The 109,127-nt window shown below is 39.9% G+C and overlaps 4 protein-coding genes, 1 long non-coding RNA gene and 1 other non-coding gene across 15 annotated transcripts; 3 read left to right on the top strand and 3 right to left on the bottom strand.

Moving 5' to 3' along the window:
* Positions 1-865: 865 nt before the first annotated feature.
* alpk3b (alpha-kinase 3b) lies at positions 866-14,652 on the bottom strand. 3 transcript variants are annotated; one of them, XM_044191039.1, is made up of 15 exons: positions 14,583-14,652; positions 13,863-13,976; positions 13,390-13,613; positions 11,706-11,827; positions 11,184-11,301; positions 9,585-10,854; positions 5,804-7,946; positions 3,970-4,117; positions 3,599-3,726; positions 3,469-3,504; positions 3,094-3,368; positions 2,805-2,893; positions 2,467-2,684; positions 2,121-2,169; positions 866-2,000 (listed from the first exon to the last, which is right to left on the bottom strand). In XM_044191039.1, the coding sequence occupies exons 2-15, from the start codon at positions 13,863-13,865 to the stop codon at positions 1,697-1,699; spliced, it is 5,127 nt and encodes a 1,708-aa protein (XP_044046974.1). In that variant the 5' UTR covers positions 13,866-13,976; positions 14,583-14,652; the 3' UTR covers positions 866-1,696. The 3 variants fall into 3 exon arrangements, with proteins under 3 accessions (XP_044046974.1, XP_044046983.1, XP_044046994.1); XM_044191048.1 differs by lacking the exons at positions 13,390-13,613; positions 13,863-13,976; positions 14,583-14,652 and adding an exon at positions 12,173-12,444; XM_044191059.1 differs by lacking the exons at positions 866-2,000; positions 2,121-2,169; positions 2,467-2,684; positions 2,805-2,893; positions 3,599-3,726 and having other exon boundaries at positions 3,168-3,368.
* A 2,860-nt stretch (positions 14,653-17,512) lies between these two features.
* cry5 (cryptochrome circadian regulator 5) lies at positions 17,513-24,250 on the bottom strand. 4 transcript variants are annotated; one of them, XM_044191137.1, is made up of 11 exons: positions 24,231-24,250; positions 22,587-22,803; positions 22,218-22,412; positions 21,948-22,066; positions 21,512-21,666; positions 21,166-21,306; positions 20,724-20,891; positions 20,411-20,551; positions 19,532-19,683; positions 19,230-19,450; positions 17,513-19,121 (listed from the first exon to the last, which is right to left on the bottom strand). In XM_044191137.1, exons 2-11 carry the CDS (start codon positions 22,799-22,801, stop codon positions 19,048-19,050), a joined length of 1,581 nt encoding a protein of 526 aa, XP_044047072.1. In that variant the 5' UTR covers positions 22,802-22,803; positions 24,231-24,250; the 3' UTR covers positions 17,513-19,047. The 4 variants fall into 4 exon arrangements, with proteins under 4 accessions (XP_044047072.1, XP_044047044.1, XP_044047062.1 ...); XM_044191109.1 differs by lacking the exon at positions 24,231-24,250 and adding an exon at positions 23,623-23,865; XM_044191127.1 differs by lacking the exon at positions 24,231-24,250 and adding an exon at positions 23,232-23,387.
* trnah-gug lies at positions 23,838-23,909 on the top strand. The gene has a single exon. It is a non-coding gene; the product is annotated as a tRNA-His (tRNA).
* A 449-nt stretch (positions 24,251-24,699) lies between the features above and the next one.
* On the top strand, positions 24,700-100,058 carry LOC122873842 (FERM domain-containing protein 5-like). Of its 3 annotated transcripts, XM_044191074.1 has the most exons (14): positions 24,708-25,351; positions 78,827-78,931; positions 80,175-80,217; positions 80,370-80,448; positions 83,852-83,949; positions 86,331-86,454; positions 89,748-89,835; positions 90,073-90,161; positions 91,565-91,628; positions 92,064-92,155; positions 92,243-92,317; positions 92,484-92,552; positions 92,749-92,855; positions 96,321-100,058. In XM_044191074.1, the coding sequence occupies exons 1-14, from the start codon at positions 25,250-25,252 to the stop codon at positions 96,908-96,910; spliced, it is 1,725 nt and encodes a 574-aa protein (XP_044047009.1). In that variant the 5' UTR covers positions 24,708-25,249; the 3' UTR covers positions 96,911-100,058. The 3 variants fall into 3 exon arrangements, with proteins under 3 accessions (XP_044047019.1, XP_044047009.1, XP_044047029.1); XM_044191084.1 differs by lacking the exon at positions 92,484-92,552 and having other exon boundaries at positions 24,700-25,351; XM_044191094.1 differs by lacking the exons at positions 24,708-25,351; positions 78,827-78,931; positions 80,175-80,217; positions 80,370-80,448; positions 83,852-83,949 and adding an exon at positions 84,989-85,013.
* Positions 44,626-47,713, top strand: LOC122873873. Of its 3 annotated transcripts, none has more exons than XR_006377525.1 (3): positions 44,626-45,069; positions 46,105-46,202; positions 46,314-47,713. It is a non-coding gene; the product is annotated as an uncharacterized LOC122873873 (long non-coding RNA). The 3 variants fall into 3 exon arrangements; XR_006377523.1 differs by having other exon boundaries at positions 44,626-44,844; positions 44,950-45,069; positions 46,105-47,713; XR_006377526.1 differs by having other exon boundaries at positions 44,626-44,844; positions 44,982-45,069; positions 46,105-47,713.
* Positions 99,566-106,970, bottom strand: wdr76 (WD repeat domain 76). The gene is made up of 15 exons (XM_044191149.1): positions 106,747-106,970; positions 106,373-106,492; positions 106,213-106,290; positions 106,020-106,112; positions 105,633-105,691; positions 105,100-105,217; positions 104,868-104,969; positions 104,584-104,624; positions 103,619-103,772; positions 103,165-103,323; positions 102,950-103,065; positions 102,691-102,789; positions 102,459-102,611; positions 102,314-102,367; positions 99,566-102,213 (listed from the first exon to the last, which is right to left on the bottom strand). Exons 1-15 carry the CDS (start codon positions 106,789-106,791, stop codon positions 101,943-101,945), a joined length of 1,662 nt encoding a protein of 553 aa, XP_044047084.1. The 5' UTR covers positions 106,792-106,970; the 3' UTR covers positions 99,566-101,942.
* Positions 106,971-109,127: the final 2,157 nt, after the last annotated feature.

Here is a 109,127-nt window from a genome sequence, read left to right on the forward strand (position 1 = left end):
GTGGTTTTTAGTGAAATGTCTCAACAACTATTGGATGGATTGCACACACATCCAGGTCCCCCTCAGGATGAATCATAATAACTTTGGTGAGCCTTTCACTTTTTATCTAGTGCATAAACTAGAGACATTCCCCTGCAATTTCAGCTGTGTTTAGCACTGACCAAACCTTTTTAAACCTAAATTACCTGCTAAAAATTAGCATGTTAAAATTTTAGCTCGAAGCAGTGTTGTACCTATACAGTACAGTCTCACAGAGCAGCTAGCATGGCTGTGGACTCTTGTTTTAATCTTTATTCTCCCCTTTGATTTTCAATTTTGTCGCTAAGTGTATTTTTGTCTTGCCAACAAGTCCTAAAGCCTGTAATTTTGCAAATGACCTAATCCTTGTTCCACGTTAGCTGTGTTGTACATTCATGCTCCACTTAGACATTACTGGACAGATACTGTTTAGGATACTATAGGATATAAAGCAAAGTGGATCAGCTTTATATCGTTTATAAAATTCTGATGTAGCTGGAAAAAATGAAAGTAAAAATAAAGTGTTGCTTTACTAAAATTATCTAAAAGAATCAGCCCAAATATTGCAAGCCTTTTCATTGAAACTCATACTATAAATAATGGGTGCATGTCAGTATGATGACAGAAAAGAAGTGTGACGGTCCTCTCAGGTGATCACTGAGATAACACCGGGTTACTTATCTTTCTAGACGAAATATATGATAATGAGTGACTGCTGATGTCAGATAGACCGAGTGGGATGGCTTTCATCACAGCGATTCAGCCCACTCCATAATATGCTAATTTCTATTAAGAATGACATTCAGAATTTAAAAAGCACATGTCATGCACTTAGCATCTCCATACGTACAAGGTGTACTCATATCTTTTATTTTACAGCCAGTTGCATTCAAAGGTGCAGTTTCTAAAAATGCAGTGCAACGTAGAATAGCAAGTAAACATGACAGGTTACAATATAAAAGCACAACACCATTAGCCACTGTACAACAGTGTCATGTGAAGCTACATTTGGCTTGATACATTCCTGAAAAAAAAAAAAGTTGTTTACTCCCAGCCTTAAAAACGTGCTGCATGACCATGAGGCTTACTGTGTATCCACATCATGGTTTTACTTCAATTGACATAATAACCCTCACAAAGGTGACTACAAAAGATACATGTTTGTGCTTTTTCAGTGAAAATTACACATAGACTACACTTCAGTTCAAAACGTTTTATCTTGCACATTCATTTAGTACAAATACACTGACCTGAAATTGGGATTCACAACCTGTGACCTACAGTGGTGCATGGATTGATAGAATGCAAACCCAGGAAAGCTACAACTCACTACTACACTGTAATTTCAACACTAAGATTTGTTGAATGTAGGATTCAATAGATAATCACCACAACATGTGAGGGCGTCAATCCACAATAAGAGATAATGGCAAGGAATGGTGGCTGTTAAAATTAAATAGTTAAGTCATGTTATTTATGAATCTCTGTCCTGTTCTCTGAAGGGTTTTACACCTCTCTTAATCAGCGTCTTGCAGTTCCTCCTGCTGTTTTGCTGATACATACCAACAGTGAACCATTTCTGGTTTAGGACTTCATCATGGAGAAACTCAATGGCATTTGATCAGGACACTATTCCATTGAGAAAAGCCGTGATCTGTCTTATTGAGTGATAATCACTCTATTCCACCTTAATATCAGCAGCTTTTTGTTTAGTGGGGGTCTTTCTACCCTCTTGCTCAGTCTTCCTGGGCAGTCTGGGGCTGCCAGCAGCTTTCCGGCCGGTCTGAGGGCTGGAGGAGCCGGAAGCCATTTTGCGTTGAAGTAACGGGCTCCTGGAGCCCTTGGGCTTCGATGGCGTCAATAGAGAGTCCATGACCTTTAGTGATCTCAGGCTGAGCAGACCACAGAAGTAGTTACACTGGTGCTGAGAGATAAACTGCTCAAAAACTTTGGGATTCCTTTCAACAGATAGACCTTGATGCCTGCAGCAACACACAACAAAACCAAATGTTACAGTCGCGATCCGTATAAATGTAAATTACCTGTAAAATTAGGTTTTCACAGTATAATTTACAGAAACAAAACAATACAAACATACTGACCCAGTCGATTTGACTGAAATTCCAACATTGGTGATCTTGGTGTCAACACCTGCAAAATGAATCACACAATTACTTTATTTTTCTGTTGTTCAGGTAATATATTCAAATGTGACAGACATGCAATGGGAAGTGTCACCACATTAACTCCAGCACTAAAAAAATATAAGAGGTAGGAAAAAAAATTTAAAATACAAGTTGAGTTCTCAGAACACAACATACTTGCTGCATAACACATTGTGTGTAATGTACCTGACGGTGTTTATACTCAATATGCTGCTGATTTTAACACAAACCTAGTGAAGGAAAACATTTCCCATTGCTCTGCTGAATTCAAGTGTCAGCCTACCTTCTAGCCGAGTGAGTAGCAGATTGCCATTGGTCCACTGAAAGATCCAGTGCTGCAGGGCACAACACTTCTGCTCCACCTCGGAGACAGTCCTCATATCTATTCTGCCTGTACGATCCAGGACAGAGTATTTCTGATAGACTCCTGTCAGATCAGCCTCCACTGTGGCATATGGGACAGTGTTTGCCGGTCGGTACATCAAGTAGATTGGAATCACCCTGTGTAACAAAGATTGTCATGATGATAATGACCTTTAGAGAGGCTTAATGGTCCATGTACTGTAAATAATACTCAAGAGGATGTTAACTTTTGATGAAGAGTAAACTGGTCGTACTCACTCAAGAGAGGGGCCAAAGTTTTCGATCACTCTTGCCTCTGCGGAAAAGATTTTGCAGTATTCACGAGCCAAGTTCTGATTTTTACACTCCTGTATGCAGAACATTGGAGAACAGCCAGTAAAGATAAGCTCAACCTACACCAGTATATTTATTCAATCTTCATTTGGGTAGTGCCACAGTAATCCTACGTGGGTGGCATAAATGACACCTGACTGATTCACATGAAAGTTGGATTTGTTAAATTTAAGAAGACACAAATAAATTACAAAATCAAACCTTTCTTACATACCTGCTTGACAATGTCCAGGTTCCTGTCTATAAGGCAGCTTTCTGCTTTGCCTCCATAGGCGATAGGGTTGGGTGCTTTAATGATACATGTGTTTCCAGACTCGAACACAGGCTCCAGACCATAGATGACTTTTGCCTTCCAGACTTTATGAGAACAGCCATCACCAATATGAGATTCCTGCATCATTATACGGCCAAAGAATTTGTTGCCCCAGACGCCAGAATCAGCCACACCCTTGTTGAATATCAGGGGTGTCATTTCGATTTCTTCTCCAACTGCATACAGAAGAATGTAAGAATGGCAGTCAGAAAAGCATTTGGGCTCTGACGCAGGAAAAACAGTGATCTATTCAAAACATGTAAAATCTCATCTTACCACCGAGGTCCTCGCGTAGTGCCATTCCAGCCAAGACTGCAACACAGTGAGAGAGAAGATGAGACTTACTGTGGCCCAGTAAAGCAACAACATTTTTTTATTTTTTGATGTAAGGTATAAGGGTACATACTATCTGCACTAAGCAGAAAGTCTGTTGAGTCTGTCCCATATTCATTTGTGATTGTGCATCCGTAAACACCAGAGTCTTTGCATGATGCCTGAACAATGGCAAGATTGACCTGAGTTTCGTCCCCTGCACTGAGACAAACAATAACCCAAAATGCTTCAGAAATGTGGATTTTTGCAGGAATATGAGTAAAACTCAGTAATATAAGTGATCACTATACATGGAGTAATTTAAAAGCATTTTTTTCTTGCTAGAAGCCTTTATTTAAAAAAACACAACATTTTATAGGAAGTAATACATTTTTAAAAATCTTTACAAATATTCAGTTTCTTGTAAAAATGCAGATTTACTTTAGAGTTAGTGTGGAAACTTACTTTCTTTCAATCTGAGCAATCCCCTCTTCATTTCTGTACCATTTGATTGTAGAGTCACTAAGAACATTGAAGAACTGGCACCACAGTTTCAAGTGTCCTGAGGCATCTGCAAAGGTTTCACCCCTGATCTTACGAATAACTTGAGGAGCTGGAGAGAAAGAGACCCAACACAGACAACATGGTGAAGATGAACACTAACTACACTAACTCTATGTTCTAACTATCAAGCAGCCTTTATGTATCCAGTCTGATATATGCTGTATGTGCTATAGTGTATATGGGCTACATAGGTTTCTTTGTTATATAATGTTGTCTATATATTGCAAATATATAATATGGCACTATAGCAAATGTCAATATATTCACTGCAACTCCATGCCTGTGTCTCAATTTCATACTGATAATATTAAATACACACATAATACAATATACATATGCACTATTGTTGATAGCACATTACTTAGTAAATGTATTAGTTAGTACACAAGAAACAAAATTTCCTGTTAGTACTAACGGAAACTTGACAGCCAAACGTAAAACGTTTGCCAAATTCAAATTTGAACGCTTTTTGATATTGCGCAGTATACTGGGATAGTATAAATAGTGTACTGGGATAATAGTGTCTATCAACAACAAACTGGAGTGATTTTAGTATGAATGCTGGCATTTTTTAATGTACCTAGATTTGCATTTTTCAGTGTTATATACTATATATACTATATGGGGTGTGCAAGTGGGACACATTTTTGATGCTGTCTCTTAATGAAGGGGCTTTACAGCAAGTAAACTTAAAATGATACAAAAAGTAGTGTAATTATATGGTAGTAAACCAAGAATATGGAACCCACAAACTAATCATATGATATTGACCAACTGTGAGTAAGACAGTGAATGAGACTATATAAACATTTTTGACCTGTTGAGTTCACCAGCCTGTGGTGAGTGAAAAGCAACTCTTATTTTTTATCAAAAATCCTCCATTTTGCCATTGCACATTCAGTATGCTACTCTCAGTTTAATTTGGTGTAGATTAAATGAGTCTGCAAATAACTAAACACAGCAACTAAGGTGGGTTTGTGACCAAAACCAGCACCACAATCAATCTGATTGCTGCAACAAGTGCAGGCTGGACAGTTAAACATATAACATGTTTGCACACCTTGGTTACCTCTGCCCAGAACACTGTTACCTGCAATTGAGCAACAGTGTATGACTGGCTACATTTTTAGCCCTATAGAGAAGAGCTAGACCGACAAATCACCAGGTTTGAGTTCATTTAGAAGCACTTACAAAGTTTGTCCATCGGAGAGCACTGACAAGATTTTTCAACTGTAAAATGTCCAGCTCAGTATTTATCTTGGTCACAATCAATGACAGTATCAAGATTGTTTTTGTAAATGTTATGTGTTCATGTGAAATGTTTTACTTTTGGACGATATATTGTTATCTGATTTTAGAAACTCACAAATATCGATATCAGTATCAGCTTCAAAAATCCAGTATCGGTCAGGCTTTACTATGGACTGCTGTTTTATTTGAAAAAATAAACACCACTGGCTTTACAGCAGTAAAACATAAATACTTTCTCTACAGAACCATTTTTTTGTTTTCCATGGTTTTGATTTTATTCTAAGGAGCCTGTGAATCATGTCTCTCATGCAGCATGCATTACTGTCTGCCACAATGTCTTTTTTTGATACTACCACTGGGGGTGTCAAAGTAGAAAAAATTTTTCCTATGCTACACAGAGTAACAATTTCTAACAATTTGTTTTCAAGCAACGAGTCTTCAAGCAACATTTGAAAATACTATTTCCACATGAAGGCTATTTTACCTTTGAATGGGTTATGCTTGTCTTTCTCTGCAGGTTTCCCCTCAGTTTGGAGGGTGTGGATCTCTTCAGTGGGCTGCTGGCTTGGTACTTGAGTCTCAGATGCCATCTTCCTCCTGCTCAAGAGTGGAGAACGCCTTTCTGCAGGAGAGGTTTGATCACCAGGGGGCTGAAGTAGAGGTGACCGTTGTGACAGGCTTGGAGACGTTGAGAGGGTCACAGGACTTGCAGAAAGCTTGCTGCTCTGTGTAGAAACTTCCTTTTTCTGAGTTTGGTTATCAACTGGCGATGTGGCCTCCGAGGCCTCCTCAGGTTTGGCCTTGGATATTAGGATTTTGCGTCGGGCCCCAGAGGCCAGCTCTTGTGGAGTAGCAGAAGGAATGGGAGAAACACAATTTCTTTTCTTTAACAATGGGCTGGCCTCAGGAGTTGGACTGGTTATTGAGTCAGTCCTTGATAATTCCTCAACCATTGAGCTGTCCTGCTGAAGAAGTTGAAGATTATTCTCTTGTATATCTGTGCCAAATTCATTGTTAGTGGGAAACTTTTGTACACTCTGCAAATAACTGGTTTTTGTGTTGGGTTCTTCCATTTTGCACTGATCTAAACATGTTGTGGAATTCGTTTCAGTAATCCCCCTTTCAGTTTTGCTGTTGAGTTTAATTTCTGGAGTTAACGTTTGTATAAATCCCACGTATTTGCCTTGAACTGGTTCATGTTTGGCATGCTCCAAAACAGTAGCATTTGACTCCAGACCACTGGCCAGAATAGGTGTCACCGTAAGTGGAGTCCCATGTTCTCGACTGACAGTTCCAGAGAGGTTTGAAATTGATGTTAGTCTTTTGGTCAGTTCATCCTTATCAGTCGAAGGAGGAAAATTTTGTTTTACATTTTCACTCCCAGAAAGGGAAACAACAGAGCGATCTTTCTGAGGAACCAGAGTTGTTGCTCCAATTTCCTGGTAAATGTCCATAACACCTTCATTATAAGTTTTGGCATTGCCACAAAGTCCTGCAGTCGTTACAGTGGTGCCAGTGTCTACGACAGAGATAGGTGGGATTACAAGAGGTTTTTGTAAACCCTGAACAGGTGGTGAAGTTGCACCTTGAGTGTGAATTTGTTCCTGATCAGTTTTATTTAATTGATGATAAACCTCCATAAGGGTTTCCTTGATGTTTCTGGGAGGAGTATCGTCAATACTCGTCTCAATTTTCCTGTCAGGTGGTGACTCCTTTACTTTCGGTTTACATTTGTTGTCATCATCGTTTAACTCTTCACATGTTTCTGTAGCAGTTGTAGCTGGATCTTGTACAAAGTCAGCATGGATCGGTATGGTGGTCACTGAATTTGCTAGTGTGGAGTCAAGAGCCTTTATTTGTGATCTCAAAAGTTCAGCTATAGATATGACTTTTGTTACAGGTTTTTGAATTTCTTGGAAGTCTTTAATTTGGAGTTCAGAGAAGTTTTGTGCTTTTTCTGGAGTTTTTGTTACAAGTGAGATAGCAGGCTCAAATGTAGTTGACTTCAGATTCTGTAGTTCTGAACCAGTTTCCTCCGCCATTTTTGATATGCGCTTATTCTTCTCAGTTTCTTTATTGGATGCATCCAAAATGATAACATTGGTGTCTTTATCTGCTGCATCTTTCGTCTTTTCTGTTTCAATGTGTTCAGTTATGTGTAGAGCAGCAGTTTCAGTCTCCATCTCAACTATCTTCTCACTTGGGGCCCCACTGTCAGACTGCACTAATAACTTACCTACCTCGTTACCCTCTACCTTTTCATCAACTTGTATTTCTGTCCCTTTAACAGCTGTATCAATTTGGTTTTGCTGGCCGCTGGGGGAAACGTTACACCCTCGGGTGTTCTCACCACCAGGGATTTGGAGGGGTGGCTTCTGTAGGTCTGTAAAAAGGACCGTATGGCTTTCATTTGATCCCCTGGAATGATCCCATGTGTCATGTGTTATTTTGTCAATAGCTGCTTGAAGACCACAGTGCAAAGAACAGGCCTGGATGTCAACTGTCGTGGTCTCTCTCTCTGGTGGAGTCATTTGTGGTGGTTTTGCGTCCTTCGTACATGGGTTGCGTGGAAGCTCAAGGCTGACAGGTGCATCATTCCTGTTCATCTTTGTATGGGCCTGTGTAACCTTTGGACATAATACAAGCAGAGGTTTCCATGCTGTAAATACTCATTCCCTTATCCCTGGCTATGCTGGACATGGATAAACACATGTAATTTTAAAAACAGCAACAGAGAATAGAATGAAAAGACTTTAGAGCAAAAAGAAATTCATGAACCAGAGAAAAGATATAGTTAGTGATGGTTGATGGCACATTAACTAACACTTGCTTGAGACTCTACTTTTTGCCATGACACTGAAAAACTGCATGATAGTGTGATATATCTGGTATATCATATAGTGATATCATGGTGTCTGGGGATCATATAGGTACACTGCTCTGTTTCATAGGTCTGCGCCATACAAGCATGTTTGTTGAGCGTCAAGTCCCCATAAAGTCTGTTATTGAGCTGAATCCCTTTTTAAATTAGCATGAAAGGTTGTGAAATATATCATGACATCATGGATGAGATAAGCAATAATATAGCTCAAGGGTCGTTCTCTTTGCCTATATTCTGCCTCTTATGTTCCTTCAAAAAGCAACTACAAAACTGACCTGAAAATACTTAACTATTAAAATCATACAGTATACAGTCAAGGTCGTTATAAAATACATTAAACAAATCTGCATCTTTGCTAATTTCTGCTTGTTTTCCTTCCTTCCCTTCTATCTAATTCTGACATCGCGAGGCCTATTCACATGCATGGTGGCTATTTTACATTTAAGTGGCCAGAAAGGAATGCGAATAATTTTAAGAGGTGCTTCAGCTGTGCAGTGTTTTGTCTCAGCTCTCAGTGCCGTCAGTATTCAGCCATGTAGCTGCAGTCAGGACGATTGCATAAGTAGTGCACAATAAAGACTCACAATCCAAATAGCATGAGAACCTTGTAGCATACAAGTCTCTTATTTGAAAACAAGCTTATAATTTCGTTATGTTATGACAGAATATAATGTATTTAAGTTAATTATATGAACTTACTTAGGCTATATATCAATGAGGTCACCATCACAACACCCTTCATTCACTTTCCCTTTTAAAAGAATTTGTTGGACATTTGGGGAAATGCGCTTATTCGCTTTCTGGTGGAGAGTTAGATGAGAAGATCGATACCACTCTCATGCCTGTCTGTTAAAGCCCAGTTGGAATTAAATAGCATTTTTTTTTGTCTACTACAGTATAGGCCTACATATCTGCTCTAAGGCTCTACAGCCAGCAGCTGCTAGCTTTGCCTTGCACAAAGACATGAAACAGCTAGCTTGCCTCTGTCAGATGGTAATTTTTGTCATTTGTTTAATTCATACAAAAAAGTGTAAAAACAAAAATTAACATCTAACTCTCTGCAAGAAATAAGCGTATTTCCCAAAAGGTTTAACTATTATTTTAGAGGAAATCTACTTTTTCCATGTACTTTTACTGCAGAGTGCCACATTCTAAGTATCCAAATTTCTGCAATGGCCAACTCTCAGATTTTTGAACTTACGATATCAAATGCACTGTATAAATATACCTGTTGCATCTGTCAACATGTGCGTCATTTAATTCTTGTCACACAGCAGGGCATACTTGCAAAAGCTATAAATAGCTCCAGGATGCTTGTGTTACTGATGAGTCCTGTGTTGGCAGCACAAAACACTCATTAGCTCATGCGAAAAGCCTCACTCACCTCACTCAGCAGCGCCGGCTGAGACACATTTTTTTGGCAGGGGCTCGTTTCCTTCTCAGACAGTTGATCTTCAACCTGTTCACATGGACGCTGTGGTAGAGCAGTTCTGCTTTCACACGGCGCGCTCACTGACTCAACGTCTCTGTGTGCTATAGATGCACCAGTGGAAGTTTTTGACTTCTTGTCAACATCCATGACTGTAACATGTTCTGTTATAGAAATGTCTTCCTTTACTATGCGTATGGGTTGTTGGGGTGCTGCTGCATCACTTGACTGTAGTCGTGTTGAGGTAATTTGAGGACTTTGGATCTGCATTTCCAAATTGTCTTCTCTGTCTTTGCGTCCAGCCTTCTTCTCATGCTTTGCAGCTTGTTTACCTTCAGTTCCTGACACAGTGTGCCTTGCGGATGTGAGAGCAGCGGGGGGTACTGAGGCAGTGAGCTGTTCTTTCTGTGAAGGCACAGTTACGTCAACACATACGTTCTCACCCTTTGAAGGCCTTTCAACAAGCAATACTTCCTCTCTTTCGGATTTCTGATGTTGTTCTGTCACATTTCTGGAATCTGAATCCATAACTGATGAACTAACAATGCTTTCTACTTCCATAACCTCATTTGAATTCCCCTCAGACTGTACTGACTCTGTGCAGGTCAGATCTACAGAGGTGGAGGTCTCATCGTTTGCACTTCTCTCTTCAGATGCACGCTCTCCTGGTGTATCTGATTTTGCAACTTTTGCACTGTTGGAAATTTTAATCTTCTTTTTGACAAAGGGAGTTTTGGGTTGGTGTGCAGTGAAAATCTTCTGAAGAGAGTCATATATAAATGTCCCGCTCTTGTTACCGTTTTCACAGATGGCCTGTCCATTAGTTACAGCAGACACTGCTCCATTAGTAATGGGGACTGGCTTTTCTTCCACCTCTTCCACAGTTGCCTCCTGTAACCTGGCCTCAGTTTCTACAGCTGCAGCCTGATGGCTCTCCTCATTGCCCTCATCCTCCATGGAGCTTGGCGTGCTGAGAAAGGCCTCCATTGTGGAGCGGCGTTTCCTCTGTGTGCGGTCTGGACTGATGGTTCGTAGCGGCTCCTGGTTTTCTTTACCTTCTGCTTCCCTGCGTCTGTTCTCAGCCTTTAGTTTGAGCTTGGCAAAGTACTGCTGGTGGATCTTGAACTCATTCATTTCACCCACCTCCAGAACCCCAGAGCAGGACACAATACCTTTACTGTTGCTGGCTGAGGCCTGGTATATAGCTGCATCTTCCACAGTGCAACTGCAAAGCAAACCCCATTTAAGTTGCCTCAATTAAAATTATTTGACAAAAACAAAAGTAAACATTGCTGACAAGGAAAAACTCTGTTCAGGGATAAGATCTTTATTAATAGGTTTACTTAATGTGGGCAAGAATGTTGAGGCACTCTTTTAGTATTTTGGACTATTTCATAGCACAAAGATTAAAATAACACAGTGTGGTTTTGTTGCCTCTGTCAGAGTGCCCTTTGCTATGTAGTAATTTAAATGTTATAGAAAGTTTGAAAAGGCTAATACAATGTTGATCTTGGTGCAATTAGATGTCATGTCAGTGTTTCCAAACATACATACTTGTAAATGTGCAGGGAATGGTTTTGTCCATTACGGAATATTTCGTATTTAGGCAGTCCACAGTATCTGTCTAACTGCACATCATCCTTATACCAAATAACTTGAGGAGCAGGATGTCCTGAAAAAACAAACAAAGAAAAAAAATCTGGACATCAGGGCAAACAATTTCTGTATCAACTAAAAAAGGCAGCAGTTTAGTTTACACTCGCTTCACTCCGGTGTAGCTGGAGAACATTGGGTGCATTACGCTTGCCTTGTAGACTATGTGAATATATTTCAGATGCTGAAGATGCATGAAACCAGGTGTATATTGAGCCTTTTTCAGAGGTAGTACATTATTTTTGTGTATTCACTTCCTTTAAGTTGTTACATTCTTATAAGCATGCTACTTAGACAGCTTTTTCATCACGTATACTGTATTATTGTATGTTCCTGTAATAAAATGTCCATTAGGTTACAAACATCTGGTGTAAAGCCTTGCAAAGTGTTACTACACAATGTAACCTGTGAAGCAGTGTTTACCTGTAACCACACAAGAGAACTTCACATTACAGTTCTCAGACACAGCTCTCGACCTGAGGGTTGTTTCGAAGGAGGGCTGAGTGTCCTCAGTTAACTGTGCCATCACACTGCAGAGTGTGCTCCTGTGCAAGAAAAGAGATCTGGTCAGTCGAGTTGTAAAGGTGTTTTTGTAATTTTAACATTATTCCATTTATACTGCATTATTGTTTTGTGTAGATGAGCAGTTTTCAGACTCAAGAGTAAAAGTATCAGCTGGAATTATTTATAAGGTTGTCTGAATTAAAGATTGCCACCTTTAATAGCTAAAGTTTGTGAAAGGTCAAATTAACTTTTAACCAAATTATCAAACCAACTGATACATTTTCAAACTGAATTCTATCATTCTAATATGGGGTTGACATAAAATCATTAATTTTTATTATACACATAATAATGTGTTATTTGTCTCAAGACCTTGCCCTCATTACCTCTAGATGACATTCTTCACATTAAAGCGGTGATGATGGAAGCTAATGCAGCTCAGAGACTATTTGGGCAAATTGCAGTTAGAGCCTGGGTGGAGCTAACTAGAAAAAATACTTAACAGACTGTAAGCTCTCATTATGTTATATATTCTGTTTGAATTTATGCCTTCAATCACATCAATAACACAAATTATGACTAGACGTCCTTCGAGTGTTGAGCATTATCGTGGTGCTTGTCAGTATTACGTGCAGTTGATCCATATCTGTTGTTGACATCCACATCAGTGTTGGCCCAGTGCACAGTTAAAGGATACTGTTACACTTCCCTGCATGTTACTCATGATTAAGCTAACAAAACAAGACACTAATACTAAAGACAGTCACACTTAAATAATATACTGTGCATATATATCTTGCAGATGCACTACGTACTGCTTTTTATCTTGATGGAATTCAACGTTGACCTACTGGCATTTAGCTATTACGAGTGAATTTTTAAGCTAAAAATGTTTCAGTTTTGCAGGGAATTTTGTCTAAGAGCATTTTCTGCTCATCATTTCAGAAAATCATTTTTTCCTTTTAGTTTTTCCTCCTAGTGCTTGTCCCAACTCCTACTGGAAACAATACCCATGTCTACTGCCACAAAATTATCTTTAAATATCATTTTGCAGTTATGCGAATCACATGCGAATCACATGAGCAATTATCTTGTTAAGGGCCAACAAAGGGTGACAAAGAATCAAAAGTCTAGTTGCTGCATATCATCCTTATATCAAATAACTTGAAACCTGAAACAAACAAAGAAAAAAAAGAACTGGACATCAGGGCAGTATTAAACAATGTCTGTATCATCCATAGTTACTTTGGTAATGTTGCTGTAAAGGCTGCCCTGATTCTTTATAGCTTATTCCTATAAACTTAGTATCATTGAAGAGCTGAATCTTGTTGCTTGTTCCATGAACAAATCTTTCCATGCAGAAGCTGTTGTTGATGTGAAATGAGGCCCATGCTGCATAACTGAGATGCTGTTCTTAATCAGCAGTTTATTTAAACTCTGGTGACCATAGCAACAAACAAAGAAATAACACACCCCACACGTTCATCCCAGGTTAGGAAAATCTTGAAGTATTGATGTATTATAGAGCACAGTAGACTAACATGGTTCCTATAGTGATTTCCAACAGGTAGCACAGCACGCTGGGTTAGTGTTGAATCCGTACCTGTTCTCTGGCCTCACGTTGGAGAGGTAGCTGCAGCCACCAGCGCGGCTACTCCCACTCATATCATCCCCATTGCTGGATCTTCCATTGCCAAAAGAGGAGCGTGTCGTTGTCCTCCGTGAACCCATTTTCCACCAGTGAAAGGAATAGTCGGGGGGGGGGAGTTCTCCAGGAGAAAATAAGTTTTTACTTATTTTTTGGCTTTCCAGAGAAATTAATAAGAGCTAAAAGAGAACAAAGAATGAAAACATGAACACTGACAACGTGACCACAGACAGAACGGAAAGTTATATTAAATAAACTTGTGTTACATTTTTACATAAAAAACCCTTAATTTGTGTTTTTCTATAGTTTGACAAACGTGAGCAAGAGAAGCTCTGTAAAAATATACCTCTTTTACATGCTGTCCTATTCATTATTTACATAAACAACATTCAGCAGTCTGATCAGTCTATTTTACTCAGTTAACTCACCATTCACAGGTTTCTTTCCCTCCTTTGACAGTTACCCCACAGCACTGACTTAAGGCACTGCAATTTCCAATCAAACATGAGCATGCGTAGGCTGCTGGACTATTTATAGTTGGCCTGCAAATAGGCACAAGAGCACATCACACTTTCCAAAACTTGTCTTTGCACCATTTTATAAAAAAAAACAATATGCCAGCACCAAAAAATGAAAGGTCTGTACAGAAACAAGAAAAATCCTTTTGAAGAAGAAAATTCCACAATAATTCCAAGTCAAACACAAGGTCTTTCCAGGTTTGGTAGTTCCCCGAATAGGAGGAGAGGATTTTTTTTCTAGTCGGTTACCAATGGATAACATGCGCTCAGAGAAGAAAGGGACCACTTGTGTGGTCAGTAGTTGGCTGCTCTTCTCCTCAAACTTTTTAGCTCTATGTACAGACTGTAGTAAAGAATCATATGAGCCTGCCAATCAGTAGAATGACGGTGTCACTGTTAATGCCATTAATATGAGCAGTACGTTCTTCTCAGTGATCCAGTCACACGAGGTTACTTTCCAAAGATAAAAGTGTGGAGTTACAATTACCTCTGTTTACCAAAGGGCTTGTTGACACAGAATATAAGTAAAACCAGCACCAATTTGTACCTCTTTTCAATTTGTTTTTTAGAATTATCTCGTTTTTAAAAAGATAAAAGTACATTATTATAATATAAGATGGCAAAGCCTACCAAGCTCTCATTGTCCAGTGAGCGACAATTGCATTGGATCCCCAGAGGAAAAGCAGTAGGAATAGAACAGCCTTATATAGACAGATCCCACAGACTGCCAAAGAGCTATGGACTCTTATCTTTACACAAGCATGCACGTACGCACAGACTGTCTCACACACACATAACTGATTAGCACTTTAATGAGTGTTTTTGTACTTTACCTGATGTGTTGATTGTGTTAAACATGATTACAAATGTTTGACTCTGTAAATTGGTACCCTGTTGACTTTTTTGTTTCTCATCAAACAAATTATAATTTACTAAAAATGTAATTAATCTGTAAGGTTGAGAACTAAAAGCTATCAAAATCACGTTTTATTTTCACCTTGAACTTCTAGTTTGCCTGGTGAACAAACTGCAAACCCTCCACATCGTCTTTGAAGTGATAGTAACTGGCACTACTACTATTATGAATTACAGCTTCCTGAGTGTGTCCTCCCTAAATCAAGTTCAAAGATATCAATCCAAATATTCTCTCATGTTACCACATATGCTCATCAAATTGCACATGCCTACAGTATGTGCCTTCTGTTCAGCTATTTTAATTTTTTTGTTCCGTCCATCCATCATGGTCTTCTGTAATTCCCGCACTTTCCACTTTTCTTGCCAGGGAGGTGATATACTGACTCAACTTAACGACCAAGATTAACTGAAGAATTTCATTTCAAAATAGGACAAAAATTCAAACAAACGTACAACATGTTAATATTCTTAGGAAAAAAATGACTTAACAAACTTAACAATGACGGACCGTCCCCAAACATGGACACACAGCATTTCAGACTGGATTCCATGAGTATTTCACATACAACACACCCTACACACACATACACACTATAGTGATAGACATGTATGGGCTGCAGAGCCTTGACTGGTTGCCAGTTCTCTGTGAAGGGGCTGGAAAACACAGTTGCCTCAGCATGGTCTGGATATTCTGGGTGGGGTGTGTACAGAGAGATCAAAGCACAGCAGGGTGTGGAAACACTACAGAGGTCGTGTGACTCTAACTGACAGTGTATCCCCATTAAGCATGTGGGTAAACTGCTGATGGTTGGAGAGGGATTTCCTAATGCTGAACCTTATATATGAAGCTACGGGAAAAATGGGTAATTATGTTGTTATGTAAGTAAAAATCTGGAAGTAACCTGCATCTCTGTTCGCAAAAATAGAACCAACAGAAATAAAGAAAGATTCTTTAGATGTTACTACTTTGATAGACATCCAAATGTAGCTTTTCCATGAAGTTTGTTTCCATGTATTTTTGCCATCCACATCTTATTATGCCCCCTTTCTCCAAAACAAATAATCACATCAATGAGAATCAGCTGGGGTCTGTTGGGGGCATGATTTCGACATTGCATGCCCATTGCCTCATGCTTTGCTATTTATAGCGTTTCTCAAAATCCTGTTGTGGCTTAGTCTGGCAGATTTATAGAGGGGCTACAGATGATGCTCACTGAGATCACTACCTCTGGCTTTGTTGATACCATTATCTGTCTTTTGCAAACATAATTGTGCACTATCATAAAATAGATGGAGGTTAGCGCAGGGGCAAATGTAAATTGTAACAATCAGTCATTAGAACCAGAGTGGTAATGGACAAGCCCTGGTCTAGAGGACGGTAGTGGTTCAGGATGTGTGCAGAGGTGTGTGTGTGTGTGTCTGCGCCTGTGCAGATAGGGATAGACCAAAAGGTATGAAGCAGGTTCGACAACTGTCAGCTCTTCAGTTTCACTGTGGCGTTTATTTACCAGCTCCATAGACGTCCAATAAATAGTGACCTTTCAGTGTGTGGTCATGAACCTTTCACTCACAACTTCCTCTTGTCCCTCGCTCTTTCTCCGGCTGTAATGTCATTAGATCAACTAAAAGAGAAAAGTGTGAAGTCTTTGCATGAATCAGCCCCACCAATCTTCCTCCTTTTTTGTTAGCTTTGGCCGTCAGTGAGAACACCTACCCTCAGCCTCCAGCAAACCATTATGCCCTTGACTCATGCGCAATGTCAGCCAAAATGAATGTCAATGTAGTTTTATTTTTCTGTGCACTTACACAGTTGAAAGATTTTTATTATGAACAGGTGCTGTCTGTAACTTCTCACCAGGTAAAGTAATTTCACAACAGGACACCTTTGTGTTGAATGACGGCGCTCCAAGAGTCTATTGTTAGTTAGCAAACACAGAAGCATGGAGCTAGAATGGGTAACATGGACATGTCCCCTGGTGTTGTGGTGATCGTCAGAAAATGTTTCATGAGGTGATAGAAATGTGGACTGACCCACTTTAAGCCAATGAAGCGAGCTCCTGCTTCAAATGAGTGAGTACTGGGTAATACTGACTGTTTCCTCTTGTTTGGTTCTTTTGCCTAATCAAGTGGTTGACTGCATTCATATTAATTTGTAATGTCAGTTGATGAAAAACATTTGGTACAAATGATGCCCCTAATGATCTTTAAAGAGCCCTTGTCCTATTATTATGGCCAGAGATTTGTAAAAATGAAGGCTAAAGTGGGAATTAACTGTTTGATGTTGCTGCCTGTGTAGCAAATAAACTCCTGAGATAAATCACTACTATCAAAGAAGCTACATGAAACACCAGCTGCATGGGAACACACTGTCCTAATCCAAATGGGATATTACAGCACCCAGATCCAAGATGGTTTGAGTGGTGAGGTGTTGACACAGACAGACGGGGAGAGGGCCACACCGGTGGACAAACGGCGGTGGAGGCAGTTATAATAGGGATTTTTAACACAGATTAATGTATCTTTCTGGAGCTGGGTCCAATTTAACATGTTTATAGAACCAAAACTTCAGAATATATACTGGACTTTTAGACCATTGTCTCTCATAACATCTTAGAAAATATCAAATAAATCTGTGATCAACTTAGTGAGTTCAGTTCAGCCAGACCCGAATGGCTCTGCCGTGAGAGTTTATTGGCAAGGTGGCTTGGTGCCACGTGTACCCCCAAACACCCACACGCACACAAAGTTGGACAGCACACTGTTTTGATGTTTGACAGGTCTCTGTGGAAACTGAGCTTGGCTTTGTACAGGCGTCTGGCCCACTGTTGAGGTTGTGACATCATCTTCTGGATATTCACACCAGTGTCAGCTCCAAGGAAGCAGAAACAGGAGAAGACTTGACCTCCAAGGACAGCTGTGTGCCCCACACACTCACACACATCATGACTTTACATAGCACTACACTGCTCACACTGCCTTCAGCCAATCACATGCACAGACATAAAACATACAGTAAACATACAGTATGTTGTCCAATAATGACTTATGGGCCTTAGTTGATATTGCAGCATACTCCTATTTAGACAGGAGCTGACGGCCATCATGATGAATGGGATACATTTGGCCTATTTCCATTTTTAATTCAACATTTTAGGAATGAAGATGCTGAAAAATGAGATGAATTAAATTTCGGTTGGAATTACTGCATACCGGAGGTAAAATGGAATATGAATTTCTTGTGTGGGATATTAGAATTAAGATAATTAATTTATAACATTGCAAAATAATATCACTTTTGATTTCATTACACTTTTTCAGGCTTGTAATATACATTGTTGTTCCTTTACTGCACACAGCTGCAGGTAGAATTACAGTGACCTCTAGTGGTAATAGTGAGAGCTAAATATCACTGCTGAACTAGCTTGGGTTGATTTTGGCCATATACTGCTCTAAGATGCAAAGAAATACATTTTCACTTTGATGTTTCACTATAAAACACTACTGAAAATGGACATCAGGTCACGCACTGGACAGAAACAGATAAAATAAGAAATGAAAATATCACCTCACTTGTGAATATCTGGAACATATTTTGTATGCATTTTAAAATTAATTGGATATAAACACGTGAGTAGTCATATAATGTAAAGAGTAAAAAATAAACATTGAATTTCTAGGGTGTAACAGTAAGGCATGTTATTGTGTCAGTTACAAAAAACAATTAAAAAAAAGCCAACTTGCAACTCAATACAAACTGAAGCCTTTAAACAAGATGAGACCATCAATCTTTATAAATTTTAACTTAATCTCCATGCAAGAAGCATTCTTCAAGTATACTTCTGACATAATTTAAACTCACTTTTCAACACTGAAATAGATACAATATAAAAAGTAAAGATAAAAACAGTAAAAATATAAAATGGTACTAATGAAGGGTGCAATAAAAAAAGAAGCAGCTATGTATAGTAGACTGCCTGCACACATTAATAAGACTAAGACTCTCAATAAGTCTCTGACCGACCACTTTAGCTTCCAGTCCAGACAGAGCTTCAGTACTGGGAGGACACCAAAACCTGTGTGTGTGTATATATATATATATATATAGATTACACATAAACTCTATTACTTATATATATATTCATTTATATATATATATAGATTACACATAAACATTACTTTTTCATTTGTGTAAACTTACTTTTTCTCTTTTCTTCTTCAACATGTCGGCGACAGATGGTGCCCTGCGCTTTACACCTAGGAAGGAAACATAAAAAGAAATACTGAAGAAGTAGGATTTTCTGTAAACATGACTAACATCAAATGAGATAAACCTCTCATAAAAGTATATGTTTCTTGGAATACCTTGCTTTTTGCTGGGTGTGTCAGCGGAGTCTGTGGATCTCTTGGCATAAGCTAACTTCATCCTCTGGATGTTCTTCTTGCTGATCACTTCATGCTGTGCAATAGGATGCGGGTAGTCTTTACCTACAATGCATCCTGCTGCCTGTTGGATTCTGAGTGGAGCTTTCCAAGGCTCATAGATATACGTGGCTGGAAACTTCCTTAGAAGAGGAAGGTACTTTCTATAAAGTAGAAGAAAAATTATTTCATATAATATATATATTATTTGTGCCAACCTGAGCTTGTTGGAGTTATGAACTTACTTGATGTAGTCTCCATTCTTGTCTGTCTTCTTGCCAAATGCGACAGGGGAGTAGACCCTGAAGAATTGGTGGAAGAAGGCACTTGCTGAGAGCCACTGCCAGTTTCCAGCATTCAGAGCCCAGTCGCCATCTAATAAAAGCTCCTCAAACACCTTCAGGAGCAGTGGACAAGATGTTAAAAGAGTACTCCACCGCATTAGCAATTCTCTCCTATAACACTGTTGGACTCACGATGGACAGTTTAAAAAAATAGATCAAATTCGATGCAGCAGAACCAGAGATATTGTCGGTTGTATCCCATGCATTCTTTTTCCTCATCAAATCCTGGCGCCTACATTACCCACAATGCAACCCGAGTGCCAACAGTTCAGTCAGAGATTCGAGTGTATTATGCTAGTTGCCGCTAATGTAGCCTTGAGGCGCTAGCCTCAAACAGAGATGAGGAGCGGGCGACAGAGGTTTGGTAAGCTTACTAACTTCTAACTTCTCACCCCCAGAATTTTTTTCATTTTCACACTTGTAGACTTTGATAAGTAAAATTGGTGGAGTTCCCCTTTAAATTAGGCTGGAAAAAGACCTTTAATAAAATCCTGTAGATGTTATCCAAATTCTGCTTTGTTGTAGTATGTTGCAATGCCAAACAGCTATATATCAAATCTAAAAAAGGTACTCATTAAAAGGTTAGTCTGGTTAGTTTGAATTATTGTTCTGATTAGAAGCCATTTGATCCAGACTTTAACATAGTGAGGTGTTATTTTATTTACCACATACTGTAAACTGCGTGTGAACTCCGTGGCCCTGGATGGGTTTTGTTCTTGTTCTTTGGTAAAGACGACTTAATCAACGGTACTTGCAATAAAGTCAAGCTCATTTACACACCTTCTGCCCTTCTTCCCAGCTGATCCATAGATCTCCCCTGGTGAGAAAACAAGCAACAGCATGTCTTGCCAGGTGGTGGATCCAGCCCTCCTGCCTCAGCTGAGTCATGATGGCATCAATGAAGGGGAAACCAGTCCGAGCCTTAAGGGAAATACAGAACATCCAGGATGACAGGAAATATTTATGATACAGGAAATTAGATGATCTCTAATTAACAGTGCTACTGAATTATCATAAAAAACTCTTCTTCCAACAGCATTATTTCTCTTCTTTTCATTAATTTCCATTTCAAATATTTTAAAGGACTCAGTACCTCTCTCCATGCAGCCAGATATTCGGGGTTCGTGTCCCAGTCCACCTGGGTACATACAGGGTTGCCCTCCATCTTGTTAAAGTTAGGGATACCCACACTAGCTGTGTAGAAGAACTCTCTCCACAGTAGCTGGCCATGCAGGGAAACTGGAGGATCTGAGTGCTTCTTCTGCAAATGCCACACATACACAGCAGTCACACTCAGTCAAGCTTTGAGAGAATTTCAAAGTTAGGACCATGCATTAATAGCTAAACATGTTGTGACACATTTTCTGCCATTTTCTATAGCTTAAATCAACATCTTGCTTATCTTTTTACAGTTGAAATGTATTAAACATTGAGGAAATTTAAGTTACAATACCATTATAGACCATCAATTGTTCAGTCTTATTCATAACGTAGCATGCTACCCACAAAAACTGTACTGTGATGGTGACACTGACCCCCTGATAGACGTCTGTCAGCCTCCACCAGAAGGTGCGTGCAGACAGGCAGCCAAAAGTAACATATGGACTGAGAACAGTGGTGCTGGGGCTCAAAGAGTTTGGAGAAGTCTGCGGCTTCTCAAAGCTACACACCCATCCCTGAAGTGAGAAATCAATCAAACATGTAAATCACGCAGAGCATATTGTATCTCTGTTCTTTATTGCCAGTTTAGATGCTGGTTAGATGCCAGTTAGATTTTCATAGAAGATGTTTAGAATAATCATATTTCTATGTGTCTCAGCAGTGAGTTTTAGTGTCAAAAAGTGTAGAGAGAAAGAATACATGTGTATGAAGCTGAAGTACCGTTCTTTTCATATGTTCATCTAGTCTCCTCAGAGCCTCCTGTTCTCCTCCTGGGAACTGCTCCTCTCTGAGAGCTGCAGTGTCCTGGCATAGCTCTTCCAGTGTCGGGATCCCATATTCCTTCTCATGGTTTTCTGAACAAGGGGTCTCCACATCTTTTGACAGAATCAGAATCAGAAATACTTTATTGATCCCGGAGGGGAAAATCTTTCGTTACAGCTGCTCACTGTCATGTCAATGCACACTTGAGAATAGAAGGAATAGAAGTACTAATCAAATCAAAATATAATACACTATAAGAGATGTATTTCAGTTAAGCCCTGCTTAGGTTTTACACTCGTTATGTTAGATTTTCAGAAACTTTTAACGTTTAAACTAATTGGTTGGTATGAAGACATTATGATTCACTGGCATTATCCAGTGTTGTTCACCGTACCTTCCATATCTTCCATGGAGGGAGCATGGATTGGCCTCTTAGGAGGACCAAGGGTCTTCACTATTGCCTGCATACGGTTATATGTAAGGGGAGCCTTCCCATTGTTTTCCTCAATTATCCTATGAAGACATGACAGACAGTATGATGCAGCAGTCTTAAAAAAAATGTATATTTCAGAAGTAACAATTGCATAGCATTGAAGTAAAACTGTAAGGAAACAAACATTGTGTGAATACCCTGATATGTGTTCATGTTCAGCATGAGTAATACCTGTCTATATCATAAAGAGTGTGTGAGATTTTGTAGATGACTTTGACTCCATGTTCTTTGGACAGTGCGGTCACCGTTTTGTCCCGGCTCAGACTGTAGGGCTCTGTGTCGTACTCATAGGTCAACTTTGTTACTTTCCACTGGCTGAACAGCTTGGGGAACACATCCTCCGGCTTCCCTCTCACAACAAACAGCCTGTCAAACACACAATATGACAATATAACAATACGTATATGATAACAGCAGCACAAACAGACATAGATCTTATAGTCGTAGCCGAGACCTTATAATTGCCTTATAATAGCAATCATGATAGTTTTCAACAGTTTTTAACTCTCTTAATATTCAATATGTCGTCCATGTGTCTACCTGGAGTTGAGTTTCCTGAGGCTGCAGTCGAGGTCTTTGAGGGCTCCGATGAGGAACCTCCAGCGGTTGATACCCACACAGGTGTTGTTGTGGAGGTACGGGTCCAGGATGAACACAGGGTAGAGCTCCTTACAGTCCCTCAGAGCAGCCATCAGTGCTGGGTTGTCGTGCAGCCTGAGTCCCTTGCGGAACCAGTGAATACACGTATGAGCCATGCCTGTGAACACAATCACAGACATTTCCTTAGACTTTTCTTTATTCCACTATGGCCCCTAAAAGACTTACACAGACATTATATGCAAAAGGTGAACTGCGTGGAAGCTAGTAGTGAAGTCAGTAAAGTCTCTCACACAGTGCAGTATAACCTGCACGTTCAAACTCTGGCAGATCTAACAATATCATCTTAAATCTTTAAAAAGTCCATTATATTTCACAGAACTGCTTTTAGGTGATATATTTGGAAGTTCTGGGCATCGACTCAAATTCATGTCCCTATTTCTCAGACCGACAAGATGACAGTTGCAGAAACAAAGCATAGTTTTGTCAACTCGGACCCAACACAGCGAACCAACAATATGTCTCAGAGTCAATGAGTTACACGCAAGTTAAACCCAAATGATGCACAGCTGTGAAGCGACACTTTACCTTAATGTTTCTTTAATACAGTTACAATCCCGCTTGGTCGGTACCGTGTTTACAGAGAAATTTGTGTTTGGTAATCAGCACGTTGAGGATGTTGTTACAAAACGGGAAGCTCTGCTACGTCTGCAGCAAAATCAGCCAATCAGAGGAGAGCACATGTAGCCCCGGCAGTTTGTCAGTTTGTACACCAGATGCCACTGTAGTGCAAACAATATAGGTTAATGGTCAAAACATGGCCACACTAACTATAGTGCAAACAGTACTAGAGGTTAATGATAAAAACATTGCCACAGTAACTCGTTTCTAACAGCTGTTATCTGAGAGAGCGTGGTTTCACTCTGTTCGGCCAGGGACAGTTCAGGATATCTGAAAGTTTACCTCAGCTGCAAGTTACCTTTACGTTGTAAAAGGCGGTCGTGGGCAGATTCTTGAGAGAACATCTGCAGGCTCTTAACGTGCCCTCCAGGTTGACTATCCAGGCATAAGCAGTGCAGGGGGAGCATTCTCTCTGCAGACCAACCGCTCTCCATTTAACAGGCCCACTAAGGTCATGTTGTATCAAAGACACCACGTTTTCACACTACGACTCCCGTCAGCTCATCGTAGCTCGCCGTGATCGTATAGTGGTTAGTACTCTGCGTTGTGGCCGCAGCAACCCCGGTTCGAATCCGGGTCACGGCATTGTGGGACAATGTCACGGCAGATGAGCTTCATTTTAAATACGATTATTTATATCGTTTTGCGTTGCTGTTATTGTATTAATGTGCCAAAACCCGGTGATGGTAGGCCTATATGTTGGTTTTAGACAATATCCGTCTTCTTCCTACATGGAGAACTTTTTAGCATTTAAAAGAATCATATTATGGTGGTCGACATGTAACCTAACGTTGGAGGCAAGATTTGGGAATTCGGGATGTCAGTCCAGTCAAAAAATACGTGACTATAAATAAATGATGGCTCTATTTTACACCGAAGCCCCCCACCACAACCACTTGTCCTTACCATAAAGCACCACCAGAGCGAGACATCGTCAAGGACACCGGGAGACTATACAGTTAAGTTGGCCCAAACTCATCCAACAGAGGCCGTCCTCTCTGCAATAATCAATCAGGATGTTAGAGGTATTCGTGACAGCAAACGCTCTCAGAAAACAGCTGTTTTGAGACGGACAGGAAATCAACATGTGGAGGAACAAATGTGTTGCTGCCTTCATGTTCTGTCGGAAATATCGCGATTAAACAAAGAGCGCGAGCCAACAAAGTGGTAAATGGGAAAATCTGGCTCATGCTTTGCTGCTGAGATGTGACCTTTAAGTAATTGAGCGCTTAAACCTGTTTCAAGAATATGAAAGTGATGCATTTTATGATTATAGTTATTTGTATGACAATAAATGATAAGTGTTATGTATTAATCAGTAAAGATTTAGTTTGTGTCTCTGATTTGTCATGTTTAAAAAGCCCATGTGCCTCATGATAAATAGTATAAAATAGGCTACAGAGCATTTAGTGTCAACTATCAATTCGTTTATCAACTTCTGCAGCATACCCCCCCGTTATTATTCTCCACCATGTGGCTACAGTCACGACGAACACCAGCCTATCTGAATGTCGGCTCCTGTCGTTAACTCTGTGAAGGCAGCAGCTCCGTTGGCTGACAGACTCGCCATTCACCAGGCTCAGCCCGCCCAGCAGCATTTAGAGCGGCATGGCAACGGGGGGGAGAAGGTGTGGTGAGGGGTGACAGTCTAACCGGACCAGAGAGAGAGCAGAGCAGAGCAGCAGTAGCACTATTTCCACTCCTCTCACTCACTGAAGAAACGCACCGGGTGGTAGGCTACCTCGGCCAGCCAGCGCTCACACACTGACAAAACGATGCACCACCGCCGCCGCTGCGCACCGTCGCTGCCGCTCACCAGGTGTTGGACCAAAGAACAGCGACGTCTCTAACGTGACAAAGGATCAAACTTGTATGTATGTGCTGTGCGCCCTTCTCCCTGGTCCCGTACACAGACGATCGAGAAGATGCTGAGCCGACTGATGAGCAGCAGCATCAGGAGTCTGGACAGGGAATGCAACTGCACTGTGAGGCTGCTGGACGATTCGGAGTACACCTGCACCATACAGGTCAGTGGGGACCAACATTTCCTGTTTCTCAAATCACCTTGTGGTGGAGGACGTGCTATTGACACGTAAAGGGGTGGTGATCAGGTAAAATTACTTTTCTCCAGGACATCTCTCTCTCTCTCTCTCTCTCTCTCTCTCTCTCTCTCAGTCTGCTTTCTGCTTACAGAAAACGTTCTGATTAAAGGAGGTGTCATTCAGTTTCACCAAAATATGTGAATGTTGCTTTGTGTTAATGGCCAGACGTCAGATGTTGCTTTCGTCAGAGACGTTACCTGTGTGGACACCATGACCGCATGTGGTTTGCATTGCGTAGCAAATTCAAGGATGATTAATTAGCACTATTTTGAAATTCCAACAGAAGGTGGGAAATAACAAAATAAAAATCTCCGTATAAGCTATTGTTAGTTCAGCAGCTTCATGCCTGTATTGATTTCAACGCATTATGACACAAATCTGGATAGTCTGATCTTGAACGATTTCAGTGGAGGGCTCAGAGAGGATTTCTGGATCCTCTGGCTGCATGAGACAGGCTGAGGCAAAAGAGGTTTTTGGTCTATAACCAGGGGAGGTTTAATGTTGTTCAGATTCTAATTAGTCTAAATAGAGGGTGGGTATGTCTTAATTTGTTTTAACAAAGCAGGTGTCATACCCTCAGTTGTCAATTTGCCCTTCAGCATGACCCTGGTCATGGTCAAAACCATGGAGTATCACTTTGTTATGCTTTTTGGATCCCAGGAAGAATAGCCTCTGTTTTAATAGGATACATTATCTGCAATAAAACCTCTTATCTCCAGTTTTGGTGATCAAGTAAATATGCACAAAAAAGCTGCATTTTATAAAGATGCAATCCACTTGCAGCAAGACCTAACTGATCCAAACTTTCTTGGGGCCATAAAGGTTTGAAGCAGTGTGACAAATATGTGATCAGAGGTTTCCTCTGCCCAATCTGTCTCGTTGCTTCTCAGTTTGGTAGAAATGAGTTGCTGAAACACATTGTGCATTAGCCCTCTTCCATCACTAAAGACAGCTGAAGTAGGGCCTAAGAATAGAGTGCCTTTATTGTCATTGTACAGGATACAACAAAATTAGTATCCAGTGCGTTAAAAGACACAGGGAAACTAAACAAAAACAACAAAACAACCTCAGCAAAACAAACAACCACAGTCTTCCCCACAGGTTCTAAAATAATAAATAAATACAATGTAATGTTGCCCTAGAATAGGTGTCCTTATTGCACTAGATCCAGTAGGTTTGCCCTAGAAAGACAGTCATATTGCACATGGGGGGTCATTCAATGCTTATTGGAGTTAAGTGTGCTTATGGCCCAGCTTTGATGGTCCTGTAGCGCCTGCCAGAGGGCAACAGGTGAAACAGGTGGTGTCCAGGAGGAGAAGAGTCCTTTAGAATGGTTTTGGCTCTGCAGAGGCAGCGGGAGCTGGAGATGTCTTCCAGGGAGGGCAGAAGGCAGCCAATGATTTTCTGTGCGGTGTTGATGACCCTCTGAAGAGCTCTCCTGCTCTATCACAGGATAGAGGGTGTCGTATGCTGTACAGATTGTAAAGACCCTTGAAGCAAAATTGTAATTTGTGATATTGGGCTATATAAATACAATTTACTTGACTTGAAGTAGTGCTGAGGAAACAAAATACCATTTTTTGCTCCTACTCCAGAATGCATTTATTAAAGCTGAATGATGGACATGTTAAGATTTAAAACAAAGTAGCTTTTTAAGTAGTTTAAGTGCCTTTGGTTTAATGCTGCAGGCTGCACTAAATCTTACTTCCCTTATTCTTACTTTGTGGTTTTGGTTATTTGTTTCAGCTATAATATGAGTCCATCATTGGTTTTTATATGTTGTTGATACGGTGGCAGAGAAGCATTAATTCTACTTTATGGTCACTTCTGGGGTTCTAGTTTGTAGTGCTGTTGTATAAGATGGACTAATGTAGAATTTATTGCAGGTTTATTTTATTGCATTGTAAAGGTGTTAATATTTTTCTGATTACTTGGTGTAGATTAGTGTCCTTTGTTCCTTTGATGGGTTAACTGATAGGTCCTCCATGTACTCTGGTAGTACCGATTCATTCACTGGATTATTCAGTCAGTCACTCAGTCACTCATTGAGTCCCTTGCTTGTTTGAAGCATTTCTCTGTATTTCTTGCACTTTGAGTTGTCTCAAAAATCAATTGTTATATTGACATGAATGAAGGCGAGACATGACTAGAGTCAGAAAACAGACTGTGTGTTTATAAGCGAGAGAGCAGAGGAGTAAGAGCAAGTGAATTATGTCTGTTACCTCCTTTATAAATCAAGTGTGTGTGTGTGTCCCTGTAATGTCTTTAGTGTGGCTGCATCATTGAGAAATCTGTTGTGTGCATCATCTAACCGGGTCGTCCGAGTTGCTGGAGCTGCGCTTGATGCTTGTTAGTGGAAGGAATTCCATTGCTGCTGAATTAGAGATGACAGCACACAAAGACCGTCACCACCTGTTCACTTCTAGGATATGACGGCAAAGCAAGCCTTTCAACGTCTAACAACTTAAAGTGGCAGTGCTCGGGGGACAGATGAAATGGTGATTTTATGTCAGTCTTCAGGGCTGTTTGTCCTGTTTGTCTTCATCCTGTCTGTAACAATAATAAATATCCCCAACAAGTGGGAGAGCCATGATTGTTTTTCATAAGATTTCTTACATGTAATCATGTTTTTTAATGTAACGTGTGGGAATATGCAGTCAAATGGCTGTGGTAGTGACTTTCAGGCCCTGAGTTTAGCTTTCTATTAATTCCGTTTTGACCAACTTCACAACTTAACTTTCAGTTTTAATGTTAATGTTTTACAAGCAAAACACTATGTACAATTTTGCCTTCTGACTGGTTAGGGAAAGACATGGTGTGCCTAGCGTTTTTTGATGAGTTGTGTTTACCAAAGTACAGCCAGCCCAACTCCCCCCCTCAACTTCTGAGTAGCTCCTTCACCCAGTCATGTTTCAAAGTGTTTGGCTGTCAAGATATGCTGATCCCACCCTTTTAGCAACTGAAAGCACACAGCAGGGACAGAATGCTTAATTTCTAGTGGAGCCTCTGTTGAGAGGGATTATCTCTCTATTGGCATATTTCATTATTTCCACCATGGGAAATAATGAAATATGTCATTATTTCACACTATGGGCCTCTTGATGAAGCACAACTGGTCTCAATGGAAACATAAATAGGATCATCGGCTTAATCAATCGTCTATTGTTTTAAACAACAACATCACCATTTATTTATTACACAAAATTATTTAGGGAGCTACATTAATTATGTTTTACACAAAGTGTCTGTAAAGCTAAATAAGCACTGGTGAACATGTAATTTCCATCTGCATAAAGGACATTACGGTGACCTTACTGGAGCATGACAACATTGTTGGCTTACTGAAAATGGGAGCGGATGGCTGCTGTCCTTTCCTGCACACCTTGGAGATGTGGCCCAGAATAAAGGGCCCTCGTGGGGCTCAGCAATGGTCACACTCTCCATTTAGCTCAATTAGGCTTCACCTTGAACTGCTGCTGTTACACTGAAATCACAGATATGACCTTCTTAAATGGAAAGAAATCTTGAAGGCAGCGTGGAGTGGAATAGGAAAGCAGCCAGGCAAAGAGGAAGCAAACAAGTCCTGTTTTTTAACATGGACACAGGGCCCCAGACCACTCCCTTTGCTCGTCAGTGTTCCAGGCTTACCTACCAGCCTCATCAGATTCCACTACCACCACCCATTTACCTCACCCGTACTGTGTACCTGTCCCCCTCTCCTACTGATGACATTGTTGCTGATTACATCGTGACCCTGGAAGCATGGGGGAGACTCATGTTCATTGATTTCTCCTTTTCTTTCAACACCATTCAGCCCTCCAGGATATTCACAGGCCTCTCACAGCCACAAATCACAATACAATCTATTAAAGCCTCAATCCAGGATTGATGCACAGCGCTGTTTCTTCTGGCAGAGGGTTAATTGTTGGGGAAACAAGCAGACGGCTAGCATGTGACTCTGCTGTGGAGATGGTGGGCTGCTGTGGGAAAACGGTAGAAGGTGCGGCACCATAGAAGCTTAGAGAAGCCCTAGACAGACACTTTGAGGCCCCACACAGCAAGGAAAAACAGGCTCAGGAGAGACAGGACCAGGAGTTGTACAATGTTTGGGGTTCAGAGTCTTGCTCAAGAACACTTTGACATGTGGACAGAAGGAGCCAAGGATCGGCTCTACCTGCTGAGCCACAGCTGCTCGATCAACAAGCAGGATAAACAGTTCCTTGATTGAATTGAAAATTTCTTGAAAATGTACTATGTGACAATATATCAGTATGTGACACATCATTGAATATTTCATCCATGTCACCCACTCCTAAAGACAGTGCTGGTGTCTCCATGATAGATGGATTAGTTGGAGGAGAGCAGGCTACAGTGTGAATGAGAGTTTAGCAGACATTTATGATTATTAATGTATAGTCTGGGGGATTTACTGCATGTGTATCCTCCTATACTTGTCAAAATAACTCTAAGTTACTGTCCATTTTGTTATTTTTGTCCTGAAAACTATTTACAACATGTCTCTAGTTCAGATTTAGCCATAGCCCATTCAACATAGAGTCATGATTAGGATATTGAGTACCTGTGCAGAATACCTTTGATTTTCAAATTAAATTATCACTGTAATTCAAGACATGCACAAATACAGGGATTATTTAGATATATGTTTTGTTTGGCAGTTATACCCTGGACGGCTTTGAATTATGTAGTCATGCAGTGTGGTTAAACAGCTACAGCCTAGCACTGTTAAGCTGAAGTATCTCATTAGATAACACAAAAAAGTTTAAAGCTAGCAAGCTATGTGATTCAGATCAACATTCATGGCCTGAACTATAAGATGTAGATCACACACTCAGTAACCTTTTTTCATTGAGTAAACATAATGTGGAACAAGGATTATAACATACTGTATACAGCTCATCATCTGAGGAAGTACCACACCAACCAGTCTGGGAGTCATTTTTTGAGGCAGATACTGTGGGGCCATTTGCTCCAAATTAATATTTCTACTGTGAACCAAAAGATGTATATCAGCGATTGAAAGCAAGATGAATGATAGAATAGCATTGATCTAGAGAGACATACCTCATCACTGTGAGTAAGTGGTTCTGTCACATGGCACCAAGTCAGATCCTGTATAGTCCACTAATGAAATTAGGACCGTTGTTTTGAAGCCAAATGCAGAACGCACGCCTCTCGTTTTGCGTTGTGAATGCATTATTGAAATGGGCTGCTCTTGTCTCCTAAGTGGTCTCTCTGCACACACACATTGTTTTCTTCTTAGTGTGTACTGCTAAAATTGGAATAGAGGTTGTAACATATTTTGTACCCTCATACAAGCGAAGGTCTGCTGCCTTCACCTCTTCACTAAAATAATGATAATGGCTACATTTTGCAGCATCTTACCTCTAAATTTTAGACCATAGGTTTCATCATTTAAATGCATCCAAACCAGACTTCAGCCTAATACTGTGCAAATGCCTTTTTATTTATTTATTTATTTTTTGTCCAGAAGAAGAACCCAGAGAGTGCTGGAGCATTTAGATTAACATAGCAAAGTGTTAAAACAACAATGTGTTGTTCCTTCCTGTGGCTGGTACATAAATGGTTCTAATATACTGAACTACAGCAATGTAGTTGGTTCATCCTTGATATATTGCAATGCACTTCCCCCGTCAGAGAGGATTTCGGCTGCTGAGATGGTTTTGATAGGACGTTGATGACACTGATGCTTGTATCCTTAATGCCAGGTACTGTGATCACCTGTAGTTAAAATTAGTGTTTTATGTTGTGTTAAAATGATTAGTTGATTAATTGATTACTCAATAGAAAATGAATTCCTGATAACTCTGATAATCAATAAATAATTTAATGTATTTATCAATTAACAAGACTAAGGGTTCTATTTTCGTGGTGATGCAATGACCAGCGCAAGCAGTGCTCCGACCTTTTGGTATTTTCCTGACCTTGAAATTCACTTTCCCCAGCTGTGTGATATTTTGGTGCCCGGCGCAGAGCGAACGTTGGACATGTGAGGAAAGGAACAAACATGTGAGTGGTCCGTTCAATTGAGGCAGCGCACAGTGAGTTGTTGGTATTTTGGTGGAATATTTGTCTTAGACTTTGTGATGAGAATAGACATCTCAGAACCACATCTGTTTCTGGCGCAACAACACTTCACTGCGACTTTGTTGATTTTATCAACAAGAGCAAAGTAAATACTTGGAGCAAATGCACAGCAATAACAGAATAATGCTTGAAATGTAAATAAACCATTTTAATAAAATCACTTTTGAACCAGACCGAATCGGCATTAAAAGTTAACGTTTATTGTGTTTAAAGCAGGAATGCCAATAAAGCAGCCTGCATTGATCTATAAATTAATATGAGTGTTTCTAACAGTAGGCAGTCTGCTGTGCAAAGCTGCTTAAGACTGTATGAAAAACTCCTTCAGTTCATTGAATCCCTTCAGCTATGTGAAAATAACCCCATACAGTTCTGCACGTCAGACTGGTAAGTTATACCTCAGTATTTATGTGGGAGACGTCAGATTACAGAGGCTCATAAATCCTGTGTGTCATTGCCTCCTTTCCAACTTTCTTTTTAGCAAAAGTGGCATTTCATGTTTTATTCTTGAAATGCAAAACAGTCATATGATGTGACCATTTATGACATGAGATACAGTGTAAGGTGCAGGTGCACTTGGAGATGCCTGCACAGTCGGTGCGCCCAAGACCTGCTGCTTTGCGCTTAATTGCACTTGCGCAATTAAAATAGAGCCCTTAGAGCTGACAGCCATGCTAGTGGCTCTGTGAGGCTGTACCATTGGCTGTGTACTTAGGCACAGTGATGCTTTGAGCTAAATGCTCATGCTAACATCAGCGTGCTAACATGCTCATAATGACAATGCTAACATGCTGGAGTCTAGCAGGCATAATGTTTACCATGATCACCATCTTAGTTTAGCCTGTTAGCATGCTAACATTTGCTAATTAGCACAAAACACACAGTACAGCTGAGGCTGATGGGTATTAGTTTTGCAAGTATTTGGTCATAAACCAAACTATTGGACAAATAAAAAATGTGATCTGAAGATGAAAAGTCACCAAAGTTAGATTTCATCCTGAGGGGAACATGAATGTGTGTACCTAATTTCATGGCAATTCATCCAATACTTGTTGTGACATTTCACTCAAAACCACAAATGTCAACCTCATGGTGGCGCTAGAGGAAAAGACAGAGTCATTAGGATTAATCCTCTGGGGACCAGGGATGTATACAAAATGTTGTGGCAATCCATCCAATGGTTGCTGAGATATTTCAGTCTGGACCACATTGGTGGGCCGACCGACCGACATGCCATGTCATGCCTATGGATAATAAAAATACAGAATATATGATGGTTTAAGTATAAGATACTTTTGGGTTTGCAACTACTACTACTACTGCCACTGATGGGCAGTTGTCAATATTTATGGCATTTTATTGGCATCAAACAAAGAAATAATCAGTAGGTTACTCAATCTGACAGCTTTGGGAAACTGAAACTGATTTTGAGACCTGATGCAGTCAATGGACAACCAACCAACCTGTGATTTGGGCTGTGCATTCTGCACACATGTTTGAATCTTGGATACGCTTGGACATGCATGAATGCTCTCACTTTACTCAGAAACTGCTGTCAAAATGTCTTTGATCAGGGCTCTCAGTCTCAGCACCAGTGGATCTGCTCAGCCGCTGATAACAGAAATCTGCATGGATTGGGAAGCTCCCAGGTGTAGGCTATAGGATCTAAATGGGAAATATTATACGGTGTTCTGTCTGTATTTTTAGACATCTAAATAATAAGTCCATTATTGAGACTGTTAATAGCCTCTCTCACACCACAGTTAAATGTGCCACATGTAGCACCTTGAACTGTGAACAGTTGTTCTTAAAAACAGCATGCATGCTCAGTCAACCTTTCTTAATAAAGGTTTAGCGTACAATATTTAGCATATAGTTACTGGATAAATCAGAATTTCATCTGACGTCCCAACAGCCTGTGGCTCACAAGCATAGGATTTGAGAGCTTTCTGCCCATAATAATCCACAGACTGGGAATGCTGGTCCCCTAAGTAGTTTTTTTTTCTTCTAACCTGTAAAAGCTTAATATAGAATAAAAGTAGGATGTGCTTTAGACAGAGCTCCTGCTTATCAGCCTTGCTGCCAGTTATGTGCCACCCTGCAAGAATCTGCGAGAGACATGTCTTCCTGGTGTGAAGGCGCCCGACTAAATAATATGTTAATCCATAAGGTGGAGAAATGGTGAGATAAACCCTCAAGGCTTTGGTGTGCTTTCAGATTAGGACATTTGGCTGTTGGCCATGACAGTAACATCTATGACTCCAGTGATGTCATGGCCTCAACTGTACAGATTGATTGTTATGAGATTGACTGATATGAACTGATTAAATCCAAACCCAAATACTTTGCTGTCAATGTTCATGTAATAGGTTCATAAAAAAACCGAGACATTACAGTATGTTGGCTACTTCATGGTAATGAGCAGTGAGGATTACTGTCAGTTGATACCAATTCCAATTAAGGTAAATTATATTAATCAGTAGTAGTAGTAATCAATTATTATAATCAGACTTTTAACCACTATTCCACAGCTAATTACACAGTGGATTTTCTTTGTCTGTACTTTCTTTGCAACTTGAAGCTTTCATTTAAAGTCATGAAAGTGAATATTTAATACTGGTTATCTCTGATGCACATGTTTCTGGAGGTGTTTGATGAGGTCAGCCTATAGTGGTACAGAAGCGGCAGTGATAGGAGAACCTGCCAGTACACTTTTGGCTGCGTCATGGTGATGTCGCTGGATTTGCTGTATAGCAGCATCTGAAGGAGCCACAGTTTATAGTAAAGCAAAACGTATTCTGCATACTCTTACTTTCTTTTTCTTTGTACTTTTCTCTCTTTTTCTCTGTTTCTCTCTTTCTCTCCTGTTCGATGTCTATTTTTCTTCTATTTTTTTTTGTTGCTTTTTCTCCTGGCTGGCCCTTCAATATCCCAAAATCCCCCCTTTGTTCCTTTTCACTTTCATTTCTCCTCTTCTTCTCTCTGTCTTTGTCTCTCTCCTCTCTCAGTTAGTAGCACTGCAGCTGAACAGATTAATGAGCCTGCCCTGACTGAACCTGACACCGGTAGACGACACAGCAAAGACATGCTATACGTGACACAGCATTTCACTGAAGACTATTGACATTACAGCCATTATTAGACACATAAAAGGCTTTAATTATGAAACTGAGTCAATACTTTGCAATTGCATATACAGTGGTTTCTTGGTTTTTAGCTATGCTAGTGACATTCCTCTAAGGATGGCAGTGTTGGTCGGTTGTACAGACATTTGTGGTTCCCAGAGGATGTATCCTACTGACTTTGGTGATCCCCTGACTTTTCCTCAAGTGGCACCGTGAGGTTCATATTTTTGGTTTTGAGTCAAATGGCTCAACAGCTATTGGATGGACTGCCATAAATTTGGTAAGAAGAAATTTCAAGAAATTTATAATAACGTTGATGATCCCTTCAACTTTCAGGTGATTCAGGTGTGTTGTGCTAGTAGTGGCTAATGTGGTCTCCAGCCGCTAGCCTCAAACCGAGGTGAGCAGAGGGGTACAGAGGTCTGGTAAGCTCACTTCTTTCTAACTCCACACCCCTCACAGAGCGGCTAGCATGGCTTTTGACTCTTAAGTCGGGCAGACACTGTATGGATTCAGCCTGATTTTAGCCCTGAATTGGTTACCCCCAAATAATTTTAGAATTGGTCCGAATTTCTACCAGATTGGTTTTTGTTTGACGTGCAGTTTGAGGGGGTTCAGGACGGCTGATTAATCACCTCAACGATTAATGATCTGGCTCTCGGACGATTGGATTGATTTCTGGCATGTTTTGGTTGGTGCTGTCTGCACTCTGAGCAGTTCAACGGTCTGATGATTACCCATATGGATGCTGTTGAAAAATCCATTATAAACTGTAGTGAGCTTGTTTTAATATCACTGGAGTAGTTGTGGCTAAAACTGTATTCTTGAGACTGCTGTGATATAAAACAAAATTTTGCTGCAGAACATAAAGACCATTTTGTCTGCATCTTCCAGACATCTGGAACGCGGTCTTTCTCTCTTTTGTCAACACTGAGGACACAGCCATCTTGTTTGAATAAACTTTATTGGAATTGTCAGTGGATATAACCAACTGGGAGTTCCGTACTTATGTTCAGTGTGAGCATAAAAGTTTCAGGTTCTGGCCATGCAGAAAGGCCTAATAAAACATGCAGTGTTAACACAACGTGCAAGATAAATAATAAGAAGAAGAAGAAGAAGAAGAAGAATCAATAAAATCGCACAGTGTCTGCCCAGCTTTAGTCTTGTTCTTATGTCTAGCATATGTACTCATAGTAATAGACATCTGATCCCAGATGCCAGTCCCTCACTTCTTTTTAGCATTGCTTTAACCAGACCAACCTTATTTTCCTCTCAAACTAAAGTTTCATAGTAAGGAAATAAATGGAAGCCAGCAAGTAATGTAAAATATATTCATTCTCTGCCTCTTTTTCACAGTGATGAATTACATCTCTCAGGGAGGCGGTGTGTCTTTGCAGTTGCCTTTTGATGCTTTTAGAAATAAAAATGGGAGAAAGGAGTGTAGACAACTATTCACTGTTGGGAGGAACTGAAGATGAGTCTGTCCGCAGCCTGCTGATACACCAGTGTTCTCAAGTCCAAACAAACTCATAAGGAAATGAAGAAGTGATTGCAGAAGAGTAGGTCAAGAGCATGTTGAGTCAAGCTGAGCTTCATCAGTTTAATTAAAATGGTGACGATCTGTGTTGCAGATTTTCTGCACTGTGTAGTGTGAATATAAGTCCCCTGTATGGCAGGTCTTAATTTCGTAGCTGAAACATAATTAAGTGATTTTCCTGTCATATTTGGGAGGCATCAAGGAGATTGTGGGTTAATGTGGGGAACTGAGCAGCAGCCAGACTGTAACTAGCCAAACTAAATCACCCCACTGCATGTATGGGAGCAGTTACAGCTCTGGGATTATGTAGTACTACCCCGGGACTGGGGAAGGAAAAAGGTCTGGAAACGGATGTGACTTCATTTTGTAATTCTCTCTGTCTGTGTCGCTCTTTCTAACATCTTTTCACACATCTCTCAATTAGTACATTCTGTCACTACTCCATCGACAACATTTGGCCCAGCTGCAGTGAGGTGTTAGAGGTATACCATGTCTTCAGAGAGCTACAGTGAGCTGAAGATTAGCAGAATGAATGTGTATTAGCCTCTCACCACTGGTTGATATCAGACCGACAGAGACATCCGTCTCACCCTAGCACAGGCTTTACAGCAGGGGAATCTTAGAGGCTTTACAGAAATAAGAGAGCAGTTTCTTCTCCACTGCTCCTCTTCTCTCCCTTCTTTTATGTCAAACTTGAAAGGGGAGACAAGGCTTATTTGGGAAAGGCAGAGGCTTGCTGTGGAGTTGAGGACGTCACTGCAGAGGAAGAGTTCATTCACAGCAGTGATTCTGTGTAGACCGACGTCGGCCACACTGAACTTGGAAATCATTCTGTCGTGATTTTTGCTTAGACATGGGCCTCATGTGTTATTCATGATCCAGTTCCTTCTGGCTCCGATGGTTGATATTTAATCACCATACTAATGATGTTTTCTCCAAGGGGCTCTTAATTGTTAGTGTGTGTATGTATTCGGTACTTGTTTCAACTCGTGTGTGTCAGTGTTAAAGAAAGATTTCACTAGCATATCTGATTTTCTTCTGTACAATATTTGTGTGAATTTCTGCATAAATAAAAAGATGGCACCAAAAAATGTTCCTGGTGTCATGTGTCCACTGGGGTATGAGTTGGGTGCTTTGTAAAGAAAAGGCAAAAAGCTTTAATTACACACGGATGCTGACGTCCTGTAGGGCTGCCTGCTGGCTCGGCACATTACAGACAACAGTATCCTCTGAGTGTGCATCCATGTGTGTGTGTGTGTGTGTGTGTGTGTGTGTGTGTGTGTGTGTGTGTGTTTGTGTGCCTGCGGGTGCTTTAGGAAGGAAGGTTTACATTGGACAAGAGGAAGAGGAGACATTACACCATAAAGATGACTGTAATGACTCCAGGACTCTCACAGAGGTGAACACACTGTGTCTGCTAATGACTCTGCAGCAGAGTGACAACATTCAAACGCACTAATGTTTAGAGATGAAAATCAGCAGAGACCTCCCAATGCAATATGAAGATGTCAATTCGGTATGTTTTTTATATTTTTTGTAAAGTGAGCAATATAAACACAGAGCCAAAAGCCTGGCCAAGTGCAGTGATGTCTGACACAGCTACACCAATGAGTTTGCTGTTTGTCATGTGGCCTTGTATGTGTTCTTGAAGATATCTGTGTGTGTACTTCATACATTATGCCTACTTTATACTAATGTAGAGAGCGTGTCTGTGCGGTCAATCTAGGTCATGTGTTGCAGTCTGTGGTGTGTGTGTGTGTTTATGTTGTAGTTTTCTTGTTTGCCGTCTCTTGGGAATGTGCGGCTGTCTGTGCTATAATGTGGGGTGAAGCTGTGTTCTTCCTGCTGGATCCACAGAGCCAGTTTAAGAGTACAGGTTGAGGCCACACAGCCTTGTACGATAGTCCAGTCCATGTTGACACCTTACAATAGTATCTGAAGTATCTTTTGTATGTTTTTATTCAGAATCAGAATCAATATTATGCCAGTAACATAATGTTGTCAGCACATGCGATATTTAGTTTCACTTAAAGTGCAAGACGTACATTGTGGTATGTTTACATTTACTTGTTAAATGTACAGCTGCTGCTTAGAATGTGATTTGTCTATGGCTAAATTGAATTCAGTGGGTTGCTGTCAGATTGAAAAAAATAATTGTTCCTGTTTTAGAGAGGTGTTGATTCAACTTTACGGGCATTTTTGAGGTTGCAGTTTGTGATGCTGCTGAATTGTATTACATCATACTGAGAGGTGTTTCCAATATTTTGTCCACCACTTTTATATCAGTGAGGGCAGACTTCATATCTCTAAAACAGGTTAAACAAAAACTGAACCTTATAACCTATATGAAGGTGGGATTTATTGCAGGACTGTTGTATTAACTGCATTAGTTTTAGCTGCATGTACCTAATAATAAAGTGGCAGCTCAGTGTATGTCACATCATACACAGCAGGAAAGACAGACACAGATGTCATAAGGCATCGCTTCCTTGTGTTTGAAACATTGTGTTACCTTTTTAAAAGGTGATGAGCAAAACAATCATTTGGTTAAGAAATTCAACACAGCAGGTGGGAAAGAAGTGTAAGATCACATTCATTGTTCAGTCATACCGAGGGTCTCTTTGACAAGATCGAGAGCTTCAAGGTAGGAAATACAAACGGTATGAATCAGCAGATTAGTGCACTTGTCCAGATCACACAAACTGCACTTCTAAATCCTCAATTTTAGCTCTGTTCTTCTGATTTACAGTTAAAAACATTTTAATTTAATAATGGTTCACTTCCAGATGATGTTCTACAGTGGATTGTTTTTTGTATGGCCAAAATGTTTGTGTTTCAGCATTTTTACTGCAGCCAAATAAAACTACAAAAACCCAGTTTATTGTATGAATAGAGAAAGGTTCCCCCCACACACACACACACACACACACACAAGTCACTGCGCTGTGTAGTAGTCAGCAATTCCAGCTCTCTCTCTCTCTCTCTCTCTCTCTCTCTCTCTCTCTCACACACACACACACACACACACACACACACTGTTTCTATGTTCTAAACTCATATTCAGCAGTTATTCTTTTTCTGTTTTCATTCCAGCTAAAATGCTGATATTTATTTTGACTTATTCCCTTGTATGAATTTAGGTCAATTTCCCTCAGTTTATTTTGAAAGACACAAACATGTTAAGAACTGGAAATGGTACGGTGTTTCTCACACCAATGAGACAAAAATAATTTGTCGCTATTCCCCATCAATACTTATGCAATGTGACCCATACTTATACTTGTTCTTAGTTTTTACATCAATTAGAGGCCTCTCTTTTTTCTTCCCATATTTTCCCACTGTCTCTGCACATTACAATAAAAGCCTTTTACTGGCAAAACCCCTGAAGGCTTTTTATTGTGAAGCAGCTACAGCAAGTGCAGCCTTAGTCACAGATGCTAAGTAAGGCTCTGTTTAATTAAAACTTGTCAAGCTACATCAAGATTTGTAGTCCTTTTTGCCAAAGGATCACCAAAAACTAAATCTTGCTGTGGAACACAGTGCTCCATTGATGGACGGACAGACTGATATTGTTATTGTAAGGTCCTTCGACTGGCGGGAAAAAACACATCTCCTAATTTTGTTGTTTTCATCGTTGCAAAATGAAAACTCTGCGCCTCTTTCTATCTTTCAATATCTGGAATGATTTGAGACAGGCCTAGATTTCTCATAGCTCTATACTCTATAGTGACGACAACCTTTTACTTTGCAAATTTCACCTCTGTAGTGGCTGAACCTTAGCTGAAGTATTGTGAATGTCAGTGGTCTTCTGGGAAAATTAAGGAACAGAAGTGAAACAAACCTCTCCAGGGCTTCAGAAGAGAGACTGTTCTTCTGCAGCATTTGTTAAATCTCTTTGGTTGGCCCCATGTTTTTTTTTTTATAAAGGAGCAACTGAATTTAGCAGGTGCACACAATATTTCTGCAGTATGAGACATTTCAATTTATTTTTTTATTCTTTTTTGCATGTAGATTTTTTGGGGCTGCTCTTGTTGTGTGGCTTTAGTAGTTCCTTTGCCCTTAAATTAATTTTATGTTGATGAGATGGTCTCAGCCTCTTGGTGATACAATATGCTGTAAATGCTGTCATACTGCTTAAAATATGTTCCTTTTTCTGCATCATGCCTCTGTATATATCTTCCGAAACTTGATGAAAGTAATCAAACTTCTGACACTGGCCTTGATGTGGCACAGTCTGTGCCAGTGTGCTCTGCAGCTGATGTGCGTGTGTGCAATGCCAGATATGAATTCAGATCTGTTTACAGCAGGAATATACTGTTTGACAGTTTGGGAAATACACCTATTTGTCATCTTCTTTGAATAAACTTTATTCATTCAAACTTTATTGGAATATTCAATGAACAAAACTGACTGGGGGTTCTGTGCTTACGTTCAGTGTAAGCTCCCACGTGGCCGGTCAATTGATCCGTACAGTGAGCATAAAATGAATAATTAGTTAGCTTTAGAGGTTTTAGTAGATATATTTTGTTACCTTTTGACAGAGCCAGACTACCTTTTTCCCCCTGTTTCCAGATTGTGCTAAGCTAAGCTAAGCTAACCAGCGAGCAGCTTCATATTTACCGCACAGACGTGAGAGTGGTTTTGATTTTCCCACATATCTCTTGGCAAGAAAACAAGTAAATGTATTTCCCAAAATGTTGAACTTTTGCTTTAAATAAGATAACCTCTACATGCCAGTCTAATTGTAGGTATTTTATTTAGGAAAGATGTTTCAGAAGGCTTTAATGAAATAAATGAGATCTTGCAATCATAGTTGCAGAGATGTGAGGTTAGTTAGGAGCACATGGAAAGTAAACAAAGCGATAACCCATTGATGTCTCTTATGGCTTTATTTTCCTTTTAAATAGTATGTGGTGTTTTTGTTTTTTTGCACTTACCACCAACACAAAGACTGCATACTAGACAGTGATGGTGAATCAGAGCAGATAATTCAGTTTTACACCTTTAACTACATTTTTCTAAAGGTCTATGTTTAACAGGAGGGATACGGCCAATAATTATCATTCCCAAGGGCAAAGTCATCCACCTTCCTCCCCGGTCACATCATCCAGACCAGTCTGGATCGCCCTCATCGTACGCGTCTGCACACTCTTTTTAGCTCAGCTTCTCAGTCCACAAGTCTGCTGCCTTCTATTTTTAAACTCTTGCCAAAGTGGAGTAACTGTATGTGCGTGGAATATTAAGCACTCTTCTAACTCACTCTCGCTCATCCCCTCTCTAACTGTGGGTAACTGTAGTCATCATCGGCTCACTTCCATGCGCAGAACAGTGCACACTTCAGTCAAGTGCCAGCCAAAGAGCCCTCTCTTTTTCTTCCTGGCTCTCTTGCTTTCCCTCATGCACTCTTTCATGCACACACAAACACACAATCAGTCTGCTGTCTTTTCCCCTATACAGTACCTCTCTCTTTCTCTCATCTGCCTTTCATCGTCGTTTCATAGTCTCTTTGTCTCTTTGGTGAGCTTAGTTTCTTCAACCTCTTTTGGCATGGTAAGCAGTGGGATCAGTGAGCAGACTGGCTAACAGGCTACTTTGTAATCTCAAAATGTCTCGGAGTGAGCTGCTGTTCTGATACGCAGGGCTGATCAGCACTGCCTTTTGCTGAGTGTGTGTGTGTGTGGGTTTCTTAAAACTAGAAGAAGGAAGAGGCAGCACAGGTCTTCCTGACCTCAGGGAGCTCTTTCTTCTTCTCTCAGTCTTTCTTCATGGCTCTCAGAGAGGTGGACAGCATGAGAATGACTCACTGAGAGAGATTGATCTCCCGGTCCTGATATACTCTTAGATATCCACATATACTACATATAGCTGCTGACATTTTGTGTAACACGCTGTTCTATGTTAAAATTAAATTGCTATTTTTGGATGTTTATGGACCAAGCTGTTCTTTCAAAATGCAAAGGTTTGTGTTAGTAGTTTAAACAATATTGTTAATTTAATTCAGGAGCTTTTGAATTAGATGAAACAGAGGTGTTTAAATTTTATTTAAAATTTGTGAATGTGGACGTGAAAAACAGTACCACACATGACTTTGTGATTATCAACTTACATGGACTACATAGTATATGTCACGTAGAATCAAACCAAGCTCGTCAAATTGTCAATGCCAAACAAACTGATCTCAGACTTCTTTTTGCATCTTGCTCAGGTATACAAAAAGACACGATCACACGTGTGACCCGGCATACACATTTACTGAGAAATAGAAACACATACACAGCCACACCACACAGTCAGATCCATGTCTTCTGTCATTAGCACCATGGCAGGCAATAGATCTATTCCAGACACATTTTTCATCAATCACTGCAGCTCCGATGGTCACAGTATGAAATATGGATTTGGAAGTCCACAGAAAATCTAACTGGTTGGATTGGCACGCAGCCCTGATGAGATCTTTGTGCCTTTTGTAAGCCTTCATCAAGAAAGGAGCGAGCCAGAAGGTGTACCTAAGGTTCGAGAGTCACCTTTCTATTAAGCAGCTAGCTTAGCTCGATTTACAGGCTTTTGAGGGTTTCAAAAGCCTGACTGAGAGGATCTTTCATGGGGAAATTATTACATCTACCTCCCACAAATCTTCAGTCAGTCAGTTCAATCAGTCAGCTGTGTTTGGGTTTTCCTGTATCCCTTTGTCTCACCCTTAAAAACTTTGCATCAAATGAACGTGCGTTACATTCAAGCCCTTGCCAAACGAGTTCACATAATGCTGATTAAGCCTGTCACCACCAGGTAAATCTCTCTGTATTTCTCAGTATACAGAATTTTTAAATCTGGTGTCTGTAGCATCATTCTCACGCTGGTGCATTTTATGTCAACCAGCAATGATTGGTTTGGTTTTGATTTGATTTGGTTTGCCAGAGCAGAAGCGGGGAGCAACCCAGAGCCATGTGGAGAGCGCCGCAATCCGCCATTGCTGTAAAAAAAAAAAAATCAGATGGAGAGAATGTTTATTATTGAGCATTGTATATTGTATATTTTGTTTATTATGATTGTATAGTTTGTTTTAATATGCTTTGTGTTGTATTGTATGCAGTTACGCAAATAAAGCCACTTGAATTGAAATTGAACAGAGATGACGCAACTCTTTCTCTACATGGTTCTGGAGCAACCGTAGCGATGGCGTAGGCTACAACAACTAGGAGTAAAACCTAAGAAGCGTCCAAGAAAAGTGTCTGATGCTCCAGATAAAAAAGAAACTTGGCGTTCAGAGGAAGGATTACTGTCAAAACGGTGAGAACAAACAGGGATAACCATTGGTTTAGCTTTAGCATATCCTTGTTGGAGAGCGCTGAGAGAAGGGACTGAGGACAGACACAGATGTCACGTTACTGCTCTTGGACGGGTTGGTAAAATATTTGGAGTAGGCTATATAACTATTACATTTACTCTATCTAAATAATGGATTATTGTCTTGGAACTGTGGAAATTTCTCTGCATTTGTGTAACAAATTCTGAACACGAGCCTGGGGCTTACCTGCAGGCATACATCATAAGCACGCATCGTTGGTGTTTGTGTAATTACTCTCACTGCCAGAAGGGGGAGACAAAAGTTCCGCACTCCAGCTTTAATATTTATGACTAAATAAGCAACAATTAAAGTTAAAGTTCAGAAAAATACATCCTTAATTATTATTTTAACACTCCAAAACTCAGGACTGTGTGGGTTACGTCTGATCACATTTGACTGACAGCGTTGGCAACATGAGCAAACTACTCCTGCCATCACATATCAATTCAGATGCTGCTAAACTCTGATTGGTGCAAAGAGCAAGAGATCACCTTTTTCCAAGTGAGCCCCGCCCACTTCAAACAAATGAGAAAAGCAAGGACAAAAACAGAAATACTTTAAATCACTTATAGTAAGAAGCTGATTGAGAAAATTGGTTTTCAGGGCCTTTAACCTGCTGCAAAATATTGCGTGATCTTTTTCAGTAGTGAATGCAAGCCGTGGCCACCCCTGACCAATCAGATTGCACTTACTGCATCTGAATATGCTAGGTAGGTTCTCATTAATTAAGGAGGTACTTAACAAATAGAGTTGGACAGTGGGAGGGGCCACTGGTTTCAGAAGTGTTATTCCCCATTCTGTATTCCCATTTCAATTTGTTCTTTAAACGATATCCTCAATGTTACTGAACACAGAGACATGGGACTCTCCCGGATGATGTAACAATCCTATAGGTTTATGTTATGGACACCAGTTTTAATTATTTCAACTTTGTTTCTGAGAAATTATATTTTGTACATAATTTTGGCATGGCTGATGGCTCTAAATACTACAATACCCATGAGCCTCAGCCTCTGTTGCCATGGAGAAGAGACCAGTCAGAGGTGTGAGCTATAGCAAATTATTTATTTACAAAAAACCTTCTTCCAAAGCAGTGCCAGTGGGCTGCATATCCTTGCATATACTGTAAATCTTGCTATCTTATTGGTGATAGCCTTTCTACGAGCTTCTGGCGAGGGTCCTGGGGATGATTGTGGCAAAAAGTAGGCAGTCAGACAAGGTTGTACAGTTGATGTTGCTCCACTCGTTTCTCGTGCCTCCACTGCTTACTTGGGTGGTAAGGTAGCAGGTGAGTCCTCAGATTTGTTGTTGTTGTTGTAGAGTAAGCAGCTGCTTTTTACAAAGTCGGAAAACAGACGTGCATTTGGTGGTAATTTTGTCATCTGCGGTGAAGAACCCAAAACCGCTTCCACACACTGCTTGCAGATTCTTCGGTGTCGTGATTATTGGATCAGCTTAGCTTTGCTCACTTGTGCCTCCCTCCCTCCAAGAACGCCCTCTGCTGGACCACAAGGTAAACTACTTCAAACTGTAGTGCGTATGAACTGTACGTTTTGAATTCGAACAGGTCATGAAAGTTCGCATTTTGAATAAAAAGTGACAGCCCTACTATTTAGCCTAGCTTGCTAACATTAGCCTTGATTCTCAGTGGACCTTTTTTTTCGTGCAACACATGCTGAGTCGTTGGCAGCTCCTGCAGACTCACAGCTGTGTTCATACCCTTTCTTTTTCAAAGAAAGTCAAAACACCAAGAACATATTTATTGTTTTTCTTAGTAAAAATAAGTTTTATTTTTTACATTTTATTGCAACTTTTTGCATGCTTAATCAAAGTGCACATCCTAAAATACCTTCACTTTTTTTTAAGTGATTGCAAATGCATGAGGAGAAACTTATGGTTGAGGGAGAAATTACCCAGACCTCTATATCCCACAGCCAGGGCAAGAAAATATTAACTCCAGCAAATTATAGCTGGAGAGGATGTCTCTTCAGGTGAGGAATCAAGTGAAATAACACCCAAAAGGCTCCTGAATCCAGGGCAGTATAGTTCAAGTTCACTTGGTGCTGTATATTATATGCTCAATATGCTTGGCTGACCTGTTGACTTTTCTTTTTTTGTTAGGACACTGCTGGGATGTTTCAGGTTCTGTGAATGTGAATGAATATGATTACTAATAATCCTGCAGTCTTCAGTATAGTAAATATGTCATTTTTTTATAATTCTTATTTTATATTATTATATTATATTTTATAAAAATGTTTTAATAACCCCTCAAAGCATTTTTTCTCATCTGAAATGATTTCACATACTACTTATTTCTAATACAAACAGACATCTAATTAGATTCCTGAGCTTGGTTTCTGAGCCTCAGACATCAAGGCAAGGGCACCACTTCATTTCCATGTTTTGAAACAATCTCTAGGCTTTAACTGATGATGATATGCAGGATACTGCAAGCTCTTTTTTCTCCCCCTTTGTTTCCTGTTGCTTTCTTTCTCTTACTGTCTCAGACAATTTTTCAATCCTTTATGTCTGTCTCTTTCCATAGACTCATCTGGCTCTCAAATCATCTATATGAAAAGAATGAAGAGGTTCTTTGCCTCAATTAGGGGTGAATGCTGACTCAGAGGAGCACATAACAGACAGGTTGCTGTTGTACATTCACTATGAAAACTTTCCTCCATTTACATCCAAGGGCGGTGGATGTGATGAAAGACAGCGGAGACTCAATTGAAATGCAGGTTTTCTATTTTCCAGACTCTCCCCTAACTGAAAGACAAGCAGCTGTTTGATTGGATGATTTACTTACTGACTACTCTGGCTGAGGATTTGGGGAATCCCAACACAGCTGTGTGACAACATGGCAAAGGCTGACAAGGTCATGGTGATTTAGCTTCAAGGTCTGACTTCCTTACATGAAAATCCTTCTCCTTCTTGTGCCTTTCTCATGAAGCAAAAGGTCTGTTTTTAATGTGCTGGTCCTCCCAATATGTAAGAATAGCATGACAATGTGTATTCTATCATACTTCTATTCTTGTTTTTAAATATCAGGTTTTGTGCAACATAAACGAGCTACCGTTTATACTGCCCACATTAGCTTGATGAGAGGTGAGTGAAGTCAGTTCAGATGTCCCTGTACTATTGGCAGTGTATCATCTTGTCACAGCAGTACTATGTCACAGCCAGCCAGCCCAGTGACTTTCCATCGACCTTGAATTTTTGGAGATGCCGGGGAACCACAGGTCTCCATGGCAACAAGATTATTACATCACTACTCTCCAGCTGCTGTCGTCAAGCCGGTGTTTGGCCAAGCTCTGCGGCAGCCCAGCAGTGACTCCACACAATCATCACACAAACACACACACACATATACTGCTGGGCATACCAAAGACTCTCACTCTGAACTCTTCCAACTAGAAGACAATGACCATATGTTCAAACCTATCAAGATTTTGATAGGAGCTAGTTATTTGCATTTAGGATTTGTTGTGTAGAATCAATAGTTAAAATGTGTTCTTTTTCTGTAAAGACAATGTGTATTTAAAGGCAGAGTGCCACCTCCCTGAAGCGTCCTGTATTTGTGTGTTTGAGCCATTATACTGCAGTAAGATTTTAAAAGAGATTCATGCATTTTTTAACAGTGTTAATCAGAGCAAAAATGCGAAGCATTTGATGGATCCAGCTTCTCAAATGTGACAGTTTGCTGCTTTTCTTTGTCTTATATTATAGTAAAGTGAACATATTTGGATTTTGGACTGTTGGTCTGACAAAAATGGCAATTTGAAGATGTCACCTTGGGCTCTAAGAAATTGTAATTTCATCCATTTCACAATATTTTCTGTCATGTTATAGATAAAACAATTAATTGATTGATCTATTGAAGAAAAAGAGGAATATTTGATTGTGAAAATAATTGTTAGTTGCAGCCCTACTTGAAACCATGTAATAAAGAAAGGAAAGAAAACAAGAACAGGATAATAGTAATAAATGTTTTTAAAAAAAATGCATGAAAAACATTTTTTTACATGTTAACTAAACAATTTTAATGGAACTATAAGTGATACAAAAAATAACAGATGACCATAAACTGAGATGTTTCTGCTCTGTGTCTCTGTAGCTGTCTTCTCCCTTGTAGCCTCCGTTACCCCAGTTTGGTTTTCGCCTTGGGGAAGGTTAGTACTTAAAATGTTTGGCACTGTTTAAATGGGGTTAACAGTCTCTGTTAGCCCAATTTTCAGCGGGCTGGGTCTCTGTGGATGCCTGTGATAGATGGCCACATGAAAGCAACTCACCTACAGTTGGCTGTGATGTGCACATGCAGAGGATGAGGTTATGATTGGTACAAAAAGGTCATTTGCATAGCTTCAAGACAGCTGGCTCCCTTTTCTTAACCCCTGTCTCTGCCAGCTTGGTTGTTTCAAGTGCAAGAAGGTTGAAAAATCCACTGTGTCCCTCAGCTACATCATTTATCAAGTTGCCATTACCGCTGTGGACAGGACAGTTTATCCCAGAAGGCCTTGTGTACTTCCTACTTCAGCAGAGGTCAGAGTGACCTTGCCGCCTGACTGAACTCTCTCCGCTCTGACTGTGGTCCCTCAGCCACTGAACATTTACGTGTGTGCAGCATGCTGTCAGCCCTGGGGTCTCACTAAGAGGAGGGAGTTGAGGATAGATGTGAAAAGAGGGGCGATAGAAAGCTCCAGGCGAGATCCACCTGGCTGGCTGTGGCTGTGGTGCAGTTTACCTAACATGACTGTAATTTGACTGGGTACAAAGAAGCAGAATCGTATTTACAATAAGTTAAGATTTTTTTTAAATACTCCTGCCCTTGCTCATCCAGTTCTTGCTTAATACAGGTACATTTTAGAGCAAATCTAAAATAAGACTTATGATGTCAGCACATATATCTGCAGAACAGTCATGGGTGGTGGGGATTAAAAATTAATAAATTGTCAGAAGGTGGAGGATAATGCAGCAGAATGAGAGGTGAGGTCCAGGCAGCTATGCGTGGGGTGAGAGAAACACGGGGGACAGAGAGAGGAAAGAAGAACAGGCAAGAAAGGAGAGGAAGGATGAAATAATTACACAATTTTGTGTAAAAACTTGGCAGGTATATTCCTTGTGGAGCAGAATTTCTAGCAGTTTTACCTGGCCTTGAAGAAGAGATTGTGGCTCACCTCTTTAATGTCAGCATTCGTCAGTAAGACCACAGTCATGTAGGCCAAATAACTTACACTTCTGCTTGGCTTGCTTGTTGGAGAGCACCTTGATATCCTTCCATTTAAGCACAGCAGTTAATTCTTCAAGAAGGAGACTTCTTATTCTGGCCCAGCTGAGGCTCTAAGAGGGGAGAGAGGCTCTACGTGCAAAGCAGAATTACGTGCAGGACTGGGTTAAACCACTCAACCTAGTAGGAATTTCAAGTCAAATACTGGGAATCAGATATGTGTGTTCCTCTTTTAGTGCACATTTCTGCTGTTTGGTTTTGATATCCTTTCTTGATTTGGAGTGCATTTCTCCAATGTTTGTGTTTTTACTCTTGTATGTGTTTTGCCCTAAGGGGCCACCGTACTGGTCCTTTGGTGTAATGAATCATAATCCAGCCATGGTACTGTACTCCGTTAACTCAGGGTAGCACTGCTCGCCTGCTGTAGATCTCTGTAAGTGAAAAGCATGTTTTTCAGCTTATTTATGTCACGAGTGCCATAGTACTGTGGTTCCCACTGAAAATTCAAGAATCCCTTACTGGAAATAGGGTTCAGCCACTATATTGCAGAAACATACTAACTAAAAGGATTTTTACAATTCAAAAAAATCTAATTCTATGTGTGTAGCATGAAGGGGTTACAAACTCATTTCATTGTACAACCTTGTGTTGTAAAATTATAAATATATTACCTTGTACCTTGTAAATCTGGAGTGACATTTGGCTAATGATTTAAATTCTACAAAATGTTATGTCCTAAAGGAAAACATCAGCTTTACTGTATTCTCTGAAGCATATTCCTTCAGAGTAATTAAGGAATAAATGGTTATTAATGACTAACTTCTATATACTCGTAGCAGCAGTGGGATAAGAAAAATGCTTATGTATAGCTTTGACATTCAGCCATCGCACATCCAGTTTTCATATGAGTGGCCTTAGTTTCACCCTGAAAAATGAGCAAACTGTTCACACTTTCCCACTGCTGGAAGGGACATAAAATGGGTGTTAAATATGGAATAAGGTGGCTACTATTCAATTAATGAAATGTCGCCCATTTGACATCAATTTACAGACATTCATCTTAAAATGGATAAATGAGCAGTGATGTCAGAATCCACAATGACTCCATAAATTCATTCATTCATAAACACATCTCCAAAGTTAATATTCTTGAATTAATATGTATTGTATTAATTAATATTTACACTGGAGTGCCTATTTTGGGCAGGTCACGGAAGATAAGAGAACCACTGCAAAATCATGAAATAGTGAGCAAAGGAAGTGGAGAAAGTATTTAAAGCAGTGATCAATCTGCTCGTAATTCTAAATATCTCATTGTTTGCTGTGTAGTTTCAACTGGCATACATGACATTTGACGGAGAAACATCATTTGACTGGATAATATCTTTAGTGTATGTTGATGGAAATGTCTCTAAGTTTCAGGAAGACAGAGGCTTACTGGAGGCAGGTACATTTCATTATCTTTTTTGACACCTAAAAACATCTTTCCTGTTCACTTCAGCAATAAGATTGGCTCTCCAGTCTAAATGGGTGACATCGCAATGAATAAAAAGCACTTAAAAGTACAATAATTCATCCAGAGTTTGTATGTTGCAATTAACATTTCCCATTAAGCTCCCTGGTGAAACAGGATCTGATATCTGCAGGTGATGTGGCTAAATTTGTTTGTCTAAATAATTGCATCTCTATTTGATGACTTGACAAAATCTATCGCACAAAAGCCCTTTCCTTGTACATAACTTACATTTCCTCTGTACTGTATATGTATGGCTCAGCTGATGTCACTCATTAATTAGTCAGTGAGTTCTGACTTTGCAGAAATGCCTGACCCCAGTTTCCTACAGTCCTACCTTGGATGGATCGCTAATTTGCTCTTGTGGGGATAAACCACCATAAAACGGCTTATTGTGAATTCTGGATCATGTTGGGACAAGACTGTTGGGTTGGTCTGTATGTGATTAATCAGCCATGATATTCTCATCCAAGGGCAGTAATCTCTTTTGGGGGACTTTTACAGTTTCGGTTTGATTTACTCATTTAAACAGTATTCTCTTCACTGTAGACTGCCTTTATTGTCATTTCAACCATATACAGCTAGTGCACAGAGAAACGAAACAACGTTCCTCCAGGACCATGGGGCTACATAGAACAACACAGAGCCACATGAGACTACACACACCTACACACGACTACATAAAGTGCATGTGTGCAACCATGTACAAACAGCGCAAGACAGTGCAAAAATATATGCATAACAATGAAAAGAAATACCACATCTGCGGATGACGTGTGTTTAACTAGGGATAATGCAAAAATAATTCAATTTACATGGCATTTCTAATTCTTCTGTACCAGTATTACGGAAGGTTACCATTCAACTAATCACCATAATGTGTAATTTGCTAAGGTTAAGAAACCCTTACTTAATTGAATCCATCCACTGGTTGTCAAGACATATTACTAAAAACCAAACATGTCATCCTCATGGTAGCACTACAAGAAAAGTCAGAGGATCACCAAAGTCATTAGGATTCATCCTCTGGGCACCATGAACATCTATACCAAATTTCATGGCAATCCATCCAATAGTTGACCGACATTGCTATCCATAGAGCCATGCCACTAGAGTAGCTAAAACAATACTTTTTCACAAAGGAGGAAAGGCTGCTTAAAACTCTTAGACAGGCTGGTTTGATACTTCTCTTGTGTAAATGGTTACAAAAATGCTTTTTTTTTTCATTCAATGGCTTTACGCATTACAAAGGTACTAGTTAACATGTTTCCTATGTATTAGGACAATCTGTGGTCAGTCATGCCACCTCTCCCCTCCACTGCCAGCCAGGCTAAAGACATTTTGAATGCATCTAAAAGTCAATTACCAACTCAAAGGATCAATAATTGCTCTGTTCTTTACAGAATCAAATAATGATACCAGGACCTCAAAACCCAATTTTGTCTTAATGAATCTATGTTTTTTGAACAGACTTGCTCCCAGTCTGGTGGGCTATTTCACTCCAAACATCACATCATTTGTTAATTTGATATTTGTTCAATATTGCAGCAGCGGAGCAATGATGAATGTTTAGCAAGCCTGACTATTACCAAGAAACACTGCAGCTCTGCCTTAAAGACCTCACAGGGTATTTGAGTGCACTCAGCTTGCTAGGATGCATGTGCTGGACAGCCCAATCCTGCATGCATCAGATGAAACATTAATGTCCATGCAAACATTGATGCTATGGACATCTGGCTTAAACAGGACTTATTTGTGTGTCAGTCAGCCCCCTTAATACAGTACATGAGAAATGAGGCTTGTTATGTTAGAGGCTTGGCATCACGTGATCGAATGGAGCTCAGCAGTCAGTTGCCATTTAAGGCTCCATTCCTTTACTCCTTAGTGCACAGTGCGACTGACGCAATTGTCAGAGCTACAGGAGCTTTTAATTGAAAGACTTGTACTGGAAGTATCTGTCCTGAATGAAGCGTTATCTCAATGGGATTTTCACTCTTCCTCTTTAGCCACGTACATGAGCTCAACTGCAACTCTTCCCTTCATTCTCAGAGTACAACACTGGGACACAGGGACAGGAATCAGTTTAGGGCTTCAAGTTTTTATTAAACATGCAGCAGGACAGAAAAATTATCTCTGTAAATGTTTACTTTTCATATTGCCATAAGAGATAAGTAGGGAAGACAACCATGACAATAAATGTATATACAGCCCATTTTCATTCACTGCAATGCTCTTATGGCATATACCAAAAGAGAAGAGGAAGTAACCCACCCACCTCTGTGATGCCTTTGTTCAATGTTGAATAATGTGCTCATGAGGCAGGTGCACCTTCTGTTGAGACACTAAATGAGATACTTAACGGGCTAAGTATCATTAAACATTAATGCTATGCCATGTACACAGCTATCATTCACAGTCATAATTTCAAGAAAACTGATTGTTTGGGCCACTAGGGGGCAGGGGAAATCATCTTATAAATGTAATACAGTTCATATTGCAAACTTGTTAGCAAGCAGTTGTCTATTTACATTACACATCCAGGAATCAACATCAGCATTAATTTGGAGTCGTGTTTCTGTCCACTCTGTTTTTGGTCTGCACCAACTTCTAAGGGAAATATCTGGCTCTTTAGCTGCTTAATGCTCCACTATGCTCACAAGCTAGCAGCTAACGTTGTCTCTCTGTTTGGTGTGGAGCTGGTAGTGTATAGTGGGGTTTTCTAACTGAATACAGCTGCTCCAGCTGAAAACGACACTGGTGAGAGTTAAGTAAAGTTGTGGGCTGGAAAACCAACACAATGTGCTGAAAGATGCTAAAAAAAACTCTGCAGAGCAGAGGGAGACTGTTGGGTGTTGGGTGAAGGGTGAAAATGATCTGTTGGTTTATCACTACAAGCAAGTAGTCCTTTGATCCACAGAATTGATTATAGTAGCTTTAAAAAAATACCACAAAGATCTCCTGCACTGAGCTGAGGTGAATTTGTAATTTGCTGATTTAAGATATGGTGGTTATAAGAGTTGAAAGGTATCCATAGCAACAAGCAGCATCAGGGTCCCCAGCAAAGGAGGTGGCTATGAATTCAGAAGTTGGGGTTGACTAATGTGTATACCATTTTATAGGTGTCTTAGGTGTCAACTCAACTGAACTGCATACTTTCAACTCTTCAGGGCTCTAAAAATCATTTTTTGCTTCATTTCAAGGATCCACAGGCTGAAAAGATTGGGAACCATTGCAATAAAGCACAGATGGTGTGTGGTCATGGTCAAAGCCACACTGCCTCTAGAAGCACATTTATGTATATTTGCAATACAGAAGCAAATCCCCTTAAATCCACTTCAAACTGTATGTTTCCTCTTGTTTTTTGAATTTCTCATTCTTCCTTCTGCCTCAGTCATGACAAATACTCAGGGGAATGGACTGCTCACTACTCTGTTGTGTTGGACATTGTGTTGGCTGAGGTTGCCTGTGCAGTGCTGTTTGCCCATGTTAGCACTGCTTACAGTGCCCTACAAAAGGAAGCTGGCACGGCTGCTGGGTGTAGCTGGGCATGTGCACTTACAGGAGGCTTAACCCATGCTGGGGCAGCGGGCCGTGCCCTGTGAAATGAGCCAGCTTGGCCCTGTGTGAGATTGTGTCTTTAAATGCTGCCGCAAATGAAATATCCAGCTCTGTCTGACCTGCAGCTCTTGTCAGACTGACCTCCTGCATCAAGCATCACTTTAGCCTTCAGACTTAATCTGTCAGTCTTGTAAATTGTCAGTCAGTCAATGTTAGTTGTATAGGAAATAAAAACTTTACAAGGTTAGGGGCTAAACTATAACAGCAGGATGACGAGAAGCAACATAAATCGTCTAACAGACAACCTCTTAGTAGTACGTTGCTGCTGCCCTGTGAAGGCATCCCCTCCTTGACCTGTCTGTCTTGTCGGACATTATGCCGGGCCCAAACATAAACAATCTGAATCATGGCTCAAGCTTTCTTCCTTTCCGCCAGTGTGGTTTTTGTATGAGGAGTGTATTGCTGAGCTGAGGGCTGTGTGACAGGAATAAGAATGACTCCTGGTTGTCCTCTCAGGGGCTCAGTGAATCTCTGCAGCTCTGCAGCTAATTGTCTACTCTGCTGTGTGTCTGCATTCTGAATGCTGCAGCAGCGTTTCTCCTGTCACAGGCTGCTGTTTGCTTCTGATGGTAATTGAGAAGGTGCTACCTCACCTGTGAAGATTTGAACAGCAGGTAATAAACTAAAAACAGTTTTTTTAAGAATTGAAACATTAACTTTCTCCTGAAACCAGTAACCTCCCATTAACTTCCAGAAACTCCAACTGTCGGAAATCACAGGCCTTACTTACCTTCTTATGCATATATTTCTGCAAAAATGCAGTGGGAAAACATCAGTGCATCTATTAAACAATCACTCTCTTGTTCTCTTGTTGCGTTGTGATTTCAAGTCCAACAGAAATCACATTTAGTAGTTGCCATAGTTGTGGAATTCACCCACACTTGAACCAAAATTTAAGTGTGTTTTCTCAACACCATAATCTTTAGCTTCCACCCACCATTAGACCTCACCATTTATTAGCAGATGATGTTTCAGTCCTTCAGTGTAAAGCTGAAATGCAGTCAGTGCTTGGTGTGACTGGCAGGTGTAATATGCTTTTCCTAATTTGTCTGTACATTGGCGTGAGTCAGCTGAACACTACTGAATATATGTTTTTATTTATTTGCTGTGTTGCAACTGAGTTGCATTTTAATGACTCAGCAAAATCCAGTTTCTGGCTTCCTGTGCATCCCTCTTGGTATTTGCAGGCCTCTGTGATTGTGTACACTGCCAGCAAACTCTATGTTTGAAGCTGTTGTTTACATGGACTCCAGCTGTGTGTTTCCCAGTGCGCTGTCCATGACAAAAGACAGCTGCTATGATTTAGTGAAATTAGTCAGTAGTTTTGGTGAGGGGAGGGGGGACGACACTGAATTGTATCAAGCAAAATATTTCCAATAAATTAACTTCTTTATACTGTGTATTGTTATTAAATCAGCATTCCTCAGGTTTGCTGTAAATTAAACTGTAGATCTAAAACAAATGTTTACCTTCCAATGTGCAATGTAGATTGTCCATATAGCTATACATATGAGACAGACTTTGCATACTTCTTGCACTTGCACATCAACATTACTTGTTCTGTCAAATGTCTTGTGATCTTTTCAGTTATTATAGATTTGGCCTAGTTCATTGTCTGTAGAACTGTACATTAGCATGATATCTCAAATTAGTAGCTGACCAAATTCCCTTTCCATGTGTCTGTGGTAGATATTTAGTAACAGCCTGAAGCATTGATGTAGTTTTTCATGGATTTTTTTAAAAAGCAGTCTGGTACTTTGCTTCCACATTTCCATGCCTTCTTCCTTAATCCCTGCCTTAATAGATAAAGCTTTTTTCAAATGTCATTTTTGAATTACAGCACATTTATCTTTTCATTTAGATGGAAACATTTAAAATAGCACTTATAAATATAAATAGCTTAATTTCTTTTCAGATGAACTTGTTGTGGGCTGACAGATCTGCAAACGTACTTCTTTAGTTTAAAAGTTAAGTGAAATTCTAAACGTGTGCTAATTTTGTACTTTTGGAAGGCAGATGTGGTGAGTGCTCCTCAAAAGCTCATCTGCTAATGGAATCCAGCAGGCTGAATATATTGACATGATGTGACTAGACTTTCATCTAGTTATATGAGTTGGTCTGCAGTAACTCTTGTCATCAGAGATATTGGATTCTGACGCCGGAGATGTAATGTGACAGAGCTAGAGGACGAGTAGAGTGGCAAAGAAAAGCAATGAAAGAGTACTGAACTCATCTCAGGGTGCTGGAGCAAATCCGGGAAATGAATGTGCTTTTCACTCAAGTCAATGAATCTTGATGTTGTACTTCAAAAAATTTGTTGTGTCTGTGTCTGCACCTGCTAACACTTTGACACTACAGGCTTCAATGTGATTGCATGTAACTTTGGCGTGATTTGATTTAGTAGGAAAAGCACAAAAATAATGCATCAATTTCCTCTTAAGTAAATAAAATGCCTTTTTTCTCCAGTTGTCAGTTCAGAACATGTTCGATAGACACAACATATTTATCCATCCTCCAGTGCTCTTCATGCACGGACACTGGTGTCTGTGTTTATGCCCTGGCCTGCCATTACTTTGATCCTGAGACACAACTTATTCTCTCACTGTCATTTGTGTGCTCTTCCATGCATTCCCCGCAGTTAAATGTTTCAGAGACCATAGCAAAGACCTGGGTATGACAGTGTCCTTTTATGTGTTGTTCAAATAAACAATTATGGGAATAAATCCAGTACTTTACAAGAAGAAAGTACACGTTTCATCTTAAAATAGATCATTTGACAAACTCTAATAGCCTAGTTGAAGGTTATTCTTTCAGAGTGCTGCCCTTCAGCAGACAGAACAGACTTTATAGGCTAGTGGTTGTGGATAACAGCTCAACAGGAGGAAAGAGAGCCTTTGATAGTGCTTCTTTATCCTGCAGGCATCTGCTTTGGCACAGGAGCTTTCTTGTTCAAGACCTCTTGTCCTTTTGTCTCTACCAGGTTTTAACTTCCTTTTCTCAGCTCAGTAGTAATGTGAATTGTTAAGAGCTAATGTAGCGATGTCCAAATTTCAATCAGGAAGACTCCTTTCTTATACACACTCACTCTCGCTGCCAACTCTCACTGTCAGCTGTCATTTTATCATTTCTGCTGTTTACGTTGGAACAGCCAGTATCAGAGCCGATAATCATGCTGTTTTCAGATTGTAAAACCTCTCTTCATCTGCCTTCAGCAATTCAGCACTACTGTATGTGCCTCATACAGATAATTTCTTAGGGTCTAATTACCAAAGCCTGCTTTCTATTTATTCAGTCATGCAATTAAAATGGCATTCATCTTTCACTCAGAATTTTCATGTCATAAGCATCGCTGCAGCACATTGGCATTTTTGTGGCCATGAAATGCACTTTTAGTATTTTTGTTCCATGCGATGTGAGCCATGATGGGAAGGTGAGAGGGAAAGTGCAATGAGGTGAGAGAGTTCTGTGCAAACAAGTTGGCACAAGGTGAGATATTGGCATTTTGCTGAGAACTGGACTTTGACATTGAAAAAATGTCAAGGGACCAAGCCTGATTTCGGTACAGTTGATAATTTGATGATTTCCTCAGCATTGTGTTGGTGTTCTGCCAGATTATACATGTGAACCATCGGGCTATTTAGTTCTATTTGACAGAGGTAAGTCAAATCCCACAACTCGGTGTGGATACTTACTGTTTGTAATCACGATTATTATAGAGAATTGTTTATGCAATCAAGAAAGTATATTAAATCACTATACCCCCACACAAAATGTTGGCACTGCCTGTAAAGCAAATTGAAAAGTAAAACAAACAAAAAGCAACTAAGAAAATCAGTAACATGTTTTTGCCTGTATTGTACAAGTTTCATTGTAGCCTACAGAGTCAGTAACAGCACATAATGGTAAATGTGTGGATCCTTGTTTTTACAAAATAAAATGTCATATTTAATTACTCATCATTACATGTGGTAAATATGGTAACCAGGCTTTCAATAATCTCATAAAAAAATTAACTTCCACATGGACACTTTATTTGTGGTGAATGTTCCCACAGTCTGCACTTGTCTCTCCATTGGGTGAGCCATTTCTGTCATCAGCCACTGTGACTAGACTGAGAGGATTAATCATCACACACACTGATGTATATTCCTCTTAAACTAACCCCTCTGTGCTTACATTGCTGTGAGTCTATGAATGAAAATACCAAGTGTGCTTGGATACACCCTCATTGTCCTTGTTCACATGACCTTTGCACTGGTCTGTTCAATTTCGCCAGTAATAACCGCCAATCTTTTATTTAACCAGTGGCAGCAAGATCTTGCATGTAATCTTTAAAAGGTGGCTAAAATAAAATGTTCATAATTTTTTTTATTGTGTATGATTTGGAGCAGAGGAGCAGAGGTTTCTCGGATGAGTTACTATGAGCTTGTTATTCTCTACTGTGGATCACTGACTTTCTTATTTCAGCACCTCCATGAGGTTCAGAGTTTCATATTGAACGACTTCCAAGCTGTTTTCACATTTGTGCGTATGCAGGGTTAAAGGTCCTGTGTGGGTGGTTAATCATTGCTCATGTGACGATGTTACATGGATGAGATGAATACAGCAGAGGGCCGTGCCTGCCTGCAGGTTAAAACAATGCAGTAGTGTAGTATTGTGTGCGGAGCAGAGTTAAAGGGAGACATTTTCCATACAAAGTGTCAGATTTTTAAAAAAGAAAGAGTTTATGAATGATTTTTTTAGTAATAAGAGCATTTATATACAAATGTATAGTGTAAGGTTCTGGACAAAGACAATCCTCTAATCTGTAATTAAGAACATTGTCACTTTACTGTAAAAAAAAAAAAAATACACCATCTGTTTTCTGCATTTCTAACGTAAACACAAGTGTTCAAATAGAGATGGTTTGCCTGCAAGGTGGCTATTTTCTCTGTGGGTAAATGCTAAGATTAACTAAAGTGGGTGAAGTGTGTAAAGAAAATTACTCTCGGCAGGCATTTAGATGTTTGAACATGGTATGAACAAGAGAAATAATCGCTGTAGCTCTGTGGAAATATCCAACGAGTAAACATCAATTTATTTTACTCCACAGTGGACAGTTTGTGCAAATTTGTAAATGGCAATAGTTGGCATTTGAAGTTATTCTTTACTTTCCCCTGAAGTTTAATTTTAACAAGAGAGGATCACAAATCCTCTCTCTTAAATTCATTTATACAAAGAGAACAAGATGGAAAGTAAACTGTGCTTAGAAATAAGGCTTGTTTGAAACAGTTTTCCTTTTGGCATTTGGCCAAAAACACATGATCGCAACACATGAGCGAGTGTATGTGGAGGTCAGAGCCTCTGTGAGATGCACTCATACTTTTGAGGCATATGGCAAACATGACACTTTCATCTTAGCAGCCAAGGTGACTCCCACAGTTTGTCTTTTTGTAGTATGAAGGATGGGTTCATGACTTTTCCTGACATAATGCACCATTCTCTTGGTTGGTGTTGAGGGTTCTGTCCTCTGGCCTTTTCCTCATCACATCCACCCACAGCAATGACCGGAACTGTAAAGGAAATGGCTCAGAAGTTGTCAAAACTGCCTGAAAAAGTGGTATCCTCTTTATGTGTAAGCATATTGTGCTCTATTTTAGGTATAGGACCCTGGATCTTAAGTGTTCCTTTCTTCCCTTACTGTAAAGGAAGTACAACTACTTTGGTTTTTCCCAGGTTTCCCTTCTCGCTTCAGTGGTATGTCCAGCTCCCTTTATCAACAGATCGGTAAGAGGGAAGCTGCTTTACTGCTGCTCTGGCTCAGTTTTCCATTCACAAAACCATTCTGGCAGCATCCAGACTGTTATGACAACATACTGACGGTCACATTGTCCCCAAAGGAAATAAACCAATTCATCCAAGTGTGTTCATGGTGCATTCTGGGGAGTATGAGGAAAGATAATGAAAAACCTTTTGTGTGGAGGATACATTGCCTCTATATTGTCTGAGAGCGCATGTGCGTGCATGTGCCTGCATGTATACATGTGCATGTGAGCATGGTTGTAAGATAGCTGAGCCTAAGTGCCTGGTCTGTGTGAGCTCTGAAACTCCACAGTGTCCTTCTGAATCCTTGCCTGGATGCAAGCGCAGCAGATGCAGGGCGCCTCCTTCTAACGTGGGCCGTGATCAGTAACACGTTTGACCTGCTGTCTGCTCGGTCAGGGCAACAGTATCGGCTGTTAGCACTTTTTACAGAACGAACCACTGTCTGTGGTGTCAGAGCGGGAAGCCTTTTGTTACAGTCCTGCCCTAAGGCACTACTTATAGCATGTAGCCAAGATCTTACCAGAGAGAAATAGGTGTGTTTTTATAGAATATAAAGCTGTGTCTTGTAGCATGTTCCGTTCTGCATGTCACATTTAATATGTAGAAATATATGTAGAAAGGTTTTTCTTTGCATATCTTTTTTTACTGGGTTGTTCACCGACTAATTCACCACAATCTCATGCAGTGAATTTTATCGTTTACCATTTCACGGTGAGCCAAATGGTTGCTCAGCCAAGTAATAACATCTATGTATTAGCAGTGCTCCTTGAGTTAATCTCTTAAATGGACTGCCATTATAGGGCCTAGGAAGCTGAGTAGTTGTTGGTAAAGTGACCTCTGGGCATTTACTGCAGTTAATCTCTCAATACTTAAACCACTTATTCCTGTCACTCTACATGAATGAAAAAACATAGAAGTCATCACCACAATAGCTTGTTTGCAATCATGTGACTATTATGACACACAAAATTCAGATGGAGGGCAGGAAGTGATGAATCCATATACTGCGCGAACTGGGAATGGAAGAAAGTGACTACATAAAATGGTTGGATGAACCTGCACGTAGCATGCAGAAAATTAAAACACATATTGGATGTGATCCATACAAAAAGAAAAATGATTTTTCCTACAACTTGACCAATTTGCCCGGTGTGGAGGCAAATTACCTCATCCTCCAGACCTCCTACTGCATGGCTAATCAGATGAAGGCGTACAAGATTCCAGAGGCTTCCAATATTTCAAATGCGGTTGGAACCAAAGTAGGATTGAACAACTGCCATCTTGTTTTTGCCCAGGTGAGTAAATGTGCTTGAGAATTATTGTCTTTTTATATTGCTATTTCAACTCCTATATGTACATGGATGCACCACTGGCTAACTTTAACTACTATTTAATACCTAACTATTCATTCATTTTTATTTATTTTTTTATACACGACTGACAAGTTTTTTTTTAACTTCTCCCCTTTATGAACTAGTATTTTTCTAGAAAGTAGCTTTTGTAGTCCCTTCTGTTGTATGATAATCAAGCAGGCAGGAGTAGGACCCAAATGCAGATGACCAGACAGGGTGGGTGCAATGTAAGTAATTTAATGAAAGGGGGAAAATAGGCTTACACTGATACAGGTAAGCAGTCCAACTAAGGCAAACATAAATCAAGGGAACAGGCAAAGTCCAAAAATCCAAAATCCAGCGAGGTCCAAGAGAAAACAGAGAAATAGTCCAAAACACTGAAAATGAAGGTCAGTACACTTGACATGAGTACAATATGACACAGAACAAAGGAAGCACACAGTCTTAAATACACAGGTGAGGGCAGGATAACTAGACACAGGTGAAACTAATTATGGTGGGGCAAACAATAAAAACTGGAGGGAAAAGCAAAAAAAGACAGGAAGTAAAACTACACAAGACACATGAGGCCGAACACATTACAAAAAAAACAGGAAATAGCTGAACACAAACCCAAAATCATGACACCTTTTCCCAATTTGATCAATTGGAACAGCCGTAAACAGCGCAAACCATATGCATTGCTGCGGTGTTGGTGGTCAGGTTAGAACCTTCCTCCAGTTGCCTGCACTCCATCTGGAAAGCGTGCCGATTTATGACATCATATGCAAAGAGGGTATAGAGTCTAGTTCAAATGGCTTTGAATGAATGAATGCTTCTATTTTGTACTTGATTTCTTTGCCTATATTTACCTGTGTGCTGGAAAGGTGCGATACATTTGTGTTTTAGGAAAAAAAAGACTTTTATATTCAACTGTAATACATCTTTTTAAGCATGGAGATTTATGTTTTACACTACCAACAAGCTTCACCCAAGGTATGCACTACTAGATACAAGTGGAGTAGACATTTGAATACAGACAACCTCAAAACTCCTGACATATGAGAAAGCAAGCCACAGTTTTTGCTGAATTCCCTGTCTCTTATAATTTAATATTTTATAGAAAAGCACTGTGACTGATGTTATTCAGCATGGCATTGTTTGAAAGCATGTACTGTAAAGAAAGAACAAAGAACTTTGCTCAAAATATTTTTTATGCCTCAAACTTGCCTGCCCCTACTGCGGTTTGTTACAGTGGTTTTAAGTTGTCTCTTGATTTTCCTATTTCTTACACAGCTATAGTTTTGCTTCATTTATTGTGATTGGTTCTTAATTGGTCATTCCCAGTCTACTTCTTCTGGGTTAGTGATTTCCAACCACAGATTTTATTTATTTATTTTTTTTAGCTTTTATACTCTACAGTAAAACTTGCGGGTCCTCCATGGTCTGGGTAGCGTTTTTGTTGACTTTATTAGGTTAAAATTGATTTGGACCTTGTTTAAAGGTTTAGCTTAATAAAGATCAGATGTTTTCTGCATTGTAATGCTTTATGCCAACTATGTTTTCCACCTGCCTTGTACTCCTCTGGTGTCCTGTTCTTGGGCCAGCCAAGTGTTGGTGTCCTTAATAATGCATACTATAGAACAATAGCATCTAGCAGCCATACCTTCCTACTCCTCAGTGTCTTTGGTTTTGGGATCAGGTCACAAAGTGAGATGAACGTCCTTTAATGCCTCATCAAATTCATGCCCAGAACATTTTTAGCCACGGTAGTGGCGTGGCTCTAGGGATGGCAATATCGGTCTGAGGGTCAGTTGGTCGGTCCAACACTTTGGTCCAGACTGAAATATCTCAACAACTATCGATTGGCCTGAAATTTTGTACATAGATTCATGGTCCTATTCAGTCCCCAAGACATTTTTCATAGGGATGGCCAGATGGGGCCACTGAAATTTCTTGGAGTGGCACACCAAAACCAAAAGTGCGGGGGGGCATTTGTTATTTTCTTTCACATGATCTAATATAAAAATATACATTATTGATTTAAATGAATAGTACCTAATGTAAAATATCAGATAGAAACATATTATGCATATGTGACTGGGGGGGGCGGCAGCTGGGGGGACAAGCAATTGTAGATGGTGAACATTAATCCTGCTAAACAACAGCATGTGTGCATTGTCATTGTTAGCATGTTAGCCTGCTGTCGTTAGCATGACATAACTCAAAGCACAGTCTCACAGAGCTGCTAGCATAGCTGTGAAGTCTTTTTTAATCTAGCAGTTCTTACCCAAATTAAAACACTGAATTGTTTATAATGGAACTACACATTTTAGGGAAGGTAACACATTTTAACACCAAATCCATCTGGATGTAACATTACTTCTTAAACAGCACTAATCCAAAGGTTTTACTATATATTGAGATGTAGATTCTGTTTAAAGTTTTTTCCCCTTCTCCTTTAATATTATTTACTTTGCTGATTTATCACCCACCATTCTACCTGATGTTTGCCAAAATCCATCCATCTATTTAGTCACTATTTCTCAGGGAAGCGGTAGGAAATGAGCAAGCAGAGACGCCCATTTTTCCCAGCAACATACTCCATCTCCTTCTGGGCAGACCATGAGCACTCTCATGTCAACTCTGCATGTATACCACCACCAGTGATGACTATACTTACTAATAAACCCATTATTTTAACACAGGTATAAGGATGATAAAACAGCTACAACAAATGATACAGGCATGTACCCGAAGCTGCAGCTTCAAAGTTCACATCAGTTTGTGGAGCTGTAAACACTTCTTGTCTCACATTTGTTACAATCAGGGAGGCTCCTAGAAGAACCAGTTTACCGTCATTATGCATGCAAGACAATATTATGATGTCAACATAATTGAACTGAAGATGAGTGATGGGTTATTTTTTGTTTATCTAATTTTTATGTGAGTGTGAGACTTTAGCGTGCTCTGCAGTAATGAACTTTCTATTGGAGCCTGTCTAAGAGACGTCTGTGAGTTTACTTCCACCGTTTTACACCCTGACAGATGCCAGATGGTACAAGTAGGAAGGAGTGTGATTGCAGTGATGCTTTAACTACATCCAAAGGAACACAGTTGATACAATTATAAAACATGCTATGGTATTACATTATCCTACCATACTGTAAATTAAGTTTGGTCAAACGTGTATAAGCTTGTCTTGTATCTACTGCCAACAGGAATTGCTGAATTAGATTTGTAATTGCATGTATATGTCTAAATAAGCTCCAAGACCAAAGTAAGGTCTCATGCAGAAAACCTAAATGAAAGTGTGGAGAACATTACATTTCTATTTGCAGAAAGTCTCTTGTGATCAGGAGCAATGTTCCAGATTTTTGGCACAGTTTAGTGGATCCGATTTAGTGTCTCCCCTCATTTCTTAAAAGGCTCCATTCAGAATGACAGTGATAGTTTAATGTGAGAAAAATTAGACGTCAGTAATATCTTGAGGCTGGAGTCGACTCCATTGCTTTTTGGAACATAAAAAGATATCACTGTTGATCTGTAATATACATTAAATTATATTGTATATATTCGATTCCGTAGGATGAGACCTTTATTGTATTTCTGCCAGTGATGCTCTCAATCTGATGAATGTAATAAAACAAATTGAATTTCATACCTTGCAACTATATTTAAGAACTAAAATTTCAGTATTCAAATTCAAATTCAAATAGTTAAGCTCAGTTTTTCAAGATATACCTGTATTACACATTTGCTTTTTTAAATTTAGCTAAAAAGCCTTTGTGTAGATTTCTCTCCAATTAATGTATTTTTAAATTACCTGCTTAGGTTCCTGTTAGCTAGAATAGCACAAAATAATCGATTTCACATATGTAACTGACAGAAAAAAGAAGAAACTGTACTACTTAGCTGGACCCCGGTGTTACCAGAAAGTTTCCAGTTTATGCGTCTTGCTGGCGCAATATACCTGGATGTTGTGGATGTGAAGTTTTATTGATGGTGTATGTTCTTTACATGGTGTATCTGTAATGTACTGATCAACAGGGCGTTTATAGGTAAATACAGCACTCTCAAATACAGCTGACCATGCATCTGTTAAAACCAGTGCATGGAATGTGACCCATTCATTAAGCTCTAATTTTCCCACTGCCATCTTCATCACCTGTCCTGTGTGCAGTTTATACATCCAAAAATCACCAAGAAACTTTGAACACTTTTTAACTTCTTTTTCTGATGTTCACCTGAAAGGAAGTATTATAGAACAATCCCATGTTCACTTGGCATACATTCAGAAATATAATTTATCTAAGTCAAACTGTCTTTACATATTCCATGTGTAACTCGGATTATGGAAAAAAACAAAATATCTTGCCATGACACACACATTTATATAACGATATCACCAGGTGACTATGGTCCCATACAAGCACTGACTAGGTCCATTGAACAAATCAGTGATTGGATGTGCAAAAAACAAAACTGAAATAATTGTTTTTGGAGCCAAAGAAGAAAGACTAAAAGTCAGTGCTCAGCTTCAGACGCTAACATTAAAGACCACAAACCAGGCTACTACCACCTTAAGAATATATCAAGAATTAGACAACTTATGTCTCCATGCATTTGTCTTCAGTAGGCTCGACTACTGTATCACTGTCTTTACAGGTCTCTCTAAAAAGTCAAGAAAAGAAGAAAGTGGATCCAGATCTTTGCTGCACTGAATGGTATCAAAATACATTTTGATCTGCTGCTCCGTTATGAACCATCCAGACCTCTCAGGTCATCTGGGACAGGTCTGCATTCAGTTTTTATATATTTAGAAAATGTTGACTGGGCTTACATTGCTGCAGAGCTTGTTTAAATGCCAGACACGACACCAGCTCTTACCTTTTCTGGAAAAGCAAGCATTGAGCTGCTCTCCTACTTGACTTTGAAACATTTCCCTGGTCTGAATTTTCAATTTTTCACTCCAGTTTGTTTTATATTTCATGGCCACAGTCCATTGACGTGGCAGTGAAAGACACTGGCTCTCTTCTGATTGTTTGTTTGTAGCTGCTTGCTCAAGATGTGTATACATCATAAACTCTTAACAACACAGAGGGCAACTTTTGCCCTGGATCTTTATTGGTGTATTATCAGAGGGTTTCAATGTACTGTCAACAGTGAGCAATGCCAATATATTCAGTGCAACTTTAAGTCTTTTCACATAATGACGTTCATGCGAACTGTGAGTCCACAAACTATGTCATCACATCGTATAGGACATACATAAATCATCCAGCCCAAAGAACACATGTGAAACATCCACCAAGTTTTCTGAACTCTTCCAGGCTACAGTGTATGTTGGGCAGTAAAAATAACTACTACTTTGAAAATGTTGCTTGTTGCCCAGTGGCCGACTTTGGATAGGGCTGGCAACTGTTTGTGTTGAAAGTAGAAGTACTGTTGTACTATGTTTTGTTTGCCAACACACCACCATAGGGCCAAAAGGTAGTCCAAAAATCTACCACAAAAGCCCTAGTAGCACGTTTTTCTACAATTTGGCTCTTACCCTGAAAGACCTCCAATGTGGTGAGATGAAAAAAATAATTGAAAATCCAGGTTGAAAAAATTTAGAAAATAAGATCCAGATTGAAAATTGCCAGAGTTATACCTAAAGTTTTAAGATTCTGCCAGGATTTATTATAGGTGCACTGCTGCTCAGTCCCTCAAGCTGGAGGGTTAAAGAAGGACAGAGAGAACAGGTGCTCAGTGGTTTGGCTTCTTTTTATGTCATGCACATCACTGCCCTTTTCCTGGAGAAAAGCCTGAGAGACTGCTCAACTGGGGCAACAAGACACTTTGTGACTGTTGTCTTTCTTTTTGTACTGTTGCTTTCTCTTCTACTTTATTATTTGTATAGCTTTCCTTTATAATTTTCTTCTTCCACTTTCCTTCAATCAACTACACTCGCCTTCCTTTTCCACATAGCATTTTGTTGCCTTCTCTTCTCTCCAATGCCCCTCTCTCCTCTTCTTTCCTCACCAGAAACATTCCTTACCTGTGCCTTTAAGCAATGGTGAGCACCCAGAGTATGGTTGCCCCTATAACTCTTATGGGTTTCCTGCTCTCAGGGCCACTTCTCTACTGTGGCATCTCTGTAATGGAGCCCCTGGGAGCCTGAGCCTCTATCTAAACGAGAAAGGATTTACACAACTGAGCACTGATTGTGAATGCAGTCCCAGCATTGCTGAGTCTAAGGGCAATAAGATGGCAGCCTGCTGACAGTGAGCATCTTTTTAAGAGGATCGCTGTCTTTCCATCTTGCAGCTAAGGGGATTTTTAGGGGCATGTAAGTGAACATAAAAAGGCTATGATGGAGGTGTATTACGCTGGATATGTAGTCAAATAATGTCATGCCTGATGAAAGCATGTTGTTGTCTCATGGCTTGGTAATCTATTGCATACATCTTTTGTTTGAAGAATTATTTTTCTGAAGGAGATTCTGTCATTGAGGAAGTAAAATTGTGTTAAGTTATAGCAAAAATACAAATTCCACAGCACAGAAGGATTGTCAGAGTCACCAAATGTGACTTCAAGTAAGTGTTTATGCAAGTTCTGCTGAAGAAGAGTAAAAATACCTCATTTGAAAGTAAAATAAAATGTTACAGCAATTACTCTGTTCAGGCACATAAAACAGACATTTTCACAGCATTATTTCACACACAGTGTTAATTCTTGAGTTATGTTGAGGTTAAATCTGGGGACGAATAATATAGCCTGAGCAATTTAAATAGTCAAATAAAGATCCAATCTTATACAGTTTTTGGGAATTAAATTGAGAGGAGAGAGTCTAATCTATAAGCAGTGGTATGAGTCATCCCCATCGGATTACCAGTGAGTAGGGGTTTAGTTTAGTTTAGTAGGGGTTCAGTTTTTTGCCACAGTCAGCATCTTGTACTGGTGTGTGGCCTTATTTTTTTTTTTTGATGAGTTGAATGGTGAATGAATGGTGTCACTCGTGGAATACCAGCTTCCTCCATGCTCTTGTTGATCAGGGTGCTGAAAAAAAAAATCTCAGTGATTTGGGTCTTAACTTTGGGTTCATGGTGTGATGAGATGCAGTCTTTGCAATCCTTTTAGTTTGTACAGCTTAAACAAACAAGATATAATGTGGTAATTTGTGGGCCGTAGAGGTTCTGGTGTGTGTATTTTTTACCTTTTTGGATAGAGCCAGGCTAACTGTTTCCAGTCTTTACCCTAAGCTAAGCTATCCAGCTGCTAGCTGAAAACAGCATTGCCTTAATAAAGAGAATCGGCCTGCATATTCTGCTAATTTGTTCATTGATTTCAGCTCTACTATGTTCTATACTGAGAGAGACCCAATGGAACCTTCTTGAGCCTACAGTGCACATCACCAGGTTATTTACATTTATAGTACCACTATGACCAAATTGTTGGTACCTGTTGTTTATTACTTTGAAGTAAGTCATAATGTTCACAACATACCTGAATAACTACTCTACCTATCTGCAGATGGCATTGTAAAATAACTGATTTATTTATTCCATTAGATTATCAGGGAAGGCATGTGGAGTGTAAATCTTCTAATACCATTCAGCTGCTGACTGACAGGAGCATCCACTATGGTCTTTCACTTCTGTGCCTGCTCTCCAGAGTATGGAAAATACACATTACCATATCATAAGATTATAGTAAGCCATTTACAGGCTTTGCTGTACGCAGCCTTGGAGGCAGCAACTTTAAGGACAGTGCAAATCTGCATAAAGATAAACTAACTATCAACACTGCAGTTGATCCCTAAAGAAGTGGGCATTGTTTAAGGCCACCCTTCCTCAACTTAATCACCTACTAACCAGGAGCTCAGAGCTGTATCTAAATACAAAACTAAAACAAAACATTGTCGAGCACCAGCGTTACCAGACGCTACCTTAGAAGCAGCAACCTTTCAGGGCCTTTCGCCCAGTTGTTGCAATTTCCATCCTCTAGCTTAAAGTGACACCATCATTTATTGATGTGGTGTTTCCCAAGCTGATATGGAACCCCTCTCAATAATTAATCTGACGCAAGGCCGACAGAGTGGCGTGCTGCTGCTGATGCTCCACTAAGGACCACAGTGATCATTTGGCCCCAGTCTGGGTTATTTCCATTTCTCCGTTTATCACTTTTATTATAGCTATGATAAAACGCTGCGCGTGCTTCCGTAAAGCACTTACAGGTCTCTGCTTGTTTAATACATTCTTCTCTCACTGACAGGCCTGCACTAATCTCATTTACCCATGAGTCACTGTGGCTAATATCACGGCTGCCTGCTGTACCACCCCCCATACTATTACTACTCTTATCACTGACATATCACATTTCTCATAAGAAACATATTACATACATGAACATGGGCACATACCGCTATTACTGCTGGCACAAGCTTGCTGTTACTTCTAGCAATTACCTTTACTACCACTACTACTGCTACTGCTACAACAACTATTTCAGTGTCTACTGCTATCCAACGTTCCCAAGACTAGCTATTACACTCCATTGATGCAACCAACCATTTTTTACTGCTTAACTGAGTCCGAGTTGCAGTGGTAGACATCCTTCTCCTCAGCCACATACTTCAACTCCTCCTGTGGGATTCCAAGGTATTAACAAACCATACGGAATATATAATATCTCTAGCGTCTTCTGTGTTTACCCTGAGTCTCTATCTTGTTGGACTTACCCAGAATGCCTTCACAGGGATACATACAGGAGGCATCCTGATCAGATGCCCAAACCACCTCAACTGGCTTCGTCCAGTGTGAAAGAGCAGCAATGCTACTCTGAGCTCATTTTAGATTTATAAGCTCCTCACCCTGTCCTTAAAGGTGAGGTCAAGACATCCTGCAAAGGAAGGTTGTTTTGGCCGCATGTATCCAGTTTTATTATTTCAGTCTCTACCTATAGCTCATGAAAGTAGGTGAGAGTTGGAATGTAAATTGCCTGGTACACAGAGAGTTTGGCAGGCATAACTGTAGCAGTCTGCTCATTTGTCTCACACCTTATCTTATCCTCACACATGAACCTTGAGATGCTGAGATACAATTTACCATTATCTGGGGGACTATCATGGCCTCTTGACTTTGAGCTGCTCACCCTCATTCTGTTTACTTCCCACTCCAGTGCAGCAATCCAGAGATCACCAATCCAAACACTCACCTGCACCTTGAGATTCAAACAAATTTGGTGACAAGATATAACCGTATCTATCTGTAGCAGAGTACAACACCCATTGAGAATGCATTTGACTTACTTTTTCTCTGGTTACAAGCCCTGGGTGGCTCGTGGCAAGGGCCCCGCCACCCCATATTCCCACAGCTACTACAAACGATACTATTATAAGCCTTTACCAAGTCCACAAAGCAGACTGGATGAGCGAAGTGTAGACTGGATGAGCGAAGTCGTATGACCCCTCCAATTTCCTTGCAAGAGTAAAGAGCTGATCCACTGTTCCACAAAGGATGGACTCTACATTGTTCCTCCTGAATTTGATGTTTGACAATCTGTGACAGTCTCCTTTGCACCAGAACAAGCCCCATCTGCCAGGACAGTCTGAGCAATGCCCTACCTCCACTTCATGAGTCGTAAGACAATTTGCCAGGGTGCCTTTGAAGCCAACTGAAAATCCATCTTTGTGATTTCCTCAAACATCTCCCACACCTGAGTTTTTGCTTCTGTGACCTCAAAAGCTGCAGTACTTCTTGCCTGCTTATTCTTGAATCCCCCTAACCCTCTTCAGCTTGACTCGCCTCTGTATCAATGTTTGTGATTGTAATTAAGTTACCAACAAATTAAAATCCATTTCCATTAGGTGTTTAGATTATTTTGTCTAGCTCCCTAAATGCAGTTGTATCCAGAAGTGCAAGATTGTTTAAACACTGTCTTCTCAGCTACCTTGGCCTGTCATCTGCTGTGAGTCTATAAACACGTCCAAGCTAGCCAGATCTCACCTGGACAAGCAACCATACACAACACGTAAAGAACAGGGCCTCCAGGCCAATCATTTCTCCTGACCATAGAAGGCCAGTGAAATCAAATAACAGACCATAATGACTTCCCCATGAACTGGATGAAAGCTGACAAGGTAATCATTGCCCCAGCTCCTTTAGTTTTGTCAAAGGTCCCAGCACCATGACTCACACATCACTTATTTGTTTTAGTTTTATATTTACATCACATTTCACGGTGTGTATTGATAAATTGTGCTAAGTGCTATTTGTCCACAATGATAACTAGGATGATGTTGCTTAAAGTAGAATTGGGTCATATGGCAGAAATGTTTATGTTGGTTGATATCTCAATATAAATCATATTATGGCTCAAAGAAGACCTTTGGCTCCTGAGTGACAACAACAGATCAACCTCAGTAGTATTATATATTTTCAGTTAGTAATTTGACCACATTAGGAAAGTGTGATCCTCTTTAAACACTGTACAGCTGAAGAAGCTGTACTCACAGTGAGTTTGGAAAGCAGGTGATGAATGGGGTTTAATTACTCTGGGAAAACTGGTGACTGAGTGTGACTAGGTGAAACACCATTTTTCTACTGTACATTTAACTACTGTAAATATGTTGTGGGACATTTCACAGATCTGACCCTTACTAATCTTACATGAGGGGCATCAACTAGCCTATAATGAAAAAAAACATTTCAGACGTGCGGTTGAATAAGCACGTCATTAAAACCCTACAGCCGATTAAGAGAGATCTACATTTAGATCTGTAGAGAAGGATGAAAACAGTCTAGCTGGTTCATGGTATGCAGGAAATAAACAGATATTCATGCCTATTCAGATTTTATGTCAGTACAGACTAATTCCAAATGAACCCATAGGAAACCAGGCTGACATTAAGCTCATTAATAGTTCCAATGCTCTGCAATGTGATGAGATGAGATGACAGTAGGCACTGTTTAAGCCACGATTTGTTTACTTTGAAATGTGATGTAGCATTACTGATTAAAACTCAACTCAATAAATCTGTTTTTAAAGGCCACTTACTATGTTACCTCGTTGCAGTACTCAGCTGTCACATGAAAACCTTGACTCTTTCTCTTAAGATTTCCCTGCCTCTTCTAAAAGTTTCTAACAAAAATGTAACGCTCTCTGGAAATGTCGAGGTTAATGCAAGTGACACATCCAGTACTGTATAATGGATTGGATATTTACATTCACAAAAGGTTACTGTTTACAGATTTGCAAACCATGAATACCTTGCACAATGGTGTGCATAAGAATTTGTTCACAATGCATTCTATGGCCAGTGTAAAGTCCTTATGTTAGTGTGTAATATAAATGAAAAATCATTCCCACTGCAAAGACTATTGTATGAGTTCTAAACTGTATAGCCATTTATCTCAATAGCAGGTTATTTTATTTCCTGATTCTCTGATGTTTTGGGCAGTAAAGGGGTTTTAATCCTAGGATAGCGTGAATCTAATTATTCCCCCCACAGCAATAAAGGGAGCGAAAACTGTGAGAGCAGCAATTCCCACAGTGAAATCACATGACCACAAACCACATAAAAGATCTGCAGTTTATCTACTCAAGAACAATAAAGCAGTGCTTTAACTGGCAACATATAGTATTTCCTCTCTGTGGCTACAAGTGTATTGCAGCTTGGCTCTGGGTTTAAATCTCATAAGGATGTTGAAGAACACTTAACTTCAGATCGATAATGTTTCTGCCTTTGAGCCTGCCTTTGTGTCCCAGTGGAGCATGGTCAGCTCACTGAAGTTCAGTGTGTCTCATCAGTATGCAACACAACACCATATATACAGCTGTTTGGTCAGCTGCCTATGGGAAAGAGAGACACTGCTGCTTTATTCTATGGCTGTTTAGTCAAGCCAGACAATGAGCACAGAGTAAAGTTAGAGTGTGCTTCGATCTCATCGTTACAAACTGCATCAGAGTGCAGAGTCAGGTAAATTACCAGGAACAATAGGATTACCTGCACTCATTGTAATGCACAATAGAAGACTCAAGACCAAAAGCTCTTTATTAAGTCATACCCTTTAAAATCTGTTGTAACATAAATATATCCATTGTAGAAAGCTGATACTATGAAAAGCACTCCAGTTTGTTTTTGCGAGTGAGGGAAATTTTTGAATTCTTCACGAATGGCTTCTACTAATTTGTTTCATTCATTCTCATTTATTTGCTGAAGTGTTGTACTGAGATAAATCACCCTACCTCTCCGTTGTTGTTTCATAACTACTAACTTGGACATGGATCATCAGTAACTTCTCACACACACGGAAATACAGACAGACGCACACACTTAGGCATGGCATGTACAATAGAAGGAAACAGGCAATAACAACATGATTAATTGGGAAGGCTTTTTTTGGGCATTGCTGTAGTTTACACTACACAACAGATGGAGGGAGTGGGAGGTACAGGCTCTGAAAATGTTGTGGATCTAGAGGTTTCACAGGTGTACCAGAGACATTTTTAATAGAGCAAGAAGGATGGAGGCTCCTTGTGTGTATGTGTGAGACTGCACATGGATGTGTGTGTTTCTATTTTTGCTGCTGGGCTAGTCAGCAAGCCTGTCTTGGTGAGTCAGGGTGTACGTCGTGACAGTGACATACAGACACACTGACAGAGGAGATGGAGGGTCAGCCCAGTGCATCCTGGGAAAGGTCTGGCAAGTGCACAGCTTGGTCCTGATAGCTTTAGGTTGGGTTGTGCTTTGGTGTGGGTTAAACTCTAGCTAAAGGATTTTAATAAAAAACACTAGAAACTGATGTTTATCATTAATGAACTGCACCCCCTGACTTGACTCATGTACCTCCTTGATGCTTCGGGGTTGTACTTTTAATGTAATATAACCTCTTAAAATACTCTTCAGATCCTTTGGCAGGTTCATCATTACAGACTCATGTTGTGCAGACAAGCATTTTTTTTTTAATTTACAAAGATTTTGTTTTAATTTTAGTCACATCTTGGATTTGAATATTTTATTCAATATGTGTGATATACTGTAGCTTCAGTGAAGTGCTCGCACAAGCAGATACAGAATATGTGATGTTGTCAACAGGATTGAAACACTGTGCTCAGAAAGAAGAGGCGGCATGATTGAATACAAAGTCAATGGAAAGACGTGATTCAACACAAATTCAAAAAAGTACAGAGATTAGACGAAAAGGGAGACCAAAGAGAAATAACAGAAAGAACCAGGCTCTCTGGTGAGTTCTGAGTACAATCAGAGATGAGATGAACACACTCTCACACACTAGCTAGCTGTAGAGGATTACAGGTACCTGGGAGTACACATGGACAATAAACTGGACTGGGCTAAGAACACTCGAGCTCTGTACAGGAAGGGCCAGAGCCGCCTCTATTTTCTGAGGAGGCTGAGGTCCTTCAACATCTGCCGGACAATGCTGAGGATGTTTTATAAGTCTGTGGTGGCCAGTGCTATCCTGTATGCTGTTGCATGCTGGGGCAGCAGGCTGAGGGTAGCGGATGCTAACAGGCTCAACAAACTGATCCATAAGGCCAGTGACATTGTGGGGGTGGAGCTGGACTCTCTGGCAGTGGTGTCAGAGAGGAGGATGCTGGCCAAACTACACGCCATCTTGGACAGTGTCTCCCACCCACTCCATGACGTGCTGGTCAAACAAAGGAGCACCTTCAGCGGAAGACTCATCCCCCCAAAAAGCACCACAGAGCACCACAGGAAATCATTCCTGCCTGTGGCCATCAAACTCTTTAACTCCTCCCTCTAAGTGTCAGTCTATATGACCCTAAGTCAATAAACTGGACATTGATCATTACATCTATGCAATACTTGACATAATTGTGCAATACTCTGTGTTAATACTCCTGTGTAATATACTCTTTTCAGTTTAAAGTTTCTTATTTATTGATATTGATATTTATTCATACCTCTGTTACTGCTGTGCAATATCCTCCGTCTCATTATAATCTTAATAAGCTACACTTAACTTGACAGTTCGTGTACTATTACCTTATACTGTATTATTATCATCAACCGGTAAACCCACTTTGTACTTCACACTTATTTTAATTTATACTTATACCCACTTGGTACTTAATTTATTTTCTGACCTGTATCATAGTGTATTATATTTTTTGCTTCTATTCCTGTGTGCACTGACGTGATAGTGAGCTGCTGTAGTAAAAGTTTCCCCTCGGGGATCAATACAGTATTTCTGATTCTGATTCTGATAGCTTACAGCTAACATATAGTTGGTACACTGGCTCTTTGGAGCAAAAAAAAGTCAAATTAGTGTGAAGGTAGGTCTGAACACACCTTAATGGTGTGCGTCATTCGCACGAATACCTAGCAATAGATGCACCAACCATGTCTGTGGGAGTATGCCTGTGTTCAGCTCAGCCTCTGAACTTGAATGTTGCGCTCTGCTGACCAACAGACTGCCCAACATTGCAATCCATAGAGTCATGCAGCTAGCGTGGCTAAAACGTTTAGTTTTTTTCCTTTATCCATTTGAAGCATCTTTAAGGGGACTAGTCATATTTAATATAAGGAAGTAATATGAGGTACAAGTTGGTATAAGATGAATTGGTTCAGTCTGGTCCAGACTATTATTATTATTATTGTTCTTTGAGGCACTGAAAAGCTCCACTTGATCAATTGTTGTTTATGCACATTGGTGATAACTGGTCTGGTTGTGAGAAGAGTGCAAGTAGTGAAAATTTGACATGAGTTTTCAATTAGTTCATTTTGAAATAAGCAACCCTTCACAACATGGCTCTCTGGTCATGAATGACAACAAATGCAGTGACTTTGACAATAGCACAGGTTTGACCCAATCCAAAGAGGGGCAATAATTCAGGGTGCCCTGACAGTGTTAAGCCACATGCTACCTGAGAGGTGTTTGTTCTGTCATTTGATCTGATATTGAGTGAAACAGAAGTGTGAACAGGCTTCATCACAGAGATTCTCACATTGTCTTAAATGATGCATCTCAACAGGGATTGTATCTGAAAATGGTTCATACATGGACTGATTATTCTCCTGTCCTCTCTTTTTAATTGCTGTGCTGTGGCATGCTGTATTGGGACAGATTAATCAGTGTCAACTGGCCTTGTTTGTTTTCTCCCTCTCTCTATTTGGTTTTGTCTTTCTCTTCTCTTTTACCCCTTCCGTTCTCATATATCTGCATTTGATTTTCTCTGACTATGCAGTTTTGTGTTACTTATGTGAATGCAGTGTCTCTTTTAAAGGGCATATTATATTGGATATTTGTTGGATATTTTATGGTGTCATTTGCCACTGAAGGAAGAAAAGCTATATGTACAGTGTACATGGTTGGAGAAATCTGTTAAACTCACACTGGATGTAGATGCATGCACAGGACTTGTTGGTGACACACCCTAAAAGAAACCTATAGTTATTGTTAATGCAGGATTTCAGTAACTTTGGAATCTATGCATGTATGCCTAGATTGTAAGAGGTGTGTCAGCGGTAAAAACATGTAATGTTTGCATTTCAGCTCTAAGGGTTCCACTTTCATATTTTTCCAATAAATATAAGGCTACAGCCAGTTATCTTAGCTTGGCACAAAAACGGGAAACAGGGGTAAATAGCTAGCCTGGCTCCTATCCTAGAAATAGTCCAGGAAATATACAGATTAAACAAACAAAACTACTAGTGGTGCTGGTAGATGCATTTTGTTACCTTTTGACACAGCCAGGCTAGCTGTTTAGCTGTTTCAGTCTTTGGAGTAGGGTATCTCTGCAGACCGGAGACTTTGAATGGGAGGGGTAACTGTCAACCTTTTTTTTTAATTTGGCCAATCAGAGGCTTACAATCCTCTGTCAATCAAAAACTTATTTCACCAATACACCGCCTGAATTAGTTGTCAATCACTTTTTAATTTGGCTAATCATCATTCTCATAGGAGAAGGGGGAGGTTCGACACGAAGAAAAAAACTTACCTCGTGTCTCAATGTTTAGATCTGAAGTTTTCAGGTCTAGTCAAAGGATCAAAGTATCAACAGATAGCAACATTTTTACTCAACATTTTAAAGTGGAAGTAGAGAAATTTTGATCATAACAGAATATAGTAACTTTCGCTCAAACCCCATTGGCTCACAGAACTAGGGGCGAGGACTGCAGTTGGATCCTTTTTCTGCCCACCGGGCATGATCCTGGGAAAATGAATGCTCACTAGCTAATGCTGGAAGCCAGAAACAAACAAACATGTTTGTTTGATCTAAACAAAGAACAAGATTTCTTGCAGTGGCCTTTCTTTTTTCTTTTGAGCAGTGGTGAAAGTTACTTTATTTTATCATCCAGGAGTTGAGAACCATAAGCAGACACCGTTAACTAGCTAGCGCCCTAGCTAGTTGAAAAGTTGTCTGGTAATACTGTGAAGTGATTCACTGAATTAAAAAGTGATTGACAGCTGGTTCAGGCGGCGTATTGGTGAAATTAGTTTTTGACTGACAGCAGATTGTCACTGAGTGGCCAAAATTAAAAAATGATTGGCAGTTACCACGCCCTCTCAAAGTCTCCAGTCAGCAGAGATACAAACTTGGGTCTTTGTGCTAAACTAAGCTAGCCAGCTACTGGCTGTAGTTTCATATTTACTGCACATAAGAGGTATCGATCTTCTCATCTAAACTCTCGGCAAGAAAGCAAATAAGTTTTGATATGCCATCTTTACCTTTGCTTCCGATGATATGATGTGGATGATATTTGCTGGAATTTCATTATCAAGCGAGGAATTTCTTTAATATGTTGCACCCTTAAAGGATACCATCCCTCTGTGTACTCTCCTGTGAGGGCTATAACTATTTTGATATACAGTATGTCAGTGACTTTGTTCAGAGTTGAATTTTGCTGGCTATGCAGCTGACCCAAAGCTCCAATTACTGGCTCATGTTTTGTTATGCATTCAGTGGCAGCCTCGTTGCCATGTACCTTATTGTTGCAGTTAAATCTAAATAAAGACTTCATTAAAATAGGTTTAATGAGTCTTTTGGGGCAGATGCAGCTTTATGCAAGTTTAACAGCCACTGCCAGGACAGCAGGCCTGTTTCCTCTCCTACTCACTGTCACACCTGATCAAGATTATACAGTAGGCTACATTTTAATTTGGTTAGCTGAATAACTTAGCTTATTATTTTAACAACCTAACAAAAGATGTACACATTGTATTTCCAGGATCTTGATATATAAAGTATTCATATATTTGGAAGGGTCAGATTTTTGTGCTGCAATGCATGACAAGGGCTTCCTCTCCTTTCCAGCCAGCCTTTTGCCCACACCTTGTCTCACTCCGTTTCCAGGTCTTTTTCTGCAGCAGAAATTTCTCAAAGCTTTCACAGATGGCTGCCGTTTCGATATGAATATTTGATAGCCCTCATATATCTCCCTTGAGGGTAGTGAAATATTAAAACACTTTCTGGTGGCCGTTTTGACTTCTCAGAGGCTCCAAAAAAGTGGACCTCCTAATGAGAAGGGGGGAATAATAATTTGATGTGACACTATCAATATGTTTTTAAAATGTCTTCTTCATTTTATAATGTGTGATGCTTGCTGCTCTACCAGGGCAGAGTGACTTTGGATCTGAGTGTTCACATATATGCACCATTGATCTGCTGGGGGTTCATTAACTGTGAGCATGCAAATATTGGGATCCAGTTGCTGTTCTCTATTTTTTTCTCTTTCCTTCTCTCTTTAATGCCCCTTAATAGCAATTACATTATGAATTTTCTCATATTATTTCTCTGTCAGCGGGATGCCAAGGGACAGTACCTGTTTGACCTCATCTGCCACCATCTCAACCTGCTGGAGAAAGACTACTTTGGCATTAGATATGTTGACCCAGACAAGCAGAGGGTAAGTATTAATTTTAAATAATAAACCCAACTACATTTCAGTTGGATTTAATTCATTTGAATCCAGTGGTGCCTCTGTGCTACACCATGACTCATGATTTGGTCTCTTCTCCTTCTCTCTGTCATTGTTCTTCCTTTCTTTCTTTAATTTCCGGTCTCTCTATCTTCTCATTTGTTTCTGTCAGTCTTTCATCTGAAATATCTGAAATGATTTTAACAGTGAAACTATGTTCAAAAGGGAAAACTTCACCATTAAACATTTTACTACATTGCATTGCCATTTAATTGTTACATAGTGTGACATCAATGGTAGATATCAGTTTTTCTACTTCTCTTAGTCATTTGTCCCCTTGAATTAAAAACTAGTTCACACAAAGTACATAATTTGCTTCTTTGAATGAGCTACTAATTTGTGCACAGAGCAAATATCCCATAGAATGCATTTTATGTTTTCAAAGGTAATACAGCGTTGTGTTTAACAGGCTAGACTTGATTCTGAGGACGATAACACTAGTCAAATGTAAATTTTAAAAGGTCCAAGGAAACCATGCAAGCTGATGCAAGGATAAGACGCCATCTGTGGACGCTTTTATAGAGACGGAAGCTCTGTAGCTGTTCTGTACATTGTCCCAGTCAGTCTTTACTGAATATCAATCACAGAAATGAACACAGTCCTTGGTGAATTTGCAGGGCTTGAACTGAGTATTTAGTTTTGAGTTAATCATGCACTTTTGAACTGTGAATGGGATTACAAAGTTATCTACTTTGCCGATTATCTCTGCATTTTAGTATTTGACATCAACCAGCTGAGAGACATTTTAAGAAAATGTAAATGCAGGTGTTGCTAAAGAAGTTAGTAATTAAAAGCGAACATACTGCAGCATCATTGTGTTTTACAGTTACAGTATTGTGAGCGCAGTGCCCCATTATTGTCAGCGTGTCATCATCTCACTGATTAGAGACAGTTTCGCCTTGTGATTGTTTAGGACTGACAGAAAACAGCGCTCTCAGGATTATCTTCCAAACAGCTTTCTTGCATCTCCTCTCTGCAAGATGACTGTGTTGGAGGGGGTCTAAATAAACAGAAAGCAAGGAGATGAGAGTAATTCTACTGTGCCTTCCAGCTATAGATTACAAGTCATCATGCTCAGCTGTTGAGCAATCAGACCCCAGACTGACAGTTCAGCAGCTAATGTTTCAGTGTCCAAAGTGCAGGTCTTTACTTCTCTTTCTCTCCCTTTCAGCATTGGTTGGAGTTTACAAAGTCAATTGCCAAACAAATGAAATGTGAGTATTTCATTTAACATGCCTGAATAGTTGGTCGAATCAAATGTCCAAATTTGACCAGAGTAATAATATACTAAAAATGCAATCATGCAAAAAAGAAAAAGAAAAACACACAAATACATGAAAATTCATTTTAAATGTTTCTTCCCCAGCCCAGCCTCCATTCACCATGTGTCTGCGTGTCAAGTTTTACCCACCTGACCCTGCTGCCCTAAAAGAGGAAATCACAAGGTAAGATTTCAAGATAGCTGGGTGGGCTGCAGGTGGGGAGGGTGGGGTTGAGGGATGGATGGATGTTAAAGTTTACTCTGACAATCTTTGCTTCTCATGACTCTCTTTCTCTCCCACTGATGAAGTGTGAGTTGTGACATAGTTTTGACTCTTCAGTGATTTGTTTTGCTTTTCCAACTGAGTCAAACCAATCATTTAATACAAGCAAATTGTACAAATGGCAATAGGGTTGTACAATGCACTGCACTGATTTAACATGGCTCTCCTCAGCGGCGTGTCCAAACTTGACTGGGGCACTGACTTATGCAGGGGTGGCATGAAGTACGTGCACACATGCACATACACACACGTTGAACTAGCATTAATTTACCATTACTTATTCTGGATTTTTGGCAGAGTCAGAGTCCCACCTCTGATCATAGTTTAGTATAATGGGGTGGGCAATCAGATTTCAGGGAGTGCCCCATGCCACCCCAGGCTACTTCCCTGGATAAAGGTTCTAATATGCTCATGTATGGGTCACAAGTATTGGGGATTTGTTTTGATTAGTAAAACGTCAAAATTAACAGAAGAGGAAATTATCTCATGTTGCAAATCATGCATGATGCAAATTTGGTGAAACGGGCACCAGTATTTTCTAGCACAGTTTTCTGAATCAAAAGTGTAATCACAAACCTTTTCACAGACAACCAGAACATCCTTAGACATCCTTATGATATTGTTTTTCCTCTGGTGTTGCAGCTGTGGTTATTCATTGCAGCTTCCTGTTGGTTTGTTTGACCACTCACTGGTGGTGTAAAAAATAATGTGGAAAAAGTGATGCCCTGTAGTGGGAGTAATCACTTGAGAGTTGTTTTATATACCAAAACCATTCCAGCAAGAGGCCATGATGTGTGATTACATTGAGATGGGATTAGCAATTACAAAACTCAAACGACAGAGTGGAAAGAAGAAAAAATGAATCACAACCAGGCAATGTGGAAAGAAAATTGCACTGTCACCCTCTAGCATTTTCATTTGGAGCCAACCAAAACACACGAGAGAACACACAACCCAAACAGGCACATTTGTGTTAAGTTTTGTATATCAGGTCAGCCATCACTTGTTTTTAGTTTTGAGTGGACTCTGCCCATTTTTAAGGCTACTGGTGCTGAGAAAGTGTGGGAGTTGTGACTACCATGTAAAATGTGAGGCTGAATTGTATAATGTCCAACATAGTTAGATTATCAAAACAAAAAATCAACATAGATTACCTGTTAATAAACTTTTTACACTCGACGATTACATCATACATCACTATTTTTTGGGAAGTCATAACCACAATGTAAAAATGTTGACACTGAGCAAAGCTAAATGGCAGATATAAAATAAAATCTGTCTCTGGAGATTTTATTGAACCAAAGGGGATGTCTCTATGTTATGCTTTTCTATTAACTTCCTTGTCTCATAAAATCTGATCAAAAATATTCTCATGTTTTACTGTTATTATTTTATGCCTCTGCAGACATATTTTAGATAATTGAAAAATGAAGAAGAGAACTGCAGCTTAGTAGAGGTTTAAAGAATAATATTTGCTTTTGTATGAACTGAGTAATCCTTTCAGCACATACTTCTTAGGTCTGTAGCAATCCTTACTTTATTGAGTAAAAAACTGGGAAATTAAATATAATTTGATAGATTTTCATGGGAAAGTTAAGAGTGAAAATATATCTTCAGCTTGTCTTCTTTATTATCAAGTGAAAATGACTAACTTATAAGTAATCTGAAGTAGTGTACAGTATTTTAAATCGGAATTTATCTGAGTATTGACAAGGCATGTAGTGATGCAGGTATAAAAGAAAAACCACAAGTCTAATTTCATAACAGTATCCAGAGCTCAACAGTGAGTCTGTGTGCAGGAGGATTTGAGCATTCCCTTTTTGTATAAGCTGCAGTGTCACGAAGCTCCTCGCCACTACTGTACTGTGTGTGGCATCCTTGACAGCTGAACAAACTGCTGTGAGCCAGAGAGCTACTGAGCACACAGATCCCTGTAAATCACATCCCTCGACTGGTTGCCACGCAGTGAAATCTTTTATTCGCAATCCAGCTCTTCTTAATAGAGCAGAGCACCGGCATGGGAGAGCTCCTCCATCCTCTGCCATCTGTTCTGACTGGAAGCTTTCACAGACACACAAATACATAGTAGATGAGCAAAAACATGAAAAGTAACAACATTTTGCATAGATTTTTATGTTGCTTTTAGCTTCTAATTTTCTTTATATATAATTTCACAAGGTGGTGGCAGGATCCATAAGGATCTATATTTACCTTACTTAAGTGCCCTTGCGCAGCTTCATGAGTTGCTACCAGCTGCAGGCTGAGACTGTATAACTGAACATAAACACACTGAAGGAAATAAATGAAGCTTAACACTTCATCAACGGTTACATACAAATGAACACAGTGTGTAACCTACATATAACTTACATTACAGACATCAGGTGATAACTTGAGCATTCTGTAATGTAAAAAAAGCTCAGTATACACCCCGACTCTACTCTGACATTTTTCATAGCAATACTTAGTACTGCTGTACCATTTATTGCTTTGCTGCTTGGAGAGAAGCCGAATCACAGGCGTTTGAAATGAATGCTGGGTGGGAAAACTGACATATGAGTAATCTCTGGATGTTGTGGATGAGACCAGAAGATTGAGTTGCTCCCACTGGACTTTAAATCATTGTCAATTCTCAAAATGATTATGTTTTAGCCCGAGTTCTACCTCGAGGTAGGCTGCACATCCCGTGTCTAATGTTCCAATAGAAACACTGCCAATCATACATTCATTATTTTTTTTAATTGTAATTATAGATTAATTATAAGTGGGCTGTGAAAGGGCCCTAGAGTAATGGAGTTGTTGCTGGCTACATTTCTTTTACATTTCACTGTGTAGAGCAACCAGGTACTGAAGCTTATCTGTAAAAGCCACTAGTAAACACAGGGCACCTGCCTCAGAAGCTTTTTGTTGTTGTTGTTTCTAAGAACAGCTTCTTGCCCAGTAACCCCTTTGCATATATGCTCATGATTTTGTCATTATATTTTAGTCATGCTAGCAGCATGGCTCCAGGGATGTAAATATCGGTCTGTTAGTCGGTTATTTATCCCCTGACTTTTCCTCTAGCACCACCAGCAGGTTAAAGTTTTCACTCATCCTGTGAAATGTGTCAACATCTAGTGGATAAAGCTTTGGTGATTCCCTGACTTTCAAGAGTAAGGTATCCCTTGAGTCACACATGCAGCCATGAGGGACACTTTTTAAATAGTAAAAATCCACCGTTTGTGCTGCCCAGAAAAGGAATGTTGATATCAAACCTAAATCTAAATAGTGACCCAAATCAGTTTCTCTGTGTTCCACTCCACAGATATCTCGTCTTCCTGCAGGTTAAGAGGGATCTCTACCATGGCCGCCTCCTGTGCAAGACATCAGATGCTGCTCTGTTGGCTGCCTACATATTACAAGGTATGACAAAATAGGGAGTCGTCATTTAAGTATTAAAAAATGCTGCAAAGCCTTCAACCACACTACTGTACCTTTATTTTAAATCTCTCAAACAAGCACAAATGTTGTCACACTGGGCAGACATTACAACCTTCACCAGAAATCCAAGCTGTATCCTGTGACTGGTGCATTTGAGCCAGTTAAATTTTATATCTGACAAATTGTTTTTATGTGAAATTATGGGGTTTAATTTCAGGTTTGAACTACCCTCAGCCTTCCCAGTTGTGGTCCTCATGTTGGAATTATGACCCCAAACTAAAACTGTAAACAGATTACCATATTTCCACCGACAGAGATGTGTCTGCCACATATGACTGTATATGATATTCACAATGTTTGTGACTGTCTGTAGACTCCTTGATTTCCATATGACCCTGATTTCTTAATAAGCACTTGCTGAGAGAGAGAGAAAAAAATGCATTTGCTCACATTCTGCCATATATGTACTTTACCACATACCAACAATGAAAAAGTCAGTATGTTTCCCTTTGAGACAATCTGACAGTTTTGTACAAAGTTGATAGTTCCGTTTGACAGGCTCCTTTGGGTGTCTGTCACGGCATTGGCAAGCAGGAAACACGGAAGGCTCCCAAATGCAGCAGAACGATGACTTGAGTGGTTTATTAAGAGCCTACTGGCAGATATAGGTTGGCTGGCAACAAACATAAGGTAAGAGGCAGGCAAAAGTCCAAAAGGCAGACAAGACAGCACCAACATAACACCAGGGACAAACTCACCAAGAACAATGGAAGTGAACCAGTATATATAGTGAGTGGCTGATGAGAGAATGAGTTGCAGGTGAGGAGTGGGCCAAGTAGCTGCAGGGCTGATGAGAGAGACAATGAGACACAGGTGAGACTAATCAGGGCAGAGCAAACAATCAAAACTGGCGGGAAAAGCAAACAAAGACAGGAAGCAAAACTACCAGACATATGAGGGAAGGAGAGTCTTTCAAAATAAAACAAGACATAATATACATAAACCCTCAAACCATGACACTCTAAGGCTCATCAACATGCAGAGAGGTGAGATGCTTTAAGGAACAGTCACACACCGTGTGACAGCTATACTGCCAGCCTTCTCTTAGCATATCCCTGAATGTAAATGTGCTTGGGTGTCTCCTTGTGGTCCTAAACACCACAAGACAGTGCGTCAATATATTGGAAGAAATTGGCCAATATTGGCTTGCTTGTTATACCTATCTATGCAGGGTTATATCTATTTATTTACACTATAAGATAATTTGGTGAAAACTTCAGCACTGGCTAACTGTAGGGATATATATTTTTACAGTTAGTATAGAGAGTGGTGAAGAGGGGCAATACCTGTTTAGTTAAATCTTAAGTCTTTATCATTTTGCCTTGCCAAATCAATGGCTTCCTGAACCTTCCCTTTCTGTAAAGCATTTCTTCACCAGGTGTCTCTGGCTTATAATAAGCACTCTTCGACACTGACAGCATGTCAGAAAATGTGAATCCATAATGTCTGTTCCCCGTATAAAGTGGAATGTTTTTGGCTATCTAAGATGCAGTTTTCAACCACAATGGCTGCCCGAGCAGTACAGTGCTCCCCAGAGAGCAGGCAAGTAGCCAAACTCTCCATGTATTTCCTCCACCGTCTGCAATCTGATGTCCGTGGTTAGTAAACTAGGCTGCTGAAGCTGGGTACAGCGTTGCCAAGAACACTGTCAGGTATTTTTGATGGTACACACATGCCATCCGAATAACTAATGCATGGAGACAAGGTTAAAAATGGGCAAAGAGTTCATTAAAGATAAAATAGAGAATTGATTGATCCATACACATTTTTGATGTACTCATGTATGTTCTTAAAAGACCTGTGACATTCCTCACATCAGTCCTGGTGACTCACTCATTTTTGTCCGTTTGAAATCTGAGTGTTAGAGCACCTGCTAATTAGCCCCTGGAATTTTCAGTATGCACATTAACTAATAAACATTTTGTGTGAGCCTTTTTTGTGCACAGGTGCATTCAAAACCTTGACTTCTTGGTCATTGCCTTGTGTACTGTAGGCTTTTTTTCTTTGTTGTGTCTTTATGCTCAGGAATTGTCTTTGAACACCATACACTACAGTATTGACACTGTTTTGTTCAGCACAACCACATACACAAATGAATGTGGCAAAATACCTTTGGCACAGTAAGTTTATACAAAGATTAAATGTAATAAATTTGATTATAAGGAATTACTGAAATAGTTTTTCATTTAAAAAAAATGTTTCATGATTGCAGCCAACTATGAGGTTTGGAAAGGTAATTACATTTGATCATCAAACATGAAAGTTGACCTTTGCTTTGCTGTGTCTTTTCTCCCATTTTCCAGCTGAAATTGGTGACTACGACCCTGGGAAACACCCAGAGGGCTACAGCTCCAAGTTCCAGTTCTTCCCCAAGCACTCAGAGAAGTTGGAGCGGCGGATTGCTGAGATCCACAAAACTGAGCTGATGTAAGGTGACACCTGTCCATGTCCCCGCGTACCTGTGTACTCCTTCCCTTCCATAGCAGCCACAGTGCAGGCATCATGGAAGCATACCTAACTGTTGGTCTTACACACTGAACTCTTATAGTGCATCTTAAATTCATAGGTCAGTCATGGGAAACTAAAATATAAAACTGTGTTCAGCAGTAACACTTGAGAGGACATGTCAACTCTCATTATGAGTGCAACACTGATGCAGTTGGTTTGAGAGGAGCATAGCATGCTATATAATGAGAAGGAATCATTTGCAAAGACTACCTTAAAAATATCACATACAGGCTACTACCCGTCACAAGTAAACAGTAGACAGATTATATGTAACTTCTCACAACCAGTAGAATGATAAGAGATGCAGAGCTATAGGGTTGAAATTTCATAGCTACTTAAAGGTGGTGTATGCACTTCTAATCCAATACACGTCTTTTTGTCAAATTCAGTGACTATCTCCTCATGGTCCGCTAGCTGTCCGTTCAGTGTGTATACTATGTTTAGTAGTACTGTATGTTACACAGCCCTGGCTCTGTGAATGGGAAATAAACAAAGTGGCTTGGGCCGGACCACACAACACTATTCCAGCCATTCCAGCCATGATTTGTGTGTCAGGTAACGTTAAATGACTTGCCCATAGACATTCAGCTTACTTTCTAGTTTGCCAAGATATGCTGTTATGATGTTAGCTATAGTAGCAGGAGAGTTGTGAGTATCGCTGTCTGGAGCTGGTGTGCTGCTCTGGGAAACTGTCTCGTCCTCTCTGGCTGTTAGTGTCGCAGCAGCAACTGTAGCGACAGTTTACTAACCCACAATCTAGTTAACGTTAGTTACATTACTTGCTGTGTTGTTGTTGTTGTTCGCTCTATATCATCTTATTTGTCATGGTATTAGATTTCTCCAGAATCGCATACCCCATCTTTAATGCGCTGAGTATTCACTTCTGTTGATTTGGTTTGTGTGTGTGTGTGTGTGTGTGCGTGTGCGCACGTGGTTTCTTTTTATCACTGTGTTATTTAACAGGCATTCCCTTCAAATGGGCTCTATAGACTTGTCTACCCACCTCTGCAAAACAAAGCACTGAAATTTTCATGTACAGGTTCAGTGCAGTCTGCTACACAATGAACATTGGTCTGGTCATTGAACGCACCAGTCTGATGCATCCTCCAGACTACAGTATTTGGCCAGTTTTGGTGGGACCTGCCTCAGGTAAACAGTGGCCAGAAGCCAGTGCTTGGGCAGCCATTAATGGTCTTATGAATTTGAGTTTGTTCCCCTTATTGGTGCTGATGGTTCAGAGAGTCTGGGCACAGGTCTTTGAACATAGTGGCACATGGTGGGGGTGTTGGATGTTATTCTCGCTCTCACATACAGCCAGTGATGACCAGTGTGCTGGACAGGTCTGAGGTGCGGATGTCACAGTACCTCTCTTCTACATGGTTTGAGACACTTTGCCACTCCCCTGGTCCATGTTTTTGCACTTCCTGCTTGCTAATCCCTAAAATTGGTAATCCAAAGGGAGACCACTTTTGGATTATGTGTCTCCAGGATGGTAGTTATTTTATACTCCCCTAGGTGCAGTGTTTGTATTATGCCTGGGGACTGATGTGAATTTGTGGTGGTCAGTCATGTTCAGTAGATGTCGCTTTGCCTTCTCGGCCTCAAAGTGAAAGGGTGTCGGACAGTGCGGGCCAAGGTCAAAGCCACGTGTCACAGCAGGTAGTGTAAGCATCTGGGAGTTTAGCCCCCTTTAGCCTACAGAGCCCTTTCAAAGATGAAGCTGGTGTGAAATAGAATAAAGGCTATGCAAGCCCTCGCACCGTGAGCACATACTGTATAGATACTCTCTAACCTTGTTATCACGCTACTCTTACAATTGATGACTTCATGGTTGATGGGTTAGGGTACAACAACCAATGTACTGTAGGAGGTTGGCAGGGCTATTTTAATTGGCCGAACCATTACATGCAAATTCCAGGGTGCAGAGGTGAGCTGTGCTCATAGATCTTAGGTTAAAATGTGTAACCTGTGTTTGAATCACGAGCAGATAACTAACTTGAATCAACCCAGTTTGTTAGTAGAACCATTGTATTTTTCTCGAGTCTTCTCTTTATCTCTGACTTTTACACACACACACACACACACACACACACACACACACACACACACACACACACACACAGTATATACAACCCAGGTGGACACAGGCACTGGTTAGAGATTTGATCTTACACTGCCCTCTATCGCTCATTTCCACCTTCTTGTTTGACAGCAGTTTTGAACAATCCGCTGCATCTCCCCATAGTTGTGTGTCAGCACAGGAAGAAGTTGTACCAGAAACCATTTTAGGGAAAAGTGATCACAATGCTGGCTGAATTCAGAACTAGAAAATTTGCTCCTACTTGCATAAATTTGCTCCTATATTTGACAGAGAGAAATTTGCCAGGATACTGGATGTGGCAAAGGGATAATGGAAGGAAATCAGGGTCATCTACAATACCAGAGTGGAAGTGAAGAGCTACAGTATATTCTCCACTTGAGCCAGCCTGTTTGACTAAGACTAATTCTACTCATACACCAATCTCAGTAAGGATTCATAAAACAGCAGACTGATTTTTAATCCTTTATTTCCTTTGGTCAGTACTCATGCTCTGAATACAACAGCTGTAAGATGATTAGTAACTGCTTTGGTCTTTGACCTGGGACAAATAGGATCAGCCAGGTCTCTGAAAAATGAGTCATCTTTAGCGTCATTCTCTCGACACAATGACCATATTCGATTATCAGAAGACGATAACCTGCTTGGTTTTTTCATGGTAGATAAACTCTCTCTGCTGGAGCGCTGGATGAAGACAGTCATTCTAACAATACAAGTATTTAGCTATAATAATAATGCATCATGTTTTTTAGATTCTCTAAATGAGTACTGATGAAGAGTAAGCGGGTAGTCCCAGGCTTCTTTGGCAAGATTTTTTTTTTTTTCTGTAGCACATAAAAACTTTTCAGGGTCTAGTTATTATTTATTATTAGTTAGCAGTTATTTCTGCATCATCTTTCAGTAAATCCTTTGGACACTCTAATCAACAAGCCATATGTTTTATGCTTGTGATTTCAAGGGTTCAGGTCCAAAATTCAGATATCCCACTAAAAGCTCTTCGGTTTCATCTTATTTATCAAAAAAGAGCACAAACTTTCAATCAAATGATGCTTTCTCAGTTGACAGATGGTTGTGACAGATGCCAGTTAACTGACGTATTGTTTTTTTCTCCCAGAGGTCAGAGCCCTGAAACGTCAGAGCTCAACTTCCTCCAGAAGGCTCAGATGCTGGAGACATATGGAGTGGACCCTCATCCATGCAAGGTACAAAACAAATGTATTCTGTAATTATGAGTTTGTGCTTAATGTGCAATTTGACGCAATGAGTCATTTTGTATGTTTTTTGAGTAAATGTGAGATGAACTGTAGAGTAAATCATAAAATTAATTTGTTATGCTACTGTCTTGAAGTGTCCGTCATCAATATAGAAAATATAATCTCACTGTAATTTAAAATTCTGATTATACAATAACAAAACACATGGGTCTGTGTCGCTGTCAGGATGTGTCTGGCAACCCAGCTTTTCTGGCTTTTACTCCTTTTGGATTCACTGTGCTGCAAGGAAACAGGAGGGTCCATTTCCTCAAATGGTGAGTACAGACTGGACATCATGCTAGATAATAGCCATATTTAAATGAAGGGTCACAGCATGTGTGTATGTGCATGCCCACATTAGTGAGCAAGACTTGCAAATAGAAAAAGTTAATTCCAAAAGCTCCATATGGACCAGTGCAACATACTAAGCAGGCAGAAATAAATATTTTAACAAGTAATGAGAATGAGATGGAAAAAAAATGTTCATGAATATACATCCTCCCTTAATTAACAGCTTGTGCAAAGTAAAGTGCCAGCAAACTCAACAAGCTGCTTAACGTTCAAGTCCAAATTTTCACGTTTTTATGTCGACATAACACACAGTGAGTGATCTAGCACAACTTAGCTACACTCTTCTTCTAAATAACATAACAAGTGCTTCAGAACATGTTGTTTTAGGTGTAAGCAAAGAGCTTGCATAATCCAAGCCTTCTGAATCCAAACTATTACATTGTTGTTCCAAACATCTCATATTTGTTTCATTGTCTTCTCAATTTAGATTTCTACTCCTACAGGAATCAAATGTAATAATACAATACACCCCACCAGCTATTAAAGTTCCAAATATCTCAATATGTGCAACTGTGTGTGAAAATAATAAAATTAGTGATTGCAAACAATTTAAAATTGTGTAAAAATGATCATGACAGAGTTCAAACTGAGTGCAATGAATTTGTCTTGAGAAAATAAACTGAATTGGAAAAGTTTGGTTCTGAGCCATATGATCCAAGAGCCAAAACTATTAGGTCCAATATACTGTATATTTACTGTAAAATCCACCAAGAGTTGTAATCGCTTGGTGAGCAGCTTTCATTTGAAATCATTGGCTGCCATTTATGGACGCCACCATTGTTTAAAACATCCATGGTGTGTACATGCAATAGGATCAACTTGTTCATTTATCTGCAAATTTTGTGAAATTTAAAGTAAAGGAGTCCAAAAGAAACAAAAAGTAACCAGTGATCCGTACAAGAGGATATTAGTAACCTTATCAAGGCAGCTGAGTCAACCAGCTGTGAAGCTGCACTCTCAGAAGAGTCTGAGTTGTTTGGACTTGTGTTGTTGTAGAAATCTGTTTTTTAAATCTCTTGCAGCTTATTCTCATCATTTCCTGGGACTAGAATCAATGTGTCTAGACTTTTCAACACAGAAATGAAACACTGCTGGCCTTATTAATTTGCCTCCAGCCACAATTAATATTTTACCACCTTTTATCCATTTGTCTCTCCCTTCTTTCTCTGTATTTCTCCCTCCATCTCTCTCTTTGCTCTGTTATTTGTTCTTCTTTCTTTCTCTTTATTTTGCTTTCTGACTTTCTTATTCTGTTTATATTTTTGTCATAATTTTCCTCTCTGTCTGTCTGCCCTTTGTTCTGTCCGTCTCTGTATCTCAAACTCAGGGAGGAGGTGACCAAACTCAAGTTTGAAGCAAAGACATTCCATATATATGCAAATCAGAAGGAGGTATGTGTGTATGCACTATTAAAACGTTGCCTTTTCTAGCCTGTGGAGCTCAGGAAGTTAAATGAGTGTGAACATGGTTTATGCATGGAGTCACTACCACTGGGGAGCCAATGTAATCTATCTTTAATAGTGAAGTAAACAGGAATGATTGGACAAAAATGTGTGTTAGCCATGGGTTTTAGCAGACAAAAGAGCAAAGGAAAGCCACTGTCTGAGAGTTGGTTAATATACTGCATGTTCTACAGGTCCAAAGGAACTATTCTTGAGGGGTTGCTTTGGCTGATTAGTCATAATGTCCTGTAGCCAAGAGCATTTTCTCTTCACATGATGAAAATGTCTTGAAAAATCACCTTAAGAAGTCTGGTTGAAGTATGATGTGTGTACATATATAATGTATATATGACAGTATGAGTTACTGTACTGGACTTGTTACAGGATAAGAAGATCATACTGACATACTTTGCACCTACACCTGAGGCCTGTAAGCATCTGTGGAAGTGTGGAGTCGAGAATCAGGCCTTCTACAAGTGAGTCACAAGACCCGAAACACAAAACTGTAGAAAGGGCATCATTCCATTTATGTTTATGATGTTTTCTCTTTCCATTTCTCACAGGTTGGAGAAGTCGAGTCAAGTCCGCACTGTGTCCAGTAGTAATCTCTTCTTCAAGGGTAGTCGCTTTAGATACAGGTATCAAATGCCCACAAAGCATTTGTAATAATACTTTTTAGATTAACAACTTTTGAATATTAAGTACATATTTACATATTAAGAACAGACTTGGCAAAACATGTCCTACTGTAGGACACATTTTGTATAAATCACATTAACAGATTTTATTTTTTATTTTTCTCAGTGGAAAGGTTGCAAAAGAGGTAATGGAACAAAGTGCCAAAATTAAGAGAGACCCCCCTGAGATACACAGGTCAGAATTCTTATAAAATATAAATATAATATACTGATATACTGATATATATTAGAACATTATATATAATGTAAATAAATTGCCTGCAGCCCCGAAATGATCTGAAATATGGGTTAACAATGTTTTATTTTGCATTTTATGTCATGTATTGTGTCATGTATATGTAATGTGGGAATATGGGTATGTCTTTGTCCAGGGCTGGCATGGTGCCAAGTAGGAGCTGTCCATCCATCACCCACGGCCCTCGTTTGACCAGTGTGCCCAGGACCCGACGGAGAGCTGTGCACATCTCCATCATGGAGGGTAAAACACACACTCAAAAGAATAATATAGATGGAATAATACTGTAAAAACTAACTGTGGCTGACGGGAGGGCACGGGTCTGAGTCCTCAGGCTCTCTGACAGCATCTGGGCTGGGCGAGTGAGCAAGAGGCCACCTCCCTCAGTGTGAAGCAGATGTTGGTCAGTAAGCCTACACATGTCTCTTAGTCCAGTGGTTCCCAACTTTTTTTTTTTTTCCCAGACGTACCCCGATACATAGACAAGGCAAGGCAAGTTTATTTATATAGCACATTTCAACAACAAGGCAATTCAAAGTGCTTTATGTAGAACATAAAAGCAACATAGGGCAATATAAAAATACATTTAAATACAATGAAAGAGTTAAATAGAAATGCATAGAGTAAAGTACCCCTTTATCCAACAACACCCATGATATTACAAATGTGTTTTGAATTTATTTTAAACTGACTGTTATAAAACACTAGTATTAACTATTACTATTAACTATATAAAAGTGAATATTTTACAAAGATTTCTTTAATACATTTTAATTGTCAATTGTTTGGTTTGGCAGAACTGACATTTCAGCCATTTATCCATTTTTAGCAAACTATTTTAACCATTTATCAGTTACATTTATTATTTAGATGTTAAATAATTAGTGTTCTAAACTATAGTGTTCAGGTGTTACAGCTTGACTTAATTTCTATTTTTTTCAAACTAGTTGACCTACTCCACAATCTTTCCATGTACCCTCTGGCAACTACATAAGTACCCCCTGGGGTACAAGTGCCGCGGGTAGGGAATCACTTTCTTAGTCCATGTGACTTGATCTGCTACGGATTACACACCCACAGCACAAGATTTCTGGGGTCCATTTTAATGCGCTAACACAATTTTGATACACTCACACACATATCCCATTTAGACAAAGTACCTTTTCCATGTGAACAATCCCCCACTTGTGAGTGTCAGTCATTCTCTCTTCACTTTGTCTGAAATCTTGCTCTTTCTCTCTTGTGCGCTTTCTGAAACACACACACACTCAAGGAGCTCCCATCAGCCAGTGGCTTCAGGCATTATTTTGACATCATCAGTTTATAAAGGGCACTTACTGTCCCCTCTTTGGTCCAACAGGCTATTAACCTTTTGCCAGTGCTGCCACTGTGAGTAAGTTTACTCTCAGTTTATCAGCCTGGCTAAAAAATAGTCTGTTCCCAACAAAAAAGGTCAAACTAGCCCCCCTCTCATCACTGACATAGAGAGCAGGCTCTGACATTGCACCCCACTGTTGCAACACTGAAACAAACCCCGTGTTTTGTCCTGTTGCTCTGTCTGCACTGGTATTTCCACTGGTAATAATATCTCAGCCTGAAAATAGCTCCTGCTGTCAGGGGCCATGCCGTGAGTGTCACAGCTGACGGCAGGGAGGGACGAGGTGAACTGTGGCACAAGTGGACCAAATTCCTGGGCCTTGTCTTTCACTCTCTGTCTGCCTTTCTATTTATCTACCGCTGTCAGCCTGCCTGCCAGCATGTGGTAGCTCGCTGTGGAGAAGGGAGGGCTGTTTAGCTAGCCAGCCACACTCGGAGACAAAGACAGTCGGCAGGAAGACAGAGAGAGGAGAGGCAGTCTCAAGAAAGACAGAGATAAAGAAAAAGAGAGTAGCAAAAGTGTGTTGGAACACTGTTACGGTTAGACAGACGTTTTCTGCTCCCCTTGAACCATGGTGAAGTGTCTGATCTGCATCAAGACCAAGGTGAATGTTCACTTGCGTATGGTTAACCACTGCTATCGAGATGTGAAGGTGCGCGTGCTGTCTCTGGGACCCAGGCTCTTGGGCAAGGCTCTGGGGGTCCTACCGCTCTTCCCCGCCCTCCCTGGGGGTTCTTCCACCTCAGGCTCTGGTCCTGGGTCGGGACAGAGCTCCAGGACCCCTTCCAGGCTAGCTGTCCCACCCCAACTGCATGGCTGCAGCCCACCAGCCAACTGTGCAGGTAAAAACCGGGGCTGGTTTTGTCATGCAGGATTATGGAGTGCTGCCTTTTTGTGGTTCTTGAATGCTTATGGCTATTACAGCAGGTGCTGGATTTGAATAGAGCAGCTCTGAAAAATTTCAAGTTGGACAACTTTCTCTTGAAGAAAAATAATGAGCCAAATATTTCAGGGCGATGCTGTATGTTTCTCTAAAGGCAAAAAAAACAAATGAATATTACATCAAATTATGGAAGTATACTAATATGTTGTTGAAGTCTAATGCAGTGGATATCAAAGTTTTAAAGTTTAAATGGTCTAGCTTCCAGACAACACGATGATCAAGGGAGAGCTGAGTAGCAGTTCTTAGAGGACATTGCTCTTATGTTTCATGTTTACTTTAAGGTTAGAATTGCCAATTGTAGTATTTCATTTAGACACAGATTGCGTGACGAGAGGACAGGATCAGTTTCTTGAGCATAGGTCATAACAAGCTGACCATTAAAAATGCTTCCCTTTCGGCCACATCAGAATAATTAATGTTGGCACAGCGTTCAACAGAGCACCGTGTACTTGAACATTCTGGCAGCCCAACAAGCCAGGCTCAAAGTCTGAGGCTGAAAAAAATTTCCCCTTAAACCTCCTCTTTTAAGTGCTTAAAAACAGGGACAGATTATATATAGTCACACATTTGCATCAGTGATTTGTAGACATAATATTAAGCTCTTTTCCTCCACTTCTCATGAGTTTACAGAACAGAAAACAATATAAAATACTGAAGCTGTAACTGATGAAGTTTGATGTGCACATAAGGAAATGAAGAGTATTCTACTACTGTAATTAGAATAAGTGCTGTGGTAAATCTGTTCTAGCAATAATACAGAGAAACTTGAAATTTTAATATGATTAAATGAATTATTTGAATGATATCACTGGGTTTCACCATAGTTAAATGTGTGATCCACAGAGTACACATTTGACAGTGTCACATAGTCAGTCTGGATCATTTCAAAGTGGAGCTGTTCTGTATTTTCACTAACCTAAAAGCAAGTGGCAATAAACACTAACACACCCATGCCTGGAAAAAAGTACATTCTTCTCATTCTATTTACTTCAAACTATGTACAGTATATTCTTATCTGTTGTGTTTTTGTTTTTTTGACATGAGCTATTTTTAGTATATTTGGAGGTCTCTTCATCAAATATTACTTTAGGTATTTGTCACTGGGATAACATACAAATAGTATTGTCTGATACTGTGTGGTTTCCAACCATGTGTGAGGATAGAGAGAATATGTTTGAGCTAATTTATTCCCAGTCTTGCTGCCTCACAAAAAAGGATGAGTTTCTGTTAAGCTTGTTTATTGTAGTGTTTTGTAGTCTTTCGCCTTTTGAGACGAGATGCAACATCATGTCAGGATCTCCCTTTTAAATGTGAATGTGTCTTACAATACCTCCCAATTATTAAATATATCTCCCTTATGTACTGCCTCCCTGCTGTGTGTTTTCAGGTCTGGAGTCCCTTCGAGACAGCGCCCACTCCACGCCTGTGCGCTCCGTTTCCCATGGCGACTCCTTCATGTCTTCTCGGGGCCACATGGTGGACGGCAGCGAGGCAAGCACATCGGCAATCATCTCCGATGAGGCCTACAGCCCCTCAGACAGCGTGCTACCTACACCCGTGGCCGAACACGGGATGGAGATGCCTTTGGCTCGTCACCTCAATGGTGCTCCCTGCAGCATTGATGAGGAGAAGGAGTCAGAGGCAGGCGCATCGAAGGAGGGGCAGGCGGCGGATTTCACTTCCGGCAGAAGAGCACTGCGTATGGTCAGGAGCAGGCCGTCACCACCGAGCGACGTAGAGGAGCTGAACAAGTTCATCCTCAGCGTGTTACGCCTGTTCCTGGTTACCATCGGACTGCTGTTCGCCCTGCTGCTGCTCCTCATCATGCTCACAGAGTCAGACCTGGACATTGCCTTCCTGAGAGACATCCGCAAGACACCTGAATTCCAGCAGTTCCACTTTGAATACTTCTGCCCTCTGCGGCGCTGGTTCGCCTGTAAGCTACGATGGATGGGAGGTTTCCTCATCAGCAAGTGAGGCAAAGTGAAAGATGCAGAGACTGAATGACCCAACACAGGCTTCCACTGATGGAGATGGGACACATACAACAGAGGGTGGGAGGAGAGAAAAGGAAAAGGACGGCAGCCCTATTCTCAATATCAACTCATCTTCTCCCAGGAAGGTGTTCCTGTCACAAGCCACGGACTGTCCCCTGAAGAGCCTTGTTTATGTTTGACCATCACTGCGAGAAAAGGAAATCACATTTTACTTTGGAAATTCAGGTCATTTCAAGGTATTTTATTTTTTACACAAAGTCACAGTAACAGGGTTTAATTTAAACACTAAAAGGGACAAGCAAGTCTGACAGACTGCACCTCTTCAACCACAGACAATAGTTGCCTTTATTTTTGTATTAATTTATATGTTGCAACATCATTGTAAGGCAGAATGACCTGATGTGTTGAGGTGTGAGTTGTGTGACCTGAGAGTTTGAGTAAAGTTTTGAGAGAAGATGAGATGGGGACCCATTCTAGCTCATCTAATTTTCATATTTCAAAGCCAACAACAACATTCATTATGATGAAATATTATTATGGTCGCTGCTATGAGATTGAAAACTGCTGTTTTGACTTGTACCAGTATCTGGGGGGTTAGAGAAAGTGTGAAATGGAAAACCAAGCAGCACTTACTGAATGTAGATCAGTCCTGAGTCAAATAATATTTGCAAATAATAAATTTGTTTTATAAAATGTTTAAGCATATGGAATTTGCCATGTAGAGTGATACAAGTAAGTGTTAAAACAGTCACAGGAGAGAGTAGGAAAATAAATATAGCACACTTTTCCCTGACTTTCCTGAATTGCCCTGATGTGTTATACAACCCAACATCTGGTATACAGAATTTAAACAAATGCTAAGAATTAGTTGCAATAGCTATTTGACCCAGGAGTGATGTTGGTGCTGCCCAGTTAGCTTGAATGATTATTTTTGTGTGTGGTCAGACGTCCATTAACAGTGTGCTCACGTTACCATTTCTGTCCAGCCACTAGAGCACCAATAAAGTTTTTTCATCCAATGACTATAAATTAAGGATAAATTGTAAGGATATAAGTAAGTAATGGAGGTGGTAGGTTTACTGATTCTATAACATAGCAGCTAAATAATGCTAATAGCTACAATCAACTTCTGTGTGTAAGGAACAGTTGTCACTTTGCCGTAGTTACTTTTACAGTAGTTGTAAAGGTGATGGGACTATGTGAGCTAGCCCTGTAGTGATAGTGAAGTGTTTGGTTAGCTCTTTGACTCCCACACTCTGTAGAAGGAGTTTATCTTGATGTGAAATACTGTTAATATAAAAAAAACCCCAAGATCCTTTCCATTAAGGGAAATTTGACCTTGATTTTATCTTTTGTAAAGTGCAAAAATTAGTGCTATTTTCCCACAGTATACGGTTAAGAGAGCTTGTTTTTAGTTCAAGACCCATGTTGAGTGAAGGTCATATAACTTTGTTTAGCCCTACTGTGTTCAAATTTATGCATTTGTCTGTAAAGGCTGAATATATTTAAAATCATGTTTCCATTTTTGTACAAACTGATGTCTCGTTAACACATGGAGATTTCCTCACAGTGACTTTTAATGGACTTGAAGCATTATTTTTTACAGCGGATACATAGTTTTAAGCCCTGCTTACAAGAGAGCCTAAGATAAGTCATGTTTACGTCCTACTGCAATCTTCATCATCACACCTACCAAAGAAACCTCTGTTGTCTGATATTCAGTCAGTTTGCGTCAACAGATGGAAACTCTGATAGTCTGCTGTCCTTCTCCAGCCTTACTACGTACGTTATTTCACAGCTTAGCCTGCAGTGCGTCTTCACAGCCCAGAGCTGTTAACTATTGGTCCTCTTAACAAGCCTAAGTATTTGATTAGGAAATGTATATGCTGTGTGTCAGTGGTAATTACAGGCTGATCAGCAGGTATACAACCATAGACTGTAATCAACATTATACCTAAAAAAATGGATGTATTATTTATGCAAGAGAGATGGTTTAGGAAAGTGATTGGCTGAGGAGTTTAGGAAATGTAGGTGCCTATAGGCATTTTGAAAAGTTTGAAAGTTAACACAAAAACAGTAGAATCCCTGTAGTATTAAATACCTAGGCTTTAAATGTTGATTTTATTTTTGTACAGTATTGATATTTTCAAATTCAGGAACCCTCATATTTTGTGGTTTGTTTTCAGACTTGATAAATTACTTATGTATTTGCTTTAATTCAGATGGTGCTTGGTGGTTTATGATTGATGTGTTAGGTGAAAGGTGAGCATGTATGGGGAAAAAAGGCCAGTCAATTAACTTTTAACTTATAATTTGTACTTTAAAGTCTCATTTTATGTTCATGTGTATGAAAAACTTTATAACATAATTTGAGCAATAAATATTACAGATAATGTAATGAATATTAATAACCATAAACTGCAAACTAATATTTGTCTCTGTCTGCAAGACATGCAAAATGTCTTTTGAATCGCGTCAGAAGGTAAAACAGTTCCTGATTACCCCAGTGTCAAAGATAAGTCTCCAAAATATCCATTCTCAAAAAAATAAATAACCCCCTTTCATGTAAATCCTGTTTGGTTGTTGCCTAATCCTAGACTGATCTTCCTTGACTCAATTTATAGAAACAGTAGATGCAAGTTTTCTTGTGAAAGTATGTGTAAATGAACTGAACACATCAGACAGTTGATCCATTTTCACTTGACTCTGAACAGGTTTTTACCACAACGAAAGTGGAGCAGTTGGTATTTTTGGCTAATTTTAACAGCATACGTAGCATATTCAACTACTTGAATCTTTCTTTTTGCAATATTGTTGCAATATTTTTTTTTTGTATTGCTAAAAATCGGTTCAGGTCACTTGAACTGGCATAGTGATAAAAACAGTTGACAGTTCCATTGACAGGCAACTCTTGTACTCATATTACTGCATCATGTAAACAGGAATAAGGCCTCAGATGTGGTCTTACTATAAGCTTCCTTCCTGTACCATGGCCCTGCACATGGAAATGTCTCTGTAAGCATGTGTTCTGCATTTATTACCTCCAAACAAGACTGCTTATTTCCAATCACTGAATGAGGACTGGTGTAATCTATTTATGAATAAATATAATCTATTCTTGACATCTGGCAGCTAGTCTGGCTACAAGTTCAATCTTCAATTCACAGAAGAAACAAACAGTCAACATGGTAACCAGATGTCCCTGCTTGAAAACAACAGACTGTAGTCAAGGCTAGAACACACTATTTTGTCACAATGCTGCCATCTTAAGGGGACAATAATACTGCCACTGCTGAAATTAATAGCATTCACACTCAAAATGTTTGGTATAAAAATGTCTCTATATTTATTTTATTTGCTCCAGCAGAAACATGAACCAAAGAAAAAACATGAAATGAACACAATCAATTTTAAAACAGGCTCTTTTCACAGCACAAGTGGTTTTGCCATTTCAAATTCCCTGCACTACAAACAAAGGGAACCCATTATAGAAATTGCTTGGGTTCTGTAAGACATCTGGAGTACAACAAATTGCAAATGTGAGAACAGAAACATAAACTGCAGAGTCAACACAAACGTATCAATGGACACATTCAATCATTTGCTCCCTACAGTGCCTGTACAATGTTTTCAACCTGTTGCATTTTCACCTGTTATTTTCAATCACACTGGATGCATTTGCATTTTTCCTTACTGAAACATAAAAAAAACTACTTTCTAATCTTAAAGTGGACAAGTCTCCACACATTGACCTATATTAAGTATAAAATAAAGTAAGTGATTAATTGCATTTTTCACATAAGTTGAATGAGAGATCACTCGTGTGTAGTCACATAAAACATCTACACATAGTGACTTTAAATGCACCTCTGTCTCAAAAGGTCCAACAACTGGTTATTAAACATCCTGGCAAAAAACACAAAGATCACAAAATTGAATTTCCCCTAGAGTATACTACAGTTGATCATTAATCAGAGGAAACAATATGACACAGCTGTAAATCTGCCAAAAGCAGGCAAGTTTGAAGCAAAACTGAGTTTTTTGGCCATCGTACTAAATGCTGCGTTCGGTGTAAGCCAAGCATCACACATGGAGAGACACAGCATCTCCACCATGAAAGCTGGCAGTTTCAGCATCATGCTGTGGGGATGCTGCTCTGCAGCAAGGTCTGACAGCTTGTAGAGGGAGAGGCTAAAATAAATGCAGCAAAACGCAGAAATCCCTGAGCAACACAAGAGTGGCCTCGAAACAACACGTATCATCCTGGAGTCCAGACCTCAATTCAGTCGAGAATTTGTGGCGAACACTGTTGCTCACTCACAGTCCCCATGCAACTTGACAGAGTTTGGTCATGAGTGTCCTCATGTGCAACGCTGATACAGCCCTATCCACACACAGTAGACTCAAAGCTGAAAGGGGTGAATATAGTGGTGTTTTACATCAGTGCTTAGTCTATAGTGGATGATTTGGAGAGATTTGTTTTCACTTTGACATGACAGAAAGAAAGAAGACAAGAAAACATGAAAAAGGTCCAAGAGATAAATATTTTATAGACGCTGTATCAAATTCCGAGGCCGAGATGCACTTCACCGCATCTCTAACAAGAGCAAGAGCCATCACAGCTGACCGGTCTACATTTTGACACTACCTACCCGATGTAGCAATAAATGTGTATTTTGTTGTGAAGAAAATTACTTTGATAATGATACTGTGTAACCTCACAGTGTAATAATGTTTATACTGTACATGCAAGTGTAACATCTCAATGAACATGTCTAGTGGCTTAACGAGTATAAAGTTTTCATTACAAGAATGTTACTAACTATATTGTGAGAATTATGACAATATTATATTAAAGCTCTATAGAGATCCAGAGGGGAGAACAAGCAAGAGACAACTGTCTGACTAGTTTCCAGCAATGAGATAGATATCTACACTGTACAACTTGACTGTGACAAAACTATTTCCTTACTTGCTCTTCCTATCCTACTGGAAGCACCCAGGGGTCTTGGTCATACACTTTCATCTAAGTCAGAGAAGACATGCAGGCGCCCTGACGCATTGCCGCCCAGTAAGGCGTTCCTTGTGGGGTGGAAAGCAGTGACGGACAGCACTGTGTTGAGGTTCTCGTCATCTATGAAGGAGTGCTGCAGCTGGCCGTTTTCGTGGAACACCTGCACCCTCCGAGGCCTCAACATGCTCCCCACCACAAAGCAATCTTCCTGTTTGGGGTCCCACACTGCTGATAGTTTGGTCAGCCAGCGGCCTGTGCGCATGTCATGTCTGAAAATGAAAGTTAGGTTAGTTCAGTACAGGTCTCAAAGCACAGAAAAGAGAAAAAAAGAAAAGGAAAGCACAAAGTCGGTGAAACAAGTGGAAGTACCTGATGGATGTCAGCAAGGGAGACTTAGTGGTCATTGCAGATGTGTCATATATCCTGTCAAAAGAGTTCAGGATAGACATTGAGCTGGGATTGAAAAATAACAGCAAGTATAACACAATTATTCAAAGTGCTGAGCTGGCTTCACCTTATGTAGTTATCCATACAGGAGGTGAGAACTCTGTTGCCTGTACAAGGGGAGAAATAAGCGCTGGATATGCTTAAAGAGTGGCCATGCAGCTGGGAGACTGCCTGGCTTTTGGTTTTCTTCAGGCATCTGCTGTCGTAAATACTCACTACCCTGCAGACAAGATCAATTCATTTAGTGCAATCAAAAAGAAAAAAACGTTATACAACATTATATCAATAATCAGACATACTTGCTTTCTCCCACAGCAAAGTAATGCTTCTGTAAAGGGTGGACGCTAACACAACGCAGAGTCTTGGGGTCCAATGAGTGGAGGGACTCGTGGGAGTTTCTGCAGAGAAATGAAATACCAGTGTAGCACTGTTTATAAAAATGTTCATCGATTAATTGACAAGGCAGTTCAAATTGTTCACCCAATACTGTTATTCTACAACACCATGGAAAGAGACAAAAAAAACTACCACTACTCATCATCAACAATAATAAATTACCCTGGGGTGCGCCTATCAATGATGGCAACTTCTCCATACCAGTTCCCAACAACTAGTGTCGAACAATCATGTGACATGAAGTCAAACGTTTTCAGGCCATCGTCAATGTCATACACCTAGAACAATGTACAAACAGATTGACGTCAAATAGGGAAAGGGGGATAATTTAAATTTAGAGTAAATGTGCTTAATCCAAATTTTAAAAGTCATCTCACATCATCAAAGACAGCCTTCTCTACATCCATGCAGCGTAGAGATCCGTCATAGCTGAGGCTCAGCAGGTGGGTGGGATGAGTTCTGGAGAACGCCATGCAGCTCACTGGACGAGTGTGGGGCTCAAAGAGCAGCACACCATCATCATCCCAACCACCACCCTGATGGAATATACACATGCAAGAAAAACAAAACAAAAAACTGAGTGTGGTTTCTTAATGTCAATTTCGTATGACAACAAATGGTTGTAACTTTTAAAAAGGGCATTTATGTGTGGCTTTTTTCCTGTAGCTCTGTTGTCATTTACTCATGTGTTAACAGCAGGATCTTCTCAGTTGATATAGTACCTCAAGACCTGTTGCTGTGAGCTTGTTTTGGAGTCAATTTCCTGCCATCTAGTGGTTACATTTATAATTTATAACATCATCATGAGAAAAGACCAAAAAGAAAACCCACCAGCTTCCAGAGTCCAACTTTCCCCCACTTGTCTCCTGCCGCAACCAACAGGCTGCTGGTGCAAGGGTGGAAGGCAGCAGAGAAGATGCGGTCCTTCACCACTTTGGCCACTCGGTCCTCAGTTATCCTCATGTTCTTAAGGGCTGAGCGATACCTGCGTAAAGACACCAGTGTAGATTTTTGTCTGCCAGTAGGAACATTTTCAACCGTTTGCAAAACAAATGTGTACATGAATGCAATGGTCAAAATGCAACTAATATGCCCTTAGAGGCAGGGTATGAACTACAGGGGACTTATTAAGTACCCTGTACTTCACATCCTGCCTCAAGACATGATTTGTGAAAGAATTAATATTCGATACTCGATCCCTTGTAGACAGCCTGGGCTATTTTTGTATATTTACAATGCTCATGCATATGCGTTTTGTTATAGGCTGGTTTGTTGATACGTGACCCTCGCATTTGATGAGAAATTATTGTGCTCATCTGTATGTGATGGGTAACTTTAACCGTTATTGATGAGGACTCGATCCCTTGTATGCAGCCTGGCACGCACTGTTTCTGATTTAATGCTCATGTGTTTATAGGCTGTTTTGTTATTTGACCTATCCATGTCTTATTTGTGCTGATAAACTATAAAATATAGTCCATCACTCTGCAGAGTATACTGTGACCTGTTTTAGTTGGCCGTATTGTATCATGTGACCCGTGTGGAGGTTTAACGTGGCCATTAACTGATTATTATATATCAGATGTGCTGACATACAGCAAGTAAACAAGCTTGCAGCTATGAATGTTTGTTTCTTTCTGTGAGGCACGTGCAAGCCCCCCCCTTAAAAAAAGTGAGCTGCCCCGAAAGACATGGTATAGTTCGCACACCGCTTCACTGCTTAGAGGTGGAGCAGTCACTTCTTTTATAAGCTGAACGACAGGCTGAAATGTCAGAATCAAAACTTTAAATCTTACTCTTTCAAATCAAGCTCCATCTTCCTTTCTTCTGTTGAATCCTATTAAAATAAAAGCAATTCGTAAGTAATAAGTAAACAACAGCAAAGATGCAAGTCTCCAAAATATTTTTAGCTTTAAATATTATTCTGTATTCTTATGCTGGTGGCACAACAGTCAACACCTAAACAGCACTGCATTTATTTATAGTTTTGAGGGAAAATCAAATAAAGTTAAAAAGAAAAACTAACTACGATGTAATGAGAACATTAAACATCGTAATAGCCAAGGAAGGCAACTCCTACCTCGGAGCAGAGGTCAAGAAGCTGTGAAGGCAGCTTGCTTCCCTCTTCCATGTTGACTGGCTCCATGGGCAGAGGGCCAGGAGGCTTCTTGAGTGGCGAAGACTTAAAAGCAAGTAAAACAACTAAAGTGAGTAACGAAAGCAAGAAAATTAAATGCTAGCGAGACAGACAGCAGTAGAGTGGCGTGAAGTGTGGCATGATACATATTATTAGGTTATTTATATGTAGCTACCTGTTCATAGATCAGCACCCCCCTGGGTTCTGGGGGAAGTGTCAACATCTCTGCCTCTTTATTTTGAAGACGCAGGGATTTGCGAGCTGGCAGCACTTCTTTTACAGCAGCCTGTGACCTGCAACCACAGAAACTGAGCATTACAATGACATCAAGAAGACTTTTGAACGCTTATTCTTAGAAGTGAAACTAAAAAACAAACAACTTGTTTGTCTGACCAACAGTCAAAAAACTTAATAGTGGATTTTCAGTGGTAAGAAGAAAAAAAACCCCACATACTAACTTATCAATTAACTGTGTCAGCATTGATTACACTTCGTACCCTTTCCACTTGTTTAAATCAAAATTTTTAAAAACTGTACAATCCCAGACACACTTAAAGCATTAAACAGCAGAATGATGCATGATGTACATGCAATGAACTCCAGTTCTCCAATCACACTAGACGTCATGCTTCCCCTCAATCACTTTATTCAGAAATTATTGATATGCTGAATTAAGAGCTCAGTAGTAAGTTTGTCTGCTGACTGTACCTCATGAGACCCCTCTGCGATGGCTTTGGCCGTGTCAACTGCTTCAACTCCTCAGTTGCCTTTAGATAAGAAAAACAACAAGTAATACCTATCCTATCTGTCCAGAGACAGCAAGAGGAATGAATCACAATATGGCTGTGGTGAAATGGGTGCATCTATATTTGTTCAAAATAATAGTTAGATGTCACTGGCAGGTGTAGCTATTCTCAGTTTAATTAAATGGGATTCAGACTATATATTCATCGAAAACTGGGATGAGAATAAATTTAGGTCGTGAGAGATTCACAATGTCAGTAAATATCGTTCTGGCCATAAACCCAAGTGTCCCTGGATTTATGTGTGAAAGGTGAACCCATGTGGCTGGGACTACCCCACCTGTCTACCTACCTGGAATAAGTTGATAGAAGACAGGAACGCTTGGTTCTGTCTGATGTTCTCCAGGCGCTCCAGTTCATATGCTGAAAGTCCTCCATGTCCACCCTGTGTTACACACCGATACAGCACTGACGCTCTGGAGCAACTTCACAGACATGTAGTGAATAAAAGCACAATGTCCATTGTGTAGGGTTTTCATACTTACAGATGTGCGCTCCACATCCTCCTCCATACTGCCCTTTCTGTCATCCTGGCTGGTTTTGTCATCGTGCGTTTTTGTTCTCTATCAACAAAATATGCGCATATTAACCTTAAATACCTCGTATGTAATATATATATATATATATATTTCTGAAGTGTCTTACCCTTTTCTTTTTGCTTGTTTCAGCTGTGCTGCTTTCAGGAGAGTACTGGAGGCGTTTAGGTGCCAGAGCGTTTCGTGATGATCTTCGGACTGCTCCCTCGAGATCCACAGGGGTCGTTTCCTGCAAGGTGTGCACTATTAACATTATTTCTTTAACTAGCTAAAGAAAAAAATGCGTCATTCAACTTTTCCACAGAAGCATACGTTTTAGCGAAACTCACAATACACTTAGTGTTACGCCTAAAATGTTTGCTGACTACTACTAAATAATCTTAAATTAGTTTAGCTCCCAAAATGAACTAATGTTAATGTTATTCAGCAGCTATCTAACCCAGATAAGATAACAAAACCAGATTAAAAACTTCAACAACTCACCAATAAGCGTACAACAGCTTCGCGTTTTGTACGTCTTGTCGCCATATTAGTGCACTTAGAACGATACGTATGAACTATTGCACTGCAAGAAGGTGACAAACGCACACCTCCCGGCCGATAACTATGATGGTAAGTGGAAAAACTAGGAGGAAAATAATTGGCGCCACATGCTAGAAATGTTTTGTAACTAGCCCCCTCCCCTCTGTGTTGTGAAACAGAATCCTAGCAGCTCATTGGTTATTCTTTTTACGTCATCGGAATAAGGGGCTGTTTTCTGCTGCCAACAGCCAATGAACGCCTTACAATTTGATTGACATCTCATCTCTTGTTTCCGGCTTCAGCTCCAGTGATAATGTTGCCACCTTTTGGCAGATGTAGGCAATAGCAGTGAACCTGAAATCACCTCGCTGATATAGATTATTCTGGGTTATTTATGCATGAAAAACAGGCCCAAAAGTAACGTTTAAACATTAAACAGTTGGCTGACACTGCCAGCATTTTTTCATGCTGAGTTAAAACAGAAAATAGGCAGTCTCCTCGGTAGACAACCACACCCATGCATACAGAGAAAGATGTCATCACAAATAAAAGTAATGGTATAATACAAGGCCCAAAGGCATAAGGGGGGAATTGTTTATTAACAAACATATAAAAATGAAATCAAACAACTGCTTGACATCTGAGCTGATTCCTCAATAGGCCTTTGGTGCATGGCCATCTCCAAAGTTTGTTGAATCTGAGCAGAGAAGAAATACAACTGTGGAGGTCAGAGAAGCAGCCTATCCTTGTCTTTGAAGACGTTCAGTATTTTTTACAAACTTGATTTTGTCTCTATGGAGCCATTCAGAGGCCACTCAGTGAAAAATTAAGCCAATGACCCACAGATGATCTGCCATAACATGATCTCATTGGTCTACAGAGATATCTATTGCTCAGTGTAACACCAGGCATAACTGATAAATGATTATTTGAACAGTGTTGGTGAGATGGCTGTTTCGTCTGGTTTTGCCCAATGCTGTGGCAAGCAGTCACTGTTTGTATGTTCTCAGACACTCTTGCTCTGTCTTTAAATAAAATGTTTCAAGAAAATTTAATTTATATAGTGCCAATTCATAACAGAAGTTATCTCATTGCACTTTTCTTATAGAGCAGGTCTAGACCATACTCTTTATAATATAATTTACAGAGACCCAACAATTTCCACCATGAGCAAGCACTTGGCGACAGTGGCAAGGAAAAACTTTCTTTAAGTAAGTAGCACAAATGACAACAGAGACTGTTACCAGGGGACACTTAAAAGTGATAAACACGGCTCAGAAACTTGTTGCCATGGTTTGTGACTCATGAAGTTACTGAAGTAGGCTGTCCGTAAGTGGTGTTAGAAAATGAGCTAAAATGTAAGTTCTCTGTGTCTGGGCATATTCATCATTTTTTGAATATTTATTTTATAGACGGTAGATCACATTTTATATTAAAGTGGCAATCTCGAAGATTTTCATTTAAATAAATATCTGTTAAGTCACTATCTATTGCCAAATGGGTTAACACAATGTTGATTGAGCCTATGGCCCACTGAAAACCTTGCATTTGCAGTATTATGAACTGGGTGTCTGTGGCGACATTCCCAGAAAAAATGTTGCATTAAGTTATTATGAAGTATCAGGAAATTGACAGTGACTGCTATTCATCATTGCTGTTCATCACTTTAAAATAAAAGATTGGTCAATATTTTTCTCAGTATTTTGTAACTTTCCTGAAAATCATATTTTTATAGGTTTTTCCTCACCCAAATTACAAAGAAAACACATGACATTTTGGCCTCTCAATGGTCCAACTTTTGGTTAGTTCAGCTTACTTTATTTGGTGTAATTTGCCAATATTTTGAGATTTCTGCCTCTGAGATTTCTGCCTCCACACTAAGACAATGTGTGTTAATGGAATTTTGTTTGTGCGCAACAGTATGTCATCCAGAAACAATACACCCATTGCTCTTGATCATCCACACACCTTCTGTGAACAGTTTTCATTGGAAGTAGTTTCTACCAAAGAAATAGTCCCTATGAAAAGTGTTGACAGTGTGTTCTGTGGTTAATCCAGGGAGTAACAGGGATTCTGTATCTGGGAAGATTTTTTATTTTTTTTTAAGCCGCAGCACAAACAAGATGCTGTACAGTCCATTTACCATCTTGTTCAACATCTTCTCTCTGATACACATTCTTCACTTCAAACCCGTTGACTAATTACACTTATCATTTACTTAATATTGTAAATCTACTACTTGCTACTTCTGTCCACTCTGTAGACACAACATCTACTGCATGTCCGTCCATCCATCCTGGAAGAGATATACATTTGTATAATGGTTGTATATAAGTAACTGT

The sequence above is a fragment of the Siniperca chuatsi genome, linkage group LG1, assembly GCF_020085105.1.
Source record: "Siniperca chuatsi isolate FFG_IHB_CAS linkage group LG1, ASM2008510v1, whole genome shotgun sequence".
NCBI classification, from domain to species: Eukaryota; Metazoa; Chordata; class Actinopteri; order Centrarchiformes; family Sinipercidae; genus Siniperca; species Siniperca chuatsi.

Bases quoted from the DNA above. Each gene is read 5' to 3' on its own strand.
- alpk3b (XM_044191039.1), bottom strand. The intron at 7,947-9,584 runs GTGAGTGAGGCT...TTATGTCCAAAG, and splicing joins AGCCGGCGCTGCTGAGTGAG to GTTACACAGGCCCATACAAA. The intron at 3,505-3,598 runs GTATGTACCCTT...ACTGTGTTGCAG, and splicing joins CTTTCTGCTTAGTGCAGATA to TCTTGGCTGGAATGGCACTA.
- cry5 (XM_044191109.1), bottom strand. From the start codon at position 23,758: ATGGAGAGCGGTTGGTCTGCAGAGAGAATGCTCCCCCTGCACTGCTTA. The intron at 22,067-22,217 runs GTATTACTCATG...ATGTCTTCATAG, and splicing joins ACTCTTTATGATATAGACAG to GATAATTGAGGAAAACAATG. The intron at 19,451-19,531 runs GTAAGTTCATAA...TCTACTTTATAG, and splicing joins AAGAATGGAGACTACATCAA to AAAGTACCTTCCTCTTCTAA.
- LOC122873842 (XM_044191074.1), top strand. From the start codon at position 25,250: ATGCTGAGCCGACTGATGAGCAGCAGCATCAGGAGTCTGGACAGGGAA. The intron at 78,932-80,174 runs GTAAGTATTAAT...TCTCCCTTTCAG, and splicing joins TTGACCCAGACAAGCAGAGG to CATTGGTTGGAGTTTACAAA. The intron at 92,318-92,483 runs GTATCAAATGCC...TATTTTTCTCAG, and splicing joins GGTAGTCGCTTTAGATACAG to TGGAAAGGTTGCAAAAGAGG.
- wdr76 (XM_044191149.1), bottom strand. From the start codon at position 106,791: ATGGCGACAAGACGTACAAAACGCGAAGCTGTTGTACGCTTATTG. The intron at 106,291-106,372 runs GTAAGACACTTC...TTTTGTTGATAG, and splicing joins AAACAAGCAAAAAGAAAAGG to AGAACAAAAACGCACGATGA. The intron at 104,970-105,099 runs GTAGCTACATAT...CTTGCTTTTAAG, and splicing joins GGGTGCTGATCTATGAACAG to TCTTCGCCACTCAAGAAGCC.